Raw genomic sequence first — 110,362 nt, 5'->3', positions numbered from 1 at the left:
CTGTTCACTCTCCCTCTCTCTCTCACACACACACACCTCCACAGAGTGGTACACCCGCCCCGATGTCACCCTGCCCCGGGCTTCCGATAGCAGGCTAACATTTCCAGACTGCATTCCTGAGGCCTGCTTACTCCTCATGTGCTCTGGGAACCTGCAGTTTGTGCTGCTCCAGAAAACCGATCACTTTCAAGGTCCGGGCCCTTTTTGTATATGTTCGATTTTTTACGTCTTTATCAAAACCGTGACGTGTTTTCCGTCTGTGTGTACGTTAAGAAATCTTCGAAACCACAAGACAGGCATAGTAGGACAAATCCATACAGCATAATCGACAGTCTTCAGCTCTACTGGCTCCCGGACAACAAGCCTTTAAATTGTACACCTAATTGGCAAGCTGGAAAACCCATTCACTCAGGAGCAGACGCTGAAACCTAAAACTTTGACTTGCACTTTCTAAAAGTAGACTTTGGTCGAGATCTGCGGCCTCCGCTTGTCACCGGTTTAATTCCCCGTGCCACTTGCTCCAAAACACCCTGAAAGCAGACGAGGGGCGCCAGTGTTTCCTCTTTTATAAACCCCTTCATTCACGTCCCCTGTTCTGTCCGCTGGTGGCTGTGAACAGTGGAGAACAACACCGCTCTCATTGCGGCTCCTGTATGTAGATGGGTCGTGTTAGTTCTTGATTCGGGTCTTGGCAGGAGAGTTTGTTTTCCCCCCCGCTCTGCTCGACAACTTACGTCACAAGGCCCAGTTCTGCCCCAAAGTAATTGGGGTAAATGTTGTACGTTGATTCAGTGGCGGATTGGACGACTGTGTTCTGCTGCTAAATGTTTCAGGGTCGACATTTTCCTGGAGGTAATTTGTTGATATGCAGGGATTTCACATTAAAGTGGTCCTCTCAGGCGAAGATGCTCTTTTCAAAATAAATGATTTTAATTTTAACCCTAACCCTGTTATATTTGGTAGAACAGAAAAGAACCCTTTATATTTTTCAGTGGAGGGATCAACAATTTCGTTGATTTCCCAGAAAATGATTCAGGGATCTTGGTAAAAAATAATCAGGCGTGTTAAGGTGACTGATATTTATGAATATTTGTAATTGGTGCTGATCTACATAATAATCTGGATCTAGTGAATTTAAATGTGGTTTCATGAGGGGATTCCAGGGCCTTGGCGGAGGCACTCTAGGTTCCATTCTAGTTTAAAATCAAACTTTGTATTCTTCTATTAACTGAAATCATGAACATCTCTAAGGTCAGTTAAGGTGTTGCACACAGAATGACCCTGTAACGCTGGCTCTCTGACCTCCGCTGTCCTCGGAACCTCTCCGGCCTCTAACACTGTAACTTCATCACCTCACAAACCACGGAGCCACGTTAGTATGTCTTGTGAATTTCATCTGACTTAGAACTGGACCCAGATGAAAAAAAAAAAAAAAAAAGCGCCATCTGAATCTCAGCGATTGAGTGGAGGGTGTAAGCGGAGAGGGCGAGCTCGGTGGCTGGCGTGGAGGGGCCGTGCGTGTCTGCGGCCAGCTGCACCTGTCTCACTGCGCTCAAGGAGCAGGGCCTCAAGGTGGAGCTCAGCCAAGGGGCAGCGGGAGAGGAAGGTATAAGGAGGAGAAGCTCAACGGAGGTCGGCCTGAATGTGATTCCCCTGAGAATCTCTCCCACCGCGTGCTCGCCCGGGCTATTAATAACTTTTATTAGGTTTAAGGGGAATTAGTGGAGATGTTAGTCGTCAGCAGCCTCGCAGATATATAGACTTAGAGTTTCTGAGATGTGGAGAAGGTGGACTTGTCAATAAGATGAGGGCTGTACGCACACACACGTCTCGATGACTTCAGAGGGCATTGCATTGACTTAGATTGATTTCCTGCAGACTTACTCAAACCTTAAACATAGTAACTACTGGCCTGGGCCTAACCCTAACCTTAACCTGACCTTAAAACATGTCTTCACCTTAAAATTATATGATTTACATTATGGGGTCCTGCTTTTTGTCCCCATAATGTGACTGTGTAAACAGATCTGGGTCCTGACAACATGAGTAATACCTGGAACACACACACACACTCATACAGCAGCACATGTTTAATCAGACACGGAAATGGATGCAATAGATATCACAAGTAGCCTAAAACCAATTTAATTACTTGATGACTTGTTTATTCAATACATTTCTATTTGCGCATATTTCTCTTCTGGGTGCCGAAGCATTTCCCACAATCCTTTGGTCGCAGACAAGGATCCTGACTGGCGTTCACTAACTTTACAGTCCAACACATAAAGGCGTATTTTACTTAATAATAAAACTAATGGCCCAGGGGGTGCACTTCTAACATAAACCACGAACTGAACAACTCGAGGAAGTGAAGTAAGAAAATGTAAACTTTATTGCAACGTTGTCATTCTAAGTTCTCTGATTTACAGAAGAGAGAAGAAGAAACACTTGTAATGGCACAGTCATCGTAATATGTACATTGCTGATTCTGCAATAGTCCAGACACTTGCATTGTCCAGACGTAAGAGTGGCGTGTTAAGGCACATGGGGGGGTTGTGTTCACTCAGTCTGCGGAGGGAAGGAATAACAACACAACAAAAGCGTTTTTTTCCTGCAACTTCAACGTGAATATACCACAGCATTCCATGAAAAGCATCAGAACAGGGAGCTAGAACAGCTCCTCACACGAAAAAGGAGCCAGCAGGGTTTGGGGGGGAGTCACAGTTTGTCCATTGTACATTCAGCTCCGGGAGATTAAGACGTTGGCGTGTTCACAACTTACTGCGTTGCACTAAGACATTTGGTGATTTGATAAGCTTCAGTTAGACCTGAGTGTTTTCGGAGTCGATACAGTAAACTCGGTAAAAGTCACACGGTGAGTTTAGTGGTAAAGCGTTCGCTAAGTGATGAGTCTGCAGCCGGGATCATCGCTGTTAGTTAAGATTGTGTCGTGAAGAACAAACCAATCAGGAGAAGCACTGTCTGTTCACTAACTGTACACACAGCGTTGTGTCGGGGTGCAAAGGTTGTTGGATTTCTCCGTTTTTTAAACATTTTTCGATTTCTTTAGAGAATAATTCATGGATCTGGATTTCGGGCACTGATATTTATGAGTGTGTGGTATATGGTGCAGATGTAGTGGTTTCAGAAGGGGACTGTTGGGCCTTGGCGGAGGTTTGCACAATGCTCAGTGTCCTACTAGTTCAATATATTCTTAAGTTAATCAGTTATGTGATTTAGATCTCATTTTCTTTTCCATGGAAGTGAATGTGATTATGAGATCAGTCCAAAGAGTAGAATACATGGAGGTTCACATGAGGGCAGTGATGTAATTACTTTTACAACCTACTGAAGGTTCATGCACCTCAGTGACTTTAAACATCAGGTGATGCTTTCAACAATTTCCGGTAAATCAAACATGGCTGCAATATACTTCAGAGAGCATCGAACAAATGTATTCTGGGGTCTCAAGAGCCCAAATTCTGTCCTATTAGAGGAACTGTTGGACGTTTTAGGAAAAACACATATACAATTTTTTGTTGAGAGTTAGATGTGAAGTTTGATATCATGCTCGTGTCTCTCTGTTAAATAGGAAACCTACATTCAGGACACAGTTAGCCTAGCTTAGCATAAAACCGAAGGATTAAATAAACCAGACAGAACATGTGAAATGTGCCGGTTGTCAGATTGGGACCAGAGCGGCTGTTTCCTGTCTTTACGCTGAGCCGCGGTCACTTCATATTTACTGCACAGACACGGGAGCGTCATCTAACCCTCTGCATGAAAGCAAATAAGTCCATAAAATGTCAACACTACTTATCTTAAATATCCCTTCCACATCCGTGGTGTTGTCAACAAGGCTTTCTTTAGCACTTCGTCTGGCACTAAGCAAAGAGCATTTCAACACAACATCAGACAGTTATTTAAAAACAAGCAGCTTGTTTAAAAGGCCCGACTACAGCAGGTTAGTAAGAAATTTCAATCTAATGTAAATTTAAATAACGTCAGAGCTACATTGACAGTAGCATGGCCTCACGTTCATGTGGCCTACAGTACTAAAGGACATCCAGAGGTGTCCAACAGAGTGGTATGTTGATTCTTCATTAAGTCAAGCTAGTCTGAGAATAAGTGCTAAGGGGCGAAAAGGTCGTCGTGTCTGATGACTCTGCAAAGCAGTGAAAAACCATAACTTGAGGTACATTCATAAAAACATCAGCCCTTTGGCCTGACAAGTTCAAGTAGAGGCCTTTTCCAATGGGTGAGCGAGACATACGGTACCACGGAGCATCGGTTCCTGTGAGCGAGCGTCATCCCAGTGAGCGTTTCCCCTCGAAAAAAGCCCAGTTCAAAACGTCTTCCCCTGTCCGACTCATCTTCATTTGGTCTTCTTGAGAGATTCAGATTCCATCAAGAGAGCCAGCAGCAACTAAAAACTTTAAAGACTGTAGAAATTCAGTATGTAAACGCACAGATTTCTCCGAAGTTACATAGCCCCCCCCCCCCCCAAAAAAAAGTCCAGAAACAAATCAGCCGAGAGGTAAAACCAATTAACATTTTTAAAAAAGGAAGAAAAAATCGTCACGAAGGAAAAAAGAAAACCATACAAATAATTTTGAACTGTAAAGTGCAAGTATAAAAAAAAAAATCTTTCTACATATCATCTCAAGTCTTGAGACAGGGTCAATGGTCTTTAGTGGAAAAGTGCGAAACAGCACAAGTATTAAAAAAAAGAAGAAGAAGAATTTGATTCAAAACAGTAACAGGATAAGTCAGGTGAGGTCCGGGCGGATCCGTCACACCGTTCAGCTTCTCCGTAAGAACACGGCCACCTCCTCCAGGGGCACAGGGTAGTCCTGTAGAAACGTCCCCCCGTCAAACACCTGAGCGCTCCGGCTGTCCTGCCACTGAAAGCCCCCGTCAGGTAGATAAATATCCCTCTGCACCGCCCCCTGCTCCACCACTGGTGCCACCAGGACCTGGAAACCGGCAACAACGCACACCCATATCAGTTTGGTGAAAGCAACTCAGATGTCAGACAGATTGTACGCTTAATGAGCAAGGCATGAGGTTACAGTACACTATCGTTTGCCAAGCATATCCGGTGTTGACAGAAGGAACTGGACCCCCCCCCCCCCACCCCACCATGAGAACACCATTAAGTCACCTTGTCTCCGATGAGGAACTGGTCATCGATGGTGAAGGTCGCGGGGTCACTGGGACTGAGCCACCATATCGGCCGGTAGATGGGGTTTCCCGTCACCCGCCACTCCTCTGCGCACTCTTTTATCAGCGGGACCACATCCCTCTGGTGCTTTGCTATGTAGGCCCGGGTGAGGTTGAGCACCTATGGGTGACCAGCAGAGGGGAGAAAAAATAACTGGGAGGGTAATAACAAATTGTTATGTTCCTGATGTTATGGAGGTTTCCTATGTTGGATAGTTGTCTGCTTTTCTGTGGAGCTGCAGTTGATGGATTTAACATCAAAATACAAATTCCCCCAAAAATCTAGAGCAGCTCAGGAACTGAAAGAATGAAAAAACGGATCATTGATCTGCCACAAGGACTTCAGGAGGACAAGAGTGATACTGACAATAATGTCTGATAAAGACTTTTGTCCACAGAGATTGAGTTTAGCTGCTTTCATTTTCCTGAAAATGTCCGAAGAGACAAGCTTTTGGCGCTTAGGACTTACGCCAATATTCTGAAAACAAGTCGCAGGGACAGCAAGAGACGTGGCCAGAGTTTATAAGTCGTGTTCTGCCTCCTGCCTCCTGCACGCTCTGCCCTGGCGCCTCCTCTTGGCTGAATGTTCTGTTTTTGTCGACGTGTCTGACTCTGACAATCTCCTCTATTCTTCATGTATGAAGGGAAAACTCTGGAAAATGTCCAAACCCAATTTTTGCAGACGAGTTCAACTCCTTGCCCTGTCTCCTAAAGGACATTCAGACATGTCCAACAAAGTGGTGTGTTGATTTAAACTATTCTAAGTTGTTGAGGTGTGATGGATTGTTGTGTCTGACGACTCGGTGCAGGAGATATGGTAAAGAAACCAATAATAAAAGCCTTTCCTAAACTAAATGATCCGCCACGAGGACTTCAGGACAAGACTGACACTGACAATCAGATCCGCTAAAGACATTTGTGCCGTCTCTACACCCTGACATGCAAACAGAGCTTCTCAGCAGCTCACTGTGAGTTTTATACTGTCCAACTCTTTGTCCTTTCTCCCGCTGGCCACACTACTCCACAAATTCCTGGAAGGGTCACATCCTCTTCATGGCGAAAAACAAAACTCGACCGCATCTATAAAAATGTATTTTTACGAGTTGGGATTGAGAACATTTGCAGGAATGAGCCTCGGAGTCGGCCCGGGTCTGAGTGGATCTTTCTGATTGAGAAGCCAGGCCTGTGTGTGGGTTTGAGGTTTTTACTGCTATTCCAATTCCAGTGCGGCCGCTGCAGTGACCTGTCTATGAGCGAATGAGGTCTCGCACACTCTGGAAATGAAGGTGTGCCACTTTTAAACTGCAGCAGCCGTAAAGCCGGGTCATTTATCAGGCGTAACGCAGCCTCTCTGCCCCACTTCATCGACAGTTGAAGGCCGTGCGAGGGACCAAAATGGAAAACGTTGCTGCTGTCAAAAGGCCTATTTTTATCTGGGGTCTCACAGCACAAGTCACAACCAATACATTCTGCTGCCTCGGTCGTCTATTCTGTCACACTTGTCAATTACTCATGGAAATCTTAATTGCCACAATAAAGTATTTTTCCAAGACTTGTCCTCAAATTCATTATCATTCCTGCTGAAGTGGCTCTTGAGCGCGAGCCATAAATCTAGAGGAGGGGTTGTAATTCAGAACAGATGGACGCTTAACCACAGGTGATGTTGGGAGGGGGCCAAACAATCGCTCCTATTGAGGGAAGAGGGGAAGGGCAGCCGGGGGGGGGGGGGGGGGGGTAGCCAAGTGTTTTGTTTTTTAATGTGCAGGAACCTGAGATCTGGCACCACATTGTCAAACGTATTGATATCTGTCACCGGACTCCCTGAGACTGTGGGCATTGTTTTTCCTGCCGTGCACATGGAGGGATACATTCCTCGTGTCCAGCCGAGAGGGACGAGGTTCAGTCCTGCCTCTCCTGCTGGGGGGGGGAGAGCCTCATGCACACGGTGGGAACGTCTCGGTACTGACCCACTGAGCTGAGGAGAGGCTGCTGGGTCAATAAACTCGTCTTTTCATGAGTAATCCTAACTGCTGTGTGGGAATGAAGGATAATCTCCCTCCTGGAACATCTAATTGGCATTCACACCTCACTTCACTTGATCTTTCCACTGTAAATCTTCACGAGTGAAATTCCTGTTATCAAATCTGGAAAAGGATGTGAACCCAAGGAGCTGAGTCTACTGATGCAGAAGTGTGTTAAAGTGAAAATTTAAAAATTTAAAAAGATGGTTAAAGTGCATATAACTCTGCCAAGGAGATTATGTTTTGTCTGCATTTGTTTGTCTTTTGTTCGAGTGTTAGCGAGATTATGCAACAAGACGTTTTTTCCACCAAACTGGGCGGAGCAGTGCGGTATTGGTGAGGAGAGAAGTTTGGTGCGGATCAGGATCAGGGAGCGGATCCAGGAATTTATTTTTATTTTCTTTAACATTGATTTCTTAGAGATCAATTCATGGATCTTCAACATTATCAGGAATGTCTAAAGGACTGATATTTATGATTTGGTGCAGAACCGAATAAAAAAATCTGGATCTAGTGAATTTAAATGTGGATTCACACTGGTGGAGGTGTGCAAACTGTGATGTGTTTGTGGTTTATACCCGGTCCTCCCCGCAGACCCAGGGGGGCGTGTGGAAGCTCACTACAGGGAGGAAGGCTGCGATTTCCAACCAACGGATGAACAACTCCTCATCTGTGACCAGGTCTCCAGACAGAGAGCCACCTGTGGGAAGAGAGAGACAAATGAGATCATGTTTCATTGGACGGGGTTTTCTTTCTGTAGCTGGTTAAAAACAAAAACATCCAGGAGGGAAACTTGTACACGACAGGAGCCACGTTTCAGCGTCACATGCAGGCAACAAAATTAGAAAGTCCAGTTGTGAACATGTCCAACTCCTGATGAGTCCCATTTGCTTTTGTTCTGCACAAACCACGCTGATTTAAGAGGCTTAATTTTCAATGAAATTACTCGATGGTACACAGATGATCAAAAACTGGAATGATTCTTATTTCTTCTGTCTTTTTTTATTCAACAGGTTTTCTGTATTGTTGTCCTCTTTATGGTGTTGTTTTAAAAAGGTAAATACAGCATTTTGCAGTCAGAGCTCATATCCAATCTGGCCTAAGAATCCCCCTGGAGGAGCTGGGGAGAGGGAACACTGTCCTAATAGCACTAATACAAGAAAATAATGGCGTATAGTAAGCCATCCATCCTCGTCTGTAAAACTGACAGCTCTCTGTAAATAGTTTTCTCACAAACATCATGCATCTGTTTATTAAGAAACTAAAAGATCGGATGTGTTATTTTTCTGACTTCTGTTTTATTTACTTTTCATATGAGAGAAACACATTACCAAAGTATAAGTGAGAGAAGTGACCCATAGGCGGTGGTATTACCTACTGCATCAGGAATGAGGAAGTTGTATCCCAGCAGAGTGTGGTGCAGCAGGGAGGGAATGATGCCCTTCAGGCCCATCAGGCTCCAGTCGGACTGCAGGGGGGTCATCCTCACAAACAGCGGCTTGTGGCTCGACCTGAGACGCAAACAGAAACAGAATCAGGAATAAGAATGACTCGGAATAAAAAGCAGATTGATGATAAAATCTCAAAATGTCCACAGATGCCTGAGAGCGTTACCGTGTCCCTGCCGTCACGATGGTGGAGTCTCCCATCCTCGTGGCCAGGTCAGCAAGCAGGCTGACGTACTTGTCTCCACCCAGATCCTGTGGCGCCCGCAGGGTCCGCTCCTCAAACACGTTCCCCTCACCCCCCTCCAGCATGATGTACTCCATCCCCAGAAGGGCCTGCAGGGATCCCACTCTGTCCAGGAACCAGCTCACCGCTCCCGGGTTGGTGATGTTCAGCTTCACGCAGAACTTTCCTCGCCACTGACTCATCACGGGGACCTGATGGGAGGAAGAAACCGGATTTTTGCTCAGTTTGTAAACAACCTCTCCTGCTATAGATTTTCTGGATCAGGCCAAGTTTATTTCTTACTTCACAAGAAACTCTTTACCAATAACAACAACAACAACGCGGCTAAGCACTTTACAGGATGACGAGTGCGCTGCAGTCGGGTCTCACCAGTTTTCCCTGATGGGCTGAGGGCAGGCTGAGCCAGTGGGCCTGTGTGCCGTCCACGAGGGAGGTGTGGAACTGCGTGGTGTCCACGCCCAGGAAAGGGGACAGGGTGATGGAAATGTTAAGAAGCTTGACAAGCGGGAGGTCTCTGGTCAGTCTCTTGGACATCCCCCTTTTCCTGACGTTGAGGTAGTCATGGTCCTGCAGGGAGACGCAGAGATAAACCATGATACCACAAGTACAGCCTGATGTTTGCATTCTGGGAAGCAGCCTTACACAAGCACTAACATCCATCAATATTTAATCAATAACTCTCTACATTATTGTCTAAATAATTTATTCTCTAAATGATTTACACATCTAAATCATGATGCACAAATGGAATAACGATTGGTTTCTCCATGTAGGCGCCTGCAGCTCTCACAGCCTGACCCACGTCCGAATGGTGTTACGTGAATTATAATCCTTTGGAGTTTACATGATAAAGTCACACAGAGATTTCACGTTACGTAACCGCGGAACAAAACCTCTTAGGAACACAAAAGGCTGACCCCTGAAGGTGAAGCTGCGGTGGGAAGAAAGCGTAGATTAGCACGGACGTGTTATGTAACTTCTCAGAATGTTTTTTTTCCCCCCTCTGGTCATTTTCTTCTGCTTTCTTTCTTTCCTGAATTTGAATTTTTCCAAATAATCGTCAAAATACTATAAACTGACACAAAGAAGACAAAACCCTGGGCTAGCCGCAGTGTGTGAGTAATCAGGTTAGAAACAAGGCAAACTTATTATTAGTAGCCCAAATGTTCCAGAGCCAGCGAGTCGTTCCAAACTATTATGGAAAGTGGAAAAGAAGGGTCAGAGTGTGACCAATCATTTATGAATACTTGTAAAAGTGGAGTGAAAGAGAAGTCCAGTTCTTACAGTTTCCGCACTCTGCCGTTCACCTTTCTGGCAGTTACCGGGCGACGGAGCCAACAACACTGGTGTTTCATATCTCTGATGGAGAAGAAAACTGGAGATTGGGTCCAGAAAGGGAAACGCTTGTTCTCCAAATGGCATCAATCAACTGACATGAGCTGTTTCTCCCATTTTCTCCCTCCTCGGTCTGTCTGTTCTTTCACACCTACTTATGGGAACATACTAGAAGCACTGTGAATGCATATGGTGAGATACCCGCAACGTATCGATATCTGCGTTTATGATTTCCCGGCACGAGAAGGATATGAAAGCTTTTATTTTACAGAGTAAACAATGCAGAAAAGATGTGCATTTATTTCAAAATGTTACTTTACAATATATGTTTAATCTCCTAATTCAAGCTCTATGTTGTCTCTAGGTTTTTAAAGTGTATGGTTAAATCTATACAGTGCATCTATCTATCCATCTAACTATCTTTCAATTCATCCGTCAAAGCAATCGTCCATCCATCTATATCTTTCTCCTAAGGGTTTGATAACGCCATCTTAGGAATCATCGCTAAAAATGGTATCGGAAATGATTTACTCCTAAATATCGGTATCTGCCACAAATCCGCTCTGTATTCCTGAACTCGGCCTCTCTGATGGACTGAATATCTGAGACTCTCCTGCCTCCTCCTCTCTCCTGTGGCACCAGGTCAGATCGCAGCGTTGAGCTGGTGTCAGCATCACCTGCTGCAGTTGGTCTTGGCCGAGATCCCTTCAATTCTCAGCAATTCTTCTTCAATCCAACAGCCGCCGCACACGGAGCAACGTGAGATCTGCTCGGGGAGCCTCTGTTTGTCCTCTCTCAGCTGTATTTGTTTTGCAATGGAAGATCACCAGGTATTCCCGTTTCCTTGAGTGTTATTGAAACAATTCAAGGAAAGAAACGGGATAATGGTGAACCTGTCCTCCCGCCTTGGTTCCCCACCTGTGTCCATGCTGCGCTCTGGAGATCCAGTTGAGAAAACATTTTTTCATCTCGGTGAAACACTCTGACCGATGAACCCTCACCGGCCTCACAGGTAGAGGACGAGAATTAGAAAAGTAGTAGTAGTAGTAGTACATGAGTAGTAGTAGAAGTAGTAGTAATAACCAAGTGTTCATGATGACAGATCAGCCTTAAAGCTAATTCTCATTAACTGAAACTTTAATCTGTGACGTGAGTCCTGGATATTGGACGAGAGGTGGGGGGGACACCCTGCACAGGTCGCCAGCGAATCACAGAGACAAACAACCATTTACATCACATTCAAACCTCCAAGTCTCTAAGTCAACCTAACTCCAATCTGCATGTCTTTGGACTGAGAACAAACTCCACACAGAAAGAAACACGGCCGGTCACCAAGTTCGAACCCATAAACTTCTTGCCGTGATGCAGCAGTTCTAACCACTGTCCCACCGCGCCGCCCCTCAAGGAAATGTGACCCATTTCCTCAGCGCCACAGTTTTGGTTATTTCACATGAGAAATGTTTCTTTTCTGAACTTTGACTTCTCGTTGTTACGCAGTCGGTGGATGATGTGAATCAGAGCGGTTTTAGAGTTTAGCAACATTTAAATCAAAAGTCACTTCTCAACATAATCTAATATTAATTAATATTCATATTAATGTTTTAAAAAATCTAAATTAAATAATAACAATGCGTTATGTATATAGAAATAATGTCAGTTGGGTATAATTGAAGGAGGAGAAACAGAAAAGTTCAAACGAACAGCTGGAGAGAAACTGTTGGTTTTGATTGGAAATCTGAAAAGAGCAATCATTAAAAGATGCACTGATGAAGAGGATGTAAAAGAAGTGGGTCGCTTTACTCTTTATTTCATGATAATAATTTGTGTAATCTTGGAAGAGCAACAGTCACATTTCTCTAGATCTACTTGAGAAGTTACTGAAAGCTTAAAGCTTGACATCATTTCTTTCTGTCCGAGCTGTCCCTGCTGCCTTTACTCGTTTTCACTCAATTCTGGAAACTAAACTCTGATCCTTCATCCCTGCATTTTGAGGGTTTAACTCGTGCAGTGTTTTCTGTCGTACCGTATCAGAGAGGAGGGTGGTGGAATGTTCACTGAGGCTGATGACTCCCTCCCCCAGCTGGTGTCTCCTCAGACGATTGGAGAAGATCCTCAGCTCCCTCTCCACCTTCGGGCCCGAGTCCACGTTGGTGAGCAGCTTCCAGAACGGCAGCCTGCAGAACACACACGGAGGGATCAGGCTCGACCTGCACATCTGTGGAACCTGGATGAGTTTTAGTTTACGGCTCCCCAAATACCCACAAAGCTTAAATCAACGCTCGCAGACGCAGCACACTGCTTTGACTTATTGGTATTATGACAACCCCAGAATCCCCCCCCTCATCTCCTCTAATCTCAATCTAAACTAACCACAGCGCTTTCATGTTGGGCAGCTCCCTGCCGGGCCGGGAGAGCTGTTGCACGGCTTCCTGGTGAGCAGCTTTCACGTCGCGGGCCACACACACGGTGTACTGCAGAGGGAGACGCTCCATACTGGGCAGCGACTGCAGGCAGAACTGCTGCCTGCTGTCCACCCCGAGCTGCAGGGGGATGTCGGGGGACACGAGGACTGCAACACCTGTGGGGTGCAAGGAAGAAGACAGGGGAGGATACATCAGATAGGTTCATACAGATATAAGGTCGGCCTGAACAGTAGAAACTATAGTGCTTGAGTACGAGGCGACCTGTAGCAGATTCCTCTTCTATGACATGGTGCGTGTGTGTTACTGAGAGCGGCAAGAGTGTGATGGATGGAGTGTTGTGGGAGGTAGAGTGTAGGCTGTGTCAGCTGATATTGCTCCACTCAGATGTGAGAAAAACACTCCTCAGAATGAGATACAGCAGCATGCTGCTGCTGGATGGGTTTACCCTGGGACTGCTGGCACCTTCGGAGGAGGTCGGTTACACTGCGCAGCAAAGTGGACGAGAGTATCTGGGACACACGGTGAAAGTTACACCACATAAATGTTTGTTTGCATTTCTTCATCATCTCATCGATTTGCTCGGGGATATTAAAAGAAGCCGTATCCTTTTTATTCTCACTATGAACGAGGAAACTGAACCTTGAATTACACCTCTGATTAAATAAATCAACTTTAGCAGAAACATTTAAACTTCCAGCAAAAGGGACGCTCCCTGTTTTCTCTCACGTGTACAGCGTTTCAGAGGCCGTGTGAAATGATAAGATTATGGGAAGCAGATAATTGTGTCCACAGATGTAGCTGCCCTGCGAGGAATGCCTCTTCCCTCTCAGATTACCCCGGACCCCCACCCTCACCACTTCTCACCCTTCCTGACTCCCACCTTCACCCTCCCAAACTTTAACTACCTTCCTGTCCCACTCCACTCCTGTCCTCTGTGCTCAGTTCCGCTCCACTGTGGGTCCCCATGTCAGGTCAGCAGAACCCAGGCGACAATCGATCTGAGCCCCCCCCCAGCCCAGATTCTAACCCCGGCCCCTTGCTTGAGTTCTTTCTTTTGCACAACCTGCTCAAAAGCAGCCAAACTGGGATTTGGGGATTTGGATCAATGAACAGATTAAGGAGCAAAACCTGCTTCCAAAGCGAGCGGCCAGTCTGAGACCCCTGAGCTGCAGATCTTGGCCCTCACCCCAGCCACCATCTCGAGTTTCAATGGGCTCCCTGTTCTTATACCGGCAGGGACCTGGATACTCATGTACCAGTTTATAATCAGATTAATAGTCTCAGAGATCAGTCCTCAAGTGCTGCATAAAGCCCAGTGAAGAGCCCTCAACCTCAGGGTAATTCTCACGTGTTTGCAACGGATAATGTCAAAGAGATACTGGTAACACCTCAGCTGCCTCTCACATGGTATTAAGTCACCGTCAAACAGCTTGTTACAGGTTCACAGACGTCACATAATAGTGATTTTTGTTGGAAAACGCTGCCACGTGTTTAAACCCCCAAAGAGTTGAAGGGATTTCCTAACCAAGCAAAGGTGTTACCAAGATGTGCACGTCTCTACTGTGCATAGAAAATAGAATAGAATAGAAAGTGGGGCAGTGGAGAAAATGTTATAGCTTCAAGGAAGGATGGAAGTGGAATGCAGGGCAGTGGAAATAGAGGCGACCAGACTACACCAGACACCGGGCAGTCTGTGGGAATGATGTGCAGATACAGCAGGCTGCAAACAGTGTGTTTCACCAAAGTGCACACGGGGCGGAAAGTGGAGTTTAAAGTTTGAATGCGTGACTTCTCGAGTCATATTTAATTTTTATGGGAAGTGACGAGGCAGGGCCTCGAGGAAACGGGACAGCCTGGACAAAAACAGCTGCTCCTTCTATTCTATCCTGGATTCAACATGCAGATTTGAACGTTAAATCGATTAAATATATTAAATCCTGTCTTGTGCATTTATTCTTTAAGTCTTTTGCATGTAGAACTATGTATTTCAAAATGGAAACTGAACTTCTAACTCTGGTTATATAGGCGCATTGACAGACATACATCTTTGGCGGATGTATAAACCAGACAGGAGCAGGAATCAATAAGTGTTATTTAAAGAAAGTGAAGCAGGTTTGAGTTACAGCCAAGATGGGGAGCCCAGGAGTTAAAGGGGAAGTGGGGGGAGGGGGGGGGGGACCCTATTTTTAGAACAATTCCTTAAACACATATTTTCCACCGGCTCTCAAAAGTAAAATTATATGGCTGAGTGACCGTAGACGCTCACCTTCAAAGCAGCAGATATGCAAAAAGTAAACGTGAATGGAAGTGTATTGGGATTTCTGAATGATCAGACACACACATGCTTCACTTTTACAGCCGCTGAGCAAAACACACAAATCAGGCAACCTCGGGTCGCCTCTTCGTACACGAGCGAGAACGTACGCTTGTTCTCGCACACATTTCGAGTGCTCCGCCTTTCTTTAATGGGAAACTGTAGACGTCCAAGAAAAACAGAGCAGGACTTACAGGACCATAAAGGTTCTGCACTTCCTCTCGCTCAGTCTGAGGAGAAACGGGGTTTTTTTTTAGGGAGGTGGCGGGCGGAGGTGACCCCGGGCACCTTCCGAGGGGTCAGGAGGGTTTTAAATGTGGCGTCTCAGGCCCTGAAAGAGCGGCCGGTCCGGAGGGAAACGCCGCCGCCGCCTCACTGCCGCTGTGCACCAGATGGGCTGCTCTCTTTTACCTGTCATATTCACACTGTTATTTATGACACCTGTGCACGCAGACCAGACTGGGCCTATTAAAAAGTGCGTTGAAACACTAAGTGTGTGTGTTCGTGCAATCGCGTGTGTGTGTGTGTGTGTTCAGGCATGTATTTTCTTAACAATGGAAACTTAGTTTTCGTGCCCAACCTCAAGAAATTGATGGCCACAAAACTGGGATCTTGCCATGGTTGTAAATTTCCAATCCCGAGTTATTGAAAAAATAATGAAACACTAAAGAGACTTTCTCCGCTCTATTCCTGTCATCAATCAGTTTTATTGTTTGGAGTGTGAGACGCTGTGTTCTGTACAAATACTACAAGTGAAAATGTGTCTCTGAACACCAATACATCAAGAACCCGTGTGATATGAGACGATTGCACTTAATCTCTTTTGCTTTGGAAGTTACTGTTGCAGGGTTATTAAATCAGTGGAATTTATGTATTTTTCAAACGGTAATTTCAAGAAACAAAACGGAGCCAGACTTTTTTACGTCCCGTGTTTGCAGAGAAAGTCGTGAGCTCAACGATTTACACTGTAATGACGTCAGCGGACAGGAGCTGGTGTGTACCGGCCCCTCATTTTAAAATCGTCTCCCTCTCGCTCGACGTCCTTGATGGAAAGTATTAGGTCGGAGATTGACTGTGGAAAATGTTGTCAGATGATTTTCATACAGTAGCCTCCGCGTGCAGGAGATGGCAGTCTGCTTTTCACACAGCTTCACTTGGCTAAGTGAGTCATTATTAAAGCGTTTCACCTCTCACTCGTCCCAGAGAGTGGGAAGGTTCGGGGCAGCTGCCCGGGGACCTCCTGGTGACCTGTTGAGTAACACAGGGTTTTCAGGCGCAGCTTGATTCCGTCGGACAAAGAAAAGACTCAACCGGAAGCTATTGGCACTGAAGTATCAGCTTAAACTGCTTCTTTGCTGTGGTTGTGACCATTTCTTTTCTTTTTTGATTATCTTTCTCTTTGCTGTTCCTCACAATGAAGCACCATAAAAAGTACAGCAAGAATACACATTTTCAGCACATTATTCTCATCATTTTCATATGTAAAGCTGCCAAGGTGATTTATATTCATCATCTGAAAGGGGGAAATAAAAATCTAAACTCATGACGCTACGGGAGTTTTATCTGTGTGTTGTGTTTGTCCAGTTCTCTCCAAGAGACCAACAACAAATGAGCAGGAGCACTTCAAAATCATTTCTTTGGATCCAACGTGGAAAGATTGAGTCAGCGATCGAAATAAAGAAAAAAGGAGTGGGAGGCCAGGGGGGGAATAAAATCATGCTAAATTGAGAGATGGATATGGAACCAAAGAGAGAGAGAGAGAGAGAGAGAGAGAGAGAGAGAGAGAGAGAGTGAGATGGTGTTTGCACATATGGACACACACAGAACGCACAGTACTGGTGTGTAGGAGCTGGTCTAATAGCTTCTTATATCTGATTCTAATCTCTAGGTCTGCACTTTGTGAAAGCGAGTGTGGACAAAAAGCAGATATGACGGGACAGCGGATAAATTACTTTTATTGGATCCAGACATTAAAAAAAGAAATGTGATGTCAAAGCTCTCGGGGAAAACATCTCTGCAGGCTCCTCAGTTCAAATGGTGAACTGGGGAGACGTTGATGACAAAGTTTTCTCTCTGACGGAGATGAAGATTATTTACAGGAATAATGTGCATATTAGAAAATAATAAGAGAATGGAAAGGATAATAGATTATTACGATATTCAAGGTGAAAAAGCAGGTGAAATGTATTGCTCATTGGTTGTCAATATTCCTGTACAGAATTAAATCCCGTGTTCTTCTTAGTATGCTTTATTAAATTAGTTATTTATCTTACAAGTCTCATTTTCAATTTATTGTTTCAAGTGTTAAGTTATTTCTAAGATTTGCATTGAAAAAAAACAGTTTATCATCATGTTTCTACGTATTGTAAATGGCTCGAGGATGTTTCATCAACCATCAATGAAATGAAAGTTTTCAATGTGAAAAAAATTGCTTCTAAAAAGCAGAAAAACACAAACTTAAATTAAAAACAGTACACGCTGTGCTATTAATACTATGAATACAAAACTGCATCCATGCAAGGATTTAAGTTGTGTAACTAAAGTTATCAAAATCTATGCACTAAGCCAGATAAACTCATTATAAAGGTATTAAACAATAAGTTTGAATAATATATTAATTAACTACTAAATAATTTAGATAATAAGGCTTTATGTTGCTTTGACTCGTCGGCGGTGAAATAAGAAAAGAAATGAGTAGAAAAGTAGATTTTCTTGATATCATTTGTAATTTCTTTATATCTTTATCTAAGACTAGGAAACTGATTTTCAGATTTTTACCCTTAATGGACACCGTAGAGCAATAACAATGTCTTATGTGAATTAACAAAGATAACTGGTGGTGCATCTTTAGTATCATTTCATTTATTGCTTCAGAAAATGGAGACACAAACAACTGCTGTCAGTTACTGTTGCGTCCCTCCAGCCGTGTCCAGCACACGATCGCCGTCACGTGACTTCACCATGTGCAGTGTTTATCGTCTAAACTATGGATTATCTTCATGTTGACAGTTTATCCAGCACTGTATTTCTGATTTGCTGACACCATGTGAACCTGTATCCTCTGCACCTCGAGCCTGATTCAATGCAGGAGTAAGCTGATAAAGCCTCGGGCACAGCTTCCCCTCTTATATTTTGAATGCAGGATGTGACTTCAGTGATATCTAATCTGTCCTTAGTGGCCCAGTTGTTTTTGTATGGATAAAGACAGGTGGGGCTATGACAAGTTCCTCCAGTTGGCAACACTCTCAAATGTCACTCTCCTGCCCGAGTGCATATGTCCGCTCCCCCGTCGCTCCAATTTTACTTTTCTACCTCCTCTTTGTTTCTCTTTCTCTTATTGGTTTATTTTTCTTTTTTCTATTAAATATCAACTGTTACTCTTGAGTTTGCCGTCTTTGGTTTGCTCCGTTGCTCCGTATTTCAGCCCGTCTGTCTTGCTCTTTAACTGTCCCCATGAGTCCTCTTAGGTTGGTAACATCAGTCACAGCTCCATATTCCCCACCACATTTATAATGTGCCCATATGACTAACTAGAGTGGGTGAAGACAGGTCCCATGCACACACAGCAAGCGTCACATGGACGGCAGGAATATTCCGCCGATGGTCAGCGGGTTCTCGCGGTGCTGGAAACTAATATCACATTCAAACTGGAACTTGTTTGTTTCTTCAAAATAAATTCAAGAAAGAGCATCATAGCTCTGGAAGACTTCCTGAAAGCAATCGTCATGAAAAAGATGAAGACATGTGGCGACTCTTTTATTTTTTTTAATGACCACTGGAGAGCTGCCTTTGCTCAATCTGCTTTGGCAAAAACAAGTTATTTTTTCACCAAACTCGGTGCAGGAGAAGTTCACCAGATTTCTCTTATTAACGCATGAGAATATAACTCTGAGTATTTTGGGGAAACTATCAGAGCAAAGCACAGTCATTGCATAAAAAAGCATTCGTGTAATGCACCTGCAGCTCATACATATGACATTATATTTGGGTTTGTTGGGGACCAATATCTAAATCGCATTAGCTCCTCTCAAAGTTTATGCTCATCTAGAAATAAATATCATATTATGGACTGAGTAGAGTTACAGAAGCTTATATACAGTGAATATTTTAAATTGTGAACACATTGAAAGTCCAGTCACTTTCTTGTCTGTGTCAATTTAAGTAACACAAAAATGCAGTTATATATTATACAGAGTGCATTTGGCAAAAGTTATTTAATAAGTATTTTTTACTACCCACTCATATCTGTCTATTTAACTTCTGCAATAGTGGTCAACCAGAATTAACCACAGTAGTTATAACTCCACCACACTGTACTGTTCATATCAGCCTCAGTCATACTGCAAATTCAAATTTCAGATCGGCCATTAACTAATCCAACAAATCTTTTATCTTTTAACTCCGCAGCTGTTTGCATAAAGAAACGACGAGACACATCTGCATCTTATTTCTGACTCGTGATCATTTCTGCTGATGCTCGAGGGGAAAGCGGCCGAGTACGACTCCCGCCACATCTCCGTGGAATTGTGAAAAAACGATTTTCTCCGAGGCCAAACGTGCACATTATGTAAATCTATCAGCCGAGCGAAAACATCCGTGAGCCGAAGTGAGATATCACGTTAAATATACCTTTAATGGTCCAATGGGCATCGTTGTCATTGCTGAGCAGCGCTTTGCTATGTTTGGGGCTATGTACAGTATGTGATTGTGAGTCGTTACTTGGCAACACTGGAACAGTTGTTCTCATTGGGATGTCATCTCATCCGTGTGTGTGTGTGTGTGTGTGTGTGTGTGTGTGTGTGTGTGTGTGTGTGTGTGTGTGTGTGTGTGTGTGTGTGTGTGTGTGTGTGTCTCTGCTCAGACAGAGAAACAAAGGGTTACAGGGTCCTGATAATTACCGCCGTCCGCTGACCAGGTGGAAAAGGGATTTCTGTCACGTGCCACCGTGTTACATAACGTCCCCAAAACACGTACTGGTGTCTGTGGGCAGGCATGTGTGTGTTTGTTTCTGTCAGTGTGTGGATCAAGGAGTGCGAGGCGACCGCTGATAATCACCGAAGTCACAACAGACGATTGATTGTGTCACCTCATTGGTTGATGTGGCGCCAATGAACACGCCGATGTTTTAGCTTCTCACAAGTAAATACAAACTCCACCAGCTCGAGAGACCAGAGTCCCTGAGGTTAATGCTACACCAGCTACCAAAACACACATTTACACACACACACACACTATAAATGTTCCTCATCAGTCACATTAACCATTCACATCCGCCTGTGGACCCTTCCTCCCCCCTTTGCCCCCGGGATAAAATCTAACGCCCCCAAAATAACCCGGGGAGTTATAAGAGTCAGCAGGGCCCTGATCCAACCTTCCCTTTTAATAGAAACAAAAGGCAATTACCCCGGTATCCCAAAGAGTTAATTTAAGATGCTAAAGGTGGTTCGCTCCCCTTTGTAGACTAATCTCTAAATTAATAAACGGGGATAGTTTTACACGCTATTTGTGGGCCGGTCATTCCCATCCACTCAGTGGTTTGATGCTGTTTCTGGAGACGGCCGGAGTAATTTTTCTCGGCTCAAACACAAATAAACATCCATGAGCGAGTGGGTGGGGCTGGTGGGGGGGTAAAAAAAAAACACAACAACATCCACAGGGCTTCCCTCACGCCCTGGGATTCACGCCACACGTTGTATACCCACTGATGCCGGGTCGGATTCCCCAAGCCCTTGTGTTAACCTGGCACCAATGGCAAGTGTGGAAAAACTGTTGACCCTGTGTCACTTTAAAGACTCGAACAGGTCTTTCTCATTGTCGCAGACCTTTTTGCTCATGACATCAACTCCTCTGAAAGCAGCTGAAACTCGGACCTCTTACCTGATGATCCCAGGAAGTAGCGTTCCAGGGCAGAGCCGAAGCCAGAAGGATTGTCCTTCAGGTCGCTGACGACGAAGGGCTGCATGGTGGCATTCTGATCATTGATGGGCCACGTCTGACCCCGGACACTGGCTCCGCCGTACCAGGACACATTGGTCATGGAGAAGCAGTCCTGGAAGGATACACACACACACGAACAGGTTTACACTCATGAAGACTGAAACAGCAAGTGATAAAAAAGTGATGCTGAGGAGACTTAAGTGGAAAAAGGAAATATAGGCCTTCAAAACAAAATACATCGAAAACTGAGAGGGGTCGAAAACGAGGGTCAGATTAGACAGAAGAGAGAAGAAGAAGTTTCAGAGATTCGACACCCTCAACACACATTTATAGAGCATTTGAAAAAGTGTATACAAACTCTTCTATGCTTGAAAATAAAATATTCTAAACGTTATCTTAGAGTGTCTATAACCTGAATGTTCCCAGTGCTGCCACATTCTAGCTGACGTCTTCTCAGAGTATGGATGAAACATTAAGTGTGAGTTACTGTTGGTGCAGAGATCCAGGGCACAGTGAGGTATGTGATGCCTGGTACATGAGCCTGTCTCAGGAAGCATCGCACGCAGGGGGCATTGAGTGACAGCGTCCTCTTAAGAGAAAGCTTCTCCTTCCTCAAAGCGTCTTTACGAGTGAAGGGGAATGAATGCAATCCAGGCTGCGTTAATAAAAGGTGCCAGGGAGTCACCTGAGACTCACTGGGCAGGATCTTTGGAAATTAGAGGAAAAAATAATTATAATAAGGCGACTTTAGTTTGGAAAGATTTCCTGTGAGCAGTCGCGCCACATGACAGGGAGTTATGGCGAGGAATGTTCCAGTGGGGACAGATTAACCTCCCCAAACATCCCAATAGTTAAATGCCTTTGCTAATTAAGCTGGGGGAAAAGTACAGTAAGTACCGTGCGTGTAAAAATGCTAAACAACTGTGACGGAGGTATAACACGAAATTCTGTTCTGCTCAGTGCAGTTAAATCAGGGCTGTGGAAAAAGTAGGAATTACGCACACATTGTTTGTCTATAACCTCATTTAATTCATACTTTCTCTGTTATTATGTGATGTTTATTCGATTTAATAAGTGGAAAAAGATGCAAAACTGCAAATTCAACAGAATATAATCACGAAAAATAAATTCTGTGTTTTTTTTAAATCTAAATGAACTGTGCCTGGCACTGTTTAAACCACATCCTGCTGCGAACCCCCTGCTGTAAAGCAATGTATTATTAATATCATTTATTATGATTCACTTGTTTTGAAGGGAGCATCACGTGCTTTGCCTTTTTTATATAAATACAAAAGTATATAAAGGTGATCATGTGTGATGTGGTTATATCACCAATATAAAACAAGCCTTGAAGTATAAAATGTGTATTGTAATTGAATTTTGTGAGAAAATAAATATTATGTGAGTGAGCTTAAAGTTAATAGGTGCCCACATCTTGCCGTGCACGATCACAGTTCAATACATCATCATCCTTACTGGATATGGAGTGCGTAAAACGCATGGAACATGTTAAGAAAGGTGTTTTTGCACGTTATATTTTGCGTTAAAATGTCATCTCGGTAATATTCTGGTTGTGTTTCAGTGAAGTGCACACAGAGGAACTCTACCTTCAGCTCCACATGACAGTGCACCGGCGCCCATGTCATGCTGTAGCACTCAGTCTCCGTCTCTTCATTCACCTCCAGCGAGATCTTCACCTCGGCCACCGCGTCCCACGTATAACAGAACTCCGTCTTGTTCAGCCAGCACAGGTTCCTCACGAAGGGAACCTCGGCGTCGGGGTTCCCCACGTTCCCGACATCTATCTCCACATAGGTCTTGTCCTCCGCCAGGGTCTGTATGACCAGCGAGTGGGTTCTCCTCTCCCAGATCAGTCCGCTAAAAGTCCCCCTGAGGATCCAGTTCTTGTTGGGCTGGTCCACCACTTGCCAGTATATGATCCCGATTGTCATTACGAAGAAGACGGCCACCCCGAGACAGGCGATAGCTCCTTTCCAGGTCTCGTTCATCTCCTTCAATCCCGTGTCCCATGTTACCTCCGGGATGGGGCTGGGGTTCCTATTTCGAGCGTGGGGCATGTTGTTTTTTTTTTGTTTTTTTTCAGATCAGCAAAGAATCAAACACAAAAAAAATGCTGCAGAAATCTCTGTGCGTCAAAAGTCTCTGTTGCCTCATCATGTCGTGGTGGTGTCAGTGAAACCAGCCTACTTTCCTCTTATCTTTAAACCGCTTTAACTGTTGGGGTTTTTGCGCAATTGTGCCAGCAACAGAGACCTGTCATGTGAAGAAAGCTGTGAGAGGAAAAAAAATCCCAGCGGGCAAACAAAACAGCATGAATGAATATTGACTTACCACATACTGCTGCAGTTTTAAATGAGTTGGATTTGTAAATTGCATTGGCTGCAGTGAGCTCGTGAGCAGCCCCAAGCCGGGTTTGGCAGCAATGCCTACGAATAGCTCCTAAGACGCAATGTTGCTTGCCCTGCACTTTCTGACGTAACGCCGGCTTGTTTCTTCACAGGAAAGGTAGAGAGAGGGAAAAGGGAGATCGGGGAGGTTTGGCAGAGTCTCGGAGCTGCCCGCCGGGGCGAGGAGGCCATGGACAGCCTGAAAGGGAGCGACCCCCATGCGTGCTCGCAAACTCTCCGTGCGCTCTCCGTGCGTAAAGACTGTTGAGACTTGTCATCCGGTGGTCTGATAGACGGCGGGGGGGGCGTCAATTGGGGCATGGCACGGGTCGGGGGACTTGTGATGCTGTGGCCAAATCTGAGCTTGTAGTGTTTGATATTTTCGTGGAGACTAGAAAGTGATTTTGAAGGAAGTCTAAAGGTGCCACCTGTCATCCGGGACACATCCATCTGGTGAAGCTGCAGTCCCTGTCCCAGGGCTCTAAGCTGACCATAACCAAGAATCACATGGTCAAGTAAATTTAGTTCTTAAGTTATTATACTGAAAATGATTATATTTGTCACTAGATTATTACTTATTTGATCTAATTTACTTTTTCTTGGTTATAACCTCAAATTTACTTCATTCTAGCCTGATAATTATTTTAAGTTCTGTTGAGAAGTCTTATTATATTGAGGTATTGAGAGAATGACATGACCCAAGCAATAGATTCCTTTTGCTTATTGAATTTGTTATCGATGCAATCTTTAAATAATTAAAAATCTATCAACAATATTTAAAAAAATTTAAATCCAGGTGACTTTTTCTCAGACATCTCTATTTGTGACATATTCTTGCAATGTGATTCATTTCTTATATCGATATATCAACAACGATTCTGTGGGTGTGTGTCAAGATAAATGTTTATTGCGATTTAACCACAATTCCAGGACGTTCCAATATGCTACTAAACTATAGGATTTGTTTTTAGCTTAAAAAAAACAATCTCCAAACTGCACGAGACAGATTAGTTTTAATATACAGCACTAGCTTAGCAAAAAAGGCTAATTTACACACAGTGTCCAAACTAACACAGATTGTTTTGGGGCTTGTATAATGCTAAAAAACTAAATTGTAAGCAATGCAGAGCTGTGTGTTGTGATATATGAAAAATACATCATGTTATACATTGAGCTGCGTGGCTCATATGGCTTGCTGACGACATTTGAGCGCAGGAATGTTGTTTATGAGTGCCTGAAGGGTAGCGGGCGGCGGTGCCATTGGTGGAAGGTGGAATACTGTTTGACAATAAATGCATGTGCTGAGTCAGTTTGCACACGTGTGGTCGCACAACACTAAACCAACGCATGTCCCTTATAGCTTTCACAGAACCAGGTCCTTTCCCATAACTTTCCGAAACCAAACCATACACTGAATGTGTCGACCCCATTTCAATCCAGTGTCACTCTCTTATTTCAACACGGTCCTGACTGTAACATGGTCACGGCTCTTTTGGTGTCCAACAACAACTCTATGGGACCCAAAAATAAGACAAGAGGAATAATATCTTGAACAGTGTTGTAATGTTTGCAGGTTAGGATCTGCGCACCAGATATCCCCGACATTGTCGGCTGACATACCTTGAAGATCAGTTGACCCCCGTCCCTGTTACTGCATGTCAGCCCCCCCCCCCCCCCCCCCCCCCCCCCCCCCCCAACTCCTTCCTCCTCCTCCAATCCATCACGTATCTCTGGCAGGGGCAGAGACACTGGATAAGGCTGTGGGAACCTGTGTGATCACTCCACCTAATCACCCCACTTCTACATTAGTCGATTTCTAAATCTGTGGAAATTGTGAGATTGTGTGCGACTGTGTTATGACTCCGTGCCGAATGTTCAGGTTGGAGCGAGTCCGATGATTCTGCTCTTCCATTCATTTCTTTGCAGAGATCAACCAGAGCTTTTAATTGCACACCGACTAGACAAAGACGCTTTAGTCAGTTAGTGTGTCAGCTGTTGTCATGTGATGCTCTAAGCTTTGCACAGTGAATGAGTGTGCACAATCCTGCAATGACATATTTAGACTCTCAAACGATAACAAATGCTGCATTTTCTAGGTGCGTGTAGACGTACTCTAGATGACTAAGGGCACAGTGTGGTCAAAAATGCATGTGTATTCATGTGTTTGTCGAGACCTCTGAATTTTCAAGTTCAACGTGGGCCTTGTGGCAGCCGGGCTCCTGGGTCAGAGGTCAGTCTTATGACATCAACGGAACGTCCAGGGGGGAGGGTATAAATTTACTCGCCATCCAGATTGCCCCTGACTCCATCCCTCGCGGCTATTAATAGGCAGAGGCCCACTGCGTGGCATGCACCCGCTGCCTCCGAGAGTGTGAACATGGGACAAGAAAAAACAGAGGAATCTGACCTGAACTGGCCACTACCTCGGACCACTCACTTTTTAATTGGGTGTAGGGTGGAGGGGCTAATGGTTTTTCGTTGTGTGGGTTAAGTGGAGTTACAGCTTCGTTCAGGCTGGACAAAATCAAAAGCTGCAATTTTTGATGACCTCCCATCATCAGTTTTGCAGCAGCAGTCACTCCAGCGCTTTGCATTGACAGTCAAAAATCCGGCATATTTAGGATAATCATTTCTATGAATGTGTGCAATCTGGTGCATCTCTGTCTGACTATCTCTGACTCTTTTTTACAAGTCATTTTCTGCAGGCATGCTAGCTGCTCTGTGATGCTGAATTTGAGCAGAAGAGCTTTGAGTGAAATACTTTATTCGGCAACAACATCTTGTAAGGACATGGCTAACATCGTCAGATATCTTAGTTTATCATGTGAGCATGCTAATGTTTGATAAATTGTATATTTTCACCAGAAGAGGGATCATCAGGGATCAAGGATTCATCACCTTGGAACCATGCATTTATAATGTTGAGCCACTCCAACTCACATTTCAGCTATTACTTTGCAAAACTGAAAAACTATGAATATGGTACAAATCTTTATCAAGCTACATGGCACCGCTCAATGGAATTGTATTTTATTTTTTTAAATATTGTTATTTCCTTGAATTGGAAGTTGTAAATATTAAATTGACATACTATAGGGTTTTAGAAGGTGAGTAACTTTTTTGGGTAACATTTCAAATATCTGATTCTTAAGATTCTTCCTGTGGGACGTGTGGATTTCTGTAGAAAACATCACAAAAGTCAAACCAATCGTTGCTGACATATTTCAATCTGGAACAAACGACTAACAGACTGACTGACTGACGTTATCATTCACAGAGCATTAAAACAAGTGTGGCTAAAACCAGGAGTAGACATTGACTGTCTTGGTCTTTGTCTCAGTGACACACTGAGGTCCAGTCTTGTTTCTATGAAACATCTAATACAGATTGTCAACAGGGGATGAAAATGGATTTATAAACAAATGCTGCCAAAAAAGATAACCGTCCACCCATACTGAAGTCCAAGCCTTCTGTCGGAGCTTCACCTGCGGCAGCAGAAGTCAACATGGCTCCGCTGAGTCCAACATGGACTCTTTGTTCTTCATTGCTTTCACTCTTCCATCATGTTCTTGTCCCGGCTTTTCATCCACTTCTCTGCTCTGTTCAGAAACTTGATGTGCAGCTGCTGCTGGTGATACAACCTCTGGATGAGGCGTCGTTTTGCACATACAGGGTTGTATATAAACTTATTTTAGCTACCCAGCTTTTTGTTGGACTGATTCAAGATGCACGGTCCTTTCTTCATGGATGGCTGAAGTGGCTTCAGAGAGAAATGCTAAAACAGTGGGTCCCGTTACACGCTCAACTATTCACTTCATCTGACAAACTTTTCCATCTTCACGTCTGGATCTTCAATTTACCATTTCCATTTTTTTCTTCCTGGGACATTCAATACCGGCAAACCTCTCCTCCGGCTGCCTGAGAGTCGGAGGGGGAAAGTTTCCATGTGGCCCCAGCGCCCGCTCTTGGCGGGACAGTCCCACTGTAGACCAAACTGTTTCCGTCTATCCACCTCTGCTGTTAGAGCTTTCCCTCCTCCTCCCATACTTTCTCCATTTATATACTGTCACACAAACAGCTACTTTCCATTGCCCCAGACCTGAACCTTCATTCCAGTTCTACCAACTCTCTCTCTCTCTCTCACACACACACACACACACACACACACACACACACACACACACACACACACACACACACACACACACACACACACACACACACACACACACACACACACTTAAGTGGTGACTTCAATCTAATTTGCTTGTGGGCATACCGTGAGCAGTGCTGAGTATCTGAATCAAAATGAAAAGTAACTGATTCAACTTAATGCCAAGTTAAGGTGTATATATATGTGTGTGTGAGAGGCTTTGTGTACATGCACATGCTTGCATGTGTGTAAATGTATGTCACACCCTAAGTGCTGTAACTACAAGGGCCAGGCAGTTAAGTGGTCAAATCATTAATCAGAATTTCAGTTATGCACAACAACACATTTTAAGTTTGAGAAGCAAAAAAAGCTCATTAATCAGGTTTAAATTCTTACGGCAACCAGTGAAATTAACTAATATCCTTGACTTTTATTTCCTGTCAAAGAGCCCAACTGTGTGCATTAACAAACAAGCTTGAATCGCGTCTATAAATGGCAGAGTTGGACAACAGTGTGAGACCGGACCTTTGGCTGAAGGTTGTGTCGGTTCATGTTGCTGGCCCCCTCCGCTCCCCCTGGATCTGGCTTGGTCTGCGTTGGCTGGAGCCTTGCTAAACATTGGCACCCTGACGGAGGTAATGAGTGCAGCTACCGCTCCTGCACACACAGCAAGCTCCATGTCCAATGGGCCCAGCGGAAGATACAGGTCATAAGAATGTGGAAATCAATATTGCACATATATGAAGACATGGTTTTCTGCAAGGTAGGAAGGGTATAACTTATATAACAGACACAAGGTAGTAAAAATGTATTCCTATAAACAAAGCAGTAACACTAATGTTAGCTGTTTGCTTATGCATATATCTGATAATGTATAGATGAAACAAAAAAGGCACCTTTATATAAATAACATCACGAGTAGAGTTACATTTACAGACATGTGCATAGTCAGAGCTGGACGAAGCAGCTGTGGGCCCCTGATGAGTCCCCTAAATTCATCAGGATATTATTTTGTACTTAATTAAGACTCAACAGTTATTTGGATTGGTATATTTGACAAGTAATCAGCAGTTAATTGTTCTGTCAGAAAACTGTGACAAATGCCCCTGGAGGGTTAGGGTTATACAGTATATTGAATTTCCAATGATTTAAACAGGAAAAAACAGGAAATCTTCATATTTCAGAAGCTGAAAAAATTATTTATTGGCTATTTAATTGAAAAATTACTTTATTACTTTGATTGTTTTTTTCAGGTGAGGCCCGAGGCCTTGACTCTCTATATATGGACTCTATACTTCCACATTATAGATTTATTGTAAATAAATACTTCTTTTTTTTAATACATGTTTAAACACAGATCATGATTCCAGGCATCCAGATTTCAAGTATGATTTAATATAAAAGAGCACACTGTGCTGTTTTCTATAGAACCAAGGAGTGTGAGATGGTTTCATGATCGTCAAGCTTTTTGAGGATCTTTGAAGAGGACTGATCAGTAACGGTGACACTGCGTGATAAGAGGCAGGCTGATGCTTCTGAGAAAACACTTTGAACGAACCTGAAATGCTCTGTTCCCCCAGGTTATAAAAATGCTTCTTACTTACCTCTCGTGGAAAAGTGAGAGTTTTCTGCCTCATGAAAGCCGTGGAGGCACCAAAACATGAAATTATAGATTTTAAAGACAGAAACCATGTGAGTCACTCCCGATAATCCACTAATCACACTGCAGATTATCTTTTCCACTGTCTTCTGAATATAAACAAATATTCTGAGAGCATTATTTTAAAAACTGTGGTGTGATAACCTGTGGGAGCAAAGAGACAGTTTCTGGGGGTTAAGTCACATACTTGTCACATATCTGGATTGGATTGATTGACAGGTTGTAAGAATGATGACAAATCCAAAGTAACAGGCCACTTAAACACACTAAACATGAACAATGATATGATGGAATTCAATGTATCTTAATCATTTATATCATTGAACAACCCAGTGGTTTAATGTGTAATATAAAGCAGCAGTACACATTACAGTGTATGTATTGAAAGTAACCTTCTCACCTCTGCCTCACCACCTTCAAACACTCTCATATCAGCTGTCAGATCCGCCAGCTGCAAAGCAACAAACAAGTAAACAACCAACAAAATCACATCAGTGAACATTTATTTTTCTTGTGGCAAAAAAGCCCAACGGCCCGACGGTACAGATGACAGAATCTTCTGGATATAGTGAGACGAATACCTGAGCCAACTGGGGAACATTACAACAACTGCATAATAATCAAATGCCTAACTGCCCCTCCAGCACGGTCTCTGTCCCTCTCTACACACACACACGCACACACACACACACACACACACACACACACACACACACACACACACACACACACACACACACACACACACACACACACACACACACACACACACACACACACACACACACACACACACACGCCATGGCATCTTAACTGATGGAAACTTCCCTCCCAGGCATAGTGTAGGCTGTCAGTGTGGTCCAGTGTCAGTGTGGTTTCCTGCCAGGTCTGAACCAGCTGAGCCAGGGACTTATGTTCCACTCAGGGGACCTTCAATCATCCTCACCCACCCCCCCCCCCCTCCTCTCTCTCTCTCTCCTGCAGGCCCATCATAGTGGGTGTGAGGTCAAACACTGGGGCATGGAGCACCATAGAGCGATGGGATAAAGTCTCCCTCTGCTGCTGTCTCATCTCATGTGCCCCTAAGAAAAATACTCACGGCCATTCTCAACATGGAAACCCATTCTTAAAATGAATATGAGCTCTGCTGTTATCCAGGGATGAGATTGAAGCGGCTGTTTCAAATGGGAAACATTTATTTATGGGAGTATTGCATGCTCAGAGGATGTTACAAGTTTTTTGAGCCATAACGTACTGGTGTCAATTGGATATTTTGCATGATACAGCACTGATCTCACAATTTAGATGTGTATTTATTGACAACCACCTATGCATCTGTTAGGTGTATATATAATGGGATTAATATAGTGTGCATGCTTGAATTAAGCTTTTGCTTAATGCTAAAAAAAAATCTATAAAACACAATTGTGCTTAAATTAAATTCCAATTGCAGAATTTATATTAAAGTGAACAAATACTTAACTCTGAGAACTTTGACCAAGTTTGAGAAAGTTAATAGTTGTGATTATTAACAAAACACCTTCTAACCATGATAGTGTTGCCACAAACGTCTTATGAGTTTGAATGAATCCTGTGGATAACAGTATTCAGATTTGTTGGTGGGCTGGACAAAATGATATCATACAATCAGTCCATATCCAATCAGTCCATATCCATATCAGAGTTTGTCATTCTTGGTCCATAAGAGCACTTAAAAAATCTTTACATTATAAAGATAAAAGATGGATATCATATCAATACTACTATTACTACTACTACTACTACTACTACTACTACTACTATTACTACTACTACTACTACTACTACTACTACTACTACTAACACTACTACTACTACTACTACTACTACTACTAATAATAATAATAATAATATATCAGTAATGTGGTCCCTTAATTTCAGTCTCTCTCTCTTTTGATTTAAAAAACAATATTAAACTCTATTTATGAACTGGTAACCTATATTCCTCTGTGGTTCAGTGTCAGATTTTAAAAGATAGATAAATATTTCCTGCACTACAAACGTCCCTCTGTGATGTCATCAGTCTGCTGCCACATGCACAGTTTCTACAGATACCAACACTTTTTGAATAAACTCTATGATTTCAGCTGCTGACTCTGAACCTCTCTCTTCAAGGGCACTGCTCGGATCCACTGCGCACGCGCGCTGCGCACTGCTACCGGAAGCACATCCCCGCACGTGTCGCGTTTGACAACCTTGAAGAGACTACAAAACAGCTAAAGTAGCCGTTAGCTTATGTCTCACAACAAACCGGCCCCGCGATGCCAGTGACACGATTATTGTAAGTGTCGCGTTTTCACTTCTCCTTTCTGGATGTGACGATGCGTCTGTTGGAGGTCACGTATTTATTGGACACCATTTCTGCCAGTTTGGGGAGCTAGCAACAACCCAGCTAACGTTAGCATCGCCCAGTCCCAGCCTGTCCAGCGCTGCTCTGTGGATGAACGTAGCTCTTATTGTAACAAGGGGGGCATTTATTTCACACACTTGTAAACAAGTGTTGAGCTGCAGCTTGTGTGTTTAGTATGGAATTCAGAGGAAGCGACGCGACAGCAGTGTAGCCACCGTTAGCTTGTGATGCTAAAAACAACACGCACAGTAGTTATACACGTTACCATGACATCCGTGTGGTTTTAATTGTCTGTAGGTATTGAATCAAGTCACGTGTTTCCTACTGCATCAGGGCAGTTATTCTTCAGGGTTTCATTAAAGGACATGTGGGGACACTCCAGCATCACTACAGTGAAGTCTGGCTGGGGCTAGTAGAGGAGCACTTAGATGATCAGACAGGGCATAAACAAGCTAGAACCGATTTACAGCTGACAGTAGGTTGGTTGTTCTTCATTTCTGTCACATGAAAGTATGTGCAGGGAGGCCTATGCATTTGTTTTTCTGTCCAGGAGTCACCTAGCTGCTCTGTGCCTTGTCCACACATGCATGTCTGTTAAATAAAATAGGGGTTTTTCCTCCTCCTGTTAATCAAAACAAATGTGAAAGGAAACACAATGACGGCTGTCAATACCTTTCTAGAGCACATCTAGAACAGATCAATATAACCTTGGAAAGACATGATGGTCAATCCTGAAAAACATAGTGGCAGATTGACATTACAAACCCCAAAATCAGTTTTGAAAATTAAATGCCTTTTAAAGAAACTCTTTATAACGTGTGTATGACTTCCAATTAATTGTATTTCTCTATGATTATAACTCTTAATATCTCAGCAGTTGTTAGTGTAATTGTCGGATTTACTGCAGTATGTCTGAAACGGGTGAAACTGTAGAGGATGATAAGAGTCTCCCTCTCCTTTCAGATACCCTCTCTACCAGCTGGGCAACCCTCAGCTGAGGATCTTCAGACCCAAGTGGTTCCTGACCCTCGTGAGGCCGGGGAAAGAGCAGCCCCCTGACACCGTCCAGTTTCGAATCCCAATGGAGTAAGTCTTGATTTACAGTCTTAATTTTCTATCAATCCACTTCTTGATCAAACAAGTAGTTAGCTCATTACCAGTATTAACATGTCAGCCATGACTAGTGGAAAACATGTTTATAGTGTCTTGCTTGAAGCACGCTCTCATGTTTACCCACGTTTGGCGAGAGAAGGCAAGTGAGGAGACTGACAGTGGCAGTAAAACATTGATGGATTATTTTTTCTCTTGTATGGTCCTACGGCCCACATTAACATATGATGTAAATTTGATTATTGTGCTGCTATTATATTTTGCCTCTAACCTATTGTCGTTTGTTACCATTGTAACTGTTGTAGTTTACTATGAGTCAGCTTTATTATACAGGGAACAAACATTTTTAACATGTATTTAACATTTTAGGTGCAGTAAGTTGTTTTTATTGGCACTGAAGCGGTGTTGCTGGATGAGTAATGTGCACCTGGAGTTGGCCACCAGGTGGCGTGACTGCCTCAAGAACAGACATCTAAAGGTCCGTCCTCAACAGTACAGACAGTTCTTACAAACTTATGGCTGTCTTTAATGAGCTGGGTTGCAACAATGACTTGAGCAAGGCAGCATGGTGTGAAGTCAGGTCAACCGTGCCTTTGTTTGGCGCTGCAGTCGAGGTTCAGGTGGGGTGGAACAGAGTGAGATGTGAATCATCAATCACTCGGACAAGCCACAAAATGTGAAAGCACAATGCTTTTGATCGCTCTACAACACTTGTGTGTGTGTGTGTGTAACACACACGCAAGCACACATGCATGCAAGACGGTGCACATTCTGTCAAAAAACGCAACAGGAGGTCCGAACCAGTCAGCACTTAGTAGTGATGAACTGCTTTTGACTACCTCCGCCAGCCAAGGTCACTGAGGTTCGCAGTGTTCCTCAGGCGATGTGAGGCCCAGAGCCCACACTGGGGAGAAAAATTGAAGTTTGAGGCAGATCATCTATGTGTCTCTGGTGGGGTTTAGACCATAATCTGTTCATCCAGGTGCCTGGCCTCCCACTCTGATTCTTGCCTCTTCTCTGCCAAACTCCTAGGGTGCTTATGTAATTGTGTGTGTGTGCGCGTGCATGCACTCGTCAGTGTGGGTGAGTCAGTTTGTTAGAATAGTGTGAGTCTTTGTGTATGTATGCACAAAAGTGGGTAAGTGCAGGGTGCGTGTGTGTTTATAAGGGTGTGTAAGGTTTTTTTTTTTTCTTGCAGTCTTTGATGCTTGGGAGAGGTGCATGGCTGATTGATATGCTGCTGGGGCTTCAGTGTGCACTTGAAACACTGTTATGTTTTACTTCTCAAACACACAATGTAGTGAATGGACACTGAGACAGTGAGACACACCAATTATCACTCCCACTCCCAGCTTATTGATGAGTCTGAGTCAGTACGGCAGTGAAAGCTGTTGTAGTTATGACTGTTGAGGGTGGGCGGCGTAAGCGTGGGTAAGTTGTAGCGCTGAGCAGCTGTTAATGAGAAGTGGCAATATTGGCGTTCTCAGGGCCACAACACAACGTGGCCTTTATCTCCGTGACACCTGGGAGTAGATAGCCGTGGTTGTGTGTCTTGTTCTCCTTCTTTTTTTTTTTTTCTTCTCCTTTTCTTGCTATCATCTGTACACGTCTTTCTCTGTCCTCTCCCTCCCTCTCAACCCTGGGCGCTGCTGTTTATTGTGCTTTTCGTAAACACTTTGCAACGCATCCAGAGCCAATCCCTTTTTGGCACTTGTTGTGTGGGACACCTGGGCTCTGTTCACCCATAATTCACTTTCTACCTGCTGGAGGGAAGTATTTGTTTGTCTTTTTGATTGTTCTCAAACCTTTTGTACTGTGTTAGAATTTTCTCTCTGCTCTAGAAGGAACATCATCAAATTTCTAGGTTTACACCCACACACACCGCTTGTGCCTCACCTGGCATGGCTAGAGGCCAGTGCTCACACACACATGCACACGCACACGCAAAGAAAAGAATACAACACTGGACGTTGTGTTCACTCTACTACGCAGTCACATTTCATGCTACTTTCCTGTCTAATAACTATGAAACCAGACCGGGCTGTGGTTTCTCACTGTAATCAGACTTGAGCACACTCACCCTGCTCCACAGCAGCTCCCATCGTCTTTGCATTTTAACAACTGTACAGTACCTGTTGGACCAAACAACGTCATGATCACTCTGTTTCTGTTCCACGTCATAAACACATGGCTCTAGTTGGGAACCGGGTCATTTTTCACGCTAATTAACCTCAGTTTATGTCGTAGGAAGTCATTTAGCGAGCCACTCGAGCAGTGTAACCAACTGTCGGGTCTTTACTGACCCGTCTCTCTGTGAGCAGTTTACTGACTGCTGGTGACCTGGTCTTTGATCTGTTTCTGTTCTTTTGTCAAACCCAAAACCTGAACAATAATCTAATCCTTCACACGCTGCTCTTATACTCTCAGCTTCTCAACTGTCTCTTCCCTCCCGAAGTCTCAGGTTCCTCAATGGCTTTCCCTCTAAACAAAGTCTGCTATTATGATCTTGATACTTAGTGTTGAGCAACTTCTGTTCATGTATTGTCTGTGTAGATGGGAGGGTTAAAGTAGTGAGTGTGCGTATCTTAACCCAAACCTGACAATGGGGCAGGCTGACAATGAAGAGCGGCGTGCCTTTCATCTGTGCAGAAAACAACTCTCCTGTTTCATTCTCACCACTAAGCCGCTCTGACACAATGTACTTTGATGTTGTGCGTATGAGTACGTACAGACTTTTTCTGTGTACCTTGGATGTGTATCCTGCATTGTGTTAATAAAGGTGACACGTAATATTAAGTCTGAGAGGCTTATTACGCAGCCTTACGTATAACGACTCTTTTTGAGAAATGCTTTTGCTCTTTGGAGAGCACAGTTTGCAAAGCGTGCTTTCGTTCAATGTGTTCCTCTTTGCTGGTGCATTTGTACTCTCTGTATGTCGTCATTATATTGTTAACTTTACCTTTACATAATTTTGTAGTATTCGCTGATGAAAGAACATTTCACACAGCTTATTCTGTAAAGAAATCAACCAACAGGTTTAAATAGGAGTTATCAGGTCCACATAAGCTAATCAACAAACAGGAAAAAGAGACCAGATAGTTTCAGAGGAGGTGCTGAAGGAATGAGGTTCTTCCAAACTGCAGTAAATGCTGCAACACTGCATCAATGTATGCTGTGTGTCAATGGGCAGTCTAGGCACCTGGGTGATATATATGTGCATAGTACACTGGCAGTTGGTCTGAGTATTAATAGTTAATAAAAATATCTAACTTAATGTTAGTCAAATCTACCTTTCTCTATCTTTTCTCTCTCTCTTCCTCTCTCCTTCCTCTCTCTCTGTCTCGCCCTCTTCCAGGTACTTCTTGTATCTGTTGATTGATATTAACAGCGGTCCACAGAGCAGTGGACAGCCACTGCAAAATGCATATAGTGGAAACACAGTGTGTGGCCGCATTCTCTTCCCTTCCCCTTTCCTTGTAATACTTAAGTTGATCTGCCAACCAAAAAGGCACCACAAAAAGCCCAAATGTGCATGCAGCCCAGTTTCTATCAAACAAGCAGCCCCATTAAAAGCCTTCCAGTGGTTTGCCAAGTCAAGTTGCTAAAACAAGCAGCCTTTCCAAGGAGGATTCATAGCAGCCACAAGAAGCTCGATGGTCACTGAATCATCCGCATACAAAGTGATGCTCGTCTTAAAACAAGAAGACATGACAACAGCACCCCTATATTTTGTTGTAGATCTTTTTAAGCAAATGTCCAATGACTGTGGAATGGCATTCAGTTAATACATAAGAATGAAACACCATTATTACAACATGATATTAATGATAAGCATCTTAGATGATAATAATAATACATTTTATTTGTATAGTGCTTTTTAAAGGTAAAAGACAGTTATGTTACATAAATAAATCGCAGATTAAATGCAGATTTTAAAAGGTGAGTTTTGAGTCACATTCTTGAAGGATGACAATGGAAACTTATTTTCTTACATTACAAAGAGGGTTTTTGGCTCCTACAAACATTATACAGCCAAAAATCCTGATCTGCTCAGTGTTTCTGTCCATATTGTTTGTGTATAATTTGTGGTTGAAGATCATTGAGTGCGTGGCTATATAGGACATCCTTTATGTACAACAGAGGCACCACCCATTCACCTGGCGGACATTCTTTTAGCACCAGCACATTAATAGACAAGTGGCATACAGTCGTCTCTGAGCTTCCAGAATTCATTCACTGTCCTTATTGTCAAGCGCTGTCAAAGCTGCCTCTGTCCCGTCTTTGCAATTTTCCAGCTGAGCCCTTTCACCTACTTCTCTCGTATGCTTTTGGAGCACAGGTGTAAATGGACCTCCTTAAACTACTGGAACTGATACTCATGATCTTCTTGGCTTGGGCTGTGTTAGCCCACTTTTTAGAATGGGACTTCCAGGAGCATGTAAGTCCAGTGCGGAGGAAGGCGTACATTTGACAGCTGACAGAAGAGTACAAATTAATCTGCAGAATGACGAATCTGCTCTATCGTCTATTGTCGCACACAAACACAACTATGTCCCAGAGGAGTTCAACAAAGGCATCAAGTTTACCCTATTTCCTCATCCGTGCCGTATCCCTTCAGAGACGGGTTTGTTTCAGACAACTTGATATCAGATTCAGGTGTTATATCTCCCTTGTACACCTCCCCCTGAACAATGCAGAACAATATATCATTTTAAATTGTTTTCTGCCAATGATGCCAGCATGCCTGTTATTAAACTTGCTCGGCAACAACCAACCATAATTGATACTAATCCATCGCCTGCGTCATCTGATGCCTTTCTAGGTTTGTGTTTAGAGTTCTTTCATCATCTTGGGCGAGGAATCTTTGTAGCATGTGTGTTTGCGTATAAATATATACCAGTTGCTGAGGAACGATTTCTTTAGCCCTGGCAGTTGCTGTAGACAGGTTTTCATTCTTCCTAAGAGGCAGAAGTGTGAAAGGTTAGCTTGTGGAGTCAGATGGTTGTTTATACTGGGATGATGATCAGATGCTGCCTGCATCACTATTGGAGACACCGCGCCCTTTGTCTAAGTTTAGTCTTGTTTATGTACACGCTTAACTTGACATTTTCTCCTCCGCTTTCAGCCCAAGGCTTCCTCTCAGTCTGGATTCCAGTTTGTAGCTGAGATGGGAGTCATGCATTTACTCAGGTTAGAGGGAAAACAGTCTAATGTAACCCCTGTAAATGTACTGTACACTATGTGTGTGGATGTTTTCCAATAGAGCTGCAACCAAAATCTGCAACTATTTTTGATAACTGAATAATCGTGCCATTCATTTTTTTTTAAGCTTAAATGTCAAATATTCTTTGGTATCAGCTTCCTCTTCTGTTTGGAATGATTGTAAGTGACATCATGGGCTCTGAGAAACTATTGAGGTTATTTCTTTGTTTTACGTTTTGTGGATTTGATGATTGATTGATAGATCGGTAATAATAATCGGTACATTAATCAATAATGAAAATATCTTATTATACCATTTATTAATAAAATATAATTCAATTTGTATGGCATTTGGTTGATGTTTGTTCTCCATTTTCATATATTTGCTTTTTCAGCTATAGCCAACACCCAATTAATTAAGCACATGTATGTGCATCTAGTGCTGATTAACAGAAATGACTTCATCTTGTTTCATACATCCTACCTCTATGTGTGTGGTAGCTGCATAATTTGAGTAGTAAGGGCAGCAGGGATTTAAAATGTTCTCATTAATCAGATCAGTGTTCCCTCTGCTAATGATCCAGAGGAGACCTTACAGTCCCCGAGCCACTTTCCTCTCTTCCAGTTCCCCACCAATGCTTTCTAGGAAAACCCGTCTCTCAGCGCAATCACTCTCTCTCTTCCTCTCTTGATCTCAAGTACCCCGGTCACTGCGCTCCGCTTCACTGCCCTCTGGCACACACAAGACAGGGGTTTTGGGGGGGAGGTGGGCGTAAATGGAGCAGAAAGACACATCTGCATGCTTCATCTTTGGAAATACATCTCTCTCCTCTCGGGTGGGTGAAGCAAGACAAATGGGCCCACAGAAACCTTAAAAGGTTTGTTTACACCTTTCTTAACACAGTGATGCAGGAACCCCCCGACCCTCACTCCCAGTGGTCCTCAACCATTATATATATATATATATATATATATATATATATATATATATAGAGAGAGAGAGAGAGAGAGAGAGAGAGAGAGAGAGAGAGAGAGAGAGAGAGAGAGAGAGAGAGAGAGAGAGAGAGAGAGAGATTCTCTCTTCTCACAATGGCATCGGCCTAAAGTTGGCATTTAGTAGAAAAAGCCTGTCATACTCAACAGTCACCACATCAAACTATCCTGCTCTGTGTAATGGTGGAAATAGTTACTTGAGTATTGTAAATGTGAGTCTGCCTCGCTTGATTTTCTGCATCTTTGCTGGTCAAATGAAAGTGTTCTCGGTCTAAATCAGCATCAGCTTTGCCAAAAAAAGAGCCTATTATAGAGGAAAGGGCAATTGTTTGTACTGCATGGAAACATATATTACATCACTCACATCTCAGGTACAAAGAGTCTTTGTGTGCACAGATGGGATTTTCTCATGCAAATGTTTGCTTTGCCCTTGTATTTGTACAAAAGATCAAGATATTCTGCTATGTCCTCTGGAAAAATAGACAATGTTACATTATCCCGTTCTATCAAAGAAACATATGAGGTGATAGAACACACCATATCCGAGGCACTCATGTCAGACCACAACGTCGCTATTAAGCACTTTGTCAGACGCATTTGGGAAGTGCTTTCTACCAAGCTAATCCAATTGGCTAGATTGATTAGCAGTTAAAAGCCTTTCTTCCTCTGGTCGGAGCAATCTGTTTCAAATGCCGCCCTGTGAGCTAACTTCAGCTGGGCTGGTCCACCGGATCAGTTGGTGCCAGGCTCACTTCCTGTGTAGAGTTTCACCGGGTGCGATCGATACATGCAGACAGCTAATTGGATGAGCACTGACACTCACATTTTTCTTCTCTCCACTTTATGGTCCAGAAAATAAAAGCTGAATATGGGTATATAGGGGAGCGTCCTGTCTGTTACAGTAGGTAATATAACTGCTGAGTTTATGGGAATGCAGTGTGGAAGTAGGCTCTATCATTTCTATGTCGGTGTCAGTTACATGAATGTGGTGTTATTTCATGGCCTGGGATGTATCTCTGCAAGTGCTCCACTGCAACACTCCCTCACTCCATTGCCAACTCACACACATTCAAACCACGCTTTACCCCACATACACTGATGCTAGATTACTTGCATAACCCCTGTTCTTCTCTCTCTCTCTTCTATGTCTGTTCTGGACAGAATGACCAAGTGTGATGTAAAGAGCTACCTGGAGAAGATCTATAACGTCCCTGTGGGAGTAGTCCGCACCAGGATACAGTTTGGTGAGTGTTCTCACTACTGTGCACTAGCACATACAGAGAGCTAGGAACATCATTAATATTTCTCATATTTTCTGATAGTGTAGGTACTACTGGACAATAAATAATTTTGCTCTCAAGCCAAAATAAGGGTTGATATTACACTGGGCTGGATGTAAAACCTAATTAGTGTGAGTCGGGTAGGATCCTATTATACAGCCTCTAGTCAAAGATCTTGTGAAGTTATCGCCGTTCGAAGAAGACTTGGAGATCAGAAAAGTAGAGACCATACCTCAAGACCCGAATGGGCAGATTGGAATTTGCAAAGACGTACAGAGATGAGCCACAAAAGTTCTGGAACAAAGTTTTATGGACCGATGAGACAAAGGTTAACCCCTACCAAAGTAATGTTGGGGGAAAAAAAGGAATCCACTCGTGATCCAAAATATACACGCTCATCTGGGAAGCATGGTAGAGGTTGTGTCTTGGCTTCTGGCACAGGCTCACTAATCCTTAATGATGATGTAACTCCTGATGGCAGCAGCGGGATGAATTCAGAAGGCTACAGAAACAATTTGTCTGACAATTTGCTGAGAAATGAATCCAGTGACCCCAAACATATTGCCTAAACGATAAAGGACTTCATCAGGAGAAAAACTGGAAGTTGCCTTGTCGGTCACTGGACCTTTTAATGCAATAGAGCAGAAATCTGAAACAATCAAAAGGCTGGACACGCACCACAGATGAAGAATGCAACTTTTGTTACCTAACACTTGTTTTTACTCACATTACTGTTGAGTCATCAATGAAAGTACGACTTGGGGCCAACATACAGAGAGAACCAACCATTCATTCACACTCACACCTACTGTTGATTTAGAGTCTCCAATCAACCTAACCACAATCTGCATATCTTTGTACTGTGGGAGGAAGCCAGTGCCCAGAGAAAACAAATGCAGACACAGGGAGAACATGTAAAGTCCATACATACACCGGGACTCGGATTAAGAGTCTTCTTGCTTCTTTTTACGTGAAAATATTTTATTGCTATATTTGTCAGACCAGATTCAATTGAAAGTGAATACAAAAGAACAAAACCCCGCTATTGGGTTCATTTCAGTTAATTTCAAGTTAATTGTACAGTGCCAAATCACACCCTGTTTGATCCCAATGCACTTAACACAGTAAGGTCGAGACACTATTATACAGAGAACGGTTCCCACAATGAGCAATCACTTCATGACAGTGGAGAGAAAGTCCCTTAGATAGTAGTCACTCAAATGATTTACTTGAGCTTTGTTCCCACCCAGCCATCAGAATTCTGTTGTATTGAGACAGTTTTCAATAGAGGTTGTTGCAAGATGTTCAGTTAGGCAATTTCAAAATCAATGCAAGTTAAAGGTGTGTTGCTGATGTAACCATTGACAGTTCAAAGTGGCGTTGAGTTCTGAAAAGGTCAAAGGTATTGGATTTTAAGGTCCAATGTTGTAGAAAGTGAGATTGCAATGTCTTCTTTGATTGTAAAGCAGGTTTATATGATAGATAAATATTGTGAAAGTAGAAAGTGAATACTTCATGTCATTTTAGATGTTACTACAAAGCGATCATACATACACACGCAGGCGTTTAAAACAGATTTTGAATTTGGTTTGTTTGAGGTGAAAACAATAACCCAGCAGAGGTCTGTACTATCATGTGGATTGAATATCTTTGTTGAATGTGTTTCATTTGTCACATCACATTTCGTGCACTGAGAATTGGCAGTGCAAAAAAAAAAAAAAGCTGTTAATGATCCAGACATCATTAACTGGGTCACTGCCTTGTGACGAGGAATGCTAGTGATGGAAAAACATTACAAACACCATGACTGTACATCTATGTAAAGACATAGTCCAAAGTGTTGAGAAAGAGGGTGTGGTGTTAAAGCAGTGGTGAAAACACTATGAAATGCCAAACCTACAATCATTCATCCAAATTAAAATCCTAAAGTTGTACTGTAGTTGTGGTCAATTATGTAGACAAATGGTACACACGTTTACTTTTGGGGACATTACAAAGACTTTGTCTCTTAGACGCACCCTTACCCTAACCAATTTAACCCTAACCTAGCCCTTAACAACTGACATTTAACTGGTCCTTAGTCTGAAATTTGTCCCAAAACATAGTCTGACATGAATGCGAAACGAATATTGCAGGTCAAAGTTCGCCAAAGTTGAACTCTATGTTCAGCCATCCTGCGATTTACCTGAACACAGAAGGCAAATCTTTAGTTCGAACCCCCTTGCTAGCAGAGATTGAAAATGAATGGAAGGTGTTTAGACAAACAAACAAAATATTTAATAATGCGGTCATCATATTATGGTTATTTTCAATATAAACCCTAAGGTTATCTTCATCCAAATAGCCCTTATAAAAGTATAATTTTGTTTAGTGCATTGAATTCACAGAAAGATGATTTTGTTTGTGGAAGCATAAAATCTGATTGATTCTGTTTTGGAGAGTGTCAGTGGTGGTTAGCAGCAATTAGCAATTCCAGCTAGCGCTATAGACGGTCGTCCCATTGACATGCAGCAGCGGGAGTGCTTTCCAGCGGCTAGTTGCGGTAGTGGTTAGCGTGCCTGGCTCTCTTTTCCCCCCTAACAAACACAGCTGCTTATCTGACAATCTGCTGCTGCAGCACTCCAGCCTCCAGCTGTCCCAGGACACCCCACACTCCCTCCACACAAACACATACTATTCACTCACAAACTTACAACTTCAGGGCCCCATCCCCTCTCACACCCATCCCAACCCCAAAGTCTCGCCCCCTCCTCCTCCCTCGTTAAGGATGACCACAGAGCCAAGAACAGTGTTATATCATTGACTTAATAATACTCTTGGCTTTTTATGGGGGAGGAAACAACTCAAGTTTGCATAGACTGATTTGAGGCCTCGGTACAAGTCTAGGAATTTGCAAGTTCACAGAAGAAGAGGACATATTGATGGTTTGAAGTTTGAGAGGCACGACGGGATGGGCTGAGAAGAGGAGCCACGTGCCCCCTCTATCCTGCGCCTGAAGGGCCACGAGGAGCCCCCTCTACCACTGGAGGAGAGACTGGGAAGGAGACGTGGAGGGAGGAGGAGAGAGGCGCCTATCTTAGCGTAGCCTACACGGTGGAAGACCCATTAAGGCTGTTTATTAGGGTTGTGTCATTAAAAGGTGGAAAAGGAAAGCCCCTCGGGAGAGTGGGTGTAAGTAAACCGTGGAGCGTTCTGTGCTAGAGGGGTATGGAGAAGAAAGGGCGGCTCAGGGCCCCTGGTGATCCCCAGCTGCGTCAGAGAAGGTATCCCTGTCTGCGTCAGGAGTTCCACTCCATTGGCAACATAAAGACAGGAACAGGCAGAGAAGGAGCAAGGGGTGCAAACGACCCTTTTTTCCCCTCCATGGGCGGCAGGGGTATTTTGGAAGGAGTTGCCATGGTTACCCCTCCGGCCTGGGATTTGTAACGTGATAGCCAGCTGCCAAACCGCAATCTCAAAGTAGGAGAAATTGTGCTTGCGTTTGCGACTGTTTTATGAAAGGTCTGTCTGTGTGTCTGTATGTGTTAGGAAAGGGCTACACGGAGTAAGAGAAACACATGTTGTACCTTTTCAAGGTGTGTGTGTGTGTGTGTGTGTGTGTGTGTGTGTGTGTGTGTTTTTTGGGGGGGGCAGCGCAGGGTCTTTCCTTGCTGTTTCAAAGGTTGCAGCACTTCCCTGTGGATTTCCTTTTACACACGCACATCTTACATCACTCTTCTTATGAATAAGTCTGAAACCAAGTCTTAACTCTGAAACAGCCCTTTATAAGTTGTGAGGATCTGCCAAAATGTCCTCACAACAATGGCTACAAACCAGAATTGTCCACACTACGATCGCAAGACATACACACACAAACGCACATAGGGACACACAATTCGTTACCTCTGTCTCCCACGCACACAGGGGCCTCCAGTTAGCCACAGGGGCGTGGAGGGGGGGGGGGGGTGTTTTACAACCCTGCTCAGGGCTTTCCCTGAGCAGTGGGCTGCTTGGCTAGTGATTACTAGCTACACGTACCACACACACACACACACACGCAAGTCCACACACTCTCACACACACACGCACAATACACACAAATGACTCATTACAGTGGAATGTTTCCCTTGTTTTTCATGTCATAAACCGTTCCCATGGAAATGGCAGTTACTCAGAGGGCCTGTTGACTTGACCACCGGGGTCTCATTGAGATTAGAGTCCGAGAGCATGAACTGTTTGATGCTCTGGTCATTATCCATCAATGAGAACTGGAGCTTTTGGCGTAAAGATTGCCTGTAAGTTTTGTTAGCATTAGTTTTTGATGTATTTGAACTGAAGCTGCTAGCCTGCTTCCTCACACGTACACACACACACATTCAGCATCTCCCTGAGACCCCGGTCTTCCAGACTGGGAGAGGTCTGACAGGAGACAGGATGATGTCATCATTATCATCCCCAGTTGGGAAAGAGGTTAACCTGCCTTCCATTGTCAACAAGATCAGGCTCACAAAGTCTCCTCTGTTCTGAAGGGAAATGAAAGTAAATGAACAAATAAGTGTTGGTAGGAATGAAACATGTGACTCTGATAATTTTGCTGATGTCATCTTCAGTTGGGCAATGTGGCAAAAATGTCATTATCATAAAGCTGGCAATTATTGTGGATATTTTATTTGGTCTTCATAGCGTAGAAAATAATGATGATCACTATATAAAATATATGATTTAATTAAGGATAAATTTAAAACAAGGGAAATTTGCAAATACTATTTAAACTTCTGGAAACATCTAATGTTTTCTATTTTGACTTTTAAAAATGACAAATTGATTATCAAAATTATTTGATTCAATTTTCCGCGGATCAGCTGGTTAACTTCTTGACCATTTGTTGATATATATTTTGTTAAACCTGTTCATAGAAAGAAAGGAATCAATTGGAAATGTCTGCATTGTGTCATCCAGTGAATGAATACCTTTCAGTTTGAGTTAGTTCATTAAATTCATGCAAAAACACTCAGACCGTCCTGCTCGATCGTTTGCAACGTTGCCTGCCAAGACCCAAAATAACTAGAGATTTTAAAGGGCAAGCTTCCTCCGGAGAAAAAGTGTAGCAGAGTCTTTACTAGATGACAAATTTCCTCCTCTCTCATGGTGTAACGTCATGGTGCCTAACCCGACTCTCACCGTATTCTTGAATGTCATCATCATCATCATCACTCTGTCCCACATGGCTGCTCCCTCACAAACCAGAAGTTTCTTTTGTTTCATTACTCCTGTTTTCCAACAAATGTGATAGATTCTGTTCTTTGTGTTTCACAGGCTCCAATAAGAAGAGGAATCACCTAAACCAGAGGGTGAAGCAGCCCGACTATAAAGTAGCTTACATTCAGCTGGTAAGCGCGCGCGCACACACACACACACACACACACACACACACACACACACACACACACACACACACACACACACACAACCTCCTAGTTCCAGTGTGTTGTTTGAGTAGCATCATCTCATTGACTCCTAAACATTACACAGTGGTAGGTGCAGACCTCTCCACAATAAGTCTCTCTTAACACCCAGCTGACAATGTATTTTTTTTTCTTTCTCTCTTTTTTTTGATGGCGGCTACACTATTAAACACAACACCAAGGAGTTCAGGACATTTTGATGACCTTGAGGTTTTGTGTCAGCTTTGGGGTAGTGTTGAAGGGGGGGGGCTTGCTTTGTGAGGTGGGTTCGATGGGTTAGTTGATCTGTCCCCTGAGGGCCAGGTGCGCTTTGAAAGTGACTTGATACTTTCTCACACACATACATACATGTATGAATGGACGCACAACAAAAATCAAGATCAGTGTGCACACGGACAAATACAAATGAACCTTTACTGTTGCTCTACCTGCCATTTCTTTCCCTTGTTCTCATGAGAACGCCTGTGATGCACACACACACTTGCTGTGTGTAGACACACACTAATCACACAGCGCTACCTTGCATCTCTCTCCCCTGTGGTTCACACACTCTGGCTGCCCTCTTGAGGAAGCAGTAGTCTGGGTTGTTGCAAACCCGAGGGTGAAAGGTCTTCTTTGGTTAAATGCCAGACTTATGACAGGAAATATTGAGATATGGTTATCATCTGGTAAAACACTCCTCTCCGTTCATGTGCGTCATGCCATAGATGGAATGTGAGCAATCATGTGCACTTAGTGTGTGTTTGTGTTTGTGTGTCTGTGTGTTTGAAGAGTCATTCCTGATGGTGGCGTCACAGCCTAGACTCATGGCTGTTGCCTTCACACCTGTGATTGAGGTGAGCGTTGGGTCAGGAAGGACCGTTCCCTGCTGAGTTTCGCCAATGTTTGAATTCTGTTAGTCTTTTTAAATCAAACAAACCTTCCTTCAAAATGTCAAAAACAAGTCCCAGGCTTAATGCACCTTTGATGCAAATGTGAAAAGCAAGGGTCCTTTGTTTTGCGCCTGTCATTTTGATCTTACCCAGATAAATCAACAGAGGTGTAGACGCTTGTTTACGCTGTAATGCTCCCACCGCCGCCCCGACGGGGAGCCATCAATCTGGAAACGGATGAATAATGAAAATTGTCTAAATACGACAATTTGAAAGAGGATACATAATTGAAGTGGTCATGAATCTTTTAAGGGAGAGACTTCCTCTTGTCTGACACCACGGAAGTGGCCTGTGATTTTGTGTACGTCTGTAATTCTCAGCTGAGTCACTAGTGATGCTTTTGTCTCAGCAGACGCACACGACAATGATGGGTGCGAGGATGCAGAACAACATGCACACACACTGCCGTACACATCTGTGACATGTGTGCAGCATCCATGCATGCTGAGCCCCGGAGGAGGACTGTTGTTTTTTTTTTTCCTTGAGTGTCATTCGCTCTTTAGTCGCAATCACGTTGTGGTTTTCTGAAGTCATGCTCATTTGTCGGTGAACAGCGAGCAGAAATGCTGAGATGCAGGCTCTTTGTTCTTAAAATTACTTGATATAAAACCGAATATCCGGCCTATTTCTCTGGCAGGTTTTTGGAAAAACATGCTCTCTCTCAACTCCCCTTTCCTACCTCTCGCTCTCTCTCTCTCACTCACTCACTCACTCACACACACACACACACACACACACACACACACACACACACACACACACACACACACACACACACACACACACACACACACACATTCAAAGCCCCAGAAAACCCTCCTTTCTTTTTCAGCGGTGGGTAGAAAACAAGATTGTTCCTAATTGACTCCACATGTGGGAGAGTGTTCTGCGGGTCGATGCTCACATCGCGGTCCCCCCGTTCTACCCTCATCCTTTCCTCTCCCCCCTCCCTCCATCAGCTAATATTGCAGCAGTAATATGTTTGCTCTCTCTCTCTCTCTCATTCCTTACTCTTGGTTTGTGGTTGAGGGGAGGCCTCCCGTTAGCGGGGTTCCGTGACGGCCATTTTCCTCAGGCTTAAGGGGGACCCCAGTTTTGGGGGGAAGAAAAAGCGTCTGCATGTGTGAAATGTGCACTGTGTGTGGGAAAGTGTGTATGTATGCGTGAGGGGCTGCGAGGGGTGAGCTGGGGAGGTGACTAAGGGCATGATGGAGTCATGCCAGAGCGGGGAGGTCCAGAGACGGGGCAAAGCGATCAGGGGGAGAGGGGAAGAGACTGTGTGAATGTGTTTGTGTGTGTTAGACAGGGTGGTGGTGGGGTGACAAAAACAGCAGTACAAAATGAAAAGACTTGAGTCTATCAGGCTGCCTTTAGGTCTGGCTGCACTTCAATGTGTGTGTTTCGAGTCAGACTGCTTTCATGCACCGCTATGACGAGCCGAGGGCTAAGTCTAGCCGCTACGCTCGGGGTAACACTAGTATCCGATTTTTGCAGTGAACCCATACTGTTCCATCTATCTGATGCTTTAAATGGCTGATGCTGGAAAATCCGACCCTGCCCTAAACTTCATGACTTCTCGTAGACATGACTTCATATACAGTAGGTGTAATTAGATTTCTTTCTTCAATTTGCCTTTTGTGTAGAAACATTTTCCTCGGGTTTCTTAAATATTCTAGCACCTAATAGGCAGGTCAAAGCAATTTTATTTGTAGGAAAACCTGTCGGATTTGACTTGGATCAAAATCAGGATGTGTCTGGTAGCGAAGAAGGCTTAACAATCGGACCATGTTCATAATGCATGTCAGACCCTGTGGTTTACCCTTATTAAATTCTCTTGGCCCATCTCACTGCTGAAATCTACCATGCCTCCATTTCCAGTTAAACTTTGCTTTCGTTGAAAACCTTTTGTAACCCCAATCTGTTCTTTTCACAAAAGAAAAAGCAGTCCACTTCTGAAATATGGAACATTTTTGGATGTTTTCGGTCATTGTTCGGCAGCATTACCGGCAGTCTAACTTTTTACGATAAAGAACCCTCTGCCTGGCATGAAAATGAAAAGGCTGTGGCGAGGAGGAGGTATTTTCTTTCTCTGGAGTAGCAGCTAGTTTGCAAACGAGCTCTGCTGGCCGGTGCCAGCTGCAGCACCTCACTGGGCTGAGTGCTCAGAGTGCATGTTGAAAGCTCCTGGAGGGTGACGCTGTGAATATATGAATGGGATGTCTGACCGGTCTCAGCATTTCTGAATGATCCAGTTCAGTGCCTCATTTTGCTGTCAACGTACCAATGTCCAAACAATGGCCATCTTACTGTATGTTGTATTTCAACATTGCGTACAGGATTTAGAAAAGTTTAATTTGCAGTTGGGGTTGTTCTTCCAATTGTGTTAAAGGGAACAGTTTGGGAAAAAAATGTGGAAAATTGCCTTAGAAAATGACATTAGGAACATATTCCTAACTTGATTTTCTAACTGAACAGAGGAGGTTATTATGGAGAAGTGAAGGTTCTCTGTCATGTTATTGAAAAACTGCGATGGTCTTTGTGTAACAGAAGGAATCTCAGACATTTGTGTTCAGAGGAGGTCAGGAGGGAGGAGCAGCAGTGTTTGTGTGTTGGGCAGCGCACGGCACGTCCAGGCACCTGTGGGATGCTCACAAGCATTTTGCATACAAATCCACACAAGTTATCTTTTGTTTCACAGTCGATAAACAGTTTATAAAAATCACACAGAGATTAGAAATTCCATCTGCATCAACAGTCTTTAAGCATCGTCATAAGTGGGGAGTGGTTATACAGATACCACTCAAACTCCATTCAGCAGTTTATGTAGACAACAGCTGACTTTATACAGTCACAGCAAAGCCTGCATGAGGGTGAAAGCAGTGAAAGTGGATGATGATGGGAAAGAAAGGGAGAACAGGGACACAGATGGTCCAAGGTGTTGTCCCGATGACGACTATTAGCTGTCATGAAGTGAGCAGCGAGTTTTGCTTACACATAAACAAGTGATGTCACTATTTTGATAGTGGTCACGCTTTTTGGCCACAACTGAGGAGAGTAATGTTCACAAATCCAACATGCTTTTAAGGTAGTAAAATTTGAATTGAACAAACCCAGTGTGGTGATGTATTCTTTTACATTTATAACCCTTCTTTCTTACAAGGTTCAAAAATGGTCCATGTTGACTTACCAATATATTTTAAATCCCCTGTGCTTGTGGGGACATATCAAAGGTAGCTCTCTTATACACGCACAAACAGCTCTCAGTCTGTACTATAGTTTATGTGCCTGGTGGCCGAGTTTACATAAAAGTAGTAAAAAAGGCGTCAAGGTTTCTCTCCGGGGCCCTGGACCCTGACGGCATTACAGTGAACCAGATGCACCGGCAAGTTTTTCCCCCTTTAGCAAAGTCCCGACCCGGCGGCCACAGAACAAAACAAGATACGGGGCTGGACCAACAGTTGTAGAATAAGTGGTAGCTTCATTCAAATTGCTCATTTCCTGTGTTTCTTTCTGTTGCTTTCTCTACCCTGGCTCGATCCACGGGGAAGGCATCACTTGAACGGAACGTGAGAGGGAGAGACAGACAAACAAACACAAGGGGAGACTGAGTGGCAAACATGAAGGAGTCGTGACACAGCTGAAAAGGAAGGAGAGAGAGAAAGAAACAGCTGTATTGAGAGAGGTTATGAGATGGAAGCTCCGGCCAAGTCTGACTCTCCTCTCTGTGTGACTGACACTAGATGGCAACGTTTTGCTGCACAGCTTCTCGCGCTACAGCTTCGCTTCATCTGCTATCAGTTCTTGACTCCTTGTTGCTTAACAATAGACTCTCTGGGGTTGTGTATATATGTCTGACTGTGTGTTTCTGGCTGGGGTTGGTGGCGGAGGAGACGAGTACAGGATGGGAGGGGGGGGGGCTGCAAACCCCTGTGACCCCCTGCCTCTTCCTCCCTGTTCCCCCCGCTCTGAGAGAAGCCCCGACCGGCTCTATGGAGCAGGAGTTGCTGAATCAGCCGGTCGGGCCAAGGGGGAAAATCGTGCTTATCTGTGTGGAATTTTATTATTTTCGACTATTTGGATCATGATGGCCCCGGCTCTCCTTTCCCTCCCTCTTCCTCCGTTTCACCTTGTCACGCAAACACAGGCCTTCCTCACAGAGCCTTGTCCGTCTGTCTGTCTGACTGTCTGCCACGCTGCTTCCTTCCCTTCCCTCTGCTGCCTCACCCTTGCTTATCACACCAATTAACATTTTTAACTTCTTCCACTTTTCCCCTCAGTGCTCTCTTCCCCTCTGTCTCATTTTTCTCTTTCACACAGGACTGGATGATTCATCATATGGAAATTGCAATTTTGAGTTATTATAGTACTATTTTTTTTTTTTACACGACAATAACTCTTCTGTATGCTAAGCTCCTTTTCACTCGCTTAGAATACAGTAAATAACCTATTCATCTGAGGAAAATGTATATATAATTCAAAGTAAGAACACTAATGAGAATAAGTGAGGAATGGAACTGAAACGGGGATGCTTTTATTCCATAAATTACCTAGCTTGTCAACATGTGAATGACTGGTTCATTTTATTCCGGACAGAAGGATTATTTAAGAAAAGAACACCAAACACAAAACCATAAATTTTTAGGAAACACAGGGAAAATGTCAAACGTTGCTTACATTTTCTGCCCTTAACTGCTGTGTTTAATGGAATATATCATGACCTCCCACCACAAGCTTTCAGGAAAAACAATATAAGAAAAGTTCAGTGTCCTTCAGTTTGCAGAACATAAATTTATACAATAAGCTTACACATCACCACAAAGGACCAAGGCCAAGCAAACTTTTCCAGAAAAAGTATGAGAAAATCTCCAACTGCACAAATATATTCAACAAGATCGTTATTGAGTAATTCACTTTGTTCAGTGAGGTCTCAGGGCAAGATCAAAAGAGTCAGATTCACCTGATATCCAGAGTCATGCAGCGCTACTTTCACTTAAACCTATCTGTCAGCATTCATCGTGTATAAATCTTCACAAGGAAGGAATGGGCTGATGCAGTAATTAGTGTGTATACATACATGTATGTGCACGCAGGCTGGTGGTGAGCCTAATAAAAGGAGAAGCTTTTCCAGGCAATCAAGCCCTACGCTGAAAAGCCCCCATATCCCTATGTGTCCCCTGATTTGGAAAATTCACTCCTAAGTAAAAATCCTTTGTGTGTGTGTGTGTGTGGCTGTGTGTGAGTGTATGTGTGTAGGTTTCATAAGAGCTCAGTGGAGAGAGAGAACATGAATTATAGAGAACAGAGGATGGTCTCAACCATCCGGTTTTGAATCTCACACGCAAACCATTTCAATGGCTTCAGTTGAGTTCCTGTTGTTTCTTTCTCACATGTACGACTCTTGACGCTCATTTCGGTTCAGGTGAAACAGACTTAAATGACGAGACTGTGCTGTCATTTCATATTGCTGATGTTTATCTAGAAAAACAAAAGAGAGACCAATGGGAAGAATGTCTCAGCAGAACTACATCCAGCATGACACAACAATAAATAACCACAGACCTGGAGTTTCAAGTCCCTTGTTCTGTCTATATCTCGTTCTCTGTTTCCTTTTGTCATTTCTGACTGATCCTTACTTTATCTCTCTCTGCAGCATTTCTCTCCTCACCCACATTTCCTCCCACATTTCCTCCAGGTTCCCCCTATTTAGATAGCCATGGCAACTCACACACACACGCACGTACACATGCACGAGCGCGCATGCTCGTAACCTCTCTTGATTACCCCTGACCTCCTGACCCGTAATGACACAGCTGCCACTTTGATCAGCCAATCAGCATGCGGCGCCACCCAGGTTCTCAACGGGGCTGCCACTGGCCTGATAAAGCCCTCTGATAGGCCCCTGCTGATGCATTTCCTGTTTTGGTATGCTTCTTCGTTTTTTATTTTCTCCACCAGCTGGTCCCCGCATTCCTCTGAGTTGGGGAGGGGGCAGGGGCATTGCCTGGATGTTTATGTTGCATGTAGGGGTGAGTGTGTCTGTCTGTGTGTGTGTGTGTGTTTGTGCAAGGGTCTAAACTGTGTATGTGTTTGGTAGCCTAGATAGTGGGGTTGGGCTGGGAGGGGGGTGGGGTAGGTGGAGGGGATGCTTGAAATTGGGGGGGAGGGTATGTGAGGGTTGTTTACATGCGTTGGTGAGAGAGAAATGGGGTGCATCATGGGGGTTGAATGACATAGATTGAGGGGATAATGATAGTGAACAGCTGTGTGTGTGTGTGTGTGAGTGTGAGTGTGTGTGTGTGAGAGAGTGTGTGAGAGAGATCAGGGTGGATGGTTGACACAGGCAAGGTTAGATGTGATTTGGCTTTAAGGTGCAGAGGTTTAGTGTGCGTCTAACAATGACAGTGTAGGAGTCACTGTTTGTTGTTCGTTATCAATCATGCGGACAGATTTCATTTCTTCATCTTCTGCTGTTGATGTTACTGTTGTCGCTGTAACCAGATGAATGTAAATGTCTTGGGCCTGGTGTGTATTTAGATGATGATCTTTTCCTGAGAGCTCTGTTACCAGGGTCCAATGTCTCCAGTAGCAGGCTGGGAGAAGGCATGCCCAGACATGAAAACTATCGTGCACACACACACACACTCACACAAACACATACATACACACACACACACACACACACACTCTGTTTGTCTCTGGGCAGAAATATGGGTGCATGTATCATTGGAGGTTTCCGGCGATAGATCTTGAAGTATTTTCAGAACAGCAGAGTCACCGCTCGCCCACCTGCCTGACTCCTGCTCTTTGTCCCACAGAGCATGTACACACTTGGAGGATGACTTGGTGCCCCACAATTAGATATGAGTCTATAGGTATCTGTTTCTTCAAGTACCTTACTTAATAATTGCATAAATAAAACATGATTGCATCGTTAAAGTCGTTATAATTGCTGGTGAAATTTGAATTTACTTTCATTTAATTGAAGCATTTCTTCATGCTTCATCAAATCTAATGATCATGTGGTATTTTGATAAGCTACTAAATACGAATCCAACGCATTATATACTATATATATTTTTAAATATTGCTCGCTGTGTGCATCTGATTAAGACAATACCATGTAAAGCTATAGCCGCACATAATTTCTTAGCTAAACGTGGACATGAGTTCATGCAGCATCATTCTTTTAGGGTTGTGCCCATTTAAATGTCATCACTTTATATTGCAATTACACTGTAAAATGAAACAAGAGATTATATTTCTCCAATTATATTTCAGGTGATAGTCTTAAGATTTTTATGAAAACCATGATAACATCAGTTTTAATTCTATTTTTGGTCTGAATTTCTTTCTGCAAAGGCCATTCAGTGTCTTAACATTCATTTTTATATAGTAGCTTTGTTAATGGTCACAAGTCCTTTGTTGTGAGACCTGTGCAATTACCAGCTTAAGCTCAGAGGATTCCCAGGAAAGCAAAGCATGCATGTTATCCATTGCAGTTTTGTTGCAGTGATTGTCGATTGTCTGCACATGTCAGAGCTGTTCCTGCCAATGCAAACAGTCAGTTTACTCATAAAGCATAATACAGGTGTAGACAGTAGAAACATAGAGGCTTTTATTTTGAAGCAGCCACGCGAAATGCAAAATCCATATTAGATTTTAACCATTTGCACATACAGTATACATTTATGCAACACTGTTTACAAATGTTGCAATGGTAATTCATATGAATGACCTGGAGAAGCACACAAACACACACACACACTGGTGCAAGCCAAAGCTGACCGAGTTATTTAGCTGTTGTTGGGCTGTGGAAGAGATGTCATTGTAATTGGAGGGAGGGTCGGGGTCATGACCCTGAACGCACCCACAGCAGGATGCTATTGGTTAGTGGTCTACTCTCACTGCCACTTATCAGTCTTTTACACAGAGAGAGATGATTTCACTGTTCTCTTTCTCTCATGCTGATGTTTTTCTCTCATGTCAACTCAAAAGTTGGACTTCTTCACCTGACTAAAGATAGTCCAAGAAAGATTATAAATAATCTAAATTAGCCTCATTGTGTTTGTGTTATATCTTCCAACTGAATCATTCTCACCTCCCTGTCGGTCCCGAGAGGAGACAGTCCAGTTTTATTAAACCTTCAGTGGAGATTTTCTTAAATCCTTCTGGCCACATTCTCTTCACTCTATCTCCATCTCTGTCTCTCACTCTTCTGTTCCTGGAATAGTCTGTACCAGAAGTTCTGGATAGGGCACAACGGGGCAGATTAGTGTGTGAGTGTGTATGTGTGTGCGTGAGAGAGAGAGTGTGTATGTGTGTGCGTGTGTTTGTGTGTATGTGTGTGCGTGTGTTTGTGTGTTTGTGTGTGCGTGTGTTTGTGTGTATGTGTGTGTGTCAATGAGATAAAGTGAGAGTGAATGTGTGGCCCACCCAGGGGCCTGGCAGCAAGAGCTGTTTACAATCATCAGGCTACATCTCTTCTCCTCTCCTGGCCTCTTCCATCGTCTTTCCTGCCTCTCCCAGTTTTCTTAGACTATCTTTTTTTCTCTGTGATTTCAGATAAAAAAGCACTTCTACATAATACAATATCAAGACAGAGTAGAGGTCATCAGTAAAGTCACAGTGTCGTACCCAAAAGTAAAACTTGATGTTGTGGGAATGTGTTGGAAAGCCTCTTTGTATTGATTTTAGGGCATTTGCTGATTTGAGTGCTTGAGTACTGATTTTTTACTTCCACTACTTCCAATACTACGTTCAAACGGTAATTTCACCACTTGGGGCTGACTGAGATTAAAATTATTTTGTATTTTCTCATAACTGATCAATATTTCTTTCCCTATATTCAATATGCTTGGAATTCTTAATTTGAACACAACATTTACACAGCATGAAAATTAGATCTTTACTAAATGTATCCAGAAAAAGCTGATTAATACCAATTTTGAACGATCATACCAGTTCTACAGGAGCGGCACAAAGTGTCAGTGATCAGATTTTTATTTTTTTTACATTTTAAGTGAATTTGTGGAACCCAACACAACCATTCTGAAGTGGAGTCAAGAATATTTATTGGGCCGAGTCAGAGAGCAGCTGACACTAAACATACTGCTGTCAAATATCAAACAAATGTTCTTCAACAGGCTGCAATCTTAAAAACATCCTTTTTGTTCCAAGTTATGTTTCTGGTCAATACAAGCCGAGCATAGACTGTATGTAAAGATGGACGACATGACGGCTGCCCAAAAGTGAAGCCAAAGCTTCTCGATTGCCCGCTGGGGACAGGATATAAACACTGCCTGCTCCATGGTAGTGGATGGGACATGAGCCAAACTAAAATATCCACATCAAATAGATTTTTCTCAAAGATGGTTTCTGTCATTTTATGTAGTTTTTTTATCACACTGGTGTATTTTCAAGTGTATATTTTTACAGTTAGCTTGGTTTAAAATAGTAATTAGATACTATAAAAACGAGTGGAACTCATTCTCAACCTGTTAGAGAATATATTGCTATTGTTCATTGATTTTTATTGGTACAAGGACATGGATGTTAAAATCCGATCGCCAGCAGTTGCTCATGTTTGGAGAGCTGAGCGTGACAAAATGAAGCTAAGTGAGCTGCAGCCTGATGCGATCACTAATTTCATTTTTCTCCAGAATGACAACCAGAGATGGTTAATTACAGCCAAAAGTCCACGATGCCAGGTTCAACCTAAAGAAACCGGGATCAGATTTGTATTTATTCCCCTCGCTTCATGGCTGCCAAAATCTGTAATCTTACAGGATGACAGGTTGCCAAAACTCTGTCCAATAAACAAGCTACTTGTGAGTCCATCTGACTTTCCTTTACAAGCCCCGGTTCACTTGTAATTGGGCAGTGTGAACTTAAATGAACCGAAAAGAAAAATGCAACAAAAAATGTAATCTGTGGTTGCGACCAAAGAAAATAGACATCCTTTAAAATCCGCAGTCAGGCTGCTAGAGCCTGTGTGGACTGTAGTAATTGCTCTTCTCTGTAGTTCATTTGCCCTTGAGCAAGGCATATAACCCTCTCCGGCTGTCGGATGGAGCTGGCTACTGGCCAACAGAAATCACCCACTCACAGCTGTTATGGGTGTTGATGTGTACAACTGCATGAATTGCTGAAAAAGAGCATGATGCATGCTCAGTCAATGTTTCCCTGGATAAATAGGGTTTATACACACACACACATGCACTCAGCAGGGGGTTGCCCTCAGCTCTAATCCTGGTAACCCTCCCCACTGTGGTCTCTGCCTCAGTAGTCTGACGAGCTCTCCCACCGTGTGGTCAAAGTGGATTTCACCGCAATGTGAACACCTCTGTCTCGCTCTCTCTCTCTACCACACACACATGCTCGCGCACACACACACACGGCCACCAGCAGGACTCAAGATGTCTTGGTGCTTTGCTACGGGCTTACCCCACCAGCCCACCGCACTGCCACCACAGCCTCATGAGATTTTTCCCCGCATCGTCAACACCTCGTCGTTTCAGTGTGCGGTCCAGATTTGACTGTACACTAATGACAACTGCCAACTTCTGGTTGTTTTTTATTAGCTGCTCTACGAGTGGCCCTATCTTCAGATTTCTTTAGATTGCCCATCATCACAAAAAGACAAAAAGGGGGGAGGGGGGGTGTAGTTTGTCTGACAGTCTCTTAAGGCCCCTGTGAATGGCTCAGTTTCACATTTTCAGACCACTTTAAGCCTTTTCAGGCTTCGTTACCACATTGAGAGCTCCTCTGTTCTTTGATTCAGTCAAGTGTGGTCATTCAATAAGTCAGTGTACTCGCCCCCCCACCCCTCCCCACCCCTTAGTCACATCTTATTTAGCGCCACAATAACTCTAGGTGCTCAAGGTTTTCAGAGAGCACAAAAGAGGGACTGATCTCAAGTCGTAAAGAGCAGTTAGAACGTAATTTCTGATGGATTCCATTTTTAAGTTGTCTCGATTATCTGAATGGAAGTCGCCGTTTGACCCCGAGTAGTTTTACAGCTGTTGAATGGTCTTCAAAGTTATAAAATGTTGCTCCAAATTTGTCCTATTCCAGAGGACATAAAATCTGATACCACGAAGGCTATTCTGCGGATTGAGGATATTGGAAAATGTAGTCAAATTTACCTCAATGGGGTTGAATAATCATCCTTGAAAGCCTCCTTTTGTTTTGTTTTGTGTTTTTCTTTTTTTTTTTTTTCTCGAAAATTTGTGGCATACTTTTCTACTCCGCGCTTACTGTGCAGAGGTATTTAAACGCTGATGCGTATTTCATCTGTCACACAGCAATGTCTGGTCGTGCTCCAGTCCAGTCCGGTCGCGTCCCGTGTGTTTTAACTCTCAGCGCAGCAGGTTGAATCAGCCTTTTGTGTCCCCGGCTGGTGACTGTGCCATAATGTTCTGTTCAGCTCCAGGCTGGAAAAGCACCTTCCTGTTTTCATCAAAGACATTTTAACTCATCAAGCCAGAATAACTAAGGCTTTCACATTTCACACTAAAATCTAACCTTATGAATAATATAAGAGTCCCCCCTCGTTCACATTTCCCACGTATTGATTTCACACGCATTCCAAGGTTGCCGGACACACATTTGTCCATTCTTTCAACATTCTTCTGTTTTTTTTTTTCTTTCCTTAAGGGGAAATTATTAGAAAGAAACACACACACACACACAGAATACAGTTGTCCTTTGTGTGTCTCTTTCCATCTCTCGCCTGCTTTTTTCACTCTCCTCTCCCCCCCCCCCCCCCCTTTTCCCTCTGGGGGTGCAAACAGGATCACTTTTGGTTTGTGTGTGTGACTGTTGTATCCACGTGACCATACACACACATGTGAAAACCCCGGGTTTGATTTGGAGAGATGTTTCATTGAAGTTCATTTGCAGCCTGGAGCTAACACCAGCTTACGTGTGAGCAGTACACATCAATAAAGACACAAACCAGTTTCTGCTCAACGTAACTGCTGTGAAAACAATAAGTGGACACTGGGTTGTTCCTAATTCGACAGCGGTCCCCAGTGAGTTGGTTAAAAGTCTCACTCGGGATCCCCACGTGTGACACAGGACAGACCGACACACTAAATGCTCACTTCCTGGAACAGAACAAGACAGTGAATTAGAGTTTGAAAAGGAAACATACACATAAATACAGATGGGGGGGGGGTGAGATGGGGTTGGGTTGGAGTCAATGACAACATTTGTCTTCCCCTCTTAACCCCCCCCCCCCCCGTTCTTTCTCCCTCTTTTCCCATTGAGAGGGAAACTGTGGGTGTAATGGGTTGTTCATGTGCGTAAGACGAGTATGTTTACAACGCTAGCAGCATGGGACCTTCTCCCAATATTCCTGGATGGCAGCGTGATTCAGTTGGGAGCGTAGTGAAGACGATGGCAGATTGAGGGAAAGTATCCACCCTTTGAGTTTGTTGTCCAGGAAGAATAAGAGGCAACAGAAGGAAAACCTTTGGAGGCACATAAAGTCTGACTGTCTTTCTCCACCTTTGTCCTTTTTGGACACTCCTCTGTCTTTCCATTAGTCATTAAAGCTGCTTTCAGTCATGCACTGAACTTCAGATGTTCTCCTCAAATTATCTGGAGGGGCAGCATGTGGGAACACAAATGTCAGAGTCACTTGCTTTCGGAGTTTCTCCCTACGCAGACGCCACCGTCACCTGAACGCTGCAGGGATTGTACTGATGTTGTGAACGCATCTGACCTGGAGAATCTCCTGCTGCGTTCTTGTGAAAGGCAAAGTCCAGATAATGTCCGAATTGGAAGTCCGAGTGTTAATACTGCTTCCGTGTGTCTTCATGGACACACTCCCTCTCTCACACACAAATACACAAGTAGAGAGAGAGACACACACGCACACGCACACGCACACACACACCAATAATAAGACTTGTTCAATGAAACTCAGCTCTTTATTGACTTTAATCTGAGGGCTTTGTTTTTTTATATGAATCGTGCTCCCTGAGGCCAGTATTAATCTTCGCCATGTGTTTACACAGGGTTCAGTGTTGCGCCGTAAAACTGGGAATAGTCATGCAATGACATTTGGTTCAAGTTGGGTGAAGTTTACTTTGGTCTACGGCTTCATTGTTCCTCCTAGTTCCAGGTCTGGTGTTTTTAGCGCTGCGCTGGACGCCTTTCTTAGGTCTTCCTACTCGCCCAGTCATTTCCTCACGGCATCTACCCTCGTCTTTCTCCATGCTGCCTCCTTCTCTCCTCACTCCTCCTCTTACTCCTGCAGCAAACTTCCCTTGGCGCGGTCCAGTGTTTGTGTTCTGGATTGTGCGTTCCTCGATGACAGTGTGTGCGAGTGCAGAGAGACACTGAGGGCCTTGGCAGCGCCATCCGTTTCCAGGTGCTTCTTTGGTGTTTGGCAGCTCTCTGCCTCTCACTGACTAAGCCTTCTCCTGACTGGCTCTGCACTCTAGTCTGTGTTTCTGCATCACTGTGCCCCCGGAAAAAACCCCTGCAGTTTTCAATACAGGAGTTGCTGCAAAACACAAGAACAGAGAAGCTTTTCTTTTGATTGAAGGTTGTGAATGTTTTTGCTCTTGCTGCTCTTCAAAGCAGGTTTCAGAGAGTAACATGAATTCAAGTCTGTAAAGAATCGTACCAAAATAGTAATTTCCATAATAGTAGTGTTTTGGGCGGTTGAATGTCGTTTGACGCTTCTTCATGCCAGTATTGTCCAATTGAACATGTCAGACTCGATTTCAGTTCACACGCATAAAGACCATGTTATTTTTAAAAACTTGATGCAATGATCTCTGATCTGCTTCTTCCATCAGGGTGTCTTGTTTTCCACAGAAAACTCCAAACTCGGATTATTCAGTTACTAAGAAATGTTGGAAGTTGGACTGGTTTCTCTTCAACAGATGAACAGAAAATAGATGATGCCCATCGGGGCTCACTGTGTTTTTTGGGGGGGTTGTTGTTGTTTCTTCTGCTGTGTGTCAGCCAGGCTGGAAGCAGGGTATTGTTTTTCACCCATGTCTCTGAGTATGTGCACAATAACTCAATGCATGGATGGATTCTCACTAAATTTGGTGTGAACATGACTTGGTAGGGTATCTCCAGGTGATTAACCTTCAGAGCTGATGGGTCAAAGTTATGATCATCAAATTTATGGTCTGAAAAACAACATTTTCCTACATATATCTGCAAATAACAGAGCAAGAGAGAAAATCTAAAGGTTATGTTGATCAGAAAATGATGTCCAAAAAGTCAGAATACATTAATTAACATGCGTACTAAACTCTAACATGCAAACGTGCCAGATTTAGCCATGCAGGCTAGCTTTCATCTGCAGTCCCTGGCAGGTTGATGGTAAAGAGATCAGAGACACAACCTACAGCTCATTTATACTAACCAATAATTCATCATCATATGGTATAAATGACATCATTAGGATGCATTATGAAATGGCATTTTACAGCGGAAATTCAGGATATGTATTACTCCTTTTACTTTTCAAATTTATTGTAGGGTTTGATGTTTTAAAATGGAATGAAAATATTCTTTTTGCAGCTTTAACATTCTGCCCCTCTCAACAGTTTATGCATTAAGATTTACTGGTCTTCACTTCCTACCAGCAGGAGCATCAATAATCAGTCTATGCCGCAACAACATTTGCTGTAAACCAACAGTTAACAGTTAGTCCTCTCAAAGCAGTAAATGCTGCAGACTTAAGATTCATAGGGACATAAAAATAGCAAGAAAATTAGTTTAAAACCAGTCTGCTGCTTTTAAATATGTGGTAGGGAGCAAATCACATAACTTGTCTGTGTGACAAAGCTCTAACCAGCGTTTATCCACTCACTGTTTTTACGAACGGAAGTCCACTGATTATCCAGCCATTATTTATCTTGTCATGTCTGAAACTGATGTTTTTATGGGCTTAGCAAAAAATAAATAAAAAGTCATGCACCTGAGCTCACATATTCATACACAAATATAAACAGAAGAGTAATAACACCCGAGACTCCTGCTGTAGGTCGTCCCAGTCAAGTACAGTAGACAAGGCCAACTGCATCTGCATCTTTGGCTGAGTGAGCTTCATGTTGTCTGCCCCCTTTGGGGAATGAAACCTTGCTATGTGGTAATTATATGCATGTTTCTCTCGGTATTTTGGGGGTTGCAGACAGACAAAGTAACATTCACATCAGAGCCAGACCATTCCTGGACGCCTACGCACTGACCCCAAACAAAGTATTTCACATATTTAAACAGAGTAGTTGATTGACAATTGTGTTCATGGAAGCAATTCATTTATTACAGGCGTAGGTCTCCATATAAAATAATTGAGACTTTTATGAGTCACCGAATGGCGTTTGACTATTTCTCATGGGGAAGCTGTTGTTTGGTGTAGACTGCAGCGTTAGTGACCATGAATCACTTTGGGAACATTTGGGGGATTAACAGTTTGCTCCGAATCCAAACACACTGGGATGAAAAGGACACGCGAAAGTGCAGTTTCATCATCGCAAGTTATGATCGGGCCTGATGCGAGGAAGAGTCATTCGAGGATGAGACTGGTAACAGCGGATCTCTGTTGCCAGGTGTCCATGGCAGAGACCGGGAGGGATCGGCTATAGATACGTGCGCACGCCTGCACCCGCTGACCTGTTATTTTTTTTGTGTGGGCGTGCAAGCATGCATGTGCGTGCACTGTACTGTACTCTACGGCAGCCTGACACAGACTACACTTGGGCCAGCGATGCATTAGCCATGGCCAGAGATGGGTTGGTATGGAATAAATAATGGATACCATCCTTTCCCTCTGAATAAATCAAGACCAGAGAAATGGAGAGAGATGAGAGATTAAAATGTGGGAGAGTTGGAGAAATTGAATGCCAGAGAGAAAGCGAGCGTTTGTGTAACTGGAAGAGGAGGAAGGAGAAGAGGGAGAAACAGTGTCCTGAATTCCAAATCAGTATCTCGCTTCTCATCTCTGTAAAGAACGGGAAACGGTTTCAGGAAAATGCAGCTTGACACATTTTTCGTTAGCCAAAAATTGGTTTGTGAAAAGATTTTAAGTAGATGATAAACACGTAATTCATCCTATGATCAGATAAGAACATGATGGTTTCTTGGCTCATTTTGCTCTCTTTTTTTTGCCTCTGCATCCCAGGCCCAGGGCCAGACGTTCACCTTCCCTGACATCTTCCCGGAAAAGGAGCAGGCGCCGAAGGAGGGCTCCGTGGAGGAGATGCAGGAGAAGTTTATGGAGGACGAGAAGCAGAGGCAGAGACTGGACCCCAGGAGAGGAGGGGTCACTGAATGGTTCGGACTCTGAGACAACCCTCCCGACCGGGAACTCTTGAGCGTGTTATGCAGCGTGGGTGTTTTCACTGGGAGCAACATGTATTGATTTACAGCGCGACTGTTGTGATGTCACTTCTATTTATGTACGAAACACTCACAAGTATGTAGTAAAGAAGAATGAGCATGTGTGTGGGAGACCGGAGACGTACGTGTACGTGTGTGTGTGTGTGTGTGTGTGTGTGTGTGTGTGTGTGTGTGTGTGAGTGTGAGAGAGTGTGAGAGAGTGTGAGAGAGAGAGAGAGAGAGAGCGAGTTTGTGAGGCTCCAGTCCAGTAACGAGAGCCAGAACAGAATCACAGGAGGAGGAGGAGAGTGGCCCTGCTCCATCTTTTATGAAACCAGCCCACCGTACAGAATCTCCATCACCTCAGATGACCTCCTCGTTTTGCTGCCCCTACTCTTCCACCTCCTTCTCGTTTTACTCCTTATCTTTGGCACCAGTACCTCAGCACCTCCACCTTCCATGACTCGCCTCTTCCCCCTCTCTTGTGCCTCTGTCTGCTCGTCTCCTCATCCTCTGCCACCCCTGGGGAGTCGTACAGGGGGGGGTGTCCCTCGTAGCCCCGACTCTCAGCCAGTTGGATCCGCTCACCTGGACGACCCACATCCGTTCCCTCTTTTATGAGTTTGCCTCGAATTAATTGACCACTTAAGGTGAACAACAATTGAGATGTTGTTTCAGCAAAGCGACGACATGGAATTTGCTGGAGTGTTTTATTATTTTGCGGTAGCCCCTCTTGCCATGACTCCGAGAAAAAGATTGTGCATGTGTTTGTGCGTGTGCGGTTGTTTTGGCCTCGGATGTGGGTCTTGCCAGTGAATCTGTCTAATTGTAAGTGCTGTTGGAATAAGAACTAATAAACGGTCACATGTCCAAAAGTGCTCTGCTTACGTTCTCTTGTGTTCTCCTCGCCTCATCTCCCACGGCTGCTGCGCTCAACAACTGGCACTTGGAGGCTGTGTTTGCCGCACAAGCTGGCCTGCGCGTCTGCCAATGTGGTCTGGTAGCTGTTTTGACGAAGTAATGATCTGTGTTTGAATCGGGCCACTGGAGGACTGAGCCCTCTTACGGTAATGAGGCCCATAAAGGGGACGGACCTCTCCTGGGCTCGCTCAGACCCTCCATTATACTGAGAGGCCAAGGTTACTGTAAGCGTCCCCCAGCCGTGACCGCTAATGCTGGCTGGCTGCTACAAAGGTCCAGTCCCTGACCTCCCCCAGCCAACTCAGCTATCACTAAGGAGAATGTAAATATTGAACCTGTTGGCTCATTGTCTGCTGCCTGGAACCATTCGCCCCCTGCGTTGCTATAAAGCAATCTGATTTGGAGCAAAACAAGCCTCCTGTTACTCAGCCACTCCATTTCTTCTCTGTCTGACTTGTTCTCACTTTCTTATTTTTCTCTGCTCTGCGGCTCGACGCTGCCCAGTCTGGTCCTCTGGAGAAACAGCTGCTTAACCAGCAGTGAAGGAGACCAGATTCCTGTCGAGCAGACCCCACATGGAAGTTGGGAAATCAAGTTTTGGTGTTTGCCAAGCAATAATCTGTCCCTGTTCTCCTTCTGTTCCCTGTCATGGGGATACCCTGTTCCCTCTCAAGTCAGTCGCACGCACTTGTACAAAATCTGCTGCAGCTGATCCCAGTATCATTAAATAGGCATTGAGATGCTTATTACACTGTTTAAGGCCTGTTGACAGTGGGGATCATGCAGTGTTTCACACATTTTGGATTCTGCGACGTAGAATCCAATAGATGATATTTTATGGTTCACAGACAAGACAGACACATTTGGGTAATGAGATCATCTTTTGCTCACACGGATAAATGTCGTAGTCATTTCAGTTCTTTATAAACAACACATTAACAGCAACAACTAGGTAACTGAAAAAAGGAAAAACAGAAGGATTTACACAATAAAAGCCCACTGTAACAGGATCTTTCCCTAACTGACAGTTTTCTGAGTGATTGAACTAATGTGTTTTTCAAAATAATTTACTGAAAAATTAAATAAAGATTTATGATTTGATTTTATTTCCCCCCATGTTAATAGTTGTACTGACAATATAATTTGGGTTATAATTCTAATCAATAAAAATGTTACATGAGCCGAAGAAGCACAGACTTTGATTTTTAAGTGGTAACATCTGTGGAGGAGCTGCCAAAATTACGTAGTGTTTGGACGTGAACAAAAACACATTATCGTTCCTCTCTTTTCCAGAGAGGAACGGGTTGACCTCAAAATGCAACATTTACCTTAAGACCTCATGAGGCGAGAGAAATTCCACATGCAGTGTGTAGTTCCTAATCACATTCCTCTAGGTTTGAGAGGCGTGAACAGTTTGAGTGTTAAGAAATAGCTTTTAAAAGCCATCAAAATTCTTGTATTTCCGTTGATCAGCAGCTAAAGCCATGATTATGATGATGATGATGATGATGATGTCCTGGTGATGGCTGTGAGGAAGGCTGCTGTCATCACCAGGAAGTATAGAAAGAAGATGTGTCTCAATTAAAGGGCCATATCCTCCGGAGGCTAGACTGTCCCTTTTCGAAGGCTCTTCCAAATGCGACCGACAAATGCGTCCTTCCATTGCCGAGAAACAAAGGCTCCAACGGGTGGTTCCTTCTCGAGCCAGCCTATCCTGGGGTTTCATTGCTCTTCAGTGATGTTTTTCAAGGGACGAGACGCCCAACGCTTAAGTATCTTGCGTCAGCTCAAATGTACAGCAGGTACACATGTTAAAATATCAACCATTAAAACGTTCTTATTTTGTCCACTGTTGCTTGACGACCAGACATCTCATTTTGGTTCAGCCTTCATGGACTACGTGGGCCTCCGAAGGAAGTGTCTCTTGAATCGGGACACAGCGAGAGTCAAGGGGACAGGCAGGACCACCTATCCTGGAAAATGTTATCTTTTTCATTATCCTCCCCTCCTTTTGCTGCAGGAGCTGCCCGGCAACCCCAGAACCACTGCATATATTAGCAGAAAGCTCCTTAATTATAGTGTGGGGTCATTGGGTGTGTTTCATTCATGTGATCTGAGGGAAATGTCACTTTAGCAGGGGGGTGCAGTGCTGCACCCCCCTGCCTGCATAATATGAAGTAAGACAAACTTGAGGATCATCAGGTGTTTCCTCATGTTGCAGCACTTTAACTTGATCTGTTAAAGCTCTGCAGACATGATCCTGGCAATAAAAATGACAAATATTTTAACGAAAACATTTGATTTTTCTACCCCAAATCTACAATGCATGTGACTGTCCTCCAGGCTGAACGCAGAAAATGTCTAACCAGACCCCTTTAATCCACTTGATTACGATTGTACAAAGAAATCCATGTGTGTTGGTGATTAAATTGTAATATTAAACTATCCGGTCATCATTGAATAATGTCGGTGGTAAAGGAGGATGAAAAGGAGGTGCCTGACTTTATGAAGGCAGGTGTTCCTGCAAGAGCAGATCAGACCAGTCTTTGCTGGCAGAGACCAGCCGGCTCGCCGTCTCCTGCAGAGCGCACACCCCTCAAGTCACAAAGCTAAGTGCAGACATGTCAGTGTTTTTTAAATGTTTCCCTATTGGAGTGTATTTAAAGAAAAACGTCAGCGAGTAATATATTGCAGCAACTTCACTGCTCTAAAAAATAATGACTGCTAAATAGCTTTTCCCTCTTCATACACTCCTCTCTTCCATGTTCTCCCCATGTCTCTCCCTTCACTTCATACCCAATAAAAAGCTGCGAGCCCCCCCCCCGTCCGGCCCTGTCCATGCAGCTGGCAGCCATTTCCCTGTTTGTTAAAACTCTTGTTCTCCCGGCCTCTCAGATGATGCTGTGTGGCTGGAGTGTGAAGGAATTGAGAGGTAATGTGGCTGCAACCAGCGCACGAGCCCCACACACCCTATTCCAGGTTAAACTTGGAAAGAGTGTAGGAAGCTTCAGATTTATAGGCATCAGTGTGTCTGTGTGTGTGTGTGTGTGTGTGTGCGTGTGTGTGCGTGCGTGCGTGCGCGCGTGTGTGCGTTAAACAAGATGCAATGTATATTGTAATGCACCACACGTCGTGTAAGTGCGCAGGGATGGGGATGCGAGCATGTGCGTGCGAGACGCAGAAAGCTCAGGAAGGACGGAGTGAGAGAGCAGATGGAGGTGAGGGTGAAGTGAGAGTGAGAAAGAGATGACATCACTGAGAAAATGCTGAGCTGGATTTAAGGGCTACTGGATGAAAGAGGTCTACTCCCACAGTGCACCATCTCTCCCCCCACCCGTCTCTCATGAGATGTACAGTGCAGGTCGTGTTCCCATCCCTACATGGTAAGTTAATGGAAGGGGGGTTGAATATTTTAAACAGCCCTTCACTCTTCTCCCTTTTTCCCTCCTTACTCTTCTCTCCCTCCCCTTTTTTCTTCTTGTTCGGTTGTGCATTAGTCAAGTGCACACATGACCCTGTTCCTGCTACTGCAGTCCACGTTTGGAATCCGCATGACATCATGCTGTATTTTTGGGATCAGTGGGATGAGTGGCGGTGTAGTGAGCATCCTCCCTGACTCTCTGTGGCCTCCCGAGGGGACACATCTCCTCCTTGCCGGCGGTATTAGCTGCCCACTTGCAAGGGAGCTCTTTGCCTGCAGATGCTTCACCGCATCCTTTAGATGTCAAGGAGTTTAGAGCCAGCATCCAGCAGCAGCCGCAGCAGTAATGTTGCACCTTCTCTCGTCATTATGTGGTCGCTGGGCCTGTCCGGTGCATGACTGTCTGCAAGAAAGCAGGAGAGCTTCAGATACAATGAACTGAATTAAATCGGAGGGTTTAAACTGACGGCTTTGTCCCATACATTCCTCTACATTCACACAATTAATCGCCAACTGTCTGCAAACTCATATCGTTACACAATTACTACCCCTACCAGCCTCTTGTGCAGACGCGCAGACTCCCACCCACTCACACTTGTGTTCACTAAGACAACCGGGGTTGCCTGCTGAGGATTCTGACGGCCTCTCTTGGACTCCCGCCATACACATTCCTCCTTCCCCAGGTTGCCATTGGTTCATCTGAGCTCAGCCAGTGCACTCTGTCACCCCATAAGTGTGTGTATATATGTGCGTGTGTGTGTCTGCTTCAGTGTGAGTCCATGTACCGTACGCACCCTCACATAAAAAAAAAAAAAGTTGACATCTTCCGTTTTTCCAAGAATTTACTACACAGAGAGTGAGAGAGAGACACACACACACACACACACACACACACACACACACACACGCACACACACATGCACACATGATGCTTGTGTTCCACTCAAACACATAAAATGCACCCTGATGTGGCCCCTCACTGTGTATACATGGTCGTACTGTACTCACATCTATACACTTGTTGGCTTGTGGCCAGGAGCAACAACTGAAGGCGGACATTGCAGGAAACACGGGAACCTGCTGTTTGTTGTTGTGTAGATTGCAGAGAATCGTGTGCGTCACTATTAAACATATATTTCTAATATTACAGTGAATGACAGATGATCTCCTTTTGTTAGTGAACAGTATAACAAAAAAACACACACTCTAGATTCTGTGCAATTTTCTGCTTCATGTGAACTAAATCAAATGCAGGGGCGATGTATACCCTGCACATGCACTTTATATAACCTCATCAGGCTAATCTATACGTTTTAATCTTCTATTGTTAATAATGCCTTTTCATAATGACATCATCTTTATGTCATTTCTACCATATGATGATATGATTGGTTGAACTTAATAAACTAAAGATCAAGTCTCTAATCTCAGTGGTTTAGATGTATGATGTCATTTCCTGACTTCATAGTGACGTCAAGATGACTGAGTAAAGCTTGAAGTCGTGTCTGTGTCCTATTGGATGCAAAGACTCCTGGGAAATGAACAAAAGATCTATGCATGACGTCATTTCCTGACTTCATTGTGACGTCGTTATGACATCACTTATCATCTGACGTCATATGATGGAATCTGATCCAAAGCTTCAGATTGTCTCTGCAGCCCTGCAGCGATATCTTAGAAAATGTGTTTTTCTGACTATACTCTTGTTGACCCTCACCAAAAATGTATAATCTCGAGATACCTTCCCAATTAATACTCCCACCATTTTGACAAAAGTCTGTCCATGCTTTGTTGAGTTGTTTTGCACACACACTTCCTAACCTTAACCATCACAGCTAAATGCCTAACCCTAATTCTGACCCTAACCATAATAGAAACAATGTCCTCACTCCATAAGGTCGATGCTCAAACACACACATACACACACAGCGGTGGGACAAGTCCTCAGATCACCTCAGGATTTATTTCACAGCTTGTTACTATTAGTTTGGCAGATTAAGGAATGTATATATAGAAAATCCTAACCCTAAAAAACCTTTGTAATGACTCTTCCCAGTATGTAAGTATGTAAATAATTAGCTTTACATTTTGCTGCCGATCCTTTTTTATTATGGTATTTCTACATGAGTTAAACATCTGAATCGTTCTCCCCCCACTGTTTGTACAGTTTGTTAATACTTTGTCCTGGTCTGGTTTGTGTGATGCATCTTATTGCTTCATCATGTACATCCACTGGCTCTCAGGGGAACACAAAGGATCAATCAGCAAAGCCAGCCATGTCTAATTCTGCTTGTTTCAGCAGTTCTGGTGCCTAATAAAAACTGAACCCTGTTTTCCGACTTTGTGCTCCTCCGGAGATCCTTCCCCTCTCCGGCTGTCACAACATCAATTAGCATCAATTAGAAGTCCTGTCAAAAGGAGATGGCACATGCCAGCCCTCATCACTAAACCCGGAATGGCAGCATCTTTGATCTGTGTTTGCGCAGAAAGATTTATTTGCGGTGAGCAAGAGGGGGGCGGAGCGATGGGACATTGTGTTTTTGTGGCATTGTGTTTGTGAAGCTTATGCGCAGCCGTCTGTCTGAAAGAGGGGAAGCATTTCTCCTCACACTCCTCTTCAGCTTATCTTCTATCAACACAATGCTTCTCTGCCAGCTGGGTGGTCCCTGCCAGCTGCTCGGCACATACATTTGCATTTTAAACAACTTTATAATAGTGATACATACAGAAGAAGAGTAACAGGCCAACGAGAGCGAGTTTGATGCATCAGGAATACGTGTGTTTCGGGGAGAGACAGACACGGATTGAATGTTGAAATGGCTTCAGTTAACATAACAGAAATCAACTGGGGCCCGGCCACCCATCTGGACCACAGAGCGCTGAGTCCTGGTCTGCGCACACACACATATGTAGACTTGTGCAGTGAGTGAATCCCTCTCTGATGGAATTGTACTGGCTGGAGGCTTTGCCAAGTCAATAACACAGGCTGATCCCTGATGCTGAACTTCCTGGAAGTCCCGGCTGGTCTCAGTGCTTCACGTACCTGCTCAGTGCTCCAGCTGCCGCCCCGGCTGCACGGTGGGCTGCACGGGGATCAGTGGGTCTATCACTGCTCCGCGACTACCTGCAGGTCACCCGGACTCGAACCACGGTTCAGAGGAGAACAGAGGAGAGACCCTGGGAACAATGAGCCTCGGAGATTGGGCGAATTAATTTCCTCCGAGCAATGAGATCTTATGTACTTTAACACAAGTCTCTCCTCATCACGCACAATCAAACCAGGGTCACTAATCTCTTTGTATCACCCAGTGAGCAGAGCCTTGAGGTTAATTGTCCAACATCCTGATGGAGACGGGGCATAATGTAGTGTGCGTGTATGTGTGTGTAACACAGTACATGCTAATAAGATACTCCAGAGAGGAGATTCTTTCAGGTCTGAGAATGCTGTGGTTTACAGTATTACACAGATCTGAAGCGCACCGCCTTAGCTCTCATTGTCAAACAGACACTGGTGGGGGAGCTGCAAAAATGCTGGCTGGGTTTTTAGTACCCCTATTGTTTACACACAAACACAGTTGCACAAACACATTCTCAGACTTGAATGCGTTCAATTTGTTGACCCTGATCATTGAGTCCGTGTGTACGTGACTGGCTGAAGGGTGAAAGTGCGGTAAAGGGTTGCGTGGTTAGCGAGAGTGGTTAGGAAAGTATTTGAGAAGGTGAACTGGTGAGAGACAGATGGACAGAGAGAAAAATAGTGAGATTTAGAAGCAATAGGTCTTGGTTTCGGGGGATTAGGGGGGATGGATGGCACAACACTATTTGTTTAACTCATCTCTGGTCTGAATGGCTGTTGGCCACTGGCTCCCATTTCAAGCATCTTCTCGCCTGTCTCCATCTTGTTTCGGTGCCAGCCCTCAGCTGCGCAGCGCTTACGTCAGACAATCCCACTGTTAGCCAACACTTAGCCAACATAATGACAGAACTGCTCAGCCAGCCAAAGATAGATCAGACTTTTCTGGCTCGCTTTCAAGCAGCGCGGCTGGACTTTTGTGGCCTGGATTCATTCAGCGGGGTTTGACGTCCCTGGCCTAGGTCTGACCATCCGGGCTTGATTAGGTCGGCCTGAGCGGAGTCGACACTGAGCTTGAGGAGTTTGTCCTCGCTGGCACTGTTTCAACAAAGGGTACTCAGCTAAGGCGACCTGGATTTGACTGTCTGGCTGCCTCTAATGTGGCCAGGGTTCAGTAGTCAGAGCTTGACTCGAGTGACCCGAGTTCATCAGATGGAGTGCAACTTCTCTGGCCTGAGCTTGTCAGACGGGGCTCTACTAGTGTGGCCTTGGCGGATACAGGGCCTCTGGGTGATTAAGGATGTGTTTGTTTCCCAGGCAGCAGGCAGGCAAGGTGGCGGCATTGCTCCTGCGCAGCCAAGGACTTGGCGTGGGGGTAAGAGAGCCAAAACAAACTACTGTGATTGCCTCCCATATGCCCTCCTGACCCCTGCGTTTCATTTGCCAGGCGGAGAGGAGGGCGGGGGGGAAGAAGGAGGGAGGTTCAGAGAAGCGAGGAGAGCAGGATGGGGGTACGAGAGGTTGTGGTTGAGGTTTGAGATGGAGGGGGGTGAAGGCTGTTGGCGGCAGGAGAGGTCACTTGAGTACTTCAACGGAGAGAGCAGTCACATGACCCTTAACCTGATTAAACCATGTGTCACTCAGGACAAACATATTCCAAAAGTCTATCCATCTATCTATCTATCTATCTATCTATCTATCTATCTATCTATTTGTGTTTTTTGTTGTAATTGTTGATGATGAAATTAAAGCTGTTGATTATGCAGTAGAGAGAGGCAAAGACGAACAATGAAAAAAGGGAAGGAATAAAGGGGGGATGGACAGAGAGAGAGAGAGAGAGAGAGAGAGAGAGAGAGAGAGAGAGAGGGAGAGAAAGGGAGTCTTGTCGTCTGAGAGGTGGTGTGGTTCGGGTTAGGTTGTGGTTGAAGCCTTGAGAGAGCGGGAGGGGAGGGAGGGGGAGGCACAGGGGGCGAGCAAGGCAGCGCATACCCGCAGCATTCAAATGGAGCTCCCATTGGGAGGTTTTACGCTTCAAAATGGTTTCCTGTGACGTGGATTGTGTGTTTGATTTGAGCTTTGAGGGGTTTGTGTTATTCTCGGGAGGGGAGAATCTAGCACGCTCTCATTTCCGCACTACCAACAGCCAGCAGAAAGTTGGCAAGCCGAAACAGGGGGATTGTAAAGACAGATTTTTCTCTCCCTCCTCGTAAGAACCACATTTTTTTTTCTGCTTTCACTTTTTTTTTTCTGCCATGTCTTTCTACTGAGCCCGCTCCAGGACTTGCGCCGCATATTGATGGATTGTTCTTAATAATCGGACCTGGTCAGACCCGTGTCCTTCCATGGTTTGGCCCCCCCCCCCCCCCCAAAAGCTTACTGATTTTCTGCTGATCATAAAGTGCGGAGAGGAAAATGTGTTTATGCTCAGATGTGTGCACACATTTTCACCCTGGCACACACGTGCAAGCCTGCAGAAACGCACCCACGAGTTTGCACATACACGAGTACGCATGCTGTCAGACACATGCCTTGGAACTAATTGCAAGCAATGGATGCCAGCTGGGCGATAGGTGCAGCCGGCAGCACAACTGGGCCCAGGTCGATTGTTCTGTCGACCGGGTTGCAGAGGAGAGAGGAAGAAGAACAAAAGGCAGATGAGTGAAAGAGGGAAAAGCATGGAAGAGAGAGCATAGGTAGAAGGGTGGTAAGGGTCACCACAGAAGGAGGGAAGGGGGCATTCGCTGAGGCAGCGGGATGCCACCTCTGAGACCATGACATCCAGTCATACAAACCATAGAGAGCTTACTGTTCTGCCAACTACTGTACTTTACAGAGCCAAGAAAATGACAAAAATCAACACTGGATGTGTTTGTGTTGGGGGGATATCCGTGGAACCCCACTCTCTCCTCACTGATCAGCACTTTTCTCTTTCTCTCGCTCTTGCTCTCCTCTCTCCGTTCCTCCTGTCTTTATTTTCTTACTGTAAATACTGTACCGTACATGCACTCTGCTTGTGTAAGAGGACAATTATCGTAACAGCGTCTCTACTGTGTGGCGCACATGGAAAAGCTGACTGCCATGGGCCAATTTTCTCCAAGGAGTTGTGTAAATAGTTCTGATGGAATGAGTGGGCTTTCCCCAGTATTCGGGGGCATAGAAGGGTCTGAGGGGTTCCTCCGCCGGCCTAATCCCTGCACTCTTCATCAGTAACCCCTTTGTCAACCGTGTTAGCGACAGCTTGCACTTTCTGTGGTCGTCCTAACAGTTATATATCCACATAAAAACATGTTCTAGTACCAGGCCGTCAATTAGATGCTCGTTGGGCTGTGACTGTCTTCACAAGCCTCTCGACACCTGTGCAGCCCTCAGAAGTGAAGCTGCGTGAATGACGTCCAGAGCATTTTAGACGGGACTTGAATTGTGACGCTTCTAATGAAAATACACCAGAGGAGGCCAACCGGTCCAACACCAACCAGGTCAGGTTGTGTCCTGCCAAAGTGTCTCATTCATCTTATCAGCTTCACATTCAGCATCTGTATTGTTAAGAGCCCAGGGAGGTGCAGTGTCAAATTTATAGAATTTTTATTACTCTTTCTTTTTTATTTCCTTTTCTTTTAAATTTACTTAAAATCTGTTCTCTTATATGAATTACATTTTATCATGTTTTTGTTTTTATAAACATGTTTTAATTTTTATCTTTATGTATGTAAAGTACTTTGAGCTGCATTTCTTTTTTTTCAACAACAGTGCGTTCACAACACTGGCAACGACTCAATTGCTGACATCATAAATATCGTAAAAGGAAACAAGGAAACAAGGAACCAAAGGATGAAGGCTACTGTCACTTTAATAACTTGCTTATTAACAATAGTAAATAAGGTAAAGATGAAACAAACAGCTCCACCTACGTTTATATTGACACAACATAGCAAGTAGTAAAAACTGAAATAAAGACTTAATGGTTGAACTCCCATTTTCCTCCACGTGCACATGATGTCAGCGCTACAATTTGAGTGCGACTAAGTATCTGAAAATGTTTTCCTTTTTTATTTACAGCCCAATTTTTGTAGCCCATGAACTATTGGTGTTTACAATTCAAAATGTAATAATCCAAATACCGTGATATGCATCCAACTGTAAAGATGCCAGTTTGTGTGTGTGTGTGTGTGTGTGTGTGTGTGTGTGTGTGTGTGTGTGTGTGTGTGTGTGTGTCCATATCTACTTCCTAATGTGCTACATGAAAGAAAGGCGTACTGTCCTTGTCCACGTGTTAGTATCTCCATATCGCCTCGATGACACACACAAGGAAGTGAGCAGAGATGGTTGTCTCACAGTGACAGAGGCCCAGCGCTTGATGAAAGACCAAAAAAAAAGAACAGTGTCTGGCTGATCTCCCTCCCCAGGCCTTAGCAAATTGGTTGTTGATCGTCCACAGACACCGTTGTTGGTGCTCTCGTGTACCAATAAAGTCCCATATAGAGCAGAGCAGGGGCCCTCCTGGTCTTGTTATTGTAACAGGAGTAAATTTTGGCTTGGGCTCCTGTTCTCAGCACGAAAAACAACAATAACAACACCAGCCCACAGCCCTGTAGAGCTGGACCCGAGTCAGAGGCAGTCCGGGAGGGAGGGAGGGATGGAGGAGGTTGGCGGGGCGGGAGGTGGGGGGGTGGTAGATGCCCGGGTTAATGTTGCACGTAACGGTTCCAGTCCCACTCCTCATCTGTGCTCCTGAATCGAGAGGAGCTGCCATAAGCGCCGAAGCTCAAACGTCTGACATCCAGACAAAGCCGTGCAGCTGATGCAAAGGTCGCACCAGGTGAGGAAGCGTGCGCACGCAGGCCTGAGCGATGTCCTGCCGTCGCCCCTCTCCCCTCGTCTCACCCCCCCCTGCCTCGCTCTCGTGTACACAAATCGACACTGGCCCCCCCCGTCGCAGAGAGATTCCTGGGTCTCCCGAAGACAAACAAAAAAGGGGAAGGAATCCACGCAAGTCTCAAAACAAAATATCGAGGGAGTTTACACAGAGACCACACAACAACAGTGCACGGTCCAATCTATTTGTAATGAAAAAGTTTGCTCTGTCATGTCCTCTTCCAGACAACAACAGATCCATCTTGCCTTGGCCTTGTTATGATAGTGGCCTTGTTTTTTTTTTCTGTGTCGGTCTCTCTCGCTGTCTCTCTCTCTCTCTCTCTCTCTCTCTCTCTCTCCTGCTTTCCCCTTCTGTTCTTGGTTGTTGTTCGTGTAACACAATATCTGTTTGTGTGAGAGATCACTCTGTTGTGTTGACGGCATCTTTAGAAGGCAGCCCGTGACCAAATGACTCAACAAGAGAAAAATCTCTATTATATTTTTCTGACCCTTCTCACTTAGTCAGTTTCTGGGTCTTCAAACCGTCTTACCTAACAACACTATGGAGGTGAACTTACAATAGACCCTTGCTTGTGTGTACCTGCTGCATACACCTCTGGTATAAGGTAACACACCTTGTGTGTGTTACATTATAGATCCATGTCAGTGAGTGTATATCTGCAATAAAAATGTCTTTCTTTATTTCTTATTTTGGCTCAGATCCGCTCTCCAGGGCTTCTTCCAAACGCAGAGAGAAAAAAGACGGGGAAAAAGAAAGATGGCAGGATAGATGGAGAGAGCTGGAGGGCAGAGGCAGACTCAGGTGACTCAGCTTTCCCCCTGGAAGCGGATTGAGGGGAGCTGTGGGTTCGAGCCCCCCCAAAGTTTTACTAGAACACAGGCTTTTTAACAGGAGGGAAAAACAATGTTATAGCTGCTTCCTGCACCACCGAGTGTTCCCCACCAGTAAACATAACAAGGATTGGGTCATAATGTTGTGGTCTGGCATCAGGTGAATACATAGCTTTTTTCTTTTCTTTTTTTCTCTCGCCAGCCTTCCTCGCCACCCCTCCTCCTCCTCTTCTTCGGCTGCTGCTCTTTTCCATGCGGAGGAATAGGCTCCAGTGTTAAAGAAATATCAGTCATCAGCGTTGTTATTGCGTACTCACTTGCTCCATCTGCAACGCTGGCACTCACACACACTCTTTGTGCGAGTGGACACGGTGGCTGCTCTCTCTCTCCTTCTTCCTCTCCCTCACTCCATCCTTCTCTTTCTCTTCTCTCTCTCTGTTTCCTTTTGTGCCGGTTAAACGCGACTTATTATTTCCCAACAAGGCTAACTGGAGGGAAACTCTGATGTAAAGGAACAAGCTCACCTTCTCACTGTCAGGGGTGTGTGTGTGATTTTGCGTGTGCTTGAGGGAGCGCCTTTGTTATCTGTCATTAATGCATGCGAATGTACATTTCCATACATTCTGGCAAAGGTGTGTGTGTGTGTGTGTTCATGTGTGTGTGTGTGTGTAGTTTGTGTGCCAGTTTTATGATACAAAGGGGCTCTGTCAGGTTGGGCAGCTTGAACCAGGTTGCAGGGCAGCTGAATGTGTGACAGTAGCAGTAAAAACAAACAGAAGTTCTCCACTCTGGAAAAATCTAATGCTATGAAAATGGCAACTATGGCAATGATGGGAAGGGATCCATGTGGAGTTTCCAAACTGTGTTGCATTTGGCCGCGGAGGAAAACTGCAAAGGGGTAAAATAACATGGATATATCGGTAATGGGACACTCGCATACGTAGGTTTTACACGGTATGTGTGTGATTCAGGAACACAGGTGCTTGTGTGTAGCCCTGCAATATGTAACTGTAGCTCTAGCTTGCCATGCAATAAAGTACTCGCTGTAAATGTATATATGTGTGTGTGTGTGTGTGTGTGTGTGTGTGTGTGTGTGTGTGTGTGTGTGCATTTGTCGGCTGAGGCGCTATGATCCGGCTGAGGTGAAATCTGATCAATTTCTGAGATCTTAGCCGTGGCTCTGTCTTGTCATTTGACAGCAAAGCATTCCAAAAATTTCTCGACAAGCAAGTCATCGCCTGCGCTGATTCCAGATTTAAGTTAAGTGTCATGTATGTGGAGGCTCTTCCTTGGTATCGCACATCTTCCACGTAGTCCAAGATTCCAGTGCTAGTCATGGGATCCACTTTCATTTGCCATTTTTAAATCCTCCTTCTATGTGTGTGTAAATCCACTGAAGCAGACATTTAACATTACACAACACTGTGCTGGACCATTAGCCTAAAGATATATGTCTTGTTTTATAGGCGAGTGACAGGATGTAGTGCCCTGATTAATCATAGATAAACAGTAAAGTAAATGAAGGGGTTGCATGTGTTAATTTCCCCTCGACCATATGCAACGGATTACCCGCACGCCGCCACCTCATGTGATTGTTTGGGATTAAGTGGAATATGTCATGGAAATGGCTGGGGATTGTTTGTGTACATCTGTGTTTGTGTGAATGTGTGTGTGTGCCTGTGTGTGCACGTGAGGGAGTCAACAGGACTCAGCCCTGGGGGTCGTTTTCCCCCGGTCAGACAGACAGTCATCATTGGATCCATGTTATCTCATGTCTGGAGTCGCCAGATGAGAACTGAGCAGGCGGCAAACACATTCTGCTGACCTGAGTCACAGTGTGTGCATGTGTGTGTGTGTGTGTGTGTGTGTGTGTGTGTGTGTGTGTGTGTGTGTGTGTGTGTGTGTGTGTGTGTGTGTGTGTGTGTGTGTGTGTGTGACAGAGAGAGTGAGAGAGATAGAGCATGTGTGAAAGCACAAGTCGTCTGTGTTGATGTTTTCTATGTGTACATGCTGTTAATGTGTGGGAATATGTGTGTGTTACTGTGTGTGTGTGTGTGTGTGTGTGTGTGTGTGTGTGTGTGTGTGTGTGTGTGTGTGTGTGTGTGTGTGTTTGTGTATTGCAGTTACTAAAATATGCAGCATATCGTTTACCTTAAAAATGCTGACCTCATCCATGGGGGGGGTCTAATAAATTCCCTACAGGTGACGAGTGCAGAGCTGTGATCTGAAACAGCAACTCAGGAAAACAGCTCTGCCCTTTGGTTCCTCTGCACAGGTACGTACACAGTATGTTGTGAAGACGGCTGCATCAACAGAGTGATTTTCTTTATCAAGGATAATCTCCCTCTGAGGAACAAACTCCACTCATTTCTGAAACAAAAACATCCGCTGCTGCAGCCCACGTGCCGATGACTCAGTGAATGCACAATCTGATCGGAGTTATGTCAGCAAAATGGCGTCTGGGATCTGACGTGGACGAGCGAGGGCCGTGCTGGGAAGGAGGTGTGAACGCTGAGGAATTTTGGGAACACAAGGCTCCGGTCTACGTATTCCAATTCCAAAGAAGAACACAGCCTTCCCACAGCCTCCGCAGGAAGGGGCTTCAACTCTGCATATCTATGTTCTTCAGAGCAGTTTGACTGTTATCGGTATGACGTGGCCAGTTACAAGGGGAGTAGTAAAATAGTGAATGAGAGGGAGCTGTGTTAAATGACTCTGTTACAGTGAAGACACACTCACAGACCTTAAGCCACACACAAAGGCTGATTACACACTGTCCTGTTTACTGGACTCCTCTGAGTATTCAGGGCTGTTTGGTGGCAGGTGAGAGGAACTAGCTGGTTTGGCTGACATTTATCGGTCCAGCATCACGTATTTCCTGAGGTTGTGTGTTCCTGAAAAATATGTATGAAGACATATGGCCTCACCAATGGTGCGTTAGGGTTACGGATGGGATGGATGAGGGAAGGAGGATGAATGGATGAAGGAAGAATGCGGGAAGGAGGATGAATAGATAAGGTTGTAAGGATTATGACCTGCAATGAAACAACAGACACAACAACTAGTCATTTTTGTGTGTTTGATCACTGGGTGGAGATAGGAACGAGCTGATGTCCTGACAGAGGTGAGGATTTGCTGCGAGTGGCATCAAATCATCAGTCGCCTCCTCAAACAGCCTTCGCATTAGAAAGTCAGTGGGATATACGGGACATACAGAGAATATTTTAAAAACTGAAACATCTATTAGTAGGAAAAGTCAGTTAAAATAACTTATCCTCACCCGGGGCACCACACAATCATACCAACCTCTACTACTGATGTCGGGGCTCCTCCAGGCCTCCTCCTGCCAGGTCGTATTGTATTTGTATGTGTGTGTGTGTATGTGTGTGTGTGTGTGTCTGCATGAGACAAAGTGTGTTCTTGTGGGAAGCCCTGGAAGAGAGGAGCTGAGTGTTTGGGAAGTTGCCATTAAGACACAAAGCAGAGACGTCCGAGGTGGGCTAATGACCTTACATGGATCTGTGTTTGGCAGAACTTTCCAAAATGTGGGGTGGGACGCACACATATACATACACACAAACACACACACACACACACACACACACACACACACACACACACACACACGCACACACGCGCACACACACACGCACACACACACACACACACACACACACGCACACACACACACACACACACACACACACACACACACACACACACACACACACACACACACACACACTCGTCTTTGACAGGGTTTATAGTTGAGTTGGGGGACTCTAAGGGGATTCAGTGTTTGGTTTTTGGCCTCAGCCACCGTTTGTACTCATCCTCACTCCACCGGGGTGTGGACCACCACTCAGCGGCTCTTCCATTTATCAAAGACAACACATTTATACAGAGAGCATTTTTTAATGTATGAATGGGAACCTTGTTTATATACAAGCTACAGTTGAAACACATTTCAGCAAGGTTGCGTTGAACTGAGAGGTTGATAAAAAAACTTTTGACATAGTAATGTCGGCCATTATATGGAAGAGCGGTGGGATTATTAGCCTTTGCGAATGTTTTAAAATATTTGTATATGAGAGTGTATCTGTTTGTGTAATATATACAGCAAATGGATAGTGTATGGATAAGAAGAGCATCAATTGTGCAAGTACTTGACTATGGCCTCCCTGCATCTAGGTAAAAGTTCATCGAGTTTACTTTACCTACTTTTGGTTCATCCATCATGTTTATCTATGGTGTCGTTCAATACATTTATCTGGCTGACCAACTGTCCATCATCCCTGTCCTGTTGTACCCTCGCATGTTTTCTAACTGGAAGCATGTGTCCTCTAAATGTCGAAATATAATCGCTGGGAGTCGGCCTGGACAATACATTGTTCACCAATTTGAAGAAAGTCAAGTTATATTACTGTGATTTTCAAAACATGCAGTGAAGATGCACATATCTGAACTTTATCCTCCCAACCAGCAATGAGGCAACAGAGACACTGAAAGAAATGAGACACACGACATCACATCGATGCTGCGATTGGATCAGTTGCTGCAGAATGAGGTTGCAAATCTCTGGGTGAATCAGAGCCTCCCGTTCAGGTGATATGTTCCACATTCAGATTTGGCAGATTGCACTTTAGAGACATCAGCTATTGACCTTTGACATTTACTTCAGACCAACAACTGCACCGTGGCAACAAAATGCAACACATTTTTAGTGAGCATGTTACTACAGGATACAGGTAAAAGGATTTATTATATTCAACTTCCTTGTAAATGATACCGCTGAGATGTTTATCCACCGCAGTGCTGAACAACTCCGGAAAAAGTTTTCACAGCAGCAATTATTTTGTCCTCTGCCTCTGCGCTTTCTCTCAATGCGTTTGTCCATCTCTGGTTTACTGATGCAGGTTATTGCTGTTTGAGTTTACATTGCGCTGCAGACAAAGCAAAGCAGGAACAACCTCTTTGACCCTCCGTGTTTTTGTCCCCTGCATCTAATGAGAAAACCCCTTTGCTTTTTGCCACGGTGCCATTGTCAGTCCGACAGAGATCTGAGCGCACACAGACTTGAACTATGTGCTCATTTGATTTTTTTGGCCCAGGCTTTTCTCATTTCTTGTGACTATTAAAGAGGATTTCCTCTTTGTAGACATCTTTTTGGTGTCGGGTGAAAGACCCACCTGCATCCTCCTCTCCCTCCCTGGGCACGCTCCCCAGGATGCCAATCCTGACACCAACCTGCCTGTTATTCGGGATGTGCTTTTTATCAGCCGCCGGGTCATTGAGTTTTAAATTTGAGACAGGATGTGTCTTTGTCCAGTGCTTTTTTTTTTAGCCTGATGTGTTTTTCAGGAGGTATGTGTTTTTTGCTCCAGTCCGTTGTTTGGCTTTCCAGGACTGTTTTTTCCCCCCCCTCCGATATAGCTCTATTGTGAGGAGCGATGTTGAGTTTTCCAGAAGGATGTGTTTACTAGTTCATGGCTCTGGATTGTCACGTACTTAGAGAAGTGAAAGCTGCGAAATGAAGCATCGCTGCCAAGACTAAGTGTGAAGTGTATTTTTGTGACTTTCTGGCACGCCACTGTTCCCCGTTCAGAGCGGAGTCATGGGTTAAATGGAAAATCATGGACATAATAGTGGCTGATTTCATGTTGCTACTATTTAGCGCTCAGCTTCCATTTCCTTGCAGCAACCTGGTCACCTTTCCCCGGCCTTGGCAAGTTCTCCCCCCTGAATCCAGACTATTTGGGATGACCTTCAAAAACCATTCAGGCCAGACGTGTAGAGCTATTTGAGTAAGTTGCACCTGAGATTAAATACTTGTTGTGAAGGTTATACACTGTTCCTACGGTGACAAATTCACCTACATTAGTCACTGACCACACTCAGCAGAATGAGATGATACCATGGTTGTTGTAGGTTGTAATTATTGTGCAAATGAAGCTGCATTCAAACAAAGTTCATTCAGAGGAAAAGTTGCAGTGCAAACAGGTCAAGCTCATCTAATAGTCCAGACTATTGTGGATGCAGCACAAGCACAAGCACAATGGGCTTTGCAATGTTTCTTGGCAAACGCGTTGCAGATAAAGAAACTACGAACGGATGTTTTGCTGCCTTTTCATATTTACTAGTTAACATTAGTGAGGTACAAAAAAATATTGTAACTCTCGAGAGCTTGGACGAGCAGTTTGATAACTCCGACCTTTCCATTTGTCTGAAACGGCTCTGTTGCAAGAAATATACACTTCTGTAATGATCGGATCTTCAAGCATTTAAATGATGTTAATGAATTTTAATTGGATAATGTGAAATGCAAATGTTCTCTTTCCTGACTTGGAGAATAAAGGGGCATCAAGTGCTTCCACCTGTGATACAGGCCTGTAGAGTCCCACCCTGTCCTCCAACATGGAGTAAAACCAACTGTCTTTATATGTCTGGTGGTTACATTGATGTTATAATACCCATTTTATACTTTAAAGTGGTTTACAACATAACAGCACATTTATAATGACTAATGTGCATTTTGTTAAATAGTTTACTCATTGTTCCATCTGAGCTTAAAACTAAGTATGTTATATATACATTTATATTAATACCAAATCGCATGTGCTACATATTAAATAATACAATTACTGTATATTGCACATATTTGTAGCTCCAGATAGTGTTTTCGAATCGTAGTTAAATTGTCCCATGGTTATTTGGTATGTCCTGCTAACCCCCATTGATTTTTATTAGCACTGTAAATTACACAGCTAAGGAGTTTTGAATAATAAATAGCAGGGCTATCCTTGAAAAGCTCTGAAGGTTGTTGAAGAAAACTTACAGCTGTTGTGAAGGACTTTCCAGAAACCTCGAGGACTCTTCTAACCATCTGGATGAAGGATACAAAATATTTAGTCTGTTTAAATAAAAGGAAGTTGCACTTGTCACTTGTTGAAACAAGTGACGCTGTTGTTCTTTTGAGGAGGACACTCACACGTGACCTTGACCATATGCCAATGGTTTTATCACTTTATACTTGTGTTGCTTTCTGTCACTTTACATTTTCAGACAAAATAATGTTTTAAGATGTCATATGCTTCTCTTTTATTTAAGAGATTTGTGTTTTTGTTTTCCCAGAATACAGAAAGTTAATAGTCGTGCGATGATAATTCATAAGAGACACAAACAGACGTAGGATGACGTGGTTAGTTGATTTTAATGTTTTGACCAAAAGGCTAAAATTATATTTTTCTGTAACAATCACTGTGCGATCCCTGTTTTATTAGCTCAAAAACAAAGACGAAAATGTTTAGTGAGTGATCTTCCTGGTGGGTCTATGCGCTACGAGTCCCATGTAGGGCATTCGTTGCATGCAATCCCCCTCATTTCCAGTCATCCCTGTCTTTCTGCAAAGGATCTAGAACAAAAGGGAAAATGCCTGAAAAAAAAAATATCAAAACCATAATGTAAATGTTTGGACTTTTCCATTTAATAGCTGAGTCGGGACAAGGCTGGCACAGAACCCCAGCCGAGAAACTGCCACCGCTCGCCGAGTGCAGGTCAAATGAGCACGACTCGCAGTGTTGTGGTGACGACTTTAACACCGAAATAACGCAGGGTCCCTGTCCAACGCGTGCACACACTGAAACGCACGGCCTCGCATACATCATACCCAAGGGGGACACACTTAGGAAAAAACACATCCCTCTCTGGGCAGTGTGACTGTAGGAAGGGGTTCATCGCGGAGGTGGGGGGGGGCTGCGGGTTGTTTTTACAGGAACCACATGTTTCGGGGGGGGACTGGTGACTGCTGAGTATCTGTTCACGACGCTGCCTCCTGACAGCAGCCTCCAGTTGCCACATCAGGACCTGGTGACTTGTACTTTCCCTGATAAAGTCCTGCTTGTTTTTCCCGGGGAAGCTTCATGGAATCCAGACAGTTTTTTTTTTTTTCTTCTTTCCAGCAAGCCGAGCTATCCGAGCCAAGCTGTACATCTCGCTTTCTTTCATATGACTCCCTGTAATCCGTTACGAGGAGATTTTAAACCACAATGTAAACACATGCACCCGCACATATAGTTTCAGGCCATTGTTTCTTTTCTCGTGGAGTTTCTCCATGTTACTTTCATAAAAGCCGAAAAGGTAATGGCAGACATCAGGACTTTTTGTTCATCCGTCGTTTATAGAATTATATCATGAAGATAAAATGTGAAACAACAAACAAATAACAAGTAACCATTGAAGAAAGTGTGCAGCAATTCACTTTTTATTTGATCTTTTATCTCGCGGTCAGACGGAGCTGTTTTTTTAAATGCAAAGCCAAGTGATATACAGCAGATGTTTGAAAGCAGATAAAAACAGGTTACTTCTGACTTTACCATTCCTGCCGTGTTTTTCTCTCCGTCTCTGTTGTAAAAAAGAAAATTGCCATATAAACATGATTTATGATTGTTGTTATTACCGCACGTATGTTTAAGATTCAACCACTCCTGACCCATTTCCTCGCTGTCTATTGTTGCGCTGCATGGGGGCGACGGTGTTCCTGCTCACCGCGGCTCTGCAGATAAAGCCGCCGTGATTATCAGGTAGTTTGGCTTATGACCTCCCCTCCAACTCTCCCGTATCACCCTGTACCCAGCAGGCCTTCCCTGGAGGCCCCCCCCCGGCTTTTCCCTTTTCCTCAGGGGCTCTCCTCTAGGCACCGGCGGGCTACTGTTGGTGGATACGGTATCGACGGATGGCAGGCCCTTGGAAAACATGTCTGAGTAAGACAGATGGGGAGAGGATGATGAGAGAGAAAGAGGGGGAAAAAAAGAAGAAGGGAAAGAGAAAGATTTAGGGTAGAAAGAGAAGAGAAAAGAGAGGGAAAAAGCACAGGAGGTGAAGAGAAACGAGGGAGGCTCATTCAGGGGAAGATAAAGTTCTCCCTTTTTTCCCTCTTGTTTTTGACAGGCCCGTTGATGTTTTTTCTTTTCTTTCACTCTTTTTTTTTTGACACGAGCAGTCGAGATTGGATCACCCGAGTGAAACCACCTGGTGCGTTGCCCTCCCTTCTTACCCCCTTTTCCTCCCATAATGCACTCAGTGACCATCTCTGTCCCTGGCTGCACGCCAGGTCACCTTGGCAACCCTGCCCCATTAGAATGTGAGAGGAAATATTTTGCCCATTTTTATTATCTCTTTATTTGCCGCTGACGCTGTGCTTTTTAATAACGTCTGAGTGTGTTTGTGTGCACGTGCATGTGGGTATTTTTCTCCTTGCATCCCCTTTTTTTCGAGGCAGCGGCATCAACATACCGTGTATTTCCCTTCTCGGCACAGTGCGGGAGAGCAGAGTGAATGTGCAGCCTGCTTTAAGTGGAACTTTAAGAGTCACACAACACGCAGCTGGTCTTTATTACTTCCCCTTTGGTTCATTGAAGCATAATTACATTCTGACTTCATCCCAACCTTAGCATGACCTCTGCTCTCCTGTCAGACACATTGGCAGCCCCACGCACTCAGACACAAACACACACACGCGCCCACGTACAGTATATGCGCGGCACGCATGCATCTGCGGCTCTTGCACATTTTGCAAGCATGCATGCACACATGCAAGTCGATGCAAGCACGTTCACTCAGACGCACACAAACACAACATCCCACCTGCAAACAGACAGACACAGACATTTAGCCTCAGTCTGAGCTGAGATCATACCGGACCCACATAATAGTGTAAGTGAGCCCAAACACAAATTGGGCTTCTGCTGGAAAACTGTGCTCCATGCAAGCTCTTGTTTGTTGGCGTGCGTGCGCTCGTGAGGCCGGCCGGATGGAAATGAATCCCACCGACCCCGTTGCCCCCTCCCTCACTGTTTTCCTGTCCTCTGCTGTTCTAATTGGAAACGGTTGCTAATCAGTCACAAATTATGACTTTTTACTGTCACTTTTCCATGCTCCTCCCCTCCTTCCTATTCTCCTCCGCGCGGCTCTTTCTCGAAGGTCCACTCTCTCTCTCACATCTGGAGCGGTGATCCTAAGGGGTTGTTTTCCTTCTTTCGTAATTATCAAGCAGGGTTTCCCCACATTGAAACATCTGAGCCATGTCCTTTGGCAGCCCAACACTGAACAGCCCCTCCGCCTGCAACCTGGGGAAGGTGTGGCCGTCAACAGGAGGTTACGAAAGGTTGCACTGAGCGGAGTGTCTGTTTTCGTTACCTTAGAACAACATGGACGGCCAGGTTAAGTGGGTGTTTGATTCTATTGCTCTCTGAAGTAGTTAGACGGGGGGGAACTAAGGGTATATCAGGGTTGTTTATGGGGTGAAGCTGGACTGGGTGGGCTTGTTAAACATCATTAGGGCCTCCTGACGTCACCGGCCTAATGTTTGGGAAACACAAAATGTCCTTGTGATGTGATGATGCCATGCTACTCAACTCACAGCAAATATTTACCAGCACCAAAGCCGCACCGCTGGCAAGGCCGAGAACATATAGAGCCAAGTAATCTGCTTGATTACACTTGGTTTATTCCATGACAGCCACTCCAAAGTTGTTTCTTCCTTCATCGTATAGTTTGAGCAAAAAAACAACGATGAGACAACTGCATTCTAGCGCACTGTGAGATATGGGTTCTGATAGGAGCCCGGCTATGAAACCCATCCGCTTAAATCTGTCAGTGTCGGGGGATTAGCGGACTCACTGGCACCAACAAGGAGACATGGAGTCATGAGCTGACGTCATGTAGAGTATCTCATTGCCAAGTCTTTGTAGAGTCATATCACTCGTGTGTAATGAGATTATTATCGTGGATGACGGAGATGTTGGGGTGTCCCGCCACTGTATTGTGTTCCAAAGTATCCATCAGGGTTTCCCTCAATTTAGAAATGAGGTCATCTTCATATGGCAACATGATTCTAACTTTAAACCAGGTTTGGTCCACTGTTTCCCACTCCACCCTTCAACCACACCAGGAATATCACTCACTCGCCCCGTCTGAGGACACTCACTGTGTGTGTGTGTGTGTGGGTGTGTGCGCGAGTGTCCACGTGTCTGAGTGATTGCACATTACGGTATAAAAGAGTGAGTGTGTGGAAGTAAAATAGAGTGCGAGACTATCACATTCTCCAAATAAAACAGGGCTCAAAGTGTGAGATGGAAAAGCTTCGGTGAGTGATGTCAGACAGCTTTTTACACAGGACTCAGCTGTAAGGTCACCGCCTCAGTCATGGAACAGAGCTCGGCCCACGTTGGGCTCAAACCCCTTTTTAGTGGCTCTTCCCCCCCCCCCTCCTCATATTCCTGTCACCACATTAAAAATGGCGGAGCGTTGCCTATATATCAATTTTCACATCGTTTTCATCAGCCGCCATGTGAGTGTATTCGTGAGGTCCATAGCGGGATTGTGAGGATTCATATTCATGATGTGCGCTGCCTGTCTCTTCTACCTGACGTCTTCTCTGTGAAGATGGTTCTCACTGTGGCAGTGGCCACTGCACGCATGTCCAAATTTAGCCACCTGCTACGGTTGGCTGATCATTTTTGATGGGGCTTTGTTCCTGATGGTGGGCGACTATCAGAGTAAAAAAACGCTACCTTGGGCTGGTAAATGCATCTGTAACTACGTGTTTGTCGTCCTCTCCTCGTTTCTCTTCTTTCCTTCTTCTATTTCCAGCAGCTCACCACAGCCTGCGCCCATTACTGGGAGAGAAACGCCGGATAAGTGTAAGGCCAGGTTTATATGTCTGTGTCAGGGTGTTGCAGAGGCCACGTGTGAAGTGCTGCTGGAGCTGATGTTGAGCACCCCGTCAAATATACGGCCACATGAAGGGGCTATGGAGATACGGCATGGTGATCGCAAAATGTGTGACTTGTGAAGTTAGATTTCTTTGTGCTTTTCCTTGTGTATTTGGAGCAGGTTGAACAAGAACTTATGCTTCTTCAAAATTGAAGACGTACTTTTATTTTTTGATCCACATAGTTGCTCTTCATCACAAAGTGACTGAACAGAAGTACATACAGAATCCTTATCTCAGTAGCTCAGTACTTCTCAGCGCCTTTAGCCAAGTTGTTTTGTGATTCAGTGGAAGAAAACCCAGGGTCGATCATAAAAGGGAATTTAGAAGAAGTGTGAGCAGTGGCTGACTCAGTGGGCGTGTTTGACACTCCAATTCAATTTGGCACATAAAACACTTTCTCTAAATTTACCATAGGTGTGAATGTGAATGGCTGTTTCCCTCTGTATATTGGCCCTGCGTTACCCTGGTGACCTGTCCAGGGCTGGACCCCGCCTCTCGCTCAATGTCAGCTGGGATTGGCTCCCCCCCCCCCACCATCCTCAACAGGATAAGCAGTTTAGATAATAGATGGATGGAACTAAAAAAGGAGACAACTTCAATCGTCAGCTCTTCATTGTACGCAAACAAGATGCTACATGGAGCAACAACATTATGAAAAATTCAGACCAATCAATTATCTGAATCCAATTGTACCGTACTCGCTCTGTTTCTGTTTTCCACAGCAACTCAACTACCTGATTATCACCTGAAAGAGATTCGGTGTCATACCTGCTGTCACATTCAATATTCTGCCTGCCTGTTTTTCTGTCTTTGACAACCAGTGTGAACACGATTACTTTAGGTATATAACAAAGTCCCTGTAAAGCAGTAATAAGTATGTGTCCTGAGTTTGTCACACCACAGTGAACCCTAACCCTAATGCCATAACACAGAATGATCAAAGAAAAGCAGCATTCTGGCACAGAAGCCGCGTCTAAACCCTTTTTAAAGTGGCTCCTGGTTTGGTTGATGGTCCACACCAGGGTTCGATTAGCAGTTTTCACAGCAACTCAAATGAACCGTACTAACTAGGTTAACGGACCTGAGTTCATGGGAACCAAACCAAACAGGTGAGGTGTGAAGTGACAACATGCACTCACAACCCGACAACTCGCTAATTTGGCTGGAAGGGTTCGGTAATTGTAACGTCGCATGCCAAAGCAAAACAAGCAATTTGTGGGTGGTGGGTGCCGATGTGAATTTTACACCCTCCTGGTAAGGTGAGGTGTCCCTCAGCTGGTGTTGGCCCTTATGCACAAACGTTAAATCATATTCACACATGGTGTCTTGCACTCAGGAGGTTGAGCAGAAGGATTTAGCTGCAGATTATCAGTGAAACCTAGTTGTCTCCAAAGAAAGTTAGCCAAATCAACTGCCGTAAAATGGTCACTGCAGAGGTGGGAGCTGGTTGTGATCCTCAGCTCTTACTAAACGTTGCATGAAAAATCCAACCACCTCTTCTACATTATATTATTGTTATGGATATACATGAGGAGAGCTGTTCCGCAAATCCTGGCACCCAGGGAAGAGGCATCTGTGGGACCATGGTGCAGCAAACTGTGGACCACAGTAGGTATAGAAATGGAGTATAACCAACATTAATAAGCTTTAGTTTTTTGAATGCTTTATTGTTAAGAATTCCTAAACACAAACATGATAAAAGGGGTTTGACTGTCTAACGCCACCATTCAGTTCAACATAACACCGTTACAGCAATTATTTTCTTACATGTATAAATCTCTGAATTTCCTTTACACAGACTTACTTCCTGATTATGAAGCACCCACCTAGTGTTATGGGGGTACTACCGCATTTACCCAAATCCTACATAGACTATAAATCAATTCATACCACAGAACAATACAAAATCTTGATAAAGGCAAGTTTAAATGTGGCATAAGAAGTTTGTGTGTGTTTGTACATTTACAAATACGTGAGGATTTGTGCTCCAGTATGACTGGACCCAATGTGTGGGCGCGCGTGGGTGTGTGGTCAAATGTGTATGTGACTAATTTAAAAGGGGTGACCTCATCCTATGTGAGAATACGATCTAAACTCTGGCCTCTCAGATATTTCCCTCGCTGCAGAAGTCGCCACAACTAAATTACGCTTTGGCACATGCTTCCTGAGCTACGTTCAGAAACCTGATTCTACCGTACGTCACACAATCCATAACATGATCTGTGTGCGTCTGAAGCTGTGGACACCCATCTGACAACTCACAGTCATTTCTACATGTGTTTGATTTATCGTTGAAAACACATTTTTAATCAGAAGCTGGGGATTGTTTGATTTAACTCCCTGCATTTTACTGCTCCGGGTTTTGAAATGTTTATATGTGAGAAGCTGTGTGAGGCCACCACAGACCTGAGTGAGTGCATGGGCGTGTATCCTGTAGTCTGCAGGTCCAGGGGCCTTGAGGGGAGCTGCAGTTCAATCCAAATGAATGGGGAGGTTATGTAAGTGCTTGCAACATAGAGAAATTATGTAAATGGATCCGTTGCTACACAACTATGCTCCTCCTGTCAAAACATAAACAAAATCGCACAAATGTCCAAATGCTTAGAATGATAAAATATGATGAAATCACACCCAAGCGGTGGTATACATGATTATATGCACACTCATTAGGGAGGATTGCACTTGTTTACGAACTGCTCCTCTTTGCGCATTTATGAATCATCGTCTGCTCCCATGAAACGTTGAACTTTTGATGAATTCACTTTTTTGGCCGGCACCCACAGACTTCCATGGAACACGTGGAAGAGTTATTTGCTCCGAAGATTTATAAAAGACCTCAAGTAGTTCGAGAGTGTTTGAAAAGGGGACTTGATGGAAGCTCATCTCCAATGTTGTAGGTGACGTGGGGAGGTCCAGCTGTGAGCTATCATCGAACACAGCGCTGTCCCACCTCATGCACCCTTTATGCGTCACGAGCTGTTTGAACTTCCCTGGCTGTTTTTATTTGGTTGTGCATCTAAATCATCAGGGGTCAAGTAAACAGCTCTGGTGGAGGTAAACAGCCTGAGGGATAGGCTTTCCTCTGGGGCCTTCAGCAGCTGAACTTCTCATACACACACACGCACATGCACTTGCGCCACTGAATCTGGGTGCAGACGTCTGTTTTGCACTCCTCAGCTCGGGGCTCTTCTCTGCGCTGAAAGGTCCCAACAGGCACCGGCGGCTGTTGCTGACGGTGCGATGATGTTCTCGAGGATTCATGATGAACTCCGCTTCTCATCTCACACTCACAGACACACACAGACACACACACATACACCCACACACACAGGCACCTCCTCACCAGCTCAGGGTAAGCAAGAGAGAAAGAGGGGCAGAGAGAGAGAGAGAGAGAGAGAGGGAGAGAGAGAGAGGGAGAGAGAGAGGATCAAAGCCAGTGAGTGGGATGGATTCTCTGAAATGAATAGTGCTGGGGGATATTGCTTTAACCTTTGTCCAAAGCACTGTGCTCAGGGACCTCCCTGTTTGTTTTAACGGCTCAGAGTTAGCAAGGGTCTCTCTTGCCGCAGAAGTAATCTGGGCTAACAAGACATATTCACTCCGTTTAAACGGGTGTTTCATGTCACGAGAGGTTGTCCTTCTGCAGCCTGTCCCGTCTGCTTCTTTCACTGTGGATAACACAAGAGTCCAAAAGCCCTACAACGCGTTATTGTGGTCAGCATGATATTTTTGGCATTCATTCAACACCGAGCGGTTTTGATCATTCGCTGAGGCAGATGTACAGTAGTGTTTTATTTCAGGGGTAGATCAAAAGTCTCCTCATGCTGCGTCTCACCACAACTAGGATTATATTAGGATTTATTTGTTTTAGGCCTATCCACTTCACAGGGAGGCCAGGCCATCAACAAACCCTCCTCCGCCACTCCCTGTTTTGATCCAGATCTCACAAGGCTGGAGACGCATGCGGCTGCACAAACGAAAAAATTATCCTATCTGTTTGGTACTCATCACCATGGACGCAGCTCCCCCCTTGTCGTTTTGGCACTGAACGGTCCAGCGGTGTCACATCGGAGTCGACCGCTCGATGATGTTGGGGAGTTGTGGCGGTACCCCTCCTCCCCTCTGACTGTGTCATGGGCCTCTCATCCTCCCATCCCCGAAGGAAGCAGTAGACAGATGTTTTAAAACAAACAAACACGCACACGCATTATGGAGAATTGTGCCTGGTGTCATCTGGTGGACCAGAAGCTACTGTGTGTGGTGCAAGCATGTTCAGTAGTTGCATGTCTTGAGTGAGTCACCGTGTGAGAGTTTGCACTGTCTCAGCTGCCCCTTGACAACTTCAGTGCCTTGAAGGATTGTCTGCTCGCATGCTATGTGAAAACACGGAGGTCTTATTAAATATTTCCCCACATGCTCTGATTCCAGTTGAGTTCTGTTGGTAAATCACAAAACCTCTTGAAAATATCTCTCCTGTTTCATCTCATATGCAGCAGCTGACCCCTCGAGGGTTTAATATTTGAGGCAGGGGAATGGGATGGTGAGCACAGAGGAGACTGAGGAGGGACTGAGGATGCTAGTGAGAGTGGGTGGTTAGAATAACAGTCAGTGAACGCAGCAAATGCAAACACTCTCTCCTTGCGGTTGACTAAATTGGCTCGTCTGTCCAACTCGAAAATGCTAGGGGACAGGACATGTTGAAGCCTTTAGTTTTCCCTCTGTCTCGCTAATAATCAGCAAATTCCCTGACCCTCTTTTCTGGGCCTCCCTTCCACTATACTCCCTCCATCACTGCCCCTGCTCCCACACAGCTGCACTGCAGCACGCAGGGTGGGAGGACGAGGGGCAGAGCGGGAGAGGAGGTGAGCGAGGGCACAGAGAGATAGATACTGTACGTAGATAGATATGTAGCAGTAATGGTGAAAGAAATATCAGGGTGAAAACATACAGGAACGATGGATGGGAGGAGAAAGTGAATGCAGCACGTTTATGGAAAACAGATTAAATATTGCTATTTTGATGACAAGGCGGACTGCCCCTCTGATTTATGATTAGTGTTTCTATCAAATATGCACTGATACGGAGGGTTTGCTGTTCATATACAGAGTCATGCTGACTTCTCCTTATCTCTGTCCCCTGAAGGATACTGCTCATGCCTGTGGTCATGGCTTTGGTGACTTTGGTTTTGAGTTCTAGACAGTTGATTGACTTGCCCCATGTAAATCTGCCTGGGTGGGAAATGACGCGTGATGGATGACAGGTTTCTCGCGTTCATTGCACACATTTTGCGCACATGTACACACCCGCTGGATTTACATAAACCAACTTCATTCAGCTTTTTTCTCTCATAACATCTCGAACACTCCTACATAAATTTAAAACTTAACAAAACCACACGTAGAAAGTGGTACTTTATGGCTTCATATGGGAATTTTACCATCAGCGTGGACCTAATGCAATCGTCATTCAATGCAAGCCAGGTGTTCTTGGTCATCAGTGTGTGTTGGACTCAGGGGTTACAGAGAGTGTATGGTGAGGGTCCTGGGTAATAACTCACTGAGGTCTCACACTTCTCTGAAAACAGCACAACAAGCCCCACATCAAGGGAGCTTTGAGAGGGAAATGAGCAAAGAGAGAAAAGTACACAGCAGGAGACGGAGAAGCCACATTTCCAAATTATTAATATTGTTTTTCAGAGAAATCCAAACACTCTCAGGGGATTAGGAGAAGGGGGCAGGGGAAGAGAAAGAAGCAGGTAGATTATCTGTCCCTGTGCAATTTTTTGGTTCAACTGAACTGTCAACATGTGAGAGAGGAGAAAAAAAACTCAGTAGTGGTTATACAAAGACTGAAAGCTGAATGAAACATTATCTTTATGGCAGGGTTACAGCACGAACTGGAACTGGTGCTTTGGCTGTAGCTAAAAAAACATCCTCAGCTCTGAGCTTGTCGTTTTCATTCAGACTCTTGTTTTCTTTCAGCTAAAAGCAAGCTCCCCTGCCCAGAGAGCTGGCTAGTCCTGGACACACAGTCACACAATGTGTTCCTCGCTCTCCCACTGCCAAGCTCCACTCTGCTCTGGCTTCGAAAAAACAGCCAGAACCAGACACATGCCGCCACGGTACTATACTAATGGTCATAACATTACTCAATGAGCAGAAGACAAGGCTCGAACGCGATGCAATTAATGTAAAGCAGAAGGAAAGGCTGATGTTGTAGAAAATAGCAGTCTGGAGATGTTTCAACAATAACAACCCCCTGAAATCAGAGTGATATTAACAAAACCCTTCATTGAGGGGATGTTTTTCCCCCCCAGTCCGTTGGGAAGCACTGTTGTAGAGATGGGATAAGTTGTCACATTAAGCCAGTTGTGTACAACGTGGAGGTCCATCTTGTTTCAATTAAAAACTCCAACGCGTCTGGTCTTGATTATCGGTCCTAGCAAAACCAAGGTGATTCCTCTCTAAATGAAAACCACCAGAGAGGCTGAGCAGTGCTAAAAACTGGTTAACAAAGAATAATAGGCGAGCGGGGAAGGTATCAAACTCATCCTCTTTCCTCTGCTTCCTTCTTTCTGGCCTATATAGCCCAAATGCCAGATGGACATACCTAACCTTGGAGGGTTGCACAGGGTGATGGGGTAGGGGCTAAAGAGTTTATGAAATCAATCCCTCTCCCCTAACACTTCTTTATCCATTTCATTCCTGCACTTTTTTCTCACTCCCTGCTTGCTTTTTCACCTCACTCTCGCTCTGTGAGGATTCCTGTGAATCCAGCATGTCTCAGTAGAAACAGACTCATGTTTCCGCTCCGAGGGGTGGAGGGTTTACTCCAGAGCGGGGGCCGTCCTTCTATGATTTGATGTTGAACCATGGCTTCCCCTCTTTTCCCCTCAGCCACCTCATCCCTCATCTTGAGACCAATGGTATTTACAAGAGCACTACATCTTATCTCAGGAACCTTGACACTCCATAAGTTCAAATTCAAGATAGATTCTAACCACGGATGCTGACTTGAAACAATTACTCCGTGTTGCTCATGCTGAGTATGAGAGAGCTCTTCGGCATCGAGTGTCTGGATTGGGGAGAGGGCAGCTGGGTGATTGACAGACGGTAACAACATAATATATGCCTCTGTACTGTCACCGACGTCACAGAATACTCCGGTAGCCGCAAGTGTGCCTCTCACACTGTGACTTGGCCAGCGTGAGATTCGTGGAAATGCGTTGGTCACCAAGAGTGCAAGGATGCATAAAGTGAGTGGTGCCAAAATACAGAGAGAAAAACCGGAGGGGAAAGACTCACGGCACCCAGCCCTCTTATAATGCTGGGCGTTTCTGAAACTGTGGTCTGATCTAATGTGCGATTCAGCTGGTGACGCAGAGATTACCTCCTTTCATCTTTTCATCTCTTTTATTCTCTTATCTGTGCTTGTCTCTGCCTCCTTCATCTCTGTGATCAGGTCCTCTATGGACCTATGCATGTCTGTGTCCCATCCCCTTCTGCCTCAAAGGAGAGGAAGCCTGCGGAGTCAGGCCAGCAAAACATAATGATGACAAATACACAGATGGACCCCATCTGATAGACTTAGTAAAAGTATTTTTTGAAGATGCGTGGGATCTATTGTGTAAAAAGAAAGAAAAACACAAATTAAGTATGCTGCAAATTTTAAAATTGTAAATGTTTTCCAACATTAAAAGCAAAACATGATGAAGTGTGAAAAGATCATTCTCATTTCTGATGTGGTTAGAATGTCCCTTAACCCTATCCCACCCATTCCCTTTGTTTTGCTTTGTTTCCCCACTTCCTAGCGGTACATGTTTGTCCCCAGTTCATCTGTTCTCTGTTTGTGCGTCTGTCTGTCGGGCACGACCAGTTCCCCCGTCCACCTGTTCCCAATCATCCCACACACCTGAAGCTCATCAAGTAATAATAGTTAAAGTATAAAGACCAGGCTCATCGGTCAGTTCTCCATCATATTTTTCCATTCACCATTGTTGTAACACACTACGGCCAAAACTCCAAGTCTTGTAAAATTTTGTTTTTTCCTCATGTTTGCCCGAACCTCTGCTTGAACTTGTACTCTGCTGCCTCCTAGGTTCATTGCATCCTACCACTCCAATTTGTCGACTTTCCAAGTTCCTCGCCAGACTGCCCAGTGAGCCTGCCTGCCCTGTCCCTGTTACCTCTCTGGCCCTGGATCTAGAATTCATTGTCTGCCTTGCTCCATTGTCCATTTTGGCTTAAACCCTGATAAACTCAACTTTTCAAATTTGATATAAATCTCTATGGAGCTAAATTAGTCTCTGCCATGCTACAACAAGCCTGTTCCAAACACCACCCACGGCTTTTCAGGACGCTCTCAGACTAGTAACTCACTCAACCTTCAAATCAAGTTTCGGTGCTAACCTCTTTACTCATCTCTCCAGCTCCTGGAGTGCAGCCACCGCCACCATATGCTCCAGTGCATCCACCTGTGCCTCCGCTGTTCCGTGAATCCCACGCTTTAGAGCCAGAGCCTTCTGCCAGGAAGCTGAACAAGTGCAGTTTTCCGCATGCAATGCTCCCTAGTGTTCCATCAGTGGCCGCTCACATTTCCATCTCACATCATGTTATGGGATTGTTATGAGGCTTGCTCCTTTGGCTTGGGTAGAGGCAGTAAATGTAAGTCAAGCAGTGTCAAGTTTGTCTTACAATAATTTTGTGGAGAGCATGAAGGTCAACTCTTGAATCTCGGCCAGGGGCCTGAGAAATGTATATTATAACTCTCTTGATAACTAACTTCATCGGCTGCTGACTCTCTTTGGAATGGGAAAGCATTATGGAGGTGTTAAAGGACTAAATCAAGTTGAAGGATGAACTTGCTAATCTTGGCTCTCTGATTTCTCCTGCAGACAGTATAGAGAACCTCATGCATGAGCAAAGCCAAGCGAGATTCGGTCACACACTTCCACCAATTATCCCACTCCTTCCACTCTTGTGAGAGTTCCACCTTCCCACAATCTGCCTCTACCACTGCAGATGAGGAAGCCATGCAGTCAAGTTTGTCTCATTCCAGCTGATCGCATTTGTAGCATGAAAGAGGTTTCGTACATATACTGTTGAAAGAGTGGTCGTTTCATTGCTGCTTGCTCTGTGTGGCCAAAGATTTGACTTGGGGCTATTGGTGGGTCTCAAATTGTCTTCAGTCTCATCTAAATGTAACTAGCTTCTAAGCTACTCAGTGATCTAGTCAGCTTTGCCTCTCCTTACTTTCGTTGAGTCTTGTGCAGAAGTGCTAAAGATTTCTGGCTTACGTTAATATCCATACCATTCCAGTATCTCTGGTATTGTCTGTAATTCATTGAGAAAAGATTCAGTTTAATCTCATCTTGGCTCGAAAGACTCATTGTGTTTTGGCTAAAACAACATAACCAACACATTGTCTGGTCTACATAAGAAATATTCAATTGCATCTCCTTCTGTCTGCCAACCTAAGGGCAGTCTGTTCGGTTTCCAGTAGAGGGTGCCATCACTTAAGTCAGCCCTGAACCTACAGATTTGCCCTCTATACCTGAGGTATATAATGATCTCCGTAAGGTTTTCAGTAAAGTTTGCTTTGTTCATGGCCACCCTCATTGTTCATATTATTGTACCATTGATTTCCAACTGGGAGCATCTCTTCCTAGCAGCAGATCAGACAATCGGGCGCTTGCTCCACTTTTCCCATTGGTGCCGAGTTTTTTTTGTGTCCAAAGAAGACAAGACCTCCATCCATCCGACTTCCATGGCTTGAATGATATCCCCATCAAGAAAACTCCCTTTAATCGCTGCTTTTGAGCCTTTCTGGGGAGCTTCAGTGTTTAGCAAGGTGGATGATGTCAGAAATACTGTCCACCTGGTTCAGATTAGCGATAAAGACAAACACAAAACAGGATTCAACTCACCAATTGGACATTCGGAGTCATGGCACTTGGGTAGACCAATAGTCCAGCTAGGAGCTCCAAGCAAGCAAACTGGCTCTAGAATATCAACGATTTTGGTTGGAAGGAGTTGAGCCAACATTTGATCGGATCACAAACCTAGCTTCATTTAGACTGCAAAATGTCTAAATTCCTGTCAATGTTAACCGTGATTCTCTCTCCTGCCAGTAGGGTTAATGGGACTCCTCAACCAGTCGTGACACCATTCTGTCCTCCAACTGTGGCAGCTGTATCTTGGGAGATTTAGTCAGTAATAAGTGAAGCACTACAAACACTACCATACCAAGTTAACGGCCCATCTGACATCTGCATGCAGTGTCTGAGCTTGGGGTAAGTCATGCCATTGTTGAACTGCAGATTTTTTAGGGCAATTTCCGGTCCCTAGTCCCCACTAGTCTCACATAGTCCTCGACTTGCTCACTGGTTAGCCTCCTTCTTGAGGTAACACACTTATTTCCACCATTCTCAACTGTTTTTCTAAATCCTTCCAACTTTGTTGCTCTTCCTAATGTTATCTGATTGGGAAACTTGTTGATACCCTTATACCTGTTGATGTTGTCTCTGATAGAGGTCCTCAGTTCACCTCTCAGGTGTGGGAACTGTTTTTGCCAGACTCCAGGGGCGAAGTTAGTTTCATTTCTGTTTTCCATCCTCAGACTAATGGTCGGATGGAGATGGCCAATTAAGATCTTGTGGCTGCCAAATGATGTGTTACTGCCTCCAACTCATCATCTTGGAGCACCCACTTACTCTGGACTGCGTATGCTCACGATTCCCTCACCACCTCTGCCAAAGATTTGTCTCCCTTCAAAACCCGATTTGAGTTATCTGCCAACACTGTTTCCCTCTCAAGAAAGGGAAATTTCTGTACCCTCTGTCCAAATCCACCTCCATCGCTGAAGGAAAATCCGGAAGGACACTCCCTAAACTCTGCTTTGCACGGCCAACAAGAACAAGCAGCTAACAGAGTGGTCTTCTGAAAAAAAAAATTCTTTGAAAACTGAATCCAACATTGGCCCATTTGTTATCTATTCATCTATTATGAGACTTAACTGCCCACTTCCAAGAGAATCCACCCTACACCCTACCCGTCTCAGCTAAAGCTGGTGTCTTTCGGTCTCGTATGCCATCCTTCCGCTACCCCTATATATTGGTGAAACTAAATAATCATCAAACAAAAGGTCCACCTCCTCAGGTCAAGACTCTGGTCAACCAATGAAGGATATAGGACACTCCTTTAATGACAACAATTTGCAAATGTGAAGGATGGGTGGTATGAAAGAGGAGTTAAGGTGGGAGACTACGTCAAGTAGAGAAACCATGTCTTAATTGAGGAGGAGGTCTATCCAAACATTTATGTCATACTTTTGTCCGTTCCCAGGAGGTTTGACATCTATTGTTTTTTGGCCTCATGTGACTCCAAAGACAGCCGTCTCAGGTGACTCCAACGACTCTAACCACTGTTGTTACAACAGCCAGGAGCATTAACCAGCTAAGAGGCCAATGGGCTTCATATTGACCCCACAGAGTTTAAATACCTGGGTCTCCACACAAGTCAGTCAGAACTCAAGTCAAATGTCACCATGAATCTTCCACCAAGTACAGCTGTACCCACTTCAAATTTTCTTGGAAAACTATGATCTGACATTGAATGATGCAGACAGACTGTTTTTCTGCTCTCTAGTGGTCATAAATCACATAACGCAACTTTAACTAAAAATTATTACTGTCGGTCTTAAATCCCCACCTGACACATATAATCCCAAACTCAACTCCAGTTACAAAATAGAGGGAGCTGTTAGAAACACAAACATAGTCAAGGAGGTTTATGAAAACCTTCAAAATAATTAGGCAGAGGCCAATCGAGGTTGCTTTTGCATCAAGTGAAATATGTCTTCTTCTTCATACAGCAATTTCAAACCATTAGATGTTTGTCATAAGTGCATCATAAATATAATGGTCTCTCACTCTGTCAGTAAATAAAATAACTTTTTATTTTCACAGAATATGTGACAAGTGGCTTCCCTTTTGTGGTAGGACAAGGTCAATCCTCTCTCTGTTTCCTATAACTGCTTATTCATATTCGCATTCACAGGCATCTCAACAACAGACAAGTTAGAAGTCAGGGAAACAGGCAGCCAGTCCATTGCAGGACTAACCCAAAGAGAGACAGTGCACATGCTCACTCACTGTTCAGAGGACAGTTGAGTCACTGTGCTCCATTTAAGGCTATGTCCACACCAATATGTTTTAAAACACCTCACGTTTTCTTCATTTTCGCCTGACGTCCACATTAGGAAATCAACTGGATTTTCTAAATATTAAACAATAAAATAATAAACAGTACTCAACAGTCTGTTTAACACAAAAATGTAATAAATACCTCTACAGAAAAATGAAAAAGCCATATTTATGACACCAGGAACAGCAATTCTCACAACTGGATGATGGGTTGCGAGCCAAACGTTTGTGGAGAACTGACTTCGACTGACCTGTGGTGGCTGGTTCTGAGTCCAAATCAACACAGATTTAATGCAGAGCACTGTTCTGCACACATTCACTTTTCATGATGGAGCTGGCTGATGTCATTGTTTACAGTTCCCGAAGGCGCGAAATGGTATAAATCACTACGTTATGTGTTTGTTCATCCATTCATTCATTGATTTTGGGAAACATTTTTTTCCCTATGCGTTGTCTTCAAAGCCTCAACATCCTTTTCCAGCCTTTTAGGGATCTATAGCCTTTGAGAAATGGGCTTTGAATTTGTGTTTAGACAACTATATAACACTACTTGAACTGTACTGCAAATCTGATCCTTCATTTCTATATAAATAGGGTGAGTCAATATGCTAACTGTTTCTTGATGTAATTTCCCTGGTAGGTTTGGATGTTTCTGAGTTGCATCAGATAAACCTTATGAATAATTTCACCCCTAAATCTGTATTTCCATGAAGCCTGTTTGCGTGAAGCTATCGGGCTCACTGTGCCTGTTTAGTGGCCACAACCCCTCACTGCTAGAATGCCAAACATAAATCTCACCAGTTTATCCGAGTCCCAAGGCAGCACAAAGTGTACTGTAGCACTGCGCGAAGTCCAGAGGAAATTAATGATCAGGGTAAATAGTTTAGAAAAAGTGTGCAAAAGGGTTTTTGGAACTTCCTTGACTTACGAGTGACAGCTGTTTGCTGTGGAGGAATAAAGAATTGATGCTCCATGCAGGGGAATGCCGCTAGGCTCCAGGGGACAGGAGAAAGGTTCCTTATGAAATATTGAAGGCGACTGGAGATGGGGCCAGAGCATGTCTGCCCTTCCTTCTCAGCTCCTCCACCAGGCAACAATGTGCGTGCTTTGGAGGGGAACTCACAGTCCTGCCAGCTAAGGTGAGTGGGTTCCTGTGAGCGTGCGTGTGTGTGTGTATCCAAGTTGGTGTATACGTATAACTGGTTATCTATATATTTAAGAGCAGGTCTGAGTGTGTGTGTGTGTGTGTGAATGTGGGGTTGTGCGTGGCCCAGGGTGAGTTGCTTCACTTGGATTGCACTCCTCTGAAATAGCAGCAGCGGTTGGCAGCCATTGAGCAGAAAACCTGGTTTTATTCCAGCACAGAAAAGAAACAGTGGAAGAAATACTGACAGGTAGATCAGGGGGGACAGGGCCAAGCCAACCCACTGCACACTAGCTAGCTACAGTATTTTGACATTATGGTTTCAGGAGTTGCCAACAACGCTGACCTGCTCACCAGGACGTAACTGCATGCTTTGACAGCAAATATCTAATGTTACCAGTCACTCATCAAATTACCATTTAGTGACAAGTATGCAACCATCATTGGTGGAACCATAATAAACACCAGACTATAGACAGTCGTGCCAATTTCTGTTCCAGAGGTTATTTCAGGTTCTGTAGAATTTGGAATTGGTGCTGTATTATATACATATATACTGCAGGTATTAATCTGGTTTGACGCAGGTATGATTTTGCAATGTTCCCTGGTCGCCTGGTCTGAGTTTAGTGTGTTATCATTGGCATTTTGAACGTTGTGTGCAGTCTTTCCAGAGTCAAGGCAGAGTTTTCATATAAAACTCTTATGGATGCACCAGAGTATTTTTTTTGGGAATAGAAAAACGTACTTAAATGAAAATGAATACTTTATTTGAGGAGGAATTTGTAGTAAATTCCTGACCTAATTTATGTTGTTTTCATTATCAATCAGTATCTCCATAGTAACTGGCCAAGACACACACTGTGATATTATGTCTACAGCAGTCTCCCTTCATTGGCACTGAGGGCTGTGACAGCTCTGCTGCGGAGAGGCAGAGAGACGCTTTGGGACTTTTCTTACACAGAACACTGGAAATATCTGTCCTCTCAATGATTAAAGCAACTGGTGATACCTGAATAATAAAAAAACATCAAAATGTATTATTCTGACGCGTTAATATGTCTTGTCGCATTAAGAGATAGAAATATTTTATGAATAATAACAAAATTAAGTAATAATGATTTTTATTTTTAAAAAGCTTTGTGTTTCTATGTGTAGGACACACACACGCTGACCTTGGGATGTTCAAGGTTACGTACTCATCTAGATTTCCTCTGGTGACCACGCTTGAGTGCCACAGACCGTCTTCTTGTGACAAAAGCTTTCTCATGCTTGGGTGCTAGCACAAACACAATTAAAAAAACATTCTCATGCAAATGGAGCGCGCCCAACAGTCGTAATTGTTGGTAATTGCTCATAAACATCCCCTATCAACACTGGCACATGCGATCGCACGAACGAGGAGAATAGCATCAGTAGCAGCAAAGCCAGGCAGATGAAGCACACAGGGATAGAGGATGTATTTGTTTGGGTCATTAGTAACTCATGGTGACCCAGTAAGCCACAACATTATAGCAGTGACAAGGCCAAGGCTCTTCCTTGCTCTGCTAACTGTGCGTGTCTGTGCAGGGCCAACTGGCCTGCACTGATATCCCCAGTTCCTAGAATCACATTGTTTGCATGCCCTCAGACACCAAACAGGAGCCAGAGCAGAGGCAGTTTGATACTGATGGGCAGAATTTGGGTTTGGTGCATACGTTTATGGCAGAAACCAGAAATGACACACTGTAAGTGGTTATCGTAAAATAAGCCAAAAAATGTCAAGATGTAAACCATCTTAATCACTCTTGGTATCAGGCATCTTGCAGTGGCAGGCATTTTTTACAAGGTCACGGGGCACTAAGGGGTAAATAATAGCTTTGTTGTCTTTTACAGTAAACACACCTTTGTGAGGTCATTAACTGTGGCGTTGATAAGGACTGAAAATATCCTTGGTTTAGTTGTTTCCTGTATCCTCAAAGTTCTTTTTTCATTTCACCATTTAATATCTGAACTCGATTCAGAAACACAGAATATCCCATGTTTGTTCTGGAGTATGTTGATGAAGAGGGAGGGGGGGAGGGGGGTGTTTTAGTGAGCTCTGATACTGCATAAACATAGGGGAGGGAAAAAGTAAATAATTCGAGGACAAGAGCGTTACAGTGAGGAGACGCACATGAACTGCACTTAATCTTTTTTCTGAGTTGCAGGAGATCCAACGCCTTTGGGAGCTCATCAGTCGAAGGTCATTGGAACATTCAAGGTTAGACTGGAAAGCCCATCGGTCCCTTTGCCAAATCCTCGAAAGAGTCGAGGAGCTAAACAGCCAAGAGGAGTGGGCGGATGAAGAGTAAACACAGCGTTTTGCAACGCTGCTGCACATTGTTGGTCTGATACATCATCCCCTTGCATCTGTGCTGTCTTATAAACACACACACTATTGTATTTTCCTACTTCAGATCATTTTGGACCTTTGTTGTACCACAAGAGTTTTAGGCCTTACTCATAGAACGAAAACTGGGTATAGAGCGAGGGAGAGAGAGAGCCGAGCTGATGGAAACCCAACACCTCCAACCCAGTGGTAGCACTTTGACAGAAGAGGTCAATGCCGAGTCAGATAAAGTTTATTTATGTTTTTCTATTACTCCCTTTCATCGATGTCCGTGGCACAGCAGATAGTATCCCCACTTTGCTTATTTACTCAGAGAGCCCTACCTCTGGACAGCTCTCATTCAGCGCTTAATGTCCATAACGCCTCCGGTAATTGTTGTTTTCCTCTGCCCCTGAAATCTCACCGCTTCACAGGACTAAGCCCCTCTGTCCTCTTGTTTATTTTCAAAAGCCTCAACCAGGACAAATACCCTCAGGTCAACCACAACAGGCGAGCGGTCTTGTGTTGCGCCTCAAAAGTGCCCTGAAAATCTGTTGAGCTGACATACAGTAAATTTGTTCCAGTTGCATGAAGAAGCAGGAAGAATGTGGATGGGTGTGTGTGTGTGTGTGTGTGTGAGAGAGAGAGAGAGAGAGAGAGAGAGAGAGGGAGAGAGAGAGGGAGTTCTGGTGGTGGGACCAGATCAGGTCTTGCCCAGACTGGGGCTTACAGCAGGGATTGCTCAGCTTCGGTCAGCTCTTCCCCGCTTCAAAGGCTGGGAGGAGAGGTTCTGTGAAATCATACAATAACAGTGAATTTAACCACCCTTTCAAAACACAACTGAACTGAAGTGGATAGGTGGGAACGAGACAGAAGGAAGGGATGGAGTTTCACTGCTGATACAGGGAAAGATAAGAACATATAGTACTTGCTTCTGTGCTGTGGGAACATACATAGAGGGTACGGTACATTTATGCCCTCGTGAAAAAAACTAAACGTATTCGTCTATGCAAACTCTTTATCTGCAGTTCCCTTCACATGTTCCCCTTTTACACCAAAGTAAGCGAAGGTTTTTTAAACACGGATAAACAAAAAGGGGATTTAATCCTTTCCTGTTGCTGGTAGACGACTTTACCTTTTCCCTGGGTACAAAAGAACATTGAGGCCAGTGACTATGTTACAGAGGCTGCTTTTTCTTTAGTCTCTTGAAACTCAACATGGGCTGATAAATTGATATGTCCACCCGGGTGTCATGTTTTCATCATTACCGATGAGCAATAACTGTGACTCCTGCAGACCCAGGAGTGACTGCCGATTGTACCCTTACCCCCCAAAAGGGCTACATTCACAGTCTCTCTCCGTTGGCCACTGGAGCAGCTCCTGTAGAGAAGGTCAAGGCTGATGTTGTAACTCAAAGGCACCACAACGATAGCTATTAAAGGATATATGTGTTTTCTATTTCTCTTATAGACACTAAAACCCACAATTAATTGATCCTTCTAGCAAATTCGGTTTGTGAATTCAGAGCCTGATACAGCTTATCCGTCTGTAACTTCTCTTTTCTGTTATCTCAAAACTCTGAGAATGTTTTTCTTCATTACAATAAACATGAGCACTGTCATCTATTTTGAGTCAGTTCGATATACGCTGTCCTGCTGCTGTATATGTGCACACGTGTCCATCCGCAGCTGGAAATAGTCCCCCGAAAATCCACTAGTTACCCCTGTGGGAAATGGGTCTGTCTATACTAAAAACTCCATCACCCAGCTGTTTAAGGAAACGGCTCAGCTATTTTTAATGAATAAAAGTATACATTGCATGTTTGGCCTGTTTTTAAAATATCAGGTTCAGTAGAAATTAATGGGTTTCGAGGTCGGCAAGGACACACCAACCCATCGTTGTTAAGAATCACAAAAATTGGAATATCATCAGATTTTTTCCTTTCAATTAAAGATTATTTTGCTTTTGCAACTGCTGGGTAGTGTCGCGTCCAATCATCATCCTTGAGTAATGATGTATAGTGCGAGTTGTATGATCCAAAGAAATAGTTTGTTTCCCGCTGAGGTAATACACACTAAAAATGTATGACCACATCTAACTGAATGGTTTATGATTTATTTTTCTATGGTGGCTTTCGACAGGATACATTTTTGGGGGATGCCACTATGTCGGGTTGTCCTTCCTGCCTCATGGAAAAGGTACATTTTCACCACTGATACACAACACATGGAAGCCATCAGCAGCGACTGGAAGCTTGTGGTGTGGAGACTGTTAGCAGGAGCCCGCAGACCCCTACACACATTGATATATCAAACATTATGGAAACAGAGGATATACAGTGCGCAAACGACAGTGTGTGTTTGTGCGGCCGGGTGTGAATGTGTGCATCATTTGTATTTGAAGTGTTCTTGATGTGTGTGAGTCGTGCTCCTGTTATTATCTCTCTGACAGCTAAATCACCCCCCTCCTCCCCCCACTCTCCCTGGATGTAATCTCCGAAGATGATTAGTTCATATTTTCCCCCGGTCGTATGGACCGGTCCCCGGCGACGGGGCCACTATATGTGTTTTATAGATATGCTACAAGTCACCCCGTAAATGTGTCAACTGTCTGAAGTGAGATGTGTCATGTGCTTCTTTTCCAGCTCTGAAAGTCTTCTCTAATGAGCCCAAGTGATTTTAAAGAGGAAAACACCACAGCACTTTTTCCAGTAAAGCCGCTCTCTGCCTCTCCGAGCCTCGCATGACAGAAACAAAAGCTGTTTGTCCTTTTGGCGATTGGATGTGTGTTTGTGTATTTGTGTGTGTGTGTGTGTGTGTGTGTGTGTGTGTGTGTGTGTGTGGGTGTGTGTGTGTGTGTGTGTGTGTGTGTGTGTGTGTGTGTGTGTGTGTCCTGTATGTGCATGTGTCTTCCATTCTCTTATTCCTTTATCTCTGTTTGCTCAACAAACACAAAGAGGTTTCTTGAGACGTTTCTTATCTTGTTTTAGTGAAACATGACGTTTGACCGCCCAGTCATGACTGGAAAAAAGACTTTCAAGTCATTTTATATCCTTGTTAATATTTCGTCTGAAATTCTGTGCAAATTAGTTAGTTCCCTTTTATTTGTGTGCCATCCAAACTGCATTTTGCATTCAAAACCTGCAGTGGAGGAACAGGAAATAGAAGAACCAATATGTCAGGGATCTGGTATATTTGAGTGAGTGATGGCACCAAGATCCTCATGAACAACCATTCAAATTCAGGCTAGAAAAAAAAAAAAAAGTATGTATGCATGAATAGCGCTGTAATGTAAGCACCAGCACCCTAAGCCCCCTGATAACACATGGCATGTATGTAATAATACATCACTCACAGACAACACTGTTAGAATGTCAGTAATCAAAGCCCAACCCTGATGATCACAGGCTGGTGATAATCATATGCTGGCGCTCTGGTCCGCCCCCTTCTCCCCCCCCCCCCCTTGTGCCATGGATTCACAGAGGCCCGTTCCCTACCTCTGCTCCCGCCACAGCCTCAGAGTGCACAAAGGGGGCACGGTGTCACTCCGGTTCGTCACTGTATCACAAGGAACACATTTCCCTCAATGTCTGTGAGGCTGCATGCTGGTATGCTCCATCCCTGCTTTTTATTCACAACAGCTTTTGCAATCACAATTAAAGCAAATTATCATCCTCGTTATTGCTGCTGATTATGCACGGCGCACTTGCGATAGTGAGTGAGTGCGGTGGTCGCTGATGAATCTTTATCTGACATTGCAGAGTTATGACTACCAGCTTTACTGCTACTTACCTCCCAGAAATGTCACCATTGGCCTGTGAATCAGAGGAAGATGATGGGAAATCTGTGTTTTCCTTTTGATAGTTTGTGTTTTCTTTTTTCCTCTGCCTCACATTTTTTGGGAAAGCCTGCAGTATTAATCAGGGACACACATGTGCACAGGGCTCCCCAGAGCCTTTAGTTCAACAGACTTAACAAAGAATTTCCAGATTTCATTCTCATTATCATGGAAATTTAGAGGAAAACAATCAATCGCTGTTTCGAGATTCTCCAGAAGACCCAACCCTTCATTTTTAATACAACGTGTCTGACAGTCGACCTTTGGTTTCCCCCTCTCTGTGTAGCTGAAGTTGTAATTAAGATACAAATCACTGATAATCTGACAAAGAAGACCTTTAACTCAACATTGTTGTGAAAGTATAAATGAATGTTGTAACCCTGCTGTTAGCAGGTTTACGAGAAGAACTACTGGACGGATTATCAAGAAATGTTGTGCATAGATGCAGTATTGGGTCAGAGAAGAATCCACTTTGGAACGGATCCAGATCAGGGGGATGATCCAGGAATGCTAGATAATGTGTTTTTCCACATTTTCCTCATGAACCTTGATGAAAAAGAATCTGACATTTTAAGAGGACTGATATTTATGAGTGTATGTAATTTGGTGCAGATCCAAATAATGGATCTAGTGGATTTAAATGTGGTTTCATAAGGCGGCTGTTGAGCCATTCAAGTTATTATTTGTTTTGTCACTACACATAATTTTACATCCGGGACCTAAAAAATACAAATTTTCCCATTCAAACCAAAACACGTGACCCTGACGTGACCTTTCCCCGATAATGAACATCCAACCACAGAAGAGATGAGTGTGCAGCTCATTGAGTCTTTGATGAGAGGGTTTGTCATTAGTCAGCACTCCATCGGATGCTAGAAGGTTTTCTTTTACACCAAGTATGAGAAAACATGTCATTAACAATGGAGCTCAAGGAGTGGACCTGAATAGGGCTCGGTTCTGCATGATCGACCCATCGAATCAGAGGAACGTGTTTGAAGTTCATGTTGGGGAATTATGACGTGGAAGATAATAAGGACCCTGCCTCTGTCATAATGACCCACTGGCTGTATGGGCACATAAAGCTTTACTGCCGGGCAGGAATGTAGCTACTGTATTAAGCGTTGCCCTATGACATGAAGCGGGGGTGCCAAGCCACTCAAGCAGCACCCGGCTGCAGGAGAGATGACTGGAACTGTGTATACATTGTGTGTCATGGCCCTGGGGTCACAAAGGCACAGCCACGGTTCAGTAACCCTTTCATCCCGTCATTCTCTCATCTCATTCGTAATTATCTTACATATAAAAAGCCACAAATTTTTGATTATCCTCAGCGACGGAGCAAACAAGGCTGCAATGTGCCGGGGCGAGCATGCCAGTGTCCTCACTCAGCTCATTCACTGACACATTAACCTCTAAATGAGCTCTGCTGTGGGGATCTTAATCTGTCTTTGGCCACACAGACACTTTAGTTCCCTCACACGCGCTCACAAACAAATACACACAAACGCGCACGCACACACACACACACACACACACACAAATTTGGTGAAAGGCACCCGAGGGGTCAAGGGGCAGGGTTTGACTGTTAGTGCTGCAGACACCAAACTCATTTAACTCCCCGCTGAATGATGTGGGCATTGTGTGTTTGTCTTTGTGCATGTATCTGCGTGGTTGTGATTGGATGTGCGTGAGGAGAGGAGAGGAGAGGAGAGGAGAGGAGAGGAGAGGAGAGGAGAGGAGAGGAGAGGAGAGAGGGCACTTACTTCACTCCTATGGGTGGGGAATTCACATGTATAAGATGCTGGCAGCTCCCATAGTGTTGCAGTCAATGGAATTTTTGCTTAATCCTCATTGAAAGTGGGAGCTCCTTTCATGTTAGGACGACAAAGTGACCCATTGTGACCCTTTGTCCACCCTCTTTGAGGCCTCGCTCTAACGATTAGCCCGTACTCACAATGACAACGCATGTAGAGGAGGAGACCAATGGTCTCCAGGGTCTGAGGAGCTCCATTCTCACCACCAAAACCTACACATCCTGACGCAGAACAGGGTGCAAGAAGAAGAAGAAGATGAAGAAAGGGAGAGATAGGGCAAGAGGGAAAGCAGGGAAAAGGGGGTTGGGGGGGTGAATAATAGAGGAAATCCTTGAGACCGGTGATGGAGGGAAAATAGGAGGAAGGAGGGAGGGAAAGAAGGAATGAGAACCAGAAAAAATACCAGAGCAGCAGTCAGCATGGCGGATAAAAGCCAGTCTTAAGATAAGGTTGGCACAAATGTGTTTGTGATCATGTTGCAGGGTCCACAGCAAACTTTGGAGAGTTTGCCAACTCACGACCACAGACATGTACAGATGTTTGAGATATTAATGTCGCACACATCCAGGATGGGGTGAATTGCCTTACATGGACGTGTATTTGGGAGAAATCCGCAACAATGTGGGACGGAGACCCGCATAGAGACAGACCAACACACACATCTAGACACAAATGATGCAGACAGACGATATCAGCCTCGTCAACCTATCAGAAATCTTTGACCTCTCTAATCAGAGATAACAGAGGCGAGCTCAAAAATCAAGACAAATTGCCCTCAGTGTTTGTTCGATGAATATTTCTTGCGTGTGTGTAAAACTTGCAGCACGCACGCACACACACACACACACACGCACAGTTGCACGCACACATCCATCCCTCATGTGCAAACGCTTGCCAAAATCATATCGTTCAAACAAAGGCCATTTCTCAGTGTGTGGGTGTCTGTGTGTGTACACTTCAAAAACACATACTCACTGAACTCCTGTCATACCCTTCCAACATATGCTATGAGTTTGGCCTGTGTCCCGAAGAGCACTGCCACATGACTGCGAGCCCAGACAGCCCCAAACAATCAGACAATCCAAACGCTGAATTGCACTCAAGTACTGGAATCATTGGAAATGTGATACAGGGAGTATAGTATTCAACCATATAGCCACAGATTTTTAGATTTAAATTAGCTCCCCGGTCCGATAGCTTTTCATCGTCGCGGCTCGAGCGCCCCGAGCGTATTTCAGAGCTCGGTGGAAGAAACCTCAAG

The 110,362-nt window shown here is 44.2% G+C and overlaps 2 protein-coding genes across 3 annotated transcripts; one reads left to right on the top strand and one right to left on the bottom strand.

Moving 5' to 3' along the window:
* Positions 1-4,400: 4,400 nt before the first annotated feature.
* Positions 4,401-23,736, bottom strand: si:ch211-236l14.4 (SITS-binding protein). 2 transcript variants are annotated; one of them, XM_034588754.1, is made up of 11 exons: positions 23,298-23,736; positions 22,553-23,219; positions 20,886-21,057; positions 12,642-12,849; positions 12,295-12,445; positions 9,306-9,503; positions 8,859-9,127; positions 8,619-8,755; positions 7,823-7,944; positions 5,165-5,344; positions 4,401-4,976 (listed from the first exon to the last, which is right to left on the bottom strand). In XM_034588754.1, the coding sequence occupies exons 2-11, from the start codon at positions 23,021-23,023 to the stop codon at positions 4,803-4,805; spliced, it is 2,082 nt and encodes a 693-aa protein (XP_034444645.1). In that variant the 5' UTR covers positions 23,024-23,219; positions 23,298-23,736; the 3' UTR covers positions 4,401-4,802. The 2 variants fall into 2 exon arrangements, with proteins under 2 accessions (XP_034444645.1, XP_034444646.1); XM_034588755.1 differs by having other exon boundaries at positions 22,553-23,736.
* A 7,597-nt stretch (positions 23,737-31,333) lies between these two features.
* On the top strand, positions 31,334-63,043 carry mrpl23 (mitochondrial ribosomal protein L23). Its single transcript, XM_034588511.1, has 5 exons — positions 31,334-31,486; positions 32,519-32,641; positions 40,022-40,104; positions 45,436-45,509; positions 62,670-63,043. The coding sequence occupies exons 1-5, from the start codon at positions 31,467-31,469 to the stop codon at positions 62,832-62,834; spliced, it is 465 nt and encodes a 154-aa protein (XP_034444402.1). The 5' UTR covers positions 31,334-31,466; the 3' UTR covers positions 62,835-63,043.
* Positions 63,044-110,362: the final 47,319 nt, after the last annotated feature.

The sequence above is a fragment of the Hippoglossus hippoglossus genome, chromosome 6 (genome assembly GCF_009819705.1).
Source record: "Hippoglossus hippoglossus isolate fHipHip1 chromosome 6, fHipHip1.pri, whole genome shotgun sequence".
Lineage (NCBI taxonomy): Eukaryota > Metazoa > Chordata > Actinopteri > Pleuronectiformes > Pleuronectidae > Hippoglossus > Hippoglossus hippoglossus.
The sequence above is the reverse complement of the archived record's forward strand: the minus strand, read 5'-3'. Positions and strand labels throughout refer to the sequence as shown.

Bases quoted from the DNA above. Each gene is read 5' to 3' on its own strand.
- si:ch211-236l14.4 (XM_034588755.1), bottom strand. From the start codon at position 23,023: ATGCCCCACGCTCGAAATAGGAACCCCAGCCCCATCCCGGAGGTAACA. The intron at 12,446-12,641 runs GTTAGTTTAGAT...TGTGTTCTGCAG, and splicing joins CCCAACATGAAAGCGCTGTG to GCTGCCGTTCTGGAAGCTGC. The intron at 7,945-8,618 runs GTAATACCACCG...CTCTTCCCACAG, and splicing joins CCTCATTCCTGATGCAGTAG to GTGGCTCTCTGTCTGGAGAC.
- mrpl23 (XM_034588511.1), top strand. From the start codon at position 31,467: ATGCCAGTGACACGATTATT. The intron at 32,642-40,021 runs GTAAGTCTTGAT...TGTTCTGGACAG, and splicing joins CAGTTTCGAATCCCAATGGA to AATGACCAAGTGTGATGTAA. The intron at 45,510-62,669 runs GTAAGCGCGCGC...TCTGCATCCCAG, and splicing joins AAGTAGCTTACATTCAGCTG to GCCCAGGGCCAGACGTTCAC.